At 37.3% G+C, this 144,179-nt stretch overlaps 1 protein-coding gene across 2 annotated transcripts; it reads right to left on the bottom strand.

Moving 5' to 3' along the window:
- Positions 1–28,244: 28,244 nt before the first annotated feature.
- On the bottom strand, positions 28,245–94,466 carry LOC149845302 (GATA transcription factor 26-like). 2 transcript variants are annotated; one of them, XM_089995680.1, is made up of 8 exons: positions 94,031–94,466; positions 91,485–91,853; positions 55,930–56,365; positions 55,535–55,607; positions 55,233–55,336; positions 54,948–55,152; positions 54,735–54,855; positions 28,245–28,901 (listed from the first exon to the last, which is right to left on the bottom strand). In XM_089995680.1, the coding sequence occupies exons 1-8, from the start codon at positions 94,068–94,070 to the stop codon at positions 28,528–28,530; spliced, it is 1,722 nt and encodes a 573-aa protein (XP_089851806.1). In that variant the 5' UTR covers positions 94,071–94,466; the 3' UTR covers positions 28,245–28,527. The 2 variants fall into 2 exon arrangements, with proteins under 2 accessions (XP_089851806.1, XP_089851807.1); XM_089995681.1 differs by having other exon boundaries at positions 54,966–55,152.
- Between the last annotated feature and the right edge of the window lie 49,713 nt (positions 94,467–144,179).

The following is a 144,179-nucleotide window of genomic DNA, read 5'->3' as shown; positions in this document are numbered from 1 at the left end:
TGTTAATAAAATGAAAAGAATAATTTACATGAGATTATTACTTTTTCTTAAAAATATAGAATTTGAAAAATGTGAACCATGCATACATATTTTTATTTTATTCATCTTTATTTATGCATAATCCATGATAAAATCGCATTAAAAACCCGTCTTTATTGTTGTTTTCTAGAATTTGCTTCAAAACTCAATTTTCGAGAAAATCATATTTTTTTATTTGGCCCTGTGTTTTTCGGTATTTTTATTAGATAGAACCTTTTTAATTCATAATTTAGATTAGAACTTAATTAATTGTTTCTAATTAGTTTTAAGAAAAACCCTTTTTGAAAAACTCATTTTTCAAGAAGAGACCTTTTTGGAATTATTAAAAAATTATTGTATCTCATTTAAAAATCTGGTTTTTAACCTAATTAAGCTTATAAATAAGATTAAGAGGGCTGGAAACATGTTTTTCCAGCAACCTCAGGCTCCCCTTGCTTCTTGCCTCCCTCTTCTCTCTCTCTCTTGCTCTCTCTCACTCTTTTGCCGATTTCTCTCTCCTTGTTCTCCCCTTCTTTTTTTTCTCCTTTTTTCTTCAAACTTCGAACCCTTTCGTCATCGGAAACTTCTTCCTCTTCATTGGGGCAGCGTGGATGCAGCTGGATCAACCATCTTCTCTTCTCAACCCTTCTATCGGATGTGATCCGTCACAGGTCATTTCTTTCTCCCTATTTTTCATCGTAGATTTAGATTTTACATTGCATTAAGCATTGCATGGAATATAGTTTTAGTTGTTCGTAACATCTGCATATGTCATCTAGTATTTTATGTTTTGCATCTGAAAAATAAAACAAAAAAATATGTGTTGTTTTGATAGTATTAGTCGTTTCTTGATTTAAGCATCAAATAATTGTATTTTATAGATAGATCAATAGATTTAGAATAGGGTTTCATAGATGTTTTTGTTACTTGATTAATTCTTGATTAGGTTTAGGTTAGATCTAACCTAGAATAATGTGTTTCATGCTTTGTTTATTTCAATGTTCTTTAAATCAAATGAATAATGTTTTTCTTTACTAGCCGATATATTTTTTTTATTGCATTATCGTTCTTTGTTAGAATAGTTTAGATTGAAGTTAGGTAATTTCTTTTGTCAGTAAATAGTTAGTTTTGTTTTATTGTATTTCCAAAAAATTGCAGATTCATTGATTACATTAGAAATAGTCATTATCATTTTTTTTCATTATCATTTTTTTTTATTATCGTTTTCATCAATTCAGTCGATATTGAATCTGTGTTTTATCTTATTTATCAGTCTCAACATTTTTAGTTTAGTCTACATTGAATCTGTGTGCCACTACTTTACTCAGTCAACGTCTTGTTTTAGTTCGTTCCAATATTTCCTTTTTTTTCTTTTTACATTGTGGTTGATGCTGGATTAAATTCATTGTGTGACTTCATTAGAAATTAGGTACTTGTAGTTCCGTTAGTTATCAATTCATTCAAATGTTCCAGCATGCATTAAGTAGAATTGATTTATGTGTTTGTGTTTAGGTTATTCAGAATAGATCAGAATTTGCTTGTATGTTTCATGTCATAGGTTAGTCACGTGGTTTATTTTATTTGATGTTTAGTTGATTCTTTTACTTGTTTTAAAGTGGTTTGCGAGTAGGATGTTTGACGTCCTTTTATTTATTGATAGTATATGCAGTTGTGACTCTTTGTTTACATTGATACTAGTTTCATTAGATTAAGATAGCATATCTTAAGTAGTTTTGAATTCCTATGTTTCCATGATCTAGAGTTAAGTAGCTTTTGTAAAGTAGTCAAAGTGCATTGTTTTAATTAGTTAGTTTTTTTTTCCTTTCTTAGTTCACGTGGTTCTTGAATTAGATTTGTTAATTTGTTTTAGTCCATCTTATTTAGATTTAACTCAATAATTTAAATCTAGTTAATTTAGATTCATGTGTTTCTTAATTTGAATAGTTAATTTGTCGTGAGTTGTTTCAAAGCAGTTAGTAGCTTGTTACACATTAGTTTAGTTAGTTCACATTTGTTACAAGTAGTTGGTTTGTTGCAATGTAGTTTTTGATTTGTTAGTTAGGTAGTTTTGCTATTTTGTCTTTTAATATAGGTTGTTACAAGTTGATTTCTTGAAATAGTTTAGTTCATGTTTTGTTTTGTTTAGTTAATTCAAATCTTGTTTTAGCTGAATTCTTTTTATCATTAGTTCTTAAATTCTTGTTAGTTTTCCTCAGCTTTGTTTTTTGTTTCTGTGTTTTGCAGGGAAGCGTTGGAACATGCGGTAGAGCCCTTTTTATGCCCTCAAAGTACTCTTTGAGGTCCCCTCAAGCCCTCAGAAGTGCCCTTAGAGAGCCCGTTAGCAAACCACACAAAAGTGTTCAACCTAAGTACCTAAAGAGTACACAGAGGGAAGGTTAGAGGGAAGCAAATCAATCAAGAAGGGACAAGAAGACTAAGAGCACTGAAGACCTTTTCGTTTATTTTTAGAATAGACTTTATTTTATAAGCCCTCTGCGTAGGGCAATACTCTCTTAGTTATTTTAATTAATTAATTATTTTATTTTAGCAATAAAGAGTAGTGTAGATTATGTGTTGAATACGAAGTGTTTCCCGTTCTCTGAGATCGACCCAGACTCTATCACTCGTGCGAGCCAGTTTTTATATTTTTGGTGTCTGGCTTTCACTTGATTTTCATTAAAAATATTGTTTTAAAAAGCGTTTTCATAAAACTAACACCACATATTAGAGAAAATGATAAGAAAACCTTTTCCTAAGGGAAGTAGGTCATGTGACTTGTTACTTCTGGTATACATAGATATTTGTGGACCTTTAACCGTAGAAACACATCAAAGAAAATCATATTTCATCACATTTATAGATGATTACTCTAGGTATGGATACATATACCTAATTTCTAAGAAATCTGAAGCTCTAGAAAAGTTTAAGGCATATAAACATGAAGTTGAAGGAATACTAAGAAGAAAAATCCAGGTTATCAGATCTGATAGAGGAGGTGAATACAACTCTGATGAGTTTATGACCTTCTGGAATGATAATAATATGACTCCTCATATAACTATGCCTTATACACCACAACAGAATTGTGTAGCAGAACGAATGAATAGAACCTTAATGGATATTACAAGATCCATGTTGGCACAAGCAAATCTTCCCAAGAAGTTCTAGGAAGAAGTAATTTGTACTGTCATGTATATCCTGAATAAGGTTTCTTCTAAGGCTATAGAGCATACTCCTCATGAATTGTGGACTGGTAGGAAGCCAAACTTGAGTCATTTGCGAAAGTGGGGGTTACTTGCTCATGTGTTGATTCTTAGTCAAATGAGAGATAAGTTAGATAAGAAAACTATCAAATGCATCTTCATAGAATACTCAAAGAGATCAAAGGGATATCGACTATATAATCTTGAAAAAAGATTTATAGATAGTAGAGAGGTAGAATTCTTGGAAACTCAAGAAAGCATTTTTTATCCTAAAGATAATGATGTCTTTCTCGATATCATAAATGATCCTGGGGTACCAAGTTAAGAGTTAAAGCATAACGATTCAGTTGTGAATAATGAGCAAAATTCACAACCAGTAACTAAACAAAAAAGAACAAGAACTCCTTCAGCATATTTGAATGATTATTACACATTCTTGAGTGAGAAATTATGCTATTCCATGGATTTGGATGAAACTCTTGACAACTTGAGTTTTGAAGATGCAATTGCTTCTAATGAGTCTGAACTCTAGAAGGAAGCAATGAAAGATGAGTTGGACTTCATAAAAAAGAATAGAGTTTGGGAACTAGCTACCTTGACTAATGGATATAGGACAATTGGTAGCAAGTGGGTTCTCAAGAAAAAACTCAAGGCAGCTGCATCTATTGATTGATTTAAGGCAAGATTTGTAGCAAAAGGCTATACTCAACTATAAGAGATTGATTATGAAAAAACTTACTCTCTTATAGCCAAACTGGTATCTTATTTTGATTCTGACCTATATTAAATGGATGTAAAAATGACCTTCTTAAATTGTGAACTAAATGAAATATTTTTCATACAGCAACCTGAAGGTTTTGAAATTAAAGGTCAAGAGGATAAAGTATACAAGTTAAATAAATCTTTGTATGGACTTAAGCAGTCACAAAGACAGTGATATTTGACTTTTCATAATGCTATAACCAAATTGGGTTATAAAGTAAATAGTCTGGACCACTGCGTATATCTCAAGAATAGTAAGAGTAAGTTTACTATATTATCCCTTTACATTGATGATATATTAATTGCAGAAAATGACATAGACATGATAAATATGACCAAATCATGGTTAAGTTATTGATTTGAAATGAAGGATATGGGTGAAGCTTCATATATCCTTGTAATTAAGCTCTAGAGAGATAAAAAATCGAGATTACAATGTCTGAGTTAAGAAAAATATCTTGACCACATTCTAAAGAAATTTAGAATGAAAAGTACCAAGGCAAAGGGTACTCCTGTAGTAAAAGGCCAAAAGCTAAGTAAGAATGATTGTCTAAAAGATGAACAAGAAAAGTTGAATGTTCCCTATGCTCACACAATTGGAAGCTTGATGTATGCAGTGCTTTGCACTAGACCTGATTTGAGTTTTATTGTAAGTCTAGTGAGTAGATATCAAAGTAATCCTAGACTCTCCCACTGAGAAGTAGTAAAGAGAATTTTTCGATATCTAAAAGAAACTAAGAAACTTAAGTTATGCTATCAGTCAGATAGTTTAAAGCTTGTAGGCTACTCAGATGTTGACTTTGCTGGTGATAGAGATGAAGCAAAGTCCACCTCTGGCTATGTATTTATGTTAGAAGGTGGGGCAATTGCATAGTCATGCAAGAAGCAAGGATGTATGGCACAACATACGCAGGAAGATGAGTATATTGCCTTTAACATGAAAGCCACATTTGGTGTGTGGATAAATCGTTTCTTAAATGAGTTAAAATTGGACATTCCAAAAGATCCAGTTCAACTTTATTGTGACAATAAAGCTACTATAAGACTAATACAAACAGGAGCTGATAGCTTTAAAAGTAAGCATATTAAAGTTAAATATCAATATATTCATAATATGCTTATATAAAATGAAATAGCAGTGGACTATATTCCTTCAAGTGACATGGCACCAGATTCGCTAACCAAGGCAGTCACTGAGGATATTTTCACTAGACATGTGAGTCAAATGAGACTCAGATATGTCTAAGTGGTGAGTAAGTAAAGATTACTCAAAAAGTGTGTATGCAAGGTTGCAGTTGAGAATAAGCATATAAACACATGGTGAGTAAAGATTACTCGAAAAGTGTGTATGCAAGGTTTCAGTTGAGAACAAGCATATAAAAAAAAATCCCTTATGACCAAGTGAGAGATGTAAGGTTGTGTGGCCATAAGGTGACTGTTGGGGGCTTTCCAACAATCACAATATTCAAATTCAAGAGATGTGTCTCTTCAGGGATGAAGGAATTTCTCTCAGGGGTTATGTCCCAAAACTAGAACTCTTCACTAAGTATAAAATGCAGTGAAAGGATATGATTAACAATGTATGAATGACATACAAGAAGTCATACAAGCATTCACGGTTTAGTGAGAAAGTATTTTGGTTTGTAAATGAGTTGAGAGTTCGGACTCCCTGATGATTTCAAGCATAACTGTGAAGCCTTCGTCCCGCTGCAAAATCAGTCCCGTGCAAAAGCCTTCGTCCCGCTGCAAAACATAGTGTAACAATCAGGTGTGGTTTAAGTCCTAGCTTCAACTTATTGGACAGAGATCAGGTCATTCATTGAATGACCTTCGATCTCGAGTAAGCGACGCTCACCATGTGGCGATGCCCACTGGTTAACATCATCATTTTATGCCATTAACCTTGTATGTTTTTAAAAAAAAATCTAAAAACGTTTCTCTCTCTATCTCCTCCCTTCATTGTCTCTCGATCTTCGTCCCTCTTTGCAAAAAAACCCATAATGCCTCCCTCTCTCTCTTGATCTCTTCCTCCTCCCTCTCTTGATCTCCTCTCTCTCTATAACTAAAAATCAAAATGCCTCCCTCTCTCTCACTTGATCTCTTCCTCCTCCCTCTCTCGATCTCCTCTCTCTCTCTCTACAACTAAAAACCAAAACTCCTCCCTCTCTCAATCTCCTCTCTCTTTGCGAAAAAAAACCAGAACATTATTGAAACTTAGTGGTTCTGAAATCTGTTATGGATAGAGTCATTGAATCGAATGAGGTGTGTGCTAGAAGGAGAATTCAAACCTCCATCTATATGAAAACATATGCTCTCTCAATTAAGTTATTCTAACACATTTCTAACTGTGGGGCTCTCCACAATCTTTTAATTGAGCACAAAGAATTCTCTGCCATATGAACTACCATGGCCATGGTATTCATTTATAGGCATCACTAATAATTGAATTTAATCCACTACTAAATAGAGATAGTGCCCATAAAATCCAATAACCCCCTCCATAACCATTCTTTATTACATACAACCCACAAAGCCGTATAATTATATTTCATAATTTAGCTTTAATGAGCCCACTAATCTTGTGGCTCTTGGAGTTCCAATTGTGAGATCCTATGGCCACATTGGATCCAAATCTAGGATCCAACAAACACCTCCCTCTCCCTTGATCTCTTCCTCCTTCCTCTTTTGGTCTCCTCTCTCTTTGCAGCTAAAAAAAGAAACTGAATGCAAGCCCTCTGCCACCTTCTCAAGTATAGCATTTGAGTTTAGGGTTCTTGTTTTTTTAGGGTTTTCTCAATGCCATGCCATAACGCAGGTGCATCCGTGCAGGAATGCATGGTATTTTTTGTTCGAAGCTCGCTGATTCTCTCCTTAGGGGCTTTGTCATGGAAGGGGATGATCAGGATCCGGGGTCAATGTTGTCTTGCCGGAGGGAAGGGTGGGCTGCAAGTGGTGGAGGCATTGCCGACGGAGAGAGAGAGAGGTTTCATTTTTAACCAGGTAAATGACGTCCCTCGCCATGAAATGCTCACCACGTGGCCCACAGATGGGACGGTCATTAATGACCTGATATGTGTCCCAATTTATTAGAGATAAAAAAATAGGTGTAGAATAAGGCCTCTAAGCATACATATTGTTATGCTGATCCCTTCCAGGCAGAGGTCATATAGCACCCTTTCTAGAACAAAGATACAACTGTTATATTTAATGGACTCAGCAACACTAATAGAAGAAAAGCAAACCAATATGGGGAACATTCTTGGCCAAAGAATCCACCATATTTTTTGTGAGGCTTGCTTTCAAACATGCACTTAAAAAGGCCCCCTAGTTCACTCTTTTGACAAGTGCATGCAAAACATTAGTGGCTATGGCGTGTCTGTTGTTGCACAAAGCATCAAGCTGTGTAAAATTCGGGTCAAGGATCCACACTTCTCATATTACCCATGCTTTGAACTGTAGTCCAGTGTCCAAGGGAGAGCCAGGCTTGTGACAAACTGGAGAATCCATGAAATAAGCACCACAAGTGCCCCTTTCCCCTAGAATTGCTATCAGTAGGGATAGTGGGTCTAGATCTCGGCCTGTTTTGCCTTGGGCCTGAAAGGGTCCATTGGGCATATGGGAAGAGCCATTGTTGAGCCCAAATGAATCTAGCCCTCTATGCTACTTAAGAGGGCCTAGTCCTAGTTCGACCATCAACAACTTTTGCACCAAACTTCTATTACAACAGCTGTTGTCGAACGAGATAGCTGGACGGTTAGCTTGCACTATCATAACCGAGGAGACTCAGGATCGGATCCCAGGGAGGTTATCACCCAACTTTTTTTTAAAGGCAAGCTAGGGTTAGGCAGACACCTACCAGTTATACAAAAATACCATTGGGATTTGAACTTGCAACGTCCCAACACAAGGTGACGTGCACTAGCTGCTCATTTGGATCCAAAGCCTGGTCTTGGCTCGATCATCTAGCGGGTCAGGACTAGGTATGAGTCAGTTTGGGCTTAGCATTAGAAGTAAAATCCTTTACCCTAGGTCAGGTTTGTGAAGCCCATTTTGTTAACCCAGCCTGCTTGTCTACAAGCAGCTATCAATGAACTGATGCACATCAAATGTACACATGATGCAAATTTCATGCACTTGCTTGGCAAGTGAGAGTTGTTGGATGGTTACTATGACGTGGAATTCAGGAATTTAATTATTTTATTTTATTTTATTTTATTTTTTTGACCGTCCAAAAGAAAAACCCCTATCACCGACTGGTAAGGAATGCTACCAACTGGTTTCAAACTTGTGACGTCCCATTCCGTCAACTTGGCAACATTCACAAGTCGCCCTTGCCAGAGAAGAGCCCTTGTGGGCTAATTAATTTTATTTCTATAAAACGTCAGATGTCACGTTTGATAAGCTACACTGAGAAAAATGTGAAAGGCTCCCATGAGACACTGTGGTTCAGTCTTGTGTGCCTCTTTAAGTGAAAGCAGTGTCAACAACAACTTAAGTTAGTGGATTTATTAGTTTAGTGTTTTTTGCTCCCGCTTAAAAACCGTGTTTAACTTATTTTTTAATAGAAAATGATCATATTGTACAATAAAAATGACGTGTTTTCGAAAATGCTTTACAATTTATCAAATCCATCGAATGCACAATATTGCAGGTTATCAATTTTTTCTTGCTAGTTTTACCACTTGTAGGTGTGAATTTTTTATTTTTGTAAGTCATGATGCTAAAATAATATACTCACGAAACTCGTCAACAAAATCACATCGGAGGTTGCGAAATTACAAACAATTTACAAAACTTGTGACAAGTTTCGCATGATCACCAGTGAAAATCATAAAATTTATGAAAGTCTGATAATTGTGAAATTACTAACGAATATCACATGAAGTATTGCAAAATTACAAAAAATTCCAAAAGTTTGATATTACATAATTTCTCATTTGAGTTGCACACGTATTGCAAATTTACTTTTGCTTGCGAAATTTCATTTCATATAAATGACATGTTTAGGTTTTTTTCTTTTTCTTGTTTGTATCTAGAAAGAGCGGTAACCCTAATCCTCCTGCCTTTAGAACTTCAACCCTTCCGACCATTCTCGTGAAATTTCACCTCGTGAAACGTTGTAATATCTTTCTCCTCCACTTCTCCGGTTAGCCATTAAGGTGAATTTCATACTATGCATGTTTTGTTGTTTTTTCTTTTTCTTTAAACATAGTTTTCTTTTCTTTTTGTTTGGTTATTGTTGTGGACTTATTATGTATGTTTTGTTGTTGTGGATGTTATCCTATATAAACATGTAATATTTGTCACTAGATTTATTGTTTAGGGTTTACAATCTTTCTGGATCTTCACATGTAATATATTTTTTTCTTTATTTTCTTTGATTGTTGTTGTGGACTTATTATGTTTATGTATGTTTTGTTGTTTAAGATTTACGATCTTTAGGGATTTTCGCATATAGTTACCTACAAAAGTCAGCACCAATATACATCATGAAGTTTGCAAATTTTTTTATTCAAATGCACTTATTTAAATCATACGTAGCTCACGATGTCTAAATGCGGTGTAAGCAAATGAGCCAATGACCAGTCACCTGACACAATTGTGGCGGTTGAGAGGACCAGCCAAAATATAGTTAAGTGCTACTAGTTTCTAAAGAAACTTTTTTTGTTAGTGAAGTAAGTATTTTACAAGATTTTTTAAGTGTGTTTGTTTGTTCTGATTGTATGTGGATTCTTTTAAAATAACATAAGTATATTCACCTATTTGATGCAACATCTAGAAAGATTTATACTTAGACTTAATAGTTTTCACAACGAAAAATGGCAAAAAGATACGCTTTGCTGAAGACTATTTACATGACCCCATACTTCTATATAAGTCTATAAAGCAATGCTTCTATTCTTTTCTTGTAACGCCATGAAAAAAAAACACATTTTTTTCAGAATACGTAATTTGACACAAGGTCTCATCTATGACCCTTAACCAAATTAGCTCTGAGGAGTCAGCCTACACAAGCACCAGCATTTAATAGATCCTTAGAACCGACTTCAAGAAAATACGTTCATTTTATAAAACCTCTTATCAAATAATTTTAAAATCATAGTGGAAATCATTTGTTAAAATCAGTTAAACAATCTAGGCAAGTTATAGATTGTACAATCATCACAACTAAACCAAAATATGAATAACATTCATCATTTAAATTTAATTCAGTCTCAATAACTTAACAATTAAATCAAAGTATCTCAAGTCCAAAATAACAATAATTGTTTTACCAAAACTATCCTTGAAAAAAGAAAATGATTAGCCCTTAAGACCGCTGCAACATCTCATCATCATAAGGCTCCTTAATTAGTATCTATATGTTTATAATTGGGGCCAGACTCATTGAGTCTCAAAAGAAAATATTAAAGCACAATACGTGTGAACAAAACCGAATATACATGAGACATGTAATCATTCACATACATATAACATTTAAGCATTTTTCAAAATATGATCTCAATTATGAAATACTTAAGTAGTTATCTCATTCAGGACATGATATCAAATACAAGTGCTTGTCACAACATGATTCTGATGCAAATATCACAAGTATGCATGAACAGATAAATAATGCATGTACTTACCAATGCAAACCAGATATCACCTTCATGTATGGGTGACTTTAACATCTTTTATTTATGTTTTCTTTCTTAAGTAATGCATTAAATGCCTAAACTAATGCACAATCAATTATTGTTATCCAATATTTATGGGTACTAACACAGATCAATGTCCTGAGTCAAGACAATGGCTCAGGAGGGGTATATTTAAACAATTTATAGCTTAACCCTTGTTGTGGACCATTCACCAGTGCTGGGTGAGGGACGACCATCGTCGAGAGAAAGCTCCCAATACTTCTAACCTGATATATCAGACTTTACTCATGAGTTACATACCTACCACCCCACGGCTTTAGTGGAGGTCAATTCTCTTATCTCTATGGTGGGGTTGAATCAACCTTCTATGCTTTAAATAAACCGCCACGGAGCTAGAAGTACCAATTACCCTCTCATTGTAAGTATTAATAGAATTAATGTGCATTTTAATTCTTATTTCATTAATTCTATTCACAGTTATACATTTACAGAGTCAACCAATTTCGAGGTTATATGCCTCCAATTTGGGCACATTCATGCATGATTTCATTGCCTTGACAATATGCATGTCAATCATACTTGAATACTATGCACAAGCATAATTCATTCATATTCACATTTATTTTTTATTTCAAGCATAGGGATCATTCACATCATGCAATGACATTCATACATTCCATTCAGTTACATGCATATACATCATTTATTTATAATTGATATAGTATTATTTCATCATGACATTTAGGTAGCATTTTCGAATACACACACCTCAAGCACCTAAACCGACTAGTTTCCTCATTGAGCAGAAAGTATGTTGTTGTTACAATAGTCACCCACCAATGTATCAATTGAGTTCGGGTCTCAAATTTTTATCAGAGGTACTTATACATGTTAGCTTTTAAAGCACATAAACCCCATGTCAAAATTCATTGTAGTTTGAGAATTACGAACCAAATACCAAAATCTGTTTTTTCTCGAACTGCATAGGACAAAATCAGTTTTTGGCACAGAACTGTCAGAAAGATTCAGTCATTGTGAAATTCTCAGACATCAATAAAATCTCATTTTTTATAATAGATTTCCATATATTTTAGCATTCAGACACTGAAAACCTTGTGTTAAAATTCGTTATCAATAATTCACAAAAATTCTGGAATCAAACACTACTCAGAAAATTTGATAGAATTTGTTTTCTAAAAAATGCATATTTTTTTCAAACTTGTGTAATTTTTGGGGATTGCAAGGAGAAAATTTCCAAGATTTTTACCCCATGGTATGACACATATACAAATCTTTCCCCCAGATTATGCATATTTTGGGAATAACAAATTAGACACTACAATGCGTCAAAACAACCTCACAAATCGAGCAAAATTTTCTATCTCATTTTGCGGCAAGCTTCTCTGTCAAACCATGAAAACCTCGGGTCCCAATTTTTTTCTAGGATACCTTCTACGTACATGTGTATAAGTTCATCAAAAATTTTAACGACCACTGGGTTCGCGGTTTAGGAGTTTCAAGTTCATCTTTGAAACTGGTTAAGTCCGAGATGTGAAACCGATTATGAAATTTTAAGTCAAATGAATTAAAACATATGCCAAACATTAAATAGTTATATACAATCATGAATATAGATTTAAGAATGGTGCATAAATGTTTTGAAATACTTACACATCATTATAATCATGATGAAACTATAAAAACAATCAAATTCCTAACTTAACCCACATCCTATTTACACATTTTAGTGTAACATGATTTTCAAAACCTATTAAGACATCAAACCACATCCAATAAATTTTCAGACATATAAACACCCTAATAACAGTATTCCAACAACTCATTCAACCCTAAGCATGCTGCTAAAATTGCAAGTGTAGCTATTTTCATGTATACAAAATCATCACAACCCTTTTTCATATAATATCTCAAAAATTGAAATTCTAACTTTTCTTATTCTACATAGATGGTATATGAATTATTTAAAATCCATTAAACATACTGAGATTAATAAAAATTGATATCCACAAGCAAAAACCACAAATCAAAAAGATTGTTTTTGGGTTGTACATCAAACTACGTATTTTTCATAAAATGAGTTTTAAATCAATTTAGCTTGTGAAAATATGTCAATTATTGTTCAATAAATTTCAGACATGATCTTACTATGAACATGCACTAATCACAATATTGCTCATGCTGAAATAACAAAAATAAAAGTCTTGACTCAACTATGCACTCAGTACACCAAAACTTAACGTTTTACACAAAAAACCCTTGGTGTGTATGTTTTTTTTTAGCATATATCAGTCTTTCATATAAAATCTTAGATTTGTTATAAATATGGATTTTATATGTAAAAATAGGTTCTACATAACCCACACATACATTCGAAAACTCACACTAATTTTCTCATAAAGGAAAATTAGGTATGGGGTTTTCTCAAAAATCGATTCCTGAAACCGGTTTTGGAGTACCCTACCTCTATGATTCATGTGATCATTACATAGGTTTCAATAGACTAATATACCTTATATAATTCTTATATACTCATACACTTAATCACTATGACCCCCGAAAACATTTTCCAAAAAAAACAGAACATGATCTTCTCAAAAACCAATTTTTACCTAAAACGTTTTTGGAGAAATCTAACCCCTCCAAAAACCCATATTGAATTAGCCCTAAGAGTGTTATGGGTTGATATCAATATGTATATTAGAGTTTGAAATATCTACAACATGCACATGCATACTGGTCTTATGCACATGTGTATGGGCTAAAGCACCCCTACCTCAAATATACGAAACCAAAGTCGGTAGCCGATCTATACGGGTATGTAGGTTGGGTTGGATGGATCAGCTGGCTGGTCCTCCTCCTAACAACAACTCCACCACCTCCAATGGAGGTCTCCACCACTTGAGAAAGGAGAGGCAAGAGGAAGAAGATGGGAAAAGAGAGAGAATAAAGAGAAAAGTAAATTTGAGGGACGTGTGAGCCTATTTTATATTAGTTAGGAGATTACTAAATCCCATATAGCAACCCTTAATTCCTTTCCTATACCCAAATTCCAGTACTAAATTTTTCTGTTGATAAATCTCAAAAATTCTAGGTTTATTTGGTCTTTCAATCGATTTAGAAAATTTTCAATGTATCTAATCTCAAGGTCCTATTTAATTTTTTTGGTCAGTTTTAAATCCTCTTTGGCTTGCCTCAAAGTAGAGGCTTCAGCCAACAAGGATGGGTCCACTAAGGAGGGAAGTCCCACCCTAGGGCCTCCTCTTTACTATTTTAACAAAGCATAAAAAATCTAATTCTAAGTCAATTACTAATTGTCATAGATTTTTAATTTAGGAAACTTGTAATTTTTGTTGACTTTTGTTTCAATGTAGAAATTTCTTAAAAAAAATAGAATTTACTTGCCAAGTAGGATGGGTTCACATAGGGAGGCGTCCCACCCTATTGGACTCCTACTTTTCATAAATTTAATTTAATTCTAATTTTTCATTCCACTAAAATTCTTATTTAAATTTTCTATGGATTTCTATTTTGGATTTTATATTCAATTGAGATCCAAACCAAATTAGGTAAACCCACATCCAATCCATATCCATATTTAATTTTCAAAATCAAAATCCAAATCCTATATCCAAATTCACATTAAATTAAATTCTAAATGCAAATTCACACTTAATTAAATTCAAATTCAAATAAGATTCAAATTAATGTATAATTTAAATTTGAATTATCACTCAATCAAATTCTAATTTAGACAAAAATTTGAATCAAATCCAAATCCAAATTGATATTCATTTATTATGATATCTGAGATTCGTTTATTAGATCAAAATTAAATCCAAATCCAATACGAATTTAAATTCTCAAATTGAAATCCAAATTCAATAAAACTCTAAATATGATTCACAATAAACTCCAAAATTAGATCAAAATTATGTCTAACTTAAATCCAGATTAAATCCAATTTAAAAATCAAAACTCAATTCATAATAAATTCTCATCTTTAAATTCATCCCAAATCCAAATTGGAGTTCAAATTGCAATTAAATCCCAATATTAAGTTCAAACAATATTTTAACATTAAATTCATCTTTATTCCTCATAAAATTATCAAAAAATCGTAGACTTTATATTTTGTCCTTCTAATAGAAACTAATCGGTATGCATTGAAATTCACAACAAACGCTCAAAACTCCCTTACATCTAGACGTGGCACATTTATGCTTGGAGCCCGACCACGTACCATATTTGTTCTATGAATTTGATAAGGTATATGCTTACATAACATAAAATTTGAATTGCACAACTACTTTAAAATTGATTTATGTTGCAGATCTTGATTTCTATCAGCTGAGATAATTATTACAAGATTCTTTGAGAGATGAATATAGAAGCAAAGGAGTTAACATTATACGATTCGATGGGGACTACAAAATTTAACGATAGTAATGTCGTAGAGATGATACATAATGTTGTTACCTATCTAATATTGTGCTTCTTTTGTTCAAGTACTTATTTGGTTTAATGTTGTTTTGCAAGTTTATTTTTTTATGGATGAATTGGTTACGATATTTACACAAAATGGTTGGCCACTGTTATACAAGACATTCCTAAGCAATCAAATAGGTAATTACTTTTATACATGTTTGTTAACTCATTTTGTACATGTATGATCACTTGGTATATGAATGTTTCAGGTATGATTGTAGAATATATGTCCTTTTGTATATGCAATGGTTAGGATTAGGCAAACAAGTGAATTTCACACAGGTACACCATTCTATGTGTTCATATCTTGTTTCTTTTTCTATGATATTTATTGCATGTTTACTTAGTGGCCTTTTTTTAGACCAATGTAATTGCAGTTAGACATCAAATGATAAAACACTATAAATGTGAAAGAAAGATCATCTATGATGAGTGGAAGAAAAAAAAAGGGCTGGGCATGTGGCAATAAAAGCAGATGAAGAATCTAAGTTGGAGGATGCCCTTGAGAATATAAAGATGATATCAGATAAAGAGGTGCCAGATGGCGTTGAGAGTTTACAGGAGCTCTGGATAGTCATGGGTGACATAACAAAGCAATGAGCTAATGACCCTCTTTTTTTGTGTTTTAGTAGTTGGTCAGGGCATTCTCAATTTGATTTTGAGGTTGTTAGTCTATTGGTATTTTATATGTAAAATTACCATACATACTAAAATGCAACATGAATTAGTTGCATCACATAATGATACTATATATTTTGTAGTTAAGTTTTTCTAATTTGAGTATCTTTTGCTTTTGACAAACAACTAAATCATCTACAAAATTAATATAAATAAACTTTATCATCCTATTTAAATAAGAAAGAAAATTTTAAGGTAAGTGCAATTTTTCATTCATTCATTCCTTTTGATTTAAACAACTTTGAATAAAAATCCGTACATACCTTGCAAATTTCCTTTCTAATTAAAAAAAATGCAAGAAAGATTGCACGTACCTTGCAAAATTCATTCCTAGTGCAAAAATTCACAAGTTACAAATACATGTTCATTATGTGTTTTTTACACATTATACACAAATGATTATCATAAACAAATCAATTACGTATTACAAAAACAACACATATCTAACAACTTATAAGATTCAAAAACTTCATTCCTTGCTATATACACAATTGATTCTCCTCAAACAAGAAGAATCAAACAACTTTATTCCCTGTTATATACACAATTTATTTATAAACAACTTTAATTACCTCAATTAATTAATATACGTAACAAAATTCAAACAACTTTAATAATATACAAAGTTTAATTAATCAATTAATGTATATAATTTTTTTTAATAATATACAAAGTTTAATTAATGTATAGTAGCTCATTGATGTAATTTTGCCAATTAGCGATAAGAGTACATTGAGAGTTAAGCATCTTCCTTAAACGAGCACTTTTTGCATCCACCCCGGTAGCACTTGTAACCCCAACTCTATCCTGGATGTGGACCTTATCTCCCTCATCATCCTTGTGTATATAAGCCATGGATTTCATGTTGATGTCTTCTCCACCATCGTACCCGCCTTCCAATTCATATTCAAAGACAGTAGGGTGATACTTTTTCTTATCCTTCATTGTACCATGGATTGTTTTACTAACTATTTCAGGGCAACGAGGTGTTTACTGAACAAAGTCAAACTGTCAGACCACTCGTCCGACTAGTTGTCGCTCAACTTTATTCATATTGTGCAACCAAATGTCACTCATTGCAAGGTCTCACATGTGCACAACCACATCTTCACGGTCCTTATCTACCACATTTACGTAGGGGCACCACGTTACTTAAAATGTAACAAACATCATGAATGACTCCAACAACAAAATAAACATGTCCAACAAATTATTTAAAAAAAATTACATGTGCTTCGGTGATGTTATCTAATTGTGCTATGCAAGATGCCCTATTGATATTAGGACCCAACCCTCTTCGATCATTTCTATCCTCATTGTCACGTATCTGTCTCGACATTGCAACACTTGAAAATTCAGGGAAAGGGTTACATCTCAATGGCCTTCCAATAGATATGTGCTCCCATATCCAAACCTGTAAGAGCGGATATAAGAATTAGTACCACATCAACAATTTATAAATAATGAATGCAAAGAGTTATCAAATAAGATATATGAAAGAATGAATACCTCTAACAAAACCAAAATGCCTATAATATCTTTTTTGTCAATCTTGCTCGGACAAACTTGCATACATGTGTGCAAGAACAACAACCCCCCATGCATATTCATTGATTAAAGTCAATGGTTGCAACAATTCTAAGTATGATCCATGGATCATCTTTTCACCCGAGTCGATGAATAAACATGCACCAAAAAAAGTAGAGCAAGAATGTTCTGATATCGTTATACATATTCTTTTTGTCCTTCCCTCTAAAAGTTGGCACCGGCTTCCCACCATAACTCTTTGTTATTGTGGGGTTATAGTAGTTCCTCAACCATGATAACTTGACTCTAGTATCATCCCATGCTTCATCACTATTTGAATGACCCTCAATGACGTCCAGTCATTGGCATCTCATGGCACTTCAATCCAATAATTTGTGCCACATCCGCCAACGTAATTGTCATCTTAATGACTTCAAAGATGAATATGTTTGAAGACGAACTCCAAAATTGCACAATAGCATCGATGAGACTGTAGCCAATGTTCTATGTGGTGATCTTCAAGAATTTTTAAAAATACATTTGATCCAGCAAATCCTTATGGTTCTCTGTCAGTGCTAGAAACCATGAGTGCGCTTTGTGCTAGAAGAATCGGTGCAATATATATATAAACACAAATACTTTTTTATTTTTGTTTTTGTTTTTGTTTTTGAAAGATGTCTCGAAGATGTTTTAAACCTTATGTTTATGAATTGAGTTTATACAAAAAAAATCAAGTGGTTCCTCAATTCTTACAAACATCAAGTGATAACTATGTACAAAATAAATGTAGAAAAGTACTTATCCCTTGGTACCAGACATTGTTTGCAGCTGTGACCTACTTGAAATATGCATTCTCACTGAAGGAGAGGGAAGAGGAACCTCCTGTGCAGCTGTGACCTCCTACTCGAAGCATGCACTCTCCTCTTCCTCTGAGCCCTCACTTTGCCCTACCACTGGACCCATAATTATATCTTCGGCCTGAGGACCCTCCATAATTGCCCCAACCCCAACCTCACTCTCGTACACTTGTAAGTGACTATTGCTCTTCAATTCGAAGACATCCTGAAGAACTGCCTCCATCTTCATCTCGCCACTACCACCAAAAGTGGCCATGTCTCCATCTTGTTTAAATCGAGCATCGAGGTTGGCAACAACCTCACTATGAGCCAATGACTTAAATTGCTTCATCAATAAGTCTCCCTCCTCCTCTTTCGATGCTTTTGAGATGAGACACATATTTGGCCGCAATATCATCAACTTTTTTTTTGCAGATTCAGTAGCACTCATAGGCCAGTTTGAAAAATTTAGCAACAAAGCAATTGGAAGTGAATATGACCGCTTGGAGATCTAACAACCAATTTTTTTTATGTTGGAGCAGGATCTCTCTCTATCGGAGTGGCAAGCCTATTGTACATGTCAAGATATGTCTTATGAAGCACCGTGTAACCATCAAATGTCACAGGTCCTTGATGCTCATTTTGCCTGTTAAGACGATTTTCCTCGGTGTTATTTTTCTTCTTTATACTAACAGGTGTAACTTGTGTATTTTTTCTCTTCTTTGGTACCATCTAGTAATAAAAAACTTAATTCTTATGATAACAATAGTAAACTTGATAATATACATGCAAAAACCAATAACATCTATGCATGCAAAAACCAAAAAAAAACTTGGTTAGCCTTATTGATAATAACAGGATAATATACATGCAACAAACTTTGGTGTCATCATGTAATAAAAAATGATAACAATAGTAAACAAAATATGTTTTTTACCAGAAAAATAATAGTGAAAAACTATTTTACTGAAAAACCTACTCATCAACAACCTTTTAAAAAAAAACACGGTTGAGGGACATCGTTGAAGTCACTGCCGATGGTTTTACCATAATATTCAAAGGAGATTCACCAAAAAACTCAATAGAGGAGGGCTAAAATTTGAGTTTTTCCACCGCTGGTGAACTGCTATCGATGAGGGATTTTCGCAAAGTTGCCGCCCGCTGGAATATTCACCTAAATGTTGTTAGAATGTCGCTCAAATATTGGGGACCACAAGAATGCTAGGTGTTGCAAAAATAGGGCATTTAGATAAAAAAAAGTTGTTGAGAAACAAAGAGTCATTTATATGAGACAAAATTTTGCAAGCAAAAAGTAATTTTGCAATACGTGTGCAATTCAAATAAGAAATTGTGTAATATCAGACTTTCACAATTTTGCCGTCATCGTTGGGAAGATCTCGATCAATGTTCGTCTATCGATCGAATCCATTAGACCAGCCCCCCTACCTACCGGAGGCAATGCCAGCGTGGATGGCATGGTGACGGTGAAGGGAACCTCTACTGACGGACCTCAGCATGAGGGCTCTATTAAGAGACCGACCGGTTCATCTCAGTGACAGTACCAGGACCTGATTCAGACTAATTGTACGTCGATTCAGGACAAATTTGAGATAGTTTGGATTAATTGGACTGGTTCGATGGTCGTGCACATAGGTTCATGCCTTCAGACCTTGGTTTATTCATTAGAGGAACCAGTTTTCCTAATTGCTTGGATCCTGAACCATGTTCTGAACTTGGTTCACTCTTGTTTGAATTGAGTTTCACCTCATTTTTGGATCAAATATCTTAGTCTGTCAGTTTTGGGATTCAAAAATCCTCCCCAAGCCCTGAGTTTATTTGGATTGCATCGACAACAATATTTAGAGCAAATGGTCAAGATCATTTGTTCATGGACTTCTTCATATTGGATCAAGCCAACCTTAAAGACATTCAATCCAGATCAGTATCGAAACCCATACAACTACACATATGGTTCAAGAAGAATATTTTGGGCTTCTAGGTGCATACCAGAATAATCTAGACTATTCAGTTTGTGAACCATCAACGATATCCATTTTCATATTATAGGCCCATAACCCAAAAGGTGGAGCAGAATCGAAAGAAATGTAAGAGAGATCAAAATTTGAGGGCAAGTCTTCTCCAACCTGAAGAGAATGATGTAGGAACGAAGCAGAAGACCCGAGACCTTAAGGATCAATTCATATCCAATTTATATTTTGATTTTTTTTATCATCTGAATCTTTTATATTTTGATCATTTCAGTATTTGGTTCATTCGTAATGAATATTGGATTAGATCCAATATTCAGATTTTATTAGATTATGATCAGCTTTATCTTTTAGAGGGTTATCAGATTAGGAACTCTACTTGATTTAGAATTAGGAAATCACATATATTTATAGATGATGAAGCTCTGTACATGGGGAGATCAAAGTTTGTTGATTGATTTATTGTTATTTTTTAAAAAAAAATTGTATTATTTGTTTTGTATTTTCATTGCTTCTGCTTCTGTAGCGTAAATATGTAGCAGTTGATAACGTAGAGTTTTTCCACAAATCTAAGATTTGATTTGCATAAAAAATTATATAGAAGATAGCAGTTTAAAAATCTATTTGTACAGGTGGGTGGGTAGCCTATTTAAATAAAGTTCTTACATGTGTCGGTTTTTTATTTAGGATTATAAGTAAATATTCCATTTAGGAAGTTGGTCTTAAAAGTCGCTTATTTTATTTGTATAGAACTCCTAAGTTTGTTGGTTTTTTATTTAATAAGTTACTTTTTTTTATGTATAATTAAATAAATAAATAGACAGAGAGGTTATGAAATCTGTTTGAAAAGACTCCTTTGTATGCTAAGTTGCAATTATTAAAGAACCGATAGGTGTGTCTTTTAGTCATCTTTTTTGGTATACTCAAACTCATCCAAATAATTGGCTGTGGGATGTGAGTTTGGGTTCTTGTCCTGTCAGATGAAGAAAATGACTGACATTATGTGAGGATGCAAATCCCAAGAGATTCTCTAGCGCAAAGGATAACAATGTTCTAAAAAAGTGAGGCATCAACTATTATGGACACGGGGGATAATGCACATTGTGGGACATTTAGGAAAATGTATCATAATACGATCATTTTTTGCCTGAAAATGGTGGGTGGATGGATGGATGAGAGGAAGATGAAGATGTGAGAGAGAGCTGAAAATGGTGATGGGTGGGAGGAAGATGAAGATGGAAAGAAACTCTTGTTGTCGCAGTCCTTGAAATGAGATGTGTTGTGGCTGAATGGTTGCCCTAATGCAAAAAAAAAAAAAAATGCTAGGAAAAATTCCTCCGCCCCCATACCCTCAGGTGAAGGAATTTTTCCTATCAAAAGTCATACTTTTAAGAAAAAGTTTTCTTTCAAAAAAAATCTCTCGTTTGGAACAGATGAAAAAAATGTATTTTTTCCCTATTTTAACTTTTCCTGCATATGGGCAGGTGTGGACCAAATTTTGGTGTCAGGTGCATCCATTCTAACCGTTTTAGTCAAACGGGTCAAATCTTTCTCTCTCTGCCTTCTTCGTTCCTTCTCTTCTTGTTACTGTGACCAGCAGCCAGCAGTTGACTAGAGAGTAGTGATGCAAATGGGTCGGAGTCCCAAACCTGATCTAACCCAGATTGTTGGTTCCACAGTGTATATCCTAATCCTAGTTGGATTCTGAGTACATGTGGCTGGAAAATCAAATAAAAAAAAGTTGGACCCGTGATAAAACCAAGTCTAACCCAATCAGCTTTAATTTTCCACTTGCAACTAAAAAGATTTTACTTAGTTATAAAAACTAAAAACTGGATTCATTCTTTCAAAATTTGATCTAGTGTTGGGTCAGACATCCGTCATCCATGTCAGACCCCTTTCATCCCTACAATTGCACCTCAACCAGGCTGTTCCAATGATATCTGTCTGAGTCACCGGGATCCTTATCTTAGTCAATTAGTTTGTGCATTTCGAACCCGGACCTGGATCTAACCAAAAAACCATTCTTGAATGACCCCTAGTTGGATTGTTGATCTGTTCGGAGTTGGGCCAGAATCCAGGTTATTGTTCAAAGTCATGTGGGGATGAACTGAGCCCCATGCCCAACATCTATCTATCTTTGCCGTTTTTATGCACAAATCAACTCCAACTGGTATCAGAGTTCAGGTAGGATCTGTATCCATGCTAGAAATGCCTGTTAAAATACATTATATATATATATATATAACGGATATATGTATATTTATAAATATACGTATATCAGGAATATTTTGGTCTTTATGTATGTACAGTCTAATAGAGGCTTTTTTTTTTTAGTTTTTTTATTGTCTTTATTCTGTTTTTTGCTTTTTTTAATTTTCCTTTTGTTGACTGTTGGGAAGCAGTCCAACTAGTTGTTGGACTGCGTCTAGGGGTCATCCTCTTTTCCCCCTTTATGTTATATGAATAGCTCTATAAATAGAGCTCTTTTGTAAAGTGTTAAGAATGCTTTTTTGAGCATGAGTTGTGAATACAAAGACTCTTATTTCTATTGTGTTATTGTGAGATTTATTCTCTTTGTGAGATTGTATTCCGTTCATTAGAGACTATATTGTGATTGTGCACTTGTGTAGCCCTTTGTTGACATTGTGATTGTGCATTTCTTGTTTCATTTCATGCTATCAGAGCCTTGGGCTCTTGTAGTATTGAAAGTTGTCTTAAGTGTGCTCACTTTGTAGTGGTGGCCTTATTCAAATTTTGTTCTTATACCATTAGTTTTATTTTTCAACATGGGTGAAAGAGAATCCGCCTCTGTCGTCTCCTACAAGCTCAACGAAAACAACTATTTGATGTGGGCTACTGCGATTGAAAATTATATCAATGAAAAAAAAACTTTTGGGTTTCGTTAGTGGAACCACTAATGAACCTCAACTAAAGCTAACGAGAAGAGAATGCGATCAAGTCAAAGTCCTCTCCGAAAAAGAAAAAGAGAAGGCCTTGCAAGAATATCAAGAAAAAACAAAGGATTGGGAGGCTAAAAATAATCAAATACTTTCATGATTTATGAATACCATAGAGTTCAAGATTGCAAGTAACATCATTAAGTTCAAAAAGGATTGTGATGTATGGACCTTCCTAAGGAGCACTTTCATTCAAAGAGACATGATGAGACTATATTATCTCCAAGATAAGGTACGTAATACCAAACAAAGAGATAAGAGCATAAGAGATTATTATGGTATCTTATCACCTATTTGGGATGAGTTGGCTATGTTGGAACCAAAATGAGAACATCCGGCTATTGAAATGAGAAAACAACAAGTTTAAAGAGAAAATCTTTTCCCTTTCTTATATGGTCTTCGACCGAAATTTGAGCAAGTTTGGTCCTCTTTACTTTATAGGACCTTCACTCCCTCTATAAGTGATGCTCTTGGCCAAATATATCAAGAAGAAACTATACTTGGAATGCACAAGTCTAGTGATAAGGTAATTATCGTATCAAGACCCAGAAGTTTTGTAAAAACCTATAAACCTCTCCACTTTAAGAAAAAGTATAACGAAGAATGACATAATAGGGGAGGATATAAAGAAGGATATAGGAGAGAAGATTATTTGTTACTATTGTAAAGAACCTAGACACATATGACCAAATTGTCCCAAACTCAAAAAATAGTCACGGTAAGTGAAGAGGCTTAAGAGTCAAAGAAAGAGAGCAACTTCAATGATTTATCAATTGCTTGAATTGCGAAGGCCGTTTCTTAAATACTAAAAGTCACTTCATCTACATCCGGTGCCACCATCTCTTCCCCTTCTCCTCCAGGTAAGTCCATATGGATTTTGAATTCGGAAACATCTTTTCATATGACTCATAATGAGTCTCTACTATCCGATTGCACTAAATCATATTTTTTATGTGTGTCAACCGCCGATGACACTTCTTTAAAGGTTAAAAGTATAAAAAATCTTAGCAATGATTCAAAAAAAAATTTGTCCCAAATATTAGGGTTATTCCCAAACTTGATTTAAACATTTTTTCGGTTTATCAATTTTTTGATTATGGGTGTAAAGTTGTCTTCTCATCTAAGATTTGTTGGGTGCAGGATCTCCAGTCAGGAAAGCTGATTAGGCAAGGCCATAGAATAGAAGACCTTTATTACATGAACTTTTTATGTCTACTTAAAGAATTCTTTTGTAACCATAATCAAGAAATTAACTTAGATCTTTGGCATAAAAGACTAGGACATCCAAGTGTATCCAAACTATCTCTTTTTCTGTTTTTGAAAAAAATTTGTAAGAAAAAAGAATTCGTATGTAAAGATTGTATACTTGAAAAAATGCAAATGATACCTTTTGGATCTGAAACTTCCTTAACTAATGAAAATTTTGAATTAGTGCATTCAGATGTATGGGGTCCTGCTCCCGTTATGTCAAAATGTGGTTATTCATACTATGTTACATTCATAGATGACTTTAATAGGCATACTTGGATCTACTCCTTAGACTCAAATCTAAAGTTTTCTCATGCTTTAAAAATTTTCATAATATTGTTGAAAATCAATTCAACACAAATATTAAAATCTTCCGCTCCAACTCAGGGGAGAGTTCCTTTCAAATGATTTCCAATCATATTTAAAAACAAGGTACATACAATAAAAAAAAAGATAAGAGCGTAAGAGATTATTATGATCTCTTATCTCCTATTTGAGATGAGTTGGCTATGTTGAAACCAAAATGGGAACGTCCGGCTATTGAAATGAGAAAATAAGTTGAAAGAGAAAATCTTTTCACTTTCTTACATGGCCTTCGACCGAAATTTGAGCAAGTTTGGTCATCTTTACTTTATAGGACCTCTGCTCCCTCTATAAGTGATGTTATTGCCCAAATATGTCAAGAAGAAACTAGATTTGGAATGCACAAGTCTAGTGATGAGGTGTTTGTCATATCAAAACCCATTTTTTTTAAGAACCTATAAACCTCTCGCCTTTGAGAAAAAATATAATGAAGAATGACATAATTGGGGAGGATATAGGGGATGAAAGATGATTTGTCACTATTATAAAGAACCAGGATACATAAGACCGGATTGTCCCAAACTAAAAAAAATGGCCACAGTAATTGAAGTCTCAAGCGTCAAAGAAAGGGAGCAACTTCAATGATTTATCAATTGCTCGAATTGCGAAGGCCATATTTTAAATACTAAAAGCCACTCTATCTACATCTGGTGTCACTATCTCTTCTTCTTCCCCTCCAGGTAAGTTCATATGGATTTTGGATTCGGGAGCATCTTTTCATATGACTCACTACTATTCGATTGCACTAAATCATATTTTTTATGTATGTCAACTGCCAATGGTACTTCTTTAAAAATTAAAAGTATAGAAAATCTTAGGAATGATTCAAAAAAAAATGTAGAAGAATCTAGTACTAAAAGATTTAAACAATACCTAGACCACCAAATAGGTTTGTTTCCTATGAATCTTTCTCAGTAAATTATAGGGCATGTCTTCTAGCAATCCACTCATATCATGAACCGTCCAACTATAGAGAAGCCAAAGATATAAGAGAATGGGTAGAAGCTATGAAAATAGAATTAAATGCTCTACATAAGGTCATACTTGGAAAGTTCAACACCTTCCTAAGAAAAAGAAGATGATAGGATGTAGATGGGTATTTAAGATTAAAACAAAGAGTGGTGGATCTCTATAAAGGTATAAAACAAGATTAGTTGTAAAAGAGTACTTCCAAGAATATGGTATAGACTATGAAGAAACTTTTGCCCTAGTTGCCCGCATGACCACCGTTAAGATTTTAGTTGTAGTAGCATCTATTAGAAAATAGCTCATATATCAGTTAGATGTCAAAAATATTTTCTTAAATAGAAATTTAAATGAAGAAGTTTACATGGATCCTCTCTCTAGTCTGACTATTAAAAATGGAATTGTTCTGACACTACACTGTTTTTAAGATCTATAGGTACTTCGCTTATCATTTTGCTCTTATATGTTGATGATATGATCATCACCGGAAATATTCAGAAGAAAATTGAAAAAATTAAAATTATGCTTAAGAAATCTTTTGATATTATTGACCTTAGTTTTTTAAGATTTTTTTTAGGTATTAAAGTAGCATAATCACCAAGAGGATACATTTTGTCTCAAATAAAGTTTGCAGCTAATATTGTTGCGCGATCGAGAATCACAAACACAAAATATGCCGACACTCCTGAAGTATTAAATGCTAAAATGAGAGCTAAAGACAAAGTTTTACTAGATGATCTGACTCCTTATCGACAACTTATTGAGTCACTAATGTACTTATCCATTACTAGACAAGATATTACGCATGCAGTTCATACTGCAAATCAGTTTCAACATGTGCCCACATCTGTTCACATGAGCGTTGTGTTAAGAATAGTTCGATACATCAAGAAGACTATATCTAAATGATTATTTTTGTCTTCATCATCTTTAAATCTTATTACTTATACTGATTCTTACTGGGGAGATCCAATAACTCACATTCAATCACACATTTTTGTGTGTTTTTAAGTGATTCTCTCATTTCTTTGAGATGTAAAAAATAACAAAAAGTGTCTTTATCATTCACAGAAGCTGAATATAGACCGATAGCTACAGCAACCGAGGTCGTGTGAATGAAATTTTTACTCTCAGACATGGGTGTTGATATTTTAGAATCTTCAAAGTTATGTTGCGATAACAAAAGTTTCATATATATCGTCAACAACCATATATTTTATGAAAGAACAAAACATATCAAGATTGATTGCCATTATATTCGAGAAGAATACTTGAAGGAAACAATTACTTTACCATATGTTCAGTCTGAGTTTTAGATTACAAACTTTTTTACCAAAGCTCTTTGTCTACCTCATTTTTTGTTTCTTCTTAACAAACTTTCGATGATTTCATCGTAAGTTTGAGGAGTGTTAAAATATATTGTATATATGTATATATATAATTAATATATGTATATTTATAAATATCCATAACTGCTTCCAATGGTCATATTTTTTACCATTAGAGGCAGTCCAACGACTGTTGGACTGCCTCCTCTTTTCCCCCTTTGTGTTATATGAATAGCTCTATAAATAGAGCTCTTTTGTAAAGTGTTAAGAATGCTTTTTTGAGCATATAAGTTGTGAATACAAAGACTCTTATTTCTATTGTGTTATTGTGAGATTTATTCTCTTTGTGAGATTATATTTGGTCCATTAAAGGCCATATTGTGATCGTGCACTTTTGTAGCCCTTTGTTGGCATTGTGATTGTGCATTTCTTGTTTCATTTCAATGCCCAAGGCAGGTTCAGCTCTGAGGGTAGTGGATCCACATCAAACAGGTAAGAAAAACACAGAAGCATAAAAGTGGAGTCGAAACACAGAGAAAAACTGTGCATGTTCATTACATTACTCAAGATCTCATCATCATATATAATGTTTGATCAAGTAATGCAGCAGAACAAGCAGGTAGGAAAATACACAACATGAAAGTGGAGCGAGCCCCACAATGAAAAACTAGAACCATGCTGCCCATGAGGCAAGGAGGATCAAGAGAGGCCCTGAAAAGAAGGGGGAAAACTCATTGTTGGTCAATTACATCAGTCATGCTGGTTAAATGTGTGAACAGTAGGAAATTCATCTAAAGTGGTTCGGCCAAGAAGGACAAGACCACTAATGAACAGTTATATTATCCAATGTCAGAAAAGATGGCTAATATGGCTTAGACTATCCAACCAACTTGAATCACTAAGAACTCAATGTTGACTAGGGCCTTAAAAATAAGCCCGTCTCTCCCAAATTCCAAGCAGTCATCCAAAATTCCAAGTCACTTCTGCTATTGCAGAATTTGGTACAGATTCTGAATAAGAAAATCAATGAAAGCTGAAAAGAACACAAACATCACCATGATAATGACAAAGTATGAAAGTTTTCCAAAATTTTTACATGAATCACGTCAATGGCATAACATAAGACCTGCTTATAGACAAAGTAACTCAGTTTATCTGTAAACATGTAGATGATGAGTTACAAAACTATATCCTCATGTGCAACCACATTTTTTTTCTCAACTCAACCTATCCTATACTTGTGTGAAAGACTTTACAAATTCACCCATATACATCTCTTTATATGCAGTTTCAAATCAAAAGCCAGCATGCTCAGTGAGAAAACAAGGAAAAATCGGGAAGAATTTGCTTAACATTGCACAGAGCATGTAGCCAAGACTTCAGATAAAGATGCTTTTGACTATTCTGATGCTTCGTATTGAAACCTATCATATCATTAAGATCTAACATCAGCACGAAAAGCTGACTCTGCTTGGCAGTCAACCAGAATTGGCCAGAAAGAGTTCAAGATTGATTTCCTTGCTTATCACGAGCTTCTATCGAGGAACCAGCTGGAGATGATTTCTGATTCCAAAAATTGCAATCAAGAAGCTCAGCCTGCTGCAATGATACATTTGAAGGAACATCTAGTAGTAAATCTTGTTCTGATGAGTCATCTGTGAATTGCAAAGAATCCAGCATGACCAAACTCCTGTCTGAAGGAGAAAAAAACAAGCTTCTTGGACTGAAGCATGACGCATCATAGTCAACAGCTTCATTCTCCTCAAAGTTGGCTTTTCCTTTGTTAGCATATGGATTTTCTTGAGATTTTGCAGATGGTGGATCCATGGCCTCACATTTCTGCAACCTGTTGGGACTCTTTATTTTGTGTTTTGGCTCTGAAAGACGCAATTGTTCAATAGGAAAGAATTGATAATTCCAACCTAAAAAATGTGAAGGGAAATAGTACAGCAAGTCTAGCCATGTAATCCATTTATTTTCAACCGAAAAGAGACGGTGTGATTTTAGCAAACTACTTCAAAACACAAATCAAAAAGTATTTTCCCGACAATGAAGTCTGCCAGACAGCTATCTGCAGCCATTAGTCAATGGATCAGATCTTGTTGGAGCTGGTAAAGACTCCAACTAGACAAACACAGAAACTGAACATATACCTATCAGGTGGGTCAATGAGATACAAGTCCTAGTCAGATCCACTGCTCATTTGAAAAATTCTATTAGAATCTGAACTCCCATGAAGGACGGTTCTACGGATTCTGGTGAGCTGGACGTGAGGCACGGCTCCAAAGAGAAAAGCGCACCACCAGTAGGAGGGGCATGCAGCATTGGGGGAGAAAGAGTCATCTCTCCTAGTTGGCTACACAGGGAAGCATGAGGTTGATGGGGGGTCGACGGCAAGAGAGGGAGAAAAGGCATTCCCTCCGAGTCGATGATGGGCGTGGAAGAGAGACGAGAGAAAAATACGTTTTATCAGAGATCAAGAACAAAAACAAGAACCAAGAATGAAGCTTATAGAAATTTTTGAATAAACTTCATTGATAATAAACTAAGCAAGATACATCTATATATAGATTTATAAGAGGGCAAAAACATAAAAGTACAAGCACAATTCCACTCTAGATGGGAGTCTATGGGGGATGTCCCACTAGAGTCCTAGCCTGTGCAGGACTTCAAGCTGAGCGGGTTTCTTTGGGAGTCTTGGGAGAAAGAGAAACTCCCTCTATGCAGTTTCAACTGGGCGGGTCCTGGCTGGGGTGGATATGGCTGGTCGGACCTGGAGCAGAAATGCTCCTCTCAAACTCGCCTTTCCCTCAAGGCAAGATCTCTGGATACTGAACCGCTAGCTGGTTTTCCTCTTCCTTCCAAGTATCTCCGTAATCAACCTCCCCGCTTAGATCAAACACCAAGGTAGGATATTCCTCTTTCGCCATGAGCCAACCTTCTAAGTGGCAACTCAGATGGTGCTCAAATAATTGCATGTCAGTCATACCATATGTTGCCTTGAACACATCACATGAATCGGGTTGTAGCCTCACTAACAACGTGCTGCAGTGATGACCCGCCACTACAGTAGGGTGAGAATTCGTGACAAGGGACACATGAGCACAAGGCATAGCGGCAATGCAAGAATGTGCATGCCGTAGAGCATTACGTTAATATAGGAGTGAGTGAGTGCAAGACGCTACTGCAACACGGGGGCATGTTGGCCATGTTGTTGCTCTATAAAAACTTTAAGACGCGGCCGTCACAACCTGCTTATAAGTGGTGGTATGCAGGAACAATAACAAAGATGATTCATTGCATGACATGGGGAATCCAAATTCAGAGAACCACATAAGTTGATTGCCAAGTATATTGAAGGACTTGATTTTCGCATATCCGATAAAATGACAAGCATCACAACCATTTCTCTTGAGCAAGCTATTCAATATTTAGATATTAAAAAATAACTGAATAGGGAAAATGAAAAGCTTTTGGATACCCATCAACGTACCCAAACCCAAGTAGATGAAACTCAATTGAGACCCAATCCAGACATCCCTCCCTTAGAACCCATTCAAGACTTTTCACAAGACCTAAATCCAATTCAAGAAGATTTGGATCCAAACTTTTGTATTGAATCCAAATCTCCTATGTTGGGCCCTCTTAAACCCACTGTGGACCCTTATATCCTTATCCCGGAAACCCTTAAAATGGACCTAAACCAGAGCTTGTTAAATCCAATTCCAAAACTTTCCCATGTCCAATTTCTTAACCAAATACAAATTCATCCCAAACCCATATTATCTAATCCAAAGGTTCTCAATATCTTTGACTTATCTGGACCAGATCAAGCACCTTCAAAACATATCTATATTTTGTCTCAACCAATCGCTCTAGATATGTTTGACCTGTTCCACTTTAGAGGCCTCTCACATGACTTTGGTTGGATTAAAAAGAATGTTCCTGGCTTCAGTGCGCATGTTGGGGTAGATCTTGCTTGGTTTATTCAGTTCATAGAGCAGCCCCAAGATCCAGTTTTATATTGTAGACCCATAACCCATAAGGTGGAACGAGATTGGAAAAAGAAGATGACCGGATCTCCATCATCAAATCTTCATTCATTCTCTGTTTGTGTTGTGTTGTCTGCTTGCAAAGTAGATTACTTCCGGATTGAAGCTTGGGTGGTGTAGAGGGGTAGGTCAGGGTTTAATGGGGGCTCTGAGTTTGGTCATCTAGTCTGGGGTATTAGGTATATAAATTTTTTTTTGGAGATTTTTTCAGGCTATTTAAAAGGTCGAAACTAATTTATTTCTGGGATAGGCCAGGGCGTTATAGGTTTTGTTCAGTTTTTTGGGTTTTGACATGTTCCAAAGATCGGATCAGATCTCAATGATGAGACGATTTTTTTTTTTGGATCTGTAAATTGGGTTTTTAAGCTAACAAATTCCTAGTGTAAAAATTTCAAGATTTATATATCTAGGATTAGGCCTAGAGATTTTTTTGAAGTTTAAAAAACGTTAGGTCATCAGGATCTAGTCAATGGATCTAACAGTCTTCAGTAAAGTGACGATATCTACAGATCGGGATCTGATTTTTTATCTATAAATTGGGTTCGGTTTAGGGCATATAGGGCTAAATAGGGTGATGTTTTGGAGATTTTTAGGGTTGTCATAATACCAGGATGAATTTTTGAAAAACGGACTTAGATGCAAGCCTGAGAAAAAATTCAGCCACACGACTACCAAGCCGCTGTGACTGTCCTTTGGCTTTTGGTGATAGACAAAAATGTCCTGGAGAATGTAAATCTGGATTTGGGGTAGATCAACGTTGGGTCTGATCTAACTCCACTCACGACAAAAATTCGACGCAACTGAATAAAATATGTTTCATAAAATAAATACAGGCGTCAAATCGAACCTGAACGAAAACTGTGAAGGGCATGGGCTCTTGCTGCATTGTCTAAGGCAATCGGCTAGATGACAACTCTTAGGAATGATGCTCTGATACTACTGTTAGAACCCAAACTCCCATGGATGACGGTTCTACGGATTCTGGAGAGTTGGACGTGAGGCACAACTCCAGAGAGGCGTGCACCACAAGCAGGAGGGGCGTGCAACATTGAGGAAAAGAGAGTCGTCTCTCTTAGTTAGCTACACAGAGAAGCATGAGGTAGATAGAGGGTCGATAGCAAGGGAGAGAGAAAAGGCGTTCCTCTGAGTCAATGACGGCGTGGAAGAGAGGCAGGGGAGAAATATGTTCTCTTAGAGAACAAGAACCAAGAACGAAGCTTAGAAAAATCTCTTAATAAACTTCACTGATAATAAACTAAGCAGGATATATCTATCTATAGATTTACAAGAGGGGCAAGAACGTAAAAGTGCAAACACAATCCCAACCTAGATGGGAGTTTAAGGGGATGTCCCACTAGAGTCCTAGCCTGGGCAGGACTCCAGGCTGGGTGGGTTTCTTTGGGAGTCTTGGGAGAAAGGAAAACTCCCTCTGTGTAGTTCCAGCTAGGCGGGTCTTGGCTGGGGTGGATCTGGCTGGTCGAACCCGAAGCAGGAAAGGGTCTGTAACAAATTCTAGTCAGGATCATATTCCAACTTGGAATACAACGGTGGCCCGACTCATTCTATATATAAACTTGGAAAAAAGGAGATTGTTATCTGATCAGTGGATCTGGCCTCAATCAGGTCAGTTGGATTTTGAAATGAACTGGACTATGTAAACTTGGGAGAATGGGACTTTACCCCAGCAAAACCAAAATAAGACTTGAGTTCTGATAGTTGGATATGCAACAAACTTACCCATACCAGACTGGTAGGATCCAGGTCTGGATCCATCATAGGTCTTTCAAGTCAGAGTATATATTTATGTTGCCAGATTCCCATTTTACTACAACAACAACAACAACTACGCCTTCATCCCAAAATACGTAAGAAGGTAGGCGTTGCACCCATTGAAAATAAGATGAGAGAGAATCGTTTACGGTGGTTTGGACATATTCGGCGAAGGCCTAATGATGCTCCAGTTAGAAGGATGGAGAAATGGGAAAATATATTAGTTAAAAGAGGTCGGGGTAGGCCTAGGAAGACATGGATGGAGGTGATAGGAAAGGATATGAATGCTTTGAACCTCACCGAGGACATGGCATTGGATAGAAATGATTGGAGGAGAAGGATTCATGTGGAAGACCCAGAATGATTTTCTTTTTTGGTTACTGTTAAAGGTAAATCTGGTAAGATAACATTTGCTTATAGGTGCAGTTCTTAGTACATGCTGGAGAAAGCTAAGGTACTTTTATAGTGGGAATAGCCAAGTAATGTAGTTTTATTAGTGAGCACAAAAATTTCTTTATCAAGCTCAACCTTGAACTTGGAACCAAAAGTACCAATTGGCAGCATCGGGGTGTGAGAGAGAGAGTACACCGAATTCCTTAATCAACCAGAGGCAAATGGAAAAGTAAGAATACTCTAAGCATTATAATAATAATAATAAACACCAGCACAAGTGTCAGGACTGATGGAATTTGTGGCATTTCTCATGCACTGTGAAATATGGTATTGTAGTATACAGGCTACATAGAATGTTTATTCCTTAGTCATTACTTGCTCATTATTATGCCCTACACATAATATGCACATGTTGGCTTTTTCCCCGCAAATTCTCTTTGGCATGTTCGGAGTTAGGGTCATGGACTCTGTTATCTTTTTCCAGCAGCTTCTTCAAATATAGTCATTATCTGTCCATCTTACACATTGTTTTCCTCAGAACTATAGGTAACTAGGTGCCTAAAATTGTTGTCCTCTTAAGAGAATTGATGTTAATAGTCTTTTATCAAAGCTCAGAGAAACTTAGTCATCTATAATTAAATGAGAAAGAAAATGGATATATGGATATATTGAAGATCCCATAGAAACTTTAATGACTGAGGCATCATGGCATCATAGTTTCAAAGCCTGAAAGATGGCATCATAGTTTTTGTAGTTTGCACCAACTCTCAATATGTGAACCAGATGAAGAGATCACTGTTCAATGGGACTGGCTTTGACATTTCGTTTTGTCATTTGAGTATCTGCATATGGACTTTGGTTCATATATTTACCATTTTCAAATCTTCAAGAAATTCAGTTTCTCTGGACTCCTTTTTCTGTTTTTTCCACTTCTTAGTTCCTCCAAACCTGACCACCTCAGCTCCCGAAAATTAAGATGTTTTACCTATTTTTTCTCTACAAACCAAAGATGCCACCTCAGGACCTAAAGCCCATTCCCAGTATTTAGACGTTTTCCATCTCTCTTTTATTTTTGACACCATGTTTTACTTGTTGCAACTGATGTAGTTCAAGTACTTTCTGAAATTACCTTTATGTTCTAGTTTTACCTAATTTCTCCATTTGACCAAGGGATAAAGCAGATCACATGCTAATATGTAGCAACTGGCATAATGCTATTGTTATAAGCATTTAACTAGTATGAGAAGCTCCTTAATATTCCGCAAAGAACTGCATAAGCAGTTTAACCAACTAGAGTAACGCCTTGATAGGCGTGCACAACTCAACGAGTAGCATACCAAACTACCGAGCAAGCAAGCGAATTAGTAGTGTAAGCGAGTCAGTAGTGCAAGTGAATCCGTAGTGCAAGCGAATCAATAGTGTGAGCGAATCTCACGACTCAACGACCAGTGTGAACATACTTTATGTTTCGATAATTACGAACCTACGGGTACGCGCAGGCAAAACGTAGAACCAACTGAGACTAGTTCGGGCGTCTGTTATTCTATGTATTTTCAATAACCCGAATAGCTAGTTGAGTTCGCTCCAAAGAGACGACTTTAGCCGAGAGAGGATTCCCCAAAGGAGGCTGTGCCACGGATGCATCCAACTTTTGCAGAAGTGTTGAGCTAACTAATGTAGCCCCTTTCCCCTAACTCCAATGACTAGGGAGGCCGGATCGTTGCCCGTAGGGTGGTTGTTAACAACCTGTCCATTGGAGTTTGTACCGCTCTGTCCTCTCCCTTGACAGACACATAGAAGCGAATAGGTACGTTAGAGGTTGCTTAACTAACGACCCATCCTATGCTGTGATCTTTAACCACTCGAGCATCTTGCCTGTGAAGGCGAATGTGAGGCCATTTATGTGATTATAGCATTTTGCATTTAACGTTGTTCGATGTCGCACGACCGTCTCATCAAATCATCGAGTACTAGACGTATCGTGCACGACTACAAGTACTCTAGGATGAAGGGGGTATAACTCCTCAATAGAAGCCTCAACAGAAGTGTTTCATAAAGATGTAAAGTTTATCAACTTTACTTTATCTTTTGAAACAGCAGTACCTTGTGCCAACATTATGCATGTGATTATCTCGAATCACATCCGCTATCGGGGTATCTACATGTCTCGCATGACTCGATACCGGCCTCGATAGACGGGATACAGGTTTATCAACAGAACACCCGCTAAGAAGTTCGCTCGAACCCCCAATTCGGGATCACCCGAGATATGACAAAAAGGCGAGCAGAACCAACCAATCACATCCTTCCAAATGCTTCGATTTGGAGCAGTCTTAGATGCTTTTGCGCAGCTCCCTAAAATCTCAAGTCGACTCTGCAGGACTGCGCAGACAAAGAGCCAGGATCCTTGCGAGGTATCCCTCTCCTTAGACGAGGATGTGTCGCTCGCTCCCGACTGAACTCTTGTCGCAAGAGGGAGAGTGGTAAATGCCCCTTGCATCCTCCACGAGGATGCCCTTAAGGCATACGCAAAGAGCAAGAACCTGCACGTCATCTGCAATAGCAAGGGCATACCAACACATATGCAAAAGCAAAAGCCTAGGCGTAAAGTGCGACAGCAAAGTAAAGGCGGTAAGCAAAAGTGCAACGCAAACCCTCGACACAACGCTCAACGACAAGTAAAGACTGTAAACAGGAGTGCAACGCCAAACCTTTGCGCGATGTGCAACGGCAAAGTAAAGGACAAGGATCGCGAAACCGCATCCTTGAGTTAAATGCGTACTCGTATAAATATATATGATATATATATATATGCATATATATTTATTTAATTGTCCTTTTTAGTTAATTGAACTCAATTCAATTGTCCAAGTCTTCTGTGCAATCTTCCCCTACCTTTGAGAGTTGCAAGCTTGCTGTCGTCCGCAGATGTACGCGATTGGCGGCTCGGGTCGCGGAGCGCGAGCGGGATCCATCGTACGAGCTGCAAAAGTAACGATCTTAGCAAGCTAATACCAAAATAGGAAGTCAGGGGCACTGTCGTCGTCCTGACGTAAGGGAAGCATAGGTAGGGGCATCATGAACATGCACACCTGCTATAAGCGCAAAGAGCAGGGGCAAGGCCACGAGCCCCTGCTGACATGCTGTCAGCAAACAACGGAGAGGCAGGGTTGTGCCCCTGCCTTATGAAGGCAACGAGGGAGGCCGAGGCGTCGCCCTGCTTGCCAGAAGAGCAAAGAGACAGGGGGCCAAGCCCCCACCCGTTAGCACAAAGGAGGAGGCAGGAGGCTTCGCCTCTGCCTGCCGAAAACACCAAGAAGCAGGGGCTTGGCCCCTGCCGGTCGAGCACATAAACAAGCAGGGGACAAAGCCCTTGCCGGTCGAGCACGTAAACAAGCAGGGGACAAAGCCCCTGCCTGACGCCCGAGAAGGGGGAGCAGGGAGAGGCTTGACCCCCTCCCCTGCCGTAACAGGTAGCAGGGAGGGGGTCGCCCCCCTCCCCTACCGTACCAGTGAGCAGGGAGGGGCTCGGCCCCTCCTGCATACTGCGAAGGCAGGGAGGGCTCGAGCCCCTCCCTACGATAGACAGAGGCAGGGAGGGTCGGACCCTCCCCTATGCACCTAAATAGGGGAACCGAAAAAAAAAAGGGCAGGGGCCTTCAGCCCCTGCTAAAATAATAAAAAGGGCAGGGGCCTTCAGCCCCTGCTAGAATAAACAGGGCAAGGGCCGATGGCCCCTGCCGGAATATAAAAAACGGGCAGGGGCCTATGGCCCCTGCCAGGGAAATGAACAAAGGCAAGAGGCGCAGGGGCCAACAGCCCCCCTGCGACTCTTGGAAGCGGAGGCAGGAGCCAAAGGCCCCCCCGGTCGGCATGCTAAACAAGGAAACGAGACAGGGGCCAAGGCCCCTGTCGGTTTCTTAGAGGAACAGGAAGCAGGGAGGAGGGGCTCAACCCCTCCCCTGTCGTAGCAGAGAGCAGAGAGGGGTCGTGCCCCTCCCCTTCTAAAAGGGGCACAGGGAGGGGGTTTGACCCCTCCCGTGGCCACACAGAGAGGTGAGGGAGAGAAGAGACGGGAGAGGTAGAGAGAAGAGAGAGGCGAATGAAAGAGGGGGAGGTGCGTACCTGGTGGTCGCCGGCGGCGGCATCATCGGCGGCGGAGGGAGGTCGCAGGTGGCGGTAGCGTCGACGTCGGGTTGACAGGAGGGTGCAGAGGCGAAAGAGTCAGTCGGGGAAGAGAGACCGAGAGACGAGAGGGGAAAGGAGGTTTTGAGAACCTCCTCCCTCAGTCGCTGCGTGCTTTTAAAAGCACGCAGCCGACTGATTTACCCGGGTCGGATCCGGGTCCGGATCCGGCCCGGATCCAAACAATTTTTTTTTGAGTTCTTACACAAATTCTCAAACCTAAAGCTCATCTTTTCCCTGTCTCACCAAAGGTGTTTGGTTGTGTCTGCTTTGTTCATAAGCTTAGTCCCAATTGAGATAAATTGTCTTCCCAATCTATAAAATGTGTTTTTATTGGGTATCCTAAGCATCAAAAAGGATATCGTTGTTATGATCCCATATCCCAGAGAGAGTATGTCAGTGCGGATGTGTCATTTTTTGAGTCTGTCCCATATTTTTCCAGTACTTCTCCAAGAATACAGGCTAGTCAAGGTGATTCATTCCCTCTTCCTGTTCCCCCTTTTCCATTAGAGTCGGTTCGTCTTGAGCCTCTTGTTCCCAGTCTGACTCTGTCCCATTACAAACATCCTCCTGTGGTGTACACACATCGAGCTCCACCTAACTCTATGCCCGTGCCATCAGCTTCTCCCGAGGTGAGTGTTCCTGAACCTACTGACAATTCTCTTATTGATGATGATTTACCTATTGCCCTTCGGAAAGGAAAAAGGCAATGTACACTTCATCCTATTTCTCAGTTTGTTTACAAGGCAAGAATTGGTGCAAATATAAAGAATTTTGTATTAGCATTATCTGTTGCATCTGTTTCTCTCAATCATCATCAAGCTCATATGGACCCCGAATGGGCGAAGGCCATGCAGGATGAAATGGATGCACTGCTCTCTCGGCAAACCTGGGACTTAGTTGATCCTCCACCTGAGGCTGATATTGTTGGTTGTAAATGGGTCTATACTATTAAGTATAACTCAGATGGATCGATTGAAAGGTTTAAAGCTCGCCTGGTTGCGAAAGGCTATACTCAAACTTATGGGGTGGACTTTTTTGAAACATTCTCTCCTGTTGCTCGTCTTGCGACTATTCGCCTTGTTTTCTCAGTAACGGTGCACCATGGGTGGCCTCTATGTCAGCTTGATGTGAAAAATGCTTTTCTGTATGGAGACTTTGAGGAGACAATTTACATGCAACAACCTTTGGGGTTTGAAGTTCAGGGGGAGTGTCAGAAGGTATGCAAGTTGAACAAGGCAATCTATGGTCTCAAACAGAGTCCCCGTGCGTGGTTCTCCAAGCTGGCTGAGGTCATGTCAGCATTTGGGTTTGTTTGATCTGCTTCTGACCACTCTCTTTTCATTAAAAAGTCTTGCACAGGGATTGTGGTCATGATTGTATATGTTGATGACATTATAGTCACAGGAAGCAGTGAAAAAGACATTGCTGACACAAAGTCTCATCTTCAGAAACACTTTGTGACTAAGGACCACTTAGATATTTCTTAGGCATAGAGGTCGCAAGGGGTAAAGAAGGATTGGTTTTGTCACAGCGAAAATGTCTTGGATCTGCTGAAGGAGACAGGAATGTTAGGTGCCAAACCTGCAAGGATTCCTATGGATCCTAAGGCTCATCTATTTGATGAAAAATCAAAGTATGTGAACAATAGTCGTTATCGCTCATTGGTTGGCAAGCTATTATATGTGACTGTTACCAGACCCGACATATCTTTAGCCATGAGCAAGATAAGTCAGTTTATGGACAAACCTACAAAGGCTCACTGGGAGGCTGTGATGATGATTCTCAAATATTTAAAGTTATCTCCTGGTAAAGGACTATGGTTTAAACAAAATACTTCTCTTGATGTTACTGCCTATTCAGATGCAGATTATGCAGGGTCGGTTGTTGATAGAAAGTCGACAACTGGATTTTGTGTGTTTGTTGGAGGAAATCTGGTTACTTGGAGAAGTAAGAAACAAACTATTGTTGCCAAGTCGAGTGCTGAGTCAGAGTATCGGGCTATGGCTCAGACTGCTGCTGAGATGGTGTGGGTTAAATCTGTGTTGGCTGATCTCCAAGTGAAAGTCTCATTGCCCATGGAGATGATATGTGATAATAGAGTTGCTACTTATATTGCTAATAACCCAGTGTTTCATGAAAGGACAAAGCATATTGAGGTGGATTGTCACTATGTAGGTGACCTGGTACAAACTGGGTACATTTGTACCAAGCACATATCTTCAGAGAACCAAATTGCAGATGTCTTCACTAAACCCCTAGCTAGTTCAAATTTTTCAAAATGTTGTGACAAGCTGAACATTATTGATATATATGCTCCAGCTTGAGGGGGAGTGTTGAGAAGCAGTAACTATCTAGTGGGTCGGGTCCCTGGTATTTAATTATTATTCTTAAGGGTATTATTGTACATTCTTTGTTGCTGGCTAATCTCTCTATTTAAGTGAGATTAGCCCTCATGAAAAATAACGATTTCTATTCTCACTCTCTCTCTCACTCTCTCTTCTTCTTCTTCTTCTTCTCTCCCTCTTGTTTACTTGAAAACCCTAGCAGCCAACTTCAACAATTACCTTTGTAGATGAACAAAGAATGGTCCAAATGAGATCTGCAAAAACCATGTTGCTGGATTTCAAGTGAAAAACTGTCAAACCAAGATTGAGAAGTATGTTTTAACTCATATAGAGCTTTGTTCAATATATACACATAGTTGGCTAAATCTTTTTCATTATACCCTTGCGGCTACTCCATATACACCTCCTCCTTGAGGTCTCCGTGCAAGAATGCATTTTTAACATTCAATTGACTTAAGTGCTAACCATGATCCACTGCTAGAGAAAGAACAACTCTGATAGTTCCCATCTTCACTATTAGACTGAATATTTCATCATACTCCAACCTATGTTCTTGAGTAAAACCCTTTACAACTAGCCTTGCCTTGTATCTCTCTATGCTGCCATCTGGTTTATATTTTATTTTAAAGACCCATCTTGATCCAACTACATTCTTTCCTACATGTCTTTTTATAACATCCCATGTTTTATATTCATACCTACATTTCTTTATTCATAGCCTCAATCCATTTGTTGGATTTTGAGGCCTGATTGTATGATCGAGGTTCTTCATGGTGAGATACAATACCTAAAAATATTTGTTGGTCCATGCTGAAATTTTCATAACTTAGCCATTTATCAATGGGATGTCGCACTCTTCCAGATCTGATTATTTGTCCTTGTTCATTGGGATCATTTTCAGATTCAATATTTTCTTGTTTTGAACCATTGTCAGATGTATTTTCAGATTCAATATTTTGAATCCTGCGATTGTATGTAATTCCTTCGAATCTTCCTTCTATGTCATCAGAATGATCAACTTGTTGTCCCTCAACATTTTGTTGGTCTAGCCCCACATGTGCACCTTCTAATTTGTCATTGTTTGCATCATTTGTTGTTGCTACCTCGATAGAGAACATACCATCATCTAACCAAGGTTGATATAGCTGTTTTGACTGCAATTGAACACTTTTTACATTGTTGTCCTTTGAAACATAAGGAGATTCATCAAAACATTTCAGGATATACGAATGCATTTATTTTTAACGTCATAGCATCTATATCCCTTATAGTCATATACATATCCAACAAATTTGCATACATGAGCCCTTTTGTCAAATTTGTTTCGCAGAGAGGCATCAATATGAATATAACACATGCAAACATATTCCTTTAGATAATTATAATCAGGATGTTGGCCAAACAATTCATAATGTGGGGATTTATATTGCAGCAATTTCATAAGCAATATATTTATGGTATGCACGGCAAGGCCTTTGTCCAAAGGAATAAAGGAACAGATCTTGTATTCATCATGGCTATTGCACTTTCAACAATATACCTATATTTTCTCTCAGCAAGTCCATTTTGTTGAGGTGTCCGGAGACAAGATATCATTTTATTAACTTCATTCTCCTTAAGATATCAAATAAAGTCATTTGAAGAGTACTCATTATTAGAAAAAGGAGTCCTCACGTTCAGCTGTGTAGGAAAAGAAGGAACAAAATAATGGAAGAGGCTGCAGGAAGAAAAGACGTCAGAGAGTCAGTCTGCGTCTATTATTGTATTAATAATATATTTAGTACAAAATTTTAGGGTATGAAAATACCCTCTAGCAACATCTTAAATTACATTACATAGTAACTGGATCTTGACCCGGTTCAGTACATGGATCAGGTCGAGGCCTGTACATACACAAGTTGGGTCCAAGACCCAATAACGACTTCTTTTCAGCCTCCCTCAAGTTGTGCATGGTCCTGGACCATGAACAACTTGCCTTTCAGAAACCAAAATCTGTCCTTTGTCAGCCCTTTGGTGAAAACATCAGCAACTTGCTTTTCAGTTCGCACAAACATGGGCTCAATCTCTTTTTCTTCAACCTTTTTCCTAACAAAATGCTGATCTATCTCAATATGCTTTGCTCGAATATGATGAATGAGATTGAAAGACATATTGATGGCACTTTGATTGTCACACAGTAGCAGTGACTGAGCAATTGGTTCTCCCATTTCTGTTAGGAGGTGCCTTATCCATGTAGCTTCAGCAGTGGCAGCTGCCATCGATCTGTATTTAGCCTCAGTACTTGACGTAGCAACCGCCTTCTATTTTCTACTGCTCTAAGATACCATGTTCGATCCAATGAAGCTGCAATAACCAAATATTGATCGTCGTTCATCTGGATCACCCGCCCAATCAGCATCAACATAAATAATGATCTCATGGCTGCCACCTGGATCTAATTCACTTTTCTTGTATACCAGTCCATCACCAATTGTACCCTTCAAATAACGAAGTATTCGTTTGACTGCCTCCATATGCGACGTATGAGGTTCATGCATAAACTGAGTCACCGGATTAACCGAATACACTATATCAGGTCTAGTAAAAGTCAGGTATTGCAGCATGCCAACTATGCTACGATACTTAGTGGGATCTCCATATATATCCCCTTCTTTAGAACTCAGTTTCTGATGAATGACACTTGCAGTTGCTAATGGCTTACAATCTGTCATGCTTGCCCTGCTGAGAATGTCCAACATGTATTTGTGTTGAGTAAGTATGAGTGTATCACATCTTTTATCAACTTCCACCCCAAGGAAATACCGTAGCTCCCCCAAATCTTTCAATTTGAATCTCTGATTTAATAACTTCTTTACCTCCTCAATGTGACTTTTGCAGTTCCCTGTGATGATGATATCATCTACATATATCAATAGAAGAGTAGTGACATCTCATTCATTGTGAATGAATAACGAGTGATCCAAAAAAGACCGAGAAAAGCCATGCCTTTGTATCTCTAGTGAAAAACTCTTGAACCAGGAACGAGAAGCTTGTTTCAATCCATAGAGTGCCCTTTTTAGCTTGCATACATACTGCTTGGCGTCTCGTTCTGCATACCCAGTGGATTGTTCCATGTAGACTTCCTCTTTTAAATCCCCGTGTAAAAATGCATTTTTTATATCTAACTGACTCAATGTTCATCCATGTTCAATGGCTAGACTCAACACAATACGAATAGTTCCCATCTTAACCACAGGACTGAAAGTTTCATCGAAGTCTTGTCCTTGTTCTTGTGTGAATCCCTTGGCTACAAGTCTAGCTTTATACCTTTTGATGCTCCCATCTGGTTTATACTTTATCTTGTATACCCATTTTGACCCAACGACATTTCTATTTAGTGGTCTAGGCACAATCTCCCATGTCCCACATTCATGTAAGGCTTCCATTTCTTCATTCATTGCTTCGACCCATCTTCTAGAACTTGCAGCTTGATAGAACATGAGAGGCTCATCCTCTTTATTTATGGACGTCAAGAATAGTTAAAAATCCAATGAAAATTTTTTATAGCTTACCCACCTGTCAAGCGGATGTCGAATCCGTGAGAATCTTCTGATATCCATCATCTGTGGAGCAGGGTCAGAAGGACCCGTATCTATACAAGGAATGGATGAGGGCTCTTTCTCTCATCGGGTGTATACAACACCCTTATACCTTGTTGGCTCCAAGTTTTGTGTGACAATCTCTTCTGTTTGAGTTGCATTTGCTGATTCTTCATATATCTCCTTCTGACTGTCTGCTGGGCAATCTTCCTTAGCACTGGAGAAGAGTTCTGAATTTAACCATGGGTAGTATACCTCAATGTTGGGACTTGAGTTAACAACATGAAGACTTGAATTAGCCGGCTGATCATCAAAATTCATTTCATCAAAAACTACATTTCTCGATATTTTGATGCATTTACTCAATGGATCATAACACCTATACCCTTTGTAGTCTTCAGCATATCCCATAAACCTGCACTTTAAGGCTTTGTCTTGAAACTTATGTCTCAATGAGTTGTCAATGTGAACATAACAAATAGACCCAAACACACGTAATTCATGATAATCAGGTTGTATGCCAAATAGAGAAAAATATGGTGACTTATTTTCTAAAATGGTCATAAGCAGTCGATTTATCACATGAACTGTGGAATGAAAGGCTTCAGTCCATAGTGCTATAGGAAGATTGCTCCCGTGCATCATGCTCATTGCACTCTCAACAATATGTCGATGCTTCCTCTCAATAATCCCATTTTGTTGAGGTGTATGTGGGCAAGACACTCTTCTCTTTATCCCATTATGTTGAAGAAAACTAACAAAGTTACTAGAGGAGAATTCACCTCCTCCATCACATTGGAAATTGAGAATGTTGGTAGAGAAATGGTTTTGAACAAAGGAATGAAATTTCTGAAACAATCCAAAAACTTCTGATTTGTGCTTCATGAAAAATATCTAAGTATAGCGTGAGTAACTATCAACGAAAGTAAGGTAATATTTACTGCCAGAAAGAGAAGCAATTGGGGCAGGACCCCAGACATCAGAACATATGACCTCAAAGGGCCTTGAAGCTCTCTTATTAATGGAATTGAATGGCAAAACACGACTCTTACATAAATGACAACTAGAACACTTTATATCAATGACTTTTGAACTCAGACTGGACTTAGGAATGAGATTATTCAAGACAAGTTTTTCAATAAAATGATGACCACAATGGCCCAGACGACTATGCCAAAGTCTTGGCTTATTAGATTCATAAATGGCAAACACAAACTCAAAAGGAGCGAGAAATTGATGTTGGTGAGGCTTCAAGGATTAATAGTCAGAATGAACAAAGGAAGGATGTTCTTGAAATATGTACATGTTGCCCCATCTTTTTCCCTCAGCGAATGTCTTCCTCGTGCGAAGATCCTTAACATAAACAGAAGAGGGAGTAAATTCAACTGAAGCATTAACATCATCAACAAGTTTTGAGACAGAAACAATGTTCTTCTGAATATTAGGAGCATGAATAACATTTGGAAGATTAAGAGAGGACTTGGACATGGGTATAATGACATTTCTAATATGTGAGATGGAATGATGAGAACCATCTCTCGTGACTATGCTATTCTTACCAACATAAGGAGTAAGATTCAAGAGTTTACACGCATCACCTGTGACATGAGTCGTTGCTCTGGAGTCGACGTACCAAATGCCTTTATCATTTTGCTTCATATTAAAGCCGGCCAAGGCTGCCAACAACAACTCTTATACTTCTCCATCCCTCCTAGTCTCTGCTTGTGGAGCTTTTCCCTTGTTTTGAGGGTTGAACCAGCAATTTGCTTTAATATGCCCTTTCTTATTACATAAAAAGCGTGTGGGAATGGGCCTTTGTCCTTGTATATTGGGCGTTGAAAGTATACCACGACTTCCAAAGGTATTTCTCCCTTGGCCTCCCTTTCCTCGAAAGAAATTTCCTCTACCTCTACCATAAGTCATTCCCGTGGCCAGCACATCTTGGGTTCCTGAATGTCTTCAGAAGATCCTTTTAGAGTCATTTCATATTACAATAGTTTGGCACGAAGGTCTTCAAACTTTAGAAGTTCTGGTAAACATAATAAAGTCGTCGTCATAACATGATAGTCTGGCCCCAACCCACTCAAGGTTTGTTGTACCTTATCCTTTTCACTGGAGAGACACCCCACAATAGCCAACCGATCCGTGATGCCTTTCATTTTGTTCAGGTATTCCATAATAAACATGGAATCTTTCTTCAACATTTGAAATTCTCGCTTGAGAAACATGATTCTCGCCTCAGAGATCTGCGAATATGTCTAAACTAGCTTGTCCCATAGCTCTTTGGCCGAACAATCATCAGGAATGGCTACAAGAACCTCCTGTGAGAGAGTTGAAGTGATGTATGCCACTAACAATTGATCACTTTTCATCCAAGTAACATATTCTGGATTCTTGAGAAGAACAATAGATTGCGCCCCTTTATCGTCCATCTTTTCCTGCGAAGTGAACTCTGGAGGGGGTGGGACCGATCCATCCAGATGACCAGAGAGGTCCTGACTCCTTATAAACGGAACAACTTGTCTTTTCCAGGTTAAGAAGTGGGAACGATTCAGTTTTTCAGAGACTAGTTGACCGAGAAAGTTAGAGGAGAGGCCTGACTGCGGATGAGGGGAATCCATTTGAGAGGAAGGTAAATTATGACAGAAATCAACACAGAGATATGAAAGAAAGTTATGACAGAGAATAAAAGCTTGACAGGGAATGAGATAATATTCAGATAGAAAATGAAATAGATGATCGTATATACTATTTCAGAACTGTGTAAGACACACAGTAGATCTGAAATAATATTCAGATATCTGAGGCAAATAATAGAGAGCTCGTGCAGACAGAAGAAACGAGAAAGGATAGATGACCAAAAGGTATAAAGAATAAAAGGAATGGAAAGGGAAGCTCAACTTTTGCGTAATACAGGAGAAAGGGAATCAGATTCACGTGCCTAAGCAAATCACATGAAGAGTTAGAAAGGAAAACAAGGGGAGAAGGACCAAGTTCACGTGACTAGGCAGATCACATGAGAGGATAGAACTCAACTTTGACTTTTGCATAAAAAGGGAAGACAGTTAGAAACAGAATCCACTAAGTGACAACAGACTGAATATGTTTCAGATCTGCGATGGAAGGAGTAGAAGAGGAAGAATAACTTGACAGAAAAAGAAAAAGGAGAATAACCTGTCGACGAGGAGAGAAAGTCGACTTTTCACGTTGACAGAATGAAGCCGAGACAACTCTTCACACCCAGAAGTCACGCTGCTCTGATACCATATTAGAAAAAGGAGTCCTCACGTTCAGTTGTGTAGGAAAAGAAGGAACGAAATAATGGAAGAAGAGGCTGCAGGAAGAAAAGACGTCAGAGAGTTAGTCTGCGTCTATCATTGTATTAATAATATATTGAGTACATAATTTTAGGGTACGAAAATATCCTCTAACAACATCTTAAATTACATTACATAGTAACTGGATCTTGACTCGGTTCAGTACATGGATCGGGTCGGGTCCTGTACATACACAAGTTGGGTCCAAGACCCAATAACGACTTCTTTTCACTCATCTCCACCATCACATTGGAAATTAAAAATGGGTAAAGAAAACTGAGTTCGAACCATAGCATCAAAGTTCTTAAAAATTGTAAAAACTTCATGCTTATGTTTCATGAAGAATATCCATGTATATCAAACATGGTTATCAATGAAAGTGACATAATATCGGCTCCCGAAAGAAAAAATAATTGGAGCCAGTCCTCATACATCAGAATGCACGATTTCAAACAATTTGGAAGTTATTTCATTATTCGAAATGAATGGAAGTACATGACTCTTAAACACTTGACAACTAGGACAATTTTTATTTAACTCATGACTCAAACTAGACGCTGGAATCAAATCATTGGAAACAAGCCTCTCAATAAAGGCCTTATTACAATGGGCTAAACGACTATGCCGGACACTTGACTTATTGGACTCTAATTCATTAACCAAACAACATGACTTTTCAGCATCTTGAACTGGAACATGAGCCAATAGATTCTCCTCGAAGAGATACATATTCCTCTGTCTTTCTCCTTCAGCGAAAGTCATCTTCATGTGAAGATCCTTTATAAAAATAGGAGTAAAAACGACACAAGGATTGGTATAATCAACAAGTTTAGAAACAAAAACAAGGTTCTTTTTTATATTGGAAGCAAGAAAAACATTCGATAGGCAAAGATTTGAATTGGACATGGGAATAAAAGCATTTTGAGTGTGTGTGATGGGGTGACGAGTGACATCTCCGGTAATAACTCTATCACTACCAAAGTAATGAGACAAGTTTTTAAGATTACCTTCATCCCCAGTAATATGATTTTCTGCCCCGAAATCAACGTGCCAAACTCCTTGACCATTCTGTTTTAAATTCAACCTTGCTAAAATAGCCAATAGAAGTTGTTTATCCACCGGTTCCGTCCCTGGTCCCCCAGTCTTATTTGGTGCACTTTTACTCTGCGAGCTCTGCTCTGCAACAAACCTGGGATCATCTTTATACCAGCAGTTTGCTTTAACATGTACAAGTTTCTTGCAAATGCAGCACGTGGGTATTTTCTTGCCCAGATAAGAAATAAGAGGTGTATGAGAAAGTGAAAGCAGCCCACGTCCGTCCTGATTACCTCCTCGCCCTCTCCCTCATCCTCTTATGCCTCCTCTTCCTTTCTCAAACTATGTGCTTGAAATAAGTACTTAATGATTGTATGCTACCCCCGTAGGTTCATCTCAAATTGCAGCAACTTAGGACGTAAAGCTTCAAAAGTAGGCAGCTCATGAAAACAAGATAAGGTAGCATAGATAACATTGTATTCGGGTCCTAATCCATTAAGAACCTGTTGTACCTTATCTTTATTTGAGATGATGTGACCAATCATAGCAAGCTAATCTATGATTTCCTTCATCTTATTAAGGTACTCCATGATAGACATGGATCCCCTTTTAAGATTCAGGAACTCCCTTTTAAGAAACATAACTCTGGCCTCAGAAACTTGTGAAAACGTTTGCACAAGTTGGGTCCACAATTTCATAGTTGTGCAATTATCTGAAATGCTTACTAAAACCTCCTATGACAATGTAGAGGTGATATACGCAACCAACGCCTGAAGACGTTTCATCCAGGAAATGTATTCTGGATTCCGACATGTGAGGATTTAATAACAGCCCATTTTTCATCTTTTTTTTCTCTTAGCATGAATTCTGGTAGAGTCTGAATCGATCCATCCAAATGACCAAAAAGATCTTGGCTTCGAATAAAAGGAAAGATTTATCTTTTCCAAGTAAGAAAATTTGAAGTATTTAATTTTTCGAAAACTAACTAATTGAGGAAGCTTGCTGAAAGAACTGAAGAGGAAGTAGAAAAATCCATGGTAGATGAAAGGGACCAAAAGAGAAAACACTGCAATAACAAAGGCTGTCTGCTTTTTCTTTTTCTTTTTTGCAACAGAGACTTTGTCACGAAGAAATAAATATCTGATCAGCAATAGCAAAACGATATATTAATTCCTAAGCAGGAACAATATATATTTTCCTTTTTTTTAGAAAAGAATAAGAATGGGTTCACGAGTTCCAGATTTGAAGAGAAAACATGTTCAGATTTGGATACCTGAATCTGAATTCACTTTTGAAGGGAGAAACATGTTCAGATATGAAATAAAGCACGACAGATTCTCAAATTGGGATATTAGGGTTTGAAAATATATTCAGATCTGGACTCAGATTTAGATCTGAAAAAAAATAGGACAGAAGGTTTTGAAACTACCGTGAAAGACAGATTCACATCCTTAAGAAAGGGGATCTAATCTGAATCTTGGTCCAGATTCAAATCAGAAAAGGACTTGAGAAAAGGAAGAGTACCTAAACCAAAATTGTGGTCTAAGGTTTCAGATTTGAGAAAAGAAGAAAAGGAAACACCAAGATCTTTTGGGACTCACCGCGATGGAGCTCTGATACCATATAAGATCTGCAAATCTGCACCATAAAACACAATTTGTAGGGAAGAAGAGAGAGAGGAAGAAAAAAGGACCGCAACAACTGATTCTCCACATCCTTCCTCATGAGTCATGGGTTTCTTTATATTAACCATTAGGTTACATTCCAATTGTAATGACCCTAACTCATACCCTTTGAAAAATGCGATTTTTTTTTCTTCTTAGAGTTGCGGAAAACTTCTCAGAGACTCGGGGTCCTTACAGTTCCAATTTCAGTTGGATAACCACACATCACAAACAAACTTACATTTATCATCCATAACCAACCAACTAACTAAACTCTTTTATTAATGAATCAATAAGAGCCTCATACTCAACTCAAAAGTGAGATAACAACGGCAGAAAATAAAAAGAACTAAAAAAAACAAAAGTAGAGTCACTATGTCCATAAATGAAGCAGTCTAAAACAAATATGGCTCTCGTATCCTCTCAGAAGCGAGTCTACTTCACTGATCACCCAACCCTGCAAAAAACCGATAAAATAGGGTGTCAGAATCCAAAGAATCTTGCGTACAAGTCCCTCTAGTGAATCAAATAAGAATAAAGAACATAAATAAGATCCATGTAATATTTTAGAGGGATACAGTTATAACCAATTCATAAGACAATTAATCATTCATGCAAAAATAAAATAAACATTAAGCATGAGGGAACACGAAGTAAGTAACATGGATCATAATTTAATCAATAAGGGCATTTAAATGCAAGAGGGAACAACATCATGTATTGATCAAACATATAACAACCAAGAGAACAAGTAAACATGCATGATCTAATGCATAATAGGAATATGCATGATTTATATGCAATACATGAACCCTTTATTATCTTTCATTTAAGCTTCCCTTTTTCCATATGTATGTCTTATTAAATGCACACAACTTTAAGTTTCGCTTTTTAATTACCATTGCCCGCGGATACACCAAACGGGTACAGTCCCTGAGGTCGAGTAGGGTTCCCGGGATAACTTAGCAAACAATTTGTATTTTATTACAGAGTTCCAAACTTAGCCCTTAACCGATATCAGGAAACAGACTATCCATTGGAACATTGAAAAAGAACATCCAAAGTCGGGGACACCATGGAAAACATCCACTGACGCTACTTTCTTGGTATACCAAAACAACAACTGTGCCAAAACATACCACCTCCAGGCAAAGTTGCGGACTCTCCCTAAAATCGTGGCCAGAAGAAGAACCTCAATATCGAGTTCAGGAGCAACAACACGCACATAGAGTTTTTGTATCCTCACGGTTTTCCCAAACCGCAACATCCAAAATTTCCACACTAAAGCAGGGACCTCAAGGAGGCATGAGTTACATTGTTCTTTACTTTCTTTTATCTTGTTATTAATTCATCTCTTTTACATTTATAAATCAACATGCAAAAATTAATAACATAAGCTTGCAAAACAGCATGCCAAGCTCTTCACGGGACCATACTCTGTAGCAACAAAGAGCAGTGCAGTAAAAACCATAATATCACTTCTGATTTGTGCAATGCATCAAAATAACAAAAACAGAGAACAACTTGTTCTCGAGGCTCACCCAGCCCCTGATGATCCAATTGACCATCAATGCATTCACAAGCAAAAATCATTAATCATATGCCCATATGCCCATATGCATTCATTGCACATGTTTTTTCATGCACGATCATGTACGTCAATATAGAATTGTGCATTAAACAACAATATTCTCATGCATGCGTATGAGTTCACATATTCATGTTAAATGTAATTCTTTTGCACAGCCCGCACTTTAATCACACCTGTGAGCATTCTGGTAATAGTGCACATGCCAAAGGCATCATTTAATATAGACATAAACATATAGAGAGAAGGTTTACACCCAAAACTCTTCATTCGTAACATATGTTGGAATTAACACTTGTGTTTATGACCACAATCTGAAATCTATCATGCATAGCAAGGTAAAATTTCAGATTTGAACAACGTCACGTATGTATAATCATGTATGTTGTATAATCACAATAGATTGCATGTATATTCCAATGCAAGATCTCTTTACACGTACACATACCTGTCAATGGACTATGTTCTTTTTGGAATAACCCATGCATATTTATATATATATATATATATATATATATATATATATATATATTTGTTAGAACAAGGATCATACAAGCCGAAAATCTTTAACTGAAAAAGATGCTATACACAAAGCATCAAAATATGCTAGTTGGATCAACAGGTTAACCCAGAGGTTTAGAAATCCAAATCTAAGTTGTCTGGCAATATCTCCATAAACCAACGATTTCTGACTGATGGATTCCGCTACTAGCTATATGCAAAAGGTGAAGCATCAAAGAAGTAATAAAAAAAATGGAGAGGAAATCTTGACTACTTAACCTCTGATTTGGACAAATATTACTCTCAGGCTACACTAGCTGAGGACAACTTAGTCTACTTAGCAACACAGATGACACGACCAATCATTTCCAGTGAGTTAAGAATCAAGAATTATAAATTTTGTTTTGAGTTTGGCTTGGAACCAGATCCAGCAACAGATCATCATGAAGTACAGTAGTGAAGTACATATTTTCTACTGTGAATTAAAATTTCGAAGCCTTTTCACAATTTATATGCCTGTTGGAATATGAAAAACGGTCCTATGCAGCAGAAACAACAAAAGTTAGAGCTTGAGTTAGTTATCCATAAATTTTATTGTCTTGAAGGATTCATAGATCTTGGAATAATAAACACCGAAACCAACATTTCTAAAGTTTGAGAAATAAAATCATTAAGTGGGATCACCAGAAATTTCTACCCACACATACAACACGTGCACAGTACACAACCACGTGACTACCCATAGAAAACTGAAAATACTAAAATTGCCAACACTTGATGTATTTCAGATGAAACTCGAGTATTCTGAAACACCTATCCTCAATACACAAATACACCAGTACTATGTATGGCTGAAACAAACTTGACACCAAGACTTAAAATGATATACAGTTCGTGCACACGATGCCTAGTTAAAACATGAGAAAATCCTGTTCTTAACATGCATAGAAATACACACAGTTAATGAAATCTGGGAATTTAGGAAACACCACATATATCTATATAAATAAAAAAAAATCTTTTTTTTTTATTTTAAGAACAAGTGGCCCAACCAAAACTGGGTCTAGCACACAACCAGACCCACCTAGCCCACCTAGTCGGCTGGGTCAGGTACTCAGCCCAGCCGACTGACTACCTGAGCCCTAACATGAAAATGAAAATTTAATAACTTTTTTTTATTAGAATTCACAACAACCGAAATTCCCCAAATCTGTCGATTTGGGAGTTACGGGAACTCAAAGCAAGCTTGAAAATAATACATCTGTAAGAACACTGAAACCCTACCAAACTAATACATGGGATACAAACCTATGTTCCCATTCTTATTTGAAATCAAAAGAGAACCCGTACCTTTGAATCAGTGTTTGGGGTTGCTGCCGTGAGAGAAGGAGGTCGCCGGCAGCGGCCTGCTCTCGTGCACGCAAACAAGAGGGAGAGAGATGTCAAGGAGGTCGTTGATGGCCCTGTTTGCTGGTGACAGCAGCTAAGGGGTTGGCTTCGTCGGACGACGTCGGTGGTTGCCGCACGCAAGGGAAAGGACGAGAGAAGGGGGGAGCAAACGAGAGAGATGAGAGGCAGAGATGAGGAGGAGAGGTGTGGGAGAGCAAGACTCGAAGACCCCCCCCCCTCTTGTAGGAGAGTGCCCGAAAAAGGAGGAAACCTCCCCGGCGGTTGTGCATCGCCCCCCTCTCCCCCTTTGCGAATTTGGGGTTTTGTTGTGTTAGGGTTCATTCAGAACCCTAACTCTTCGTTTTATCGGGTGTAAGCCCCCTTTTTTTTCGTTACTTACCTGCTACGAGGGAGGCGCGGCCCGGGTCCGAGACCGAGACCCGGGATCCAGACACAGTCTAGACCCGCAACACCCCATTGCGGTGTGGATCCGTGTCTTACTTGCAATGTGGATCCACAAGTTGGATCCAAATGGATCCAACTTTGGATCCCTGCACTAAATTTATATATATGACATTAATTATAAATGTATATGCTCCTTTATGGGTCCTGGATCTGAAATACGGATCCTAGGCTCATTTTGCACATTTCGCATTATTTTATAAAGGAAAAACACGAAAAAATTCGGTTATTACACCAATAGTGCCCCTAGTTATAATACATAAAAACGATACATAATGAGGGCAACAAAAGAAACATTAAAATACAGTTACAAGCAAAAACGTGATACTCAAAACATGTCAATCAATCTAGATCTGGATCCAGACCCAGAAACTCACATCTCAATACCCATGATAAGCCACAGTTGCTTCAGAACATTGCTCTCAATAAATGCTAACATGTGATGCAATAGGGACTCTAAGCCCTTATTTATATGAAGAAACAAGACCTAGATTTTCTTCCAGGAGGTAGATTAACAGTGGGTTATGAAACACAAGATAGTGTGGTTTTGGCTTGTAACCCTAGATTGATTGCTGATCAATTCAGTCAACGCTCAACAGTATGGCCTGAGATTTTTTAGTCCATGCCTCAGTAACGATATGAGCACCACTTATATACTAATTACCTGTGTCTTCTATTCACTGTTAGCAGCCAACCAAACTTCATATAATGATTTCCAACAAGATCAATAGATGTTGTTTCACCAAGAATTCCAGATCCTATTAGATATTTATGCTACCTCTGATGTGCTGTAGCTTAAAGCATGCCTTCAAGACTTGGCCTGAAAATTTTACTATCGCAGTGATCCAGGCAGGGGTCAGCCAGTCCTTATGATCCTTCCCAGCTGACTTTAGCTATTTCCTTAGGCAAGGTGATTTCTTCTCCTATACATGGATATGATCATCAGTGGTGATTATCTTGCCAATTGGAACATCAAAATGTACTCTTCAGAAGTTAATTTCTTGCCAACACTCTATACAAGAAGATGCTTGATGTGGACTAATTGCAATTTATGAAGAAAGAACTGTCAACATACCAAAACTAACAAGCAAGTGCTTAGACCAATGGATGATGGATATTAAATTTATTGAACAGATTAAAATTTCCACATTATTTCATTTAAGTTGCCAAAGATCCAATGATATGCAATGAATATTTCCAAAACCTTAAAAAGAAGTTCTATGCACCAGATGTTATTGCTTATAAATCATCTCATCTTTCCAAGGGACGATCATAACTTTGCAAGTGTTCTAACATAGTGGACCTTAACAGAATTCCCGTATAGGAAAAAAAATGATGTGTTTAAGAAGATCCAGCAATTGTACAAATGAATGCCTGGGAGGCCAATCACTTCCTGTAATTTCAGATTACAGAAGAAGAGATCCATACCTGAAAAGTTTTGACACTGTTGCCCATCATGAGGTCGCTTCATGAATACTGATTTGTCACATTCAAGGGAACCATGTGGCAAGTTTGGATCCTTTCCAGTAGCTTGTCTATTTTTTGAGTCCTAAGGAATGGAACATGACACATTATGTTATCAAATTAGCAAAATGAAAAGGGAAAGGAAAACAACATCATGTTTGGGAAACATAGAGATACCGCATAATAGGTGCTGACCTTGAACCGTGTACATTGTTCAACCCATCTGGACTTTGTTTCTTCAAACAAAACAAGTCTTTTTAAAGTCTTACAAGCTTCAATACTTGCCCCTGAGAAAGAGAGATCAAAGACACCATCCGAAAGCAGCCTCTGGTAGGTATATAAGGACTCCTTGAAAGATGGGCTATCAAACATTTTTCTAAGGCTGCACACATGGCTACAAGAAGATCAGAACAGGAAAAAAATAAGGAGCCGCAAATTGTGTGAAAAATTTAGGTAACTAACCTTGAAGGATATTTGGAGGCATCAACTGAAGGAAGGTATTTCATCAATTGCCGTTGCTCTTCATGAGTCAAATGTTCCATGAACTCTTCATAATTAATAACATCCTAGTCCAACAAGAGCATAATCACATGAGCTACAGGATGATTTCCTTGATAAAAATAGCCTAGCTACTTGTTTGACCTTCACACAAGACCATTCATAGAACAAAGAACCTTAAAATTGTTGATACAGGAAACCATATATACCCAGCTCAAATTAATTATGCCCAATATTAGTGAAAGAAGAACATGCATTGACCATACCTTCAAATCTATGAATCTCAGAGGTGATGAACTACTTTGCAGAACGTGAAATTTGTCATAGGCAACCTTTTCCCTACAAAGTAAAAAAGAACAGATTTCAGAAGAAATGAAGTCTTAAAGTCATTTCCAGCCATTCTCAAGGGCAATCAGATGACACACTGTACCAGAATAACCTGAGAAAAGAATGACACATGGACCAACATGAATCTTTGGTTCATCATTTCAAATTAGACATTAGACAGTCATGTGACGAGCACTGGAAGCACCTGAGGTGCCAAACATATTGAAATTGAAAATTTCAAGGAAAAAGGAAGCATGATTGTGCTAAGAGAACCATGCAAGCCCATTTCGAACATCAATATTGCATGAAGAACTGTTAGGATTTAGGAAAGCACCTTTTTCCGTGGTCATATGGTCCACGGCCCATGGCATTCTTCACTTTTTCATTGCTGACTTCAACCGAATTTATTCCTTTGCTCTGAATATGTACCGGAAGAGATAAAGATGCTGAATAAGATTCACTAACAGTGCACCCTTTGTTTTCTATCACAAGTGAGCTTGCTTGTGATTCCTCTTCTTGGGCTGTTGAATGTGGATGCTTGATAAGAACACTACCATGTCCTATCTCAACAGAAACCATAGGTTTTCCACTTTCAAGAAGAAGATCTTCCTCTGAAGAGACGGAAAGATGGGATGAATCTTGCTCATGCAATATGCTGTATAGATCTTTTGTCAGTTTTTCAACAGGAGAAGGCTTTGGCCTTCGCCAATTGAGGCATGTTCGTTTTCTTGATGGAACAAGTGAATCCCAGACAATGGATTGTGATGAACCTAAATACAATAAAAAAGATCAAGATAATGTTTCAATGTTTTATCATATTTTTGTAATGAAACAATACGTGCACAAATACAATGCCACAAAGGGCTACAAAGGTGCACAAATACAAACACAAGGGTTACTTATGGACCAAATACAATAAGCCACTTATGGGCAAGAATACCTCACACACAAAGAACCCACAAGAACACTTAAAATAAATATAAACTTGTATTGAATATGCTTAGAGTAGAGCCTCACATGGTTTAAGGGAGGCAGTCCAACAGTCGTTGGACTGTCACCCCAACAGTCAAATGACTGTACAATAAAAAAAACAGAAAAAGAAATAAAAGAAAAAGACCATTCAGTCCCTAATGGACTGTACCAAAAATACACATTATGAAATGATCAAAATACCCTTGATATATACATATATTTTATCAGTTAGGAATAGATATATACACAATACTTTAACACTCTCCCTCAAACTTACGTTGAAATCATCGAAAGTTTGCTAAGAAGATACAAGAATCTTGGTAGAGGAAGAACTTCGGTGAAGAAGTCCATAATCTGAAACTCGGACTAAACATATGGTAGAGTAATCGTCTCCTTCTAGTATTCTTCTCGAACATAGTGACAATTCATCTCAATATGTTTTGTTTGTTCATGAAATGTATGATTGTTCGCTATATACATGACACTTTTGTTATCACAGCATAATTTTGAAGGTTCTGAAACATCAATAACCATATCTGAAAGTAATGATCTCTTCCACACGACCTCTGTGGTTGTAGTAGTCATCACCCTATATTCAGCTTCTGTGGAAGATAAAGATGTCTTTTGTTGCTTTGTGCATCGCCAAGAAATGAGGGAATCACTTACAAATACACCAAAACCTTTAGTTGAGTGACGGTTATTGAGATCTTCTCTCCAGTCAGAATCAGTATAAACAATAAGATTTAAGGAAGATGAAGAGAATAAGAATAGCCCTTTAGATATAGTTTTCTTGATGTATCAAAATATTCGTAATACGGTACTCATGTGAACCGATGTGGGCGCATGTTAAAACTGACTTGCAGTTGTAATGAGATATTGCGGAAATATAAAGAGTGCATACAAGCACATACAACAATGAATAAAAGAGAAAATATCACAAGTCCACGAAGGGACAATACAAGCACAAGCCTTTAAGAAGGCAACAATATACAAAGCCTCTTATTGAAAAGAGAGAGGAGCTCTCCAAGATGAAAATACACAAGGGGATCACCCTTATTTATACAAGAGAAGGAGGAGGAAAAAGGAGGGCCAAAGGGCCTCAAAAGGAGAGCCAAAAGGGGGCTCCCATAGAGTCGTTGGGAGCCCCCAACGGTCACATTTGTGACCGTTGGGGGCTCCAACGACTTCTATGTTGGAGCCCCTTTTGGTCCTCAAAAATAATAAAAAGAAAAATAAAAAAAATAAATAATAAAAATTACATTTGATCAAAAAGGAAAAAATAGTTGTTTTCTAAAACAACTGTGAAATTACAAAAATACCCCTATCGGGTATTGATGTAATAAACAGAATATATATATATATATATATATATATATATATATATATATATATATATATATATATATATATATATATATATAGGTACATTTTAACACCCCCCCTCAAACTTTACGGGGGAAGGACGGAAAGTTTGCCGAGAAGAAACATGAACCGAGGAGCTGGAAGAGCTTTGGTGAAGAAGTCTGCCAACTGATATTCTGAAGTGACATATGGCAGAGCAATAGTTCCTCGTAAAAATTCGTCACGAACATAGTGGCAATCCATTTCGATATGCTTCGTACGTTCATGAAAAGTATGATTGCTTGCGATATAGATGGCACTCTTATTGTTGCAACACAGCTTGGAGGCTTCAGTAATATCAACTCCCATATCTTTAAGCAAACTGCGAAGCCATACAAGTTCCATTGTTGTGGTTGCCATTGCCCGGTACTCAGCTTCAGTGGATGAGAGTGAAACTTTCTGCTGCTTCTTGCATCGCCAGGCAATCAATGAGTCCCCTAAAAAGACACAAAAACCAGTAGTTGAGACTCGATCATTGGGATTACCTCCCCAATCTGCATCAGTATAAGCAAGAAGATTCAAAGGGGAAGAGGAGGATAGAAATAGCCCTTTATTGATGGTATTCCGAATGTAGCGAATGATTCGGAGAACCGCACTCATATGCACGGTTGTAGGAGCATGCTGAAATTGACTGACTGAGTGAACCGCATGAGTGATATCTGGTCTGGTGATGGTTAAATATGTAAGAGACCCAATGAGTTGTCGGTACGGTGTAGGATCTTCCAGAAGAACCCCATCTTCTAACCGTAACTTGGCATTAATAACCTCGGGAGTCTCTACCTTCTTATCATCAGAAATCCCAGACTTAGAACATATATCTGCAGCAAGCTTCATCTGTGACAAAATATATCCTCTAGGAGAATATGCAACCTCAATTCCAAGAAAATATCTGAGAAAACCTAAATCAGACATATCAAAATTATCTTTTAACATATTTTTAACATTAATAATACTACTTTGATCATTTCCAGTGATAATCATATCATCAACATAAAGCAACAAAATTACGATACTAGAACCTGCATTTTTAACAAAAAGAGCAGTGTCAGTATAACAAGAATGAAATCCTAATTTTATCATGATATCACTAAAACGATCATACCAAGCCTTAGGAGCTTGTTTAAGACCATATAATGCCTTTAAAAGCCGAAGTGTTTGACCTTGCTTAATATTTATTCCGGGTGGTGGATCCATATAAACTTCTTCACTTAAACTTCCATTTAAAAAAGCATTTTTTACGTCAAGTTGATAAATAGGCCATTTTTTGGTTGATGCGACAGCTATTAAGGTTCTGACACTTGTCATACGAGCTACGGGGGCGAATGTTTCTTCGTAATCAATACCATATTCTTGGGAGTATCCCTTAGCAACCAATCTTGCTTTATATCGTTCCAACGAGCCATCGCTTTTAGTTTTAACTTTGAAGACCCAACGACAACCAATAGGTTTTTTGTGTGAGGGTAGATCAACTACTTCCCAAGTATTGGCCTTTTTTAAAGCATTTAGTTCAACTTGCATTGCTTCAACCCAATGAGGTATAGATTTAGCTTGATTATAGTGGGTTGGTTCAAAATAAGAGTGTAGAGTTATCAAACATGCCCGATAGTTGGGAGTTAAAGAGTCATAGGAGACAAACCTATTTGGGGGTATTGATATTCTAGAAGAATGCCTAACTTGTGGTTCCTCAATGGATTCGGAAATTTGAGAGTATTTTTCGAGGGCACTAATAGGTTTTTCTTGATTTCTTCTTGAGTAAACATTTATATTGGCATTGCTATCATGAACATTTGTATTTGAATTATTATCATTTGAGAGTGTTATGTCAAGAGGGGATACCTCGTGAGTGTCATCTATGTTTTCAAGAGAATCTTCTTGTATGTCATCAATAAGATCATATAAGAATACATAATCAATTTCATTTGTCTCTTCTATTTTATCAAAACCGTTTTCGTCTTCGAGAAATGTTACATCTTTTGAAACATATAGTTTATCATTCTTAAAATCATAACATCTATACCCTTTTTTATTTTCACCATATCCAAAAAATACACATTCAATTGCTTTGGGAGATAACTTATCCCTTTTATGTAGTAGGACAAAACATTTGCAACCAAAAATACGAAGTCGATTAAAATCGGGTGAAAACTTAAAGAGTTTCTCATAGGAAGAAGCATTTTTTAACTTAGAAGAGGGCATTCTATTGATTAGATAGGTTGAGGTAAGAACAGCTTCCGCCCAAATTTTTTTTGGAATATTTCTAGACACAAGCAATGTTCTAGCGGTTTCTATAATGTGCCTATGTTTTCTTTCCGCTAGGCCATTTTGTTGAGGAGTCCTAGGACATGACTTTTGATGACAAATGCCATTTTGGCTTAAATAGTTTTGGAATTCGTGAGATAAGTATTCACCACCGGAATCGGATCTTAAAATAGATATGTTACTTTGAAATTGATTTTGAACCTTTTTATGAAAATCTTTAAAGAAAGTAAATACTTCCGACTTATGACTAAGGAAATAAATCCAAACATACCGAGTAAAGTCATCAACAAACGTAACATAATATGAATAACCCCCTTTAGACATAACCGGAGAAGGACCCCAAACATCTGAATGCACCAATTCAAAAGGCCTTGATGAGAAAAAAGATCTAGTTGGAAAAGGAATAGACTTCATTTTTCCAAAAATGCAATCTTTGCAATTAATTTCTTTTTCCTTACAAAATTTGTTTCCAAAAGGAAAGAGATACATTTTGGAATAACTTGGATGACCAAGTCTTTTATGCCAAGTTTCCATATTTTTTTCTTGGACATAAGAACAAAAAAAGTTTGTAGGGAGATCAAGATGGTCCATATAATAGAGGTCTCCCTTTCTATGGCCTTGCCCAATCCGCTTCCCGGACCGGAGATCCTGCACAAAGCAACCATTAGATGAGAAAGATATTTCACATCCATGGTCGGCAATTTGAGAAACCGAAAAAAGGTTTAAATTTAATTTGGGAACAACTCTTACTTTTGGAACACAAAAATTTTGAGAATCTTTAAAAGAGCCAATACTTGAAATTTTCAAAAAAGTTCCATCGGCCGTTGTGACACAAGAGTCCTTTGAATTGATGCAAACATCACTAAGTGCATTCTCATGAGGGGTCATATGAAAAGAAGCTCCGGAATCAAGGATCCAAGAATACGTACCGGGTGATGATGTCGAAGCAATGGCCGCACCCGATGTGGAGGAAGAAACTTTAAGCATTTGTTGGAGAGCCATAGATATTTGTCCAAGAGTTTCTTTAATGTCATTGTTTTTGCCTTCATCTTCTTTGGAGGTGGTTTCTTCAAGAGAGGCTACTTTAGGCTTGAAGGCTCCCATAAGCTTTGGACAAACGGGTCTAATGTGACCCGGCTCATTGCAATAATGACAAACAATCATTTTTCTTCCTCCATTGTAGTTCCCTTGTTTCCCAAAATGAGGAGGCTTATAGGTTCTAACATTGTTACCCGGTTTGGATACGGCAAGGACTTCATCAACATGCTTACTCATGCCAAGCCTTGTCTCCTCTTGAGTGATTTCGGCAATAGCATCCTCAATAGGAGGAAAAATAGATCTATGGAGAAGTGAGGATCTCACTTGCTCAAATTCGGGGCGTAGCCCAAAAAGAAATTGAAACAATCGCTCTTGTTCCATTTGTTTTTGTCTTAAATCAACATCTTCCATAGAAACCCACTTTGGCTCTAAAAGAGCCAATTCATCCCATAGTGGGTTAAGGGCACTATAGTAGTCTTGAATGCTAGAATCACCTTGCTTGGTGGTTCTAACTTTTTCTTGCAAGAAGTATGCTCTTGCAAGATCCTTTTGGGTATACATACCCCTCATAAAGGACCAAGCCTCATTGGCTCGACGAAATTTAGCTATATTAGCACATACCTTAAGCTCCACATTGTTCATAAACCACGCAAGGATTTTTGCGTGATTGCTTTCCCAATCTTCTACTTCCTTTTGATGATTTTCAATGGCCTTGAGACGAGCATCTCCCTCAAGAGCTTTTTCTTGATCTTCTTCCATTTTTGTGAGCATAAGCTTCGGTTCCGGAACGGTCCCCATGACATAACCCCAAAGCTTCTTCCCTTTGAGATTATTCTCCATTGCCGATGCCCACATCATATAGTTCTTTCCATTGAGTTTGAAAGAAAGATCAATCTTTGTCTCCATGATGTTGCCAAGAAGTGAGAAGATGTCCACCAAAATAAGAGATACACGAACCACACCTTTCCTTCAAGAATCGAGTGGCTCTGATACCATGTAATGAGATATTGCGGAAATATAAAGAGTGCATACAAGCACATACAACAATGAATAAAAGAGAAAATATCACAAGTCCACGAAGGGACAATACAAGCACAAGCCTTTAAGAAGGCAACAATATACAAAGCCTCTTATTGAAAAGAGAGAGGAGCTCTCCAAGATGAAAATACACAAGGGGATCACCCCTATTTATACAAGAGAAGGAGGAGGAAAAAGGAGGGCCAAAGGGCCTCAAAATGAGAGCCAAAAGGGGGCTCCCATAGAGTCGTTGGGAGCCCCCAACGGTCACATTTGTGACCGTTGGGGGCTCCAACGACTTCTATGTTGGAGCCCCTTTTGGTCCTCAAAAATAATAAAAAGAAAAATAAAATAAATAAATAATAAAAATTACATTTGATCAAAAAGGAAAAAATAGTTATTTTCTAAAACAACTGTGAAATTACAAAAATACCCCTATCGGGTATTGATGTAATAAACAGAATATATATATATATATAATAGGTACATTTTAACAGCAGTATGTACTGCATGCGCAATGTCTGGCATGACAATAGACAGGATGTAAAACCCACGTTTAAAAAAAAATATTTGTATCGGACCCGGGCCGGGTCGGGTCGGGTCCGGACCCGACCTGGGCCCATGCTCGATAGGGTTTTAAACAAAAAACCCGACTCGAGAAGAGGATTTTGAGAAAATCCTCTTCCCGAGCGCCGCACCCCGCCTGCGATTTCGGATGGATTAGGGAAACCCACCGAGGTTTCCCCATTTATCGCCCCCTGCCGCCTCTTGGTTTCTGGGAAGGCAGGGGACAGCCCCCTGCTGCCCTTTGATTTTCGGCACGCAGGGGCTCGCCCCCTGCCGCCTCTTGGTTTTTGGGAAAGCAGGGGATAACCCCTTGGTTCTCGGCACGCAGGGGCTCGCCCCCTGCCGCCTATTGGTTCTCGACCGACAGGGGCTCGCCCTCTGCCGCCTCACTGTTGTCGGCAGGCAGGGGCTCGCCCCCTGTCGCTTTTCTGATCTCGGCAAACAGGGGCACACCCCTGCTGCCTCTCTCTTTTTTTTTATCGACAGGCCGAGGGCGATGCCCTGCCTGACTTTCTATTCTCCGCATGATAAATAATGTAGCACTGAATACTCACACTTTTGCAGACTTCGCATCGAACCCCGCTCTGGCTCCGCGGCCTGAGCCTCGTATCATCTACACTCGTAGATGCACGCAGCTGCACGACATCCCGAGGTAGGGGAAAGTCGCACGAAGAGTTTGTATGAATGAAATAAAATATAAGGATTACATGCTTACCAGTAGGATTACTTAACTTGTAATTGTCTGTTTTGCGTTTCATTATCCTTATTCTTTTGAAATTGCATGCTTAATGTAAACTCTATGGGTAGATTCATTTCTAAAAATAAACCCACGATAATTGCTTTTGTAACCGGACCTTAGGACAGGTACGGTATAAATTTTGCGAGAGGTAATGAGGTACCTTGAAGTGGGCAATCAACACCTTATAGATATCAATGAGATAATGTCGACTTCCACAGGTCAATTGCTTAAAGAGCAATACATGTCATGTATGAACCAAAAGAATCACAAGACATTAATTGTTGCTCTCTCATCGTAGTCGTATCTCTAGGAAAGGTACGATCGTACTTTTGGACAAGTACATCCCATGTGGGTTACGATGTTTGGATGGTGAGGTTGTAGCAACCTCGGAGCGTGTATTTAGCACAATGCTGAGATCACATAAATGGTGACAACTCGCCCTCACAGGTAAGATGCTTGAGTGGGTCTATTAGACCGGAGCATGTAGAATGGGGAGGCGGTTAAGAAACCTCTGTCGTACCCATTCGACCTTCACAGTTCATCAAGGGAGAGGATGGATGGTACAAAAACTCCGATGGACAGGTTGTTTACAACAACCCACGGGCAAAAGACTCGGCTTCCCAAGTCATCGGAGTTAGGGGAATTGGGATTACCATAAATTATCCTAGGTGGTAACTCACGCCACGAATGCCTTTGGGGATTTACTCTCTTGGTCACTGACCGTTCCTTTAGGAGCGGACTCAGTCAGCCATCCGGGTTAATGAAAACACCTGACATAATAAACCCCGGGATCGGTCTCGGCTGTTTCTACGTTTCGCGTCTGTGCGTACCCACAGGCCAGTTAATATCAGAACTTAAAGAATATCTTTTTGAATAGTTGTAGATGATTGAGACTTACACTGCTTGAAATGTTTTCAAACAATAGCTCTTTGCGCATGTTACACTGATTAGAATAGATTATAATTGTATTGGTTGTTTTAATATAATAATTGTTTATCTCATGAATGTTCTGCTTTATTTTATTCTACTTATCTCTTCGTGCACCTACTGGTTTGTTGTGAAACTGACCTATTTCATGGGCAGGTGATGAGTAGGACTTCACAAGCGGCCGATGGCGTGATGCAACATGGCTCAAGATTTCTCTTCTTTCTGCTGGCGTCTTGGCTCTGAGTTTTGGAGTTTTTCTTTAGATTATTGAACTTTGGGAAATTGCTCATTTTGTAATAAACTGCAGATTTTATTAATAATCTATTGCATTATTTCCTCAATTCCTTTTAAGTAGTTGTTCATGTGAATGATGGTTTTTCAGCTAACGTACCCAGGATTGTTGACTTGTGCTCCTTTCTAAATGTGTTCCGCTGTCTTTTTTTTTTTAAGTGAAAACTTTAAATCTTTGAAAGGTTTTTCGATAATGTTTTCGAAATCACAAGTCGAATTTTTTGGGTGTTACAACTTGGTATCAGAGTCAGGTTCAGAAAGAGGTGAATCTTAACTATTGAGCATCCCATCGCGTTGTAAGTCTTTGATATTTTATAGCATGTTTAGACTAAATTATATTTTTGTCTCTATTCGTAGTAGAGTCCGAAAGATGGATTTGTTTGCTGGTTCTGGTGGTAGTCACGGTAGGGGCACGCGTAGGGTGCATGGTCGTTCCGTAAGGGAGAAGGACGGACATGAGATGTTCGGGGCTGGTTACTGGGCTAACCGCCCTCCTCTACCCATTTTTACGGATGATCAGGGTTTCCCACTACCGATCGCCTACCAAATACCCTTGGCAACAACGTGGGCTGAGGTGCATGCTCGAGAAGGTGGTTTCACGCCTTCGCATGTTCTGGTGCACCAACAGGCACCACAAGAGTCATCGGGAGATTATGTTTCCCCTGAGTTAGCAGAGGAGTGCGTATTCTGCGGAGAATCAAGGCACACCATGGATGTCTGCCTCCGCAAGGCCGAGCATGATGGCAAGATCGCAATTTCGACTGCAAGCGAGCAACCACCACCTCCAGCAGACTTAGTGGGCAGTGTATCACCCACATACACGCCTACGACTGATTCTTCAAGTTATAGCCTTGGCTCACCGGAATATACTCCGGCGACACCCCTCTACGGCCAGGAGACCTCCTATGGTCGAGGCTATTCTAACATCAACTTACTTGATAAATAGAATGCCTTCATCATCCCTTCAAAATGTTTCTCCATATGAAAAACTATTTGAAATAACTCTCAATTATAAACGTTTGAGAATTTTTAGTTGCAAATGTTGTCATTTTGCATAAGAGAGATAAATTATCTTCAAAAGCCATTGAATGTGCCTGCATGGGTTGTACAGAAAATCAAAAAGGCTTTAGATGTTTTGACTTAAAGAATAACAAACTTTATGTTTCTAAGGATGTGACATTTTTAGAAAATGAAAATGGACTTTAGATAATTAAAGAAAGATGAAGCAAATTATAAATTCTTATGTGATGTCTTCGAAAGATAATTCCTCGAGTGATAATGATCGACATTCTAGTGTTGAAAATGCCGAAACAAGTAATGATAATATTATTAATAAACCAATAAATGTGAGCAAAGAAACCCTACAAGTGCTTTAGAAAAATTTACACATGATTCCTCTATAGAAGAAATTGCACTGAGAAAATCCAATTATGTATCTATTCCTCCTAGTAGGTTTGTATCATATGATACTTTGACACCAAATTATAGAGCTTGTTTGATAGCCTTGCATTCTTACTTTGAACCGTCACACTATAACGAAGCTAAAAAACTTCCACATTAGGTTGAATCAATGAATGCAAAATTAGATGCTCTTAAAAGGGCAAAAACTTGAAAAATAACTTCATTACCCTTAAAAAAGAAAGTTATAGGATGTAGATGAGTGTTTAAGGTTAGAACCAAAGGTCCAAGAGTGATGGGACCCTAGAAAGATATAAAACTAGGTTAGTCGCCAAAGAATACTCCCAGGAATATGGAATTGATTATAAGAAAATCTTTCCATCTGTAGCTAGGATGACCAGCGTTAGGATCCTCATAGCAGTTGCATCTATTAAAAAATGACTCATATACCAACATGATGTCAAAAATACTTTCCTCAATAGGGAATTAAATAAGGAGGTTTATATGGATCCTCGGTCGGGATTTAATATTGAAAATGGAAAAATTCTCAGACTTAAAGAAAGCCTTGTATGGTCTTAAACAGACTCCAAAAGCCTGATATGATAGATTTAGCAGTGTTATGGGTTTTCATTCCTACTATACTGATACTGCTCTTTTTGTTAAAAGTACAGGTTCTAAAATGGCCATACTTCTATTTTATGTAGATGATATGATAATCACTGGAAGTGACAAGCAGAGAGTTATTGATATTAAAAATGTTTTGAAATTTTTTTGACATGACTGACTTTGATTTTTGAGATATTTCTTAGGCATTGAAGCTGCTTACTCTCTCAGAGAATAAATTTTGTCTCGAATGAAGCTTGTTGTTGACATATGTGCTAAGACTGGCACATCAAATGACAAGAAAGTAGAAATCTCTGAGGTGATCAATGTTAAGTTAAGACTTGAAGATGAGACTCTTCTTGAAGATCCTATACCTTATCATTAATTGATCGGGTCACTTACCTACTTGTCAATTATCAGGCCTGATATAACACATGCAATTCATGTTGCCAGTCAGTTTCAGCATGCTCCAACAATTGTGCACATGAGTGTTGTGTTAAAATTTATCAGATATATTAAAAACACTATAACAAAGGGTGTTTTCTTATCTTTTATCTTCTTTCCTAGATTTGCTTGCTTATACTGGTACTGATTGAAGAGAAAATCTCAATGATAGAATCTCAACCACGGGTTTTTGTGTCTTTTTAAAAAAAAATCTAATTTCGTGGAGATGCAAGAAGCAGCAAAAAGTATCACTATCTTCTACTGAACTGGAATATCATGCAATGGCTACAACCACAATGGAGCTTGTGTGGCTCAAAAGTCTTCTCAAAGATATGGGTGTCATCATCTCAAAACCTCCGAAGATATGTTGTGATAATAAGAGTGCAATCTACATTGCAAGTAATCATATCTTCCATGAGTGAACAAAACACATAGAGATGGATTGCCATTATGTATGTCATGAGTACCTGAGAAGAACTATTATGTTGTCATGTCACTTCTGAGTATAAAATCGTCGATTTCTTTACCAAAGCTCTTCCTGCACCTCAATTTTTTTTTCTCCTTTGCAAACTTTCAATCACTTCACTGTAAGTTTGAAGGGGGTGCTAAAATATACTTATGAATATATATATATATATATTCAGTTTTGTAATAGCTAATGCTTATTAGGGGCATTTCTATCTTTTCACATATATAATAAATAACTATTTTAGCAAATAGTTATTTTTTTTTTTTGTAATTAACAATGCCATTGGGGGCTTTATGGTCATCAAACCATAGAAATGTTGCAGTCACAAATGTGACCATTGGGGGCTCCCACATAGAGACGTTGGGAGCCCCCCAATGGCCCTCACTCTCCTCTTTTTTGTTGTGTATAAATAAGGGTCTTGCTCCCTTATTCCTTTAAGCTTTCACTAAAGCCTTTGATTAATAAAGAGATTATATTTTATCCTTTTGTGTTTGCCCTTTGTTGGCTATTGTATTGTCCCTTAGTGGACTTGTGCGTGTGCACATTGTGATTGCGATCTTGTAAGCCCTTAGTGGCATTGGTTTTATATTTTCCGCTATTTCATTATAAGTGTAACCCCTCTTATATGTTAAGCTTGTTCACAAGCATGTTTTTAATAATATTCCTATATTTTTTTCTTGTGTTTTAGCCCCTAAGTGGCTTGTGTGGTTGTGCTATTATATTGACCCATAAGTGGTCCTGATTGTGTATGTTCTTGTGTTATTGTGTTCTTGTATGCCCATAAGAGGCACCCACTTGTACTCTTTGTATTTTCATTACATGGTATGAGAGCGAAATATAAAAATATTGCTTTTAAGCAAATTTCTAACAAGATTATGAAAAGTTTTGAAAGTTTCAAAAACTTCATATTTGTGCTTAAGAAAATAAATCCACGTGAATTGAGAATAATCATCCACAAAAATTATATAATAAGTGAATCTTCCTTTAAAGGCAATAGGACCAGGACCACAAACATTTGAATGTATTAATTCAAGTAGTTTGGAAGCAAAAAAAAGTTCTCTCTTGATAAGGAATTGCTTTCATTTTTCGAAGAATACAATCCGTACACTGGATTTTTTCATTACAAAATTTTCTCATATGAGATATAATGGATAATTGTAACGACCCCAACTCATACCCTTTGAAAAATACAGATTTTTTTTCTAAGAGTTGCGGAAAACATCCCAGAGACCCGGGGTCCTTACAGTTCCAATTTCAGTTGGATAACCACACACCACAAACAAACTTACATTTATCATTCATAACCAACCAACTAAACTCTTTTATGAACCAATAAAAGTCTCATACTTAACTCAAAAGTGAAGTAACAACAGCAGAAAATAAAAAGAACTAAAAGAAACAAAAGTAGAGTCACTCTGTCCATAAATGAAGCAGTCTGAAACAAACATGGCTCTCGTATCCTCTCAGAAGCGAGTCTACTTCACTGATCACCCGGCCCTGCGAAAAACCAATAAAGTAGGGTGTCAGAATCCAAAGAATCTTGCGTACAGGTCCCTCTAGTGAATCAAATAAGAACAAAAAACATAAATAAGATCCATGTAATATTTTAGAGGGATACAGTTATAACCAATTCATAAGACAATTAACCATTCATGCAAAAATAAAATAAACATTAAGCATGAGGGAACACGAAGTAAGTAACATGGATCATAATTTAATCAATAAGAGCATTTAAATGCAAGAGATAACAACATCATGCATTGATCAACATATAACAACTAAGGGAACAAGTAAACATGTATGATCTAATGCGTAGCAGGAATATGCATGATTTATGTGCAATGCATGAACCCTTTATTATCTTTCATTTAAGCTTTCCTCTTTCCATATGCATTTCCTATTAAATGTACACAACTTTAAGTTCCTCTTTTTAATTTACCATTGCCCGCGGATACACCAAACGGGTACAGCCCCCGAGGACAAGTAGAGTTCCCGAGGTAACTTAGCACACAATTTGTATTTTATTTTCGGGTTCCAAACTTAGCCCTCGACCGATATTAGGAAATAGTACCATCAATCGGAACATTGGAAAACAGCATCCAAAGTCGAGAACACCATAGAAAACAGCATCCACTGGCGTCACTTTCTTGGTATACCAAAACAACAACAGTTGTGTCAAAACACACCACCTCAGGCAAAGTGACGGACTCTCCCTAAAACCGTGGCCAGGAGAAGAACCTCAATATCGGGTTCAGGGGCATCAACAACGCACACGGAGTTTTTGTATCTTCACGGTTTCCCCGAACCGCAACCTCCAAGATTCTCACACTATAGAAGGGACATCAAGGAAACATAAATTATAATGTTATTCATTTTCTTTTATCTTGTTATTAATTCATCTCTTTTCATTTGCAAATCAGCATGCAGAATGAATAACATAAGCTTGCAAATAAGCATGCAAAAATAAGCTCGCAAATCAGCATGTGCAACTCTTCACGGGACCACAACCCGTGACAACAGAGAACAATATAGAAAAATCATAATATCACATTTGACTTTTGCAATGCATTAAAACAATTAAAACAGAGAACAACCTGTCCTCGAGTCTCACCCTGCCCCCGATGGTCCAATTGGCCACCAATGCTCTCAAAAAAAATCATAAAGGGTATGCCACTTAAGCATTCTTTTCACACGCTTTTCAATGCACATTCAAGTATGCAAGTTGTGCATGAAACAATAAATGCATGCTTCCATGCTATGCACATACTCATGCCAAATGCAAGAGTTCATTCATGAATCATTCCAATTAAAACATATGAACAACCATGCCATTTTGACCCCGCAAAAGCATCTAAATTGCACAAGTACCCTCGTTTACAACAATGGTTTCGAACAAGGATTACTTATAAGTTTTAAGTACATGAGAAAATATCCAACCTTTGTACGCATATGATTAAGTCTAATACACTTGGCCATATTTTATTCCCATAAGCAACAAAAATTTGGACAAATCCACTCCAAATTGCATATTATATATATTTCCCTTTTTGTAAAAGAATCACTGCTCCCATGGCCTATGAAAATAACTAGGCAATGATACCTCAATCAAGCATAACAAATTTAAGCTTAATCATGTTAACATTTCCATTCACCTATATGCGAGGAGCTAAGTCTAACACGATTGGCCACTATCTTATACTATACATGAACAAAGATTCAATCGACCTGACATTTGTCCACAAGCCTGGACAGTCAAGGAAATAACATTCTGCTTGTTCCCCTTGTAATGTATAGTCCAGATTCCAGCAACCAGTATCAGCCAGCTGGGCTTGGCAGAGCACCAATTCGTCAACTATGTGAGGGGGGACTCACAAAGTCAGTACAGTTGACAGGTCCATACATGCAAATTTCTGGTGTCGACTTGAGTTGCTTGTAAAACTAAGAATAGCCAGAACTGAAGCGTAATAGAAGCGTAATAGATCGTGATGCCAAGACCCATAGTTTAACTAAATTAAGTAGTGTTAAATATGAACCATAACCTTACGATGTGCAACTTGCTGTTGTATCTGAAGTTTGCAAAAAGACATAAAAGTGACCAAATATAAATGCAGACCATGTGCCTTTATATGGATATAAACTGACATATTCAAGATTTACAACCTAAGGCAATAATGCATAGATGATGTCTTAATTGTATAAAAGAAACTTGTACTCCCAGTGCAGGAATTTAGCAGGTATTGGGCAACAAGATCTGTGTTTTTCTAATGCAGAGAGAAAAAAAAAACATGATATACGTGTACAGTATCTGTACTTTCTACTACAAGAATACGTAATGAGTTATGCATACCAGACCCGTACTTTCTAGTGCAGAAAAAGAAAAGACAGCATAATATACATACACAGGATTTGTACATGAATTTGCATATACTCACACATGTCTGAATATGTAAGTTCAGGAACATATTTACATGAACATGCCGATAAGATCAATATGTCTATCTTTCAAACTCATGACTAATGAATGCATCAATCCCATATCACACACGCTTTTGCCATAAATCAAAAGATTAAATTTACTACACCCATAAACCACCATGAATCTACTCATTTCTCATAAGTCAAGCAAAAAAGAATTCAGATTCTTATGGATTCCTTAAAAACAATACCTAAATCAAATTTAGGTTCTTTTTCCTATTCGAGCCAAAAGAAAAACTCGTACCTCCGAACCGGTATTTGGGATTACAGCTATTGCGAGAAAGTGATTTTGCCGGCCACCAATCCTCTGTCGTGAAGGGGCGATCGGGAATGCACGAAAGTCACTGGCTATTAACAGGAGGGTTTGAAGGTGGTGTCGTCGGCAACTAGCCGAGAAAACACAGGGGAGAGGGAGAAAGACAGGGTTCCTACCTTTTTCGTTGGGAGGAGGAGGTGACTGCCGCGGGTGGAGGGTCGCCGACTCCAGTAATGGTGAAGGTGGCTGCTGTCGAGAAGGCTTCAAGAGGGATGGAGAAAAGATGGGAGAGAGACGGTGTCGCCACTGCCGAGCTCAGGCTGAGAGGGATAGGGAGAGAGGAGGAACAAGGAGGCCCCTTTTGTAGAAGGGGGGTCTCCCGAAAAGGAAGGAGCTCCCCTTCCATCATCCGGCGGCTGCGCTCCAGCGCCCCTCCCTTTTGCGATTTCGCCCAGCGGGGTTAGGGTTCACTCTGAACCCTACCCCTGCCGTTTTTATCGGGCAACCCTTATCGGGTTGCCTCATATGTTTGTTTGTTTTTTTCATTACTTACCTGCTATGGGGGGCGTGGTTCGGGTCCGAGACCGAGACCCGGGATCCAGACACAGTCTGGATCCGCGACACCCCATTGCGGTGTGGATCTGTGTCTTACCAACAATGTGAATCCACAAGTTGGATCCAAATGGATCCAACTGTGGATCCTTGCACTAAATTTTTATATTTATTATTTCTTTATATATATATGATATTAACTATATATGCCCCTTTATGGGTCCTGGATCCGAAATATGGATCCTAGGCCCATTTGCACATTTCATATTATTTTATAAAGGAAAATACATGAAAAATTTTCGGTTATTACAATAATTTAGATATGCTACGATGATCTAGTTTGTGATGCCATAAAAACATATGCAATTTTTGCACATTTAAACAAAAAATATCTTTGAGAATAATCAACCGGTCCATGTAGTAGAGGTCTCTTTCTCTATGACCTTCCCTAATCTGCTTGTCGAACTAAAGATCCTATATAAAACATTGGTGATAAGTGAAGGAGATACTAGAACCATGGTCAATGATTTGGGAAACTAAAAGAAGATTTAAATTAAGTTTTAACACAATTCTGACTTTTGGAATAGAAAATTTTGAAGAATTTATAAAATTTTCAATTCTTTAAATTTTAAGAGAGGATTCATTCACAGTAAAAACATTTGATCTACCTGAATTAATACTATAGTCAAAGAGTATAGCTTCATTAGGGGTCATATGAAATGAAGCACCAAAATCTATGAGCCAAGAGATCTTACTGGGAGGTGAGGAAGAGGAGACCACGACACCAATTAAGGAGGATGAGCCTTTGAGGAGTGGTTGTAGAGCTTCTGCAAGTTGAGACAAAGACATGTTTTTGTAACCGGAGTTGTTGGTATCTTTGTTTTCTTGAAGAGCTTCTAAGGTAACTACTCTTTTCTCATCTTTTTTGAATTCCGGGCAAAAAGGTTTGATGTGACCCAGTTCTCCACAGTTATGATAAAAGATTTTTCCTTTTCTATTATCATTTTTCTAATCATATCTCCCATTATTGTTCCTTGGCTTCCAATTATTTCTGTTGAAATGAGGAGGCCTATAAGGATGAGTATTGACACCAGATCTAGAAACCACCAATACATTATCCTTGAACTCCCTAGATTCAGTCATGAACTTTAGCCTTGTTTCTTCCATGGAAATTTGGGCTAAAATCTCATGTAAAGGTGGAAGCTCTTTTTGATTTTTGTTTCGGTGGATGATAGTTACTCGAACATGTTCAAACTCAGGCCTAAGCCCTCTCATAAATTGAAAAAATTGTTCACCAAGGATTTTATTTTTTCTACAACAAGCATCATTTGTATCCCAAATTGGCTCCATTTTGGCCATTTGGTCCCAAAGTCTTTTAAGAGTACCATAGTACTCTCTAACACTTTTTTCACCTTGTTTGCAATTGTGAATCTTATCTTGCAAGTTTCATTTATGAGTACCATCATGTTGGGTGTAGGTTTGTTTCATATAAACCCATGCTTCATCGGCCCTCTCAAATTTCAATATATTTTCACAAGGTTCTTCACACACTCCCCATAAATAGGGATAGAACCTTGGCATGAACAAGGTCCCATGCTTTAATAGCTTTTTTGTAGTCTAAGAGAGCTTTTTCTCTTTCTTTGTCTTTAAGAGTTTCCTCTTTGATTTCATCATCTTCCTCACAAATAGATTTTGTGAGAATACCTTGAGGTTCCGATATGGAGTCATCAACACAGTCCCATAAGTTTTTGCCAACTAAGATTCTTTTTATGGTAGTGACCTACGTATTATAGTTTTTTCCATCAAATTTGATAGAAACAATCGTAACTACTACTTTTTCGACCATTGTGTGAAAATCTCTACAAAAAGAGATTGTGTGTAACACCACAATACAAGAAATACAAAGAGTGCACAAAGGCACAAAGGAGAACACTCACAAGTGCACGAAGGCACGGATACACATGCACAACAACATGAAACAAAATGAACTTCAATTCATAAGTTCCCAAGAGGGGCTTTACAATATTGCATATGCACTCACAAAAAAGAATATGTTTACAAGGGCCACTAAGGCCTATTTATAATGCAAAAAGAAGCCACAGGTGCAGCTCAATATGACTGTTGGAGCTGCACCCAACAGTCACATTTGTGACTGTTGGGGCAGCTCCAACAGCTATATGGAGTTGTCCCTTTCACAACAGTCAAAAAGAAAAAAAAGTGTAAAAAGCAAAAGTAAATAAAAAAAGAAAAAGTAAAAATGTTAGCTCATTGGGGTGGCTGACACCTATTGAGTAAAAGGACTGAAATACCCTTGATGGGTATTTCAGTTTACAGTTAAAAGAGACATAATATTTTAACACTCCCCCTCAAACTTAGGGTGTCACGACCGAAAGTTTGCCAAGAAGGAAGTTAAATCTTGGAGAACGCAGCGCCTTAGTGAAGAAGTCTGTCAGTTGATATTCTGATGTAACATAAGGAAGGTCAATGGTTTTTCTTAAATATTCTTCACGAACATAGTGGCAGTCCATCTCGATATGCTTCGTGCGCTCATGAAATGTGTGATTTTTGGCAATGTAGATTGCACTTTTATTATCACAACATAATTTTGTGGGCCCTTGAACTTGAATATTCATATCTTCCAACAAGTTGCGAATCCAAACAATCTCCATGGTAGTAGATGCCATGGCTCTATACTCAGCTTCGGTGGATGAAAGCGATACTTTTTGCTGCTTCTTGCATCTCCAAGAGATTAATGATTCACCTAAAAAAATACAGAAACCAGTGGTGGAGTGACGGTTATTTGTGTCACCTCCCCAATCAGAGTCAGTATAAGCAATTAAACTTAATTCAGACATAGAAGATAGAAATACTCCCTTGTTTACTGTACCCTTTATGTATTTGATGATGCGAAGGATGGCGCTCATATGGACTGTAGTAGGTGCATGTTGAAATGTAGTAGGTGCATGTTGAAATTGACTAGCAACATGTATTGCATGAGAAATATCAGGTCTGGTAATGCTGAGATACGTTAGGGATCCAACCAGTTGCCGGTAAGGTGTGGGATCTTTTAAGAGAATCTCATCATCAATCTTCATCTTCGAACCTACTATTTCAGGAGTTTCGAAGACCTTGTCATCTGTGATTCCTGATCTATCAAGAATCTCACAAGCAAGTTTAGTTTGAGACAAAAAATAGCCTCTCTGAGAATAGGCAACCTCAATTCCCAAAAAATATGTCAGAAATCCTAAGTCTGACATTTCAAATTTTGAAGTCAAAATAGATTTAATGCTCTTGATTCCTTTGATATCATCACATGTTATTAACATATCATCAACATATAACAATAATATAACAATCCCTGCATCAGATTTCTTAACAAACAATGCAGTATCAGTATAGCATAAAGTGAAACCATTTTCAGTCATTACATTGTTAAACCTATCGTGCCAAGCCTTGGGTGCTTGTTTCAGTCCATAAAGAGCTTTACGAAGACGAAGAACTTTATTTTTAGGGATTTCCATACCAGGTGGAGCATCCATGTAAACTTCTTCATTAAGATCTCCATTTAAAAATGCATTTTTGACATCCATTTGGTAAATATTTCATTTTCGAATTGAAGCAATGGTGATAAGACATCTGACAGTAACCATACGAGCTACTGGAGCAAATGTCTCTTCATAGTCAATCCCATATTCTTGACTGTACCCTTTAGCTACAAGACGAGCCTTATACCTTTCAAGAGAACCATCACTCTTAGTCTTGACCTTGAACACCCATCGACATCCTATAGTTTTCTTGCCATTGGGAAGAGATTTAAATTCCCAAGTGTTAGCTTTCTTAAGAGCTTTGAGTTCACTCTCCATGGCTTCTCTCCATTCAGTACATTGTTTGGCTTCTCCAAAAAAATTTGGTTCAAAATAAGAGTGAATGGCACTCAAACAAGCTCGATATTTAGGAGAGAAAGAATCAAAAGATACGAATCTAGAGGGAGTCCTTCTAGTTCTTTCAGTTCTCCTAGGATGAGAATCATGAGTGGAAATAGTCTCACTAGGTTCACTATATAGTTCAATAGCACTCCTAAAGGTGCTTCTATCTCTATGCGAATAAGTGATGGGTTCTCTAGATACATTTTCTTCTTGAGGGGTAGAAGGGTTAGAGTTATTGTTGATCACAACCATTTCATTTTCACTATTATATGTTGATTCATCATCACTAGAGATATCATCATCCTTAGATAAAAGGTCAAAAAGAAAGGAGTAATCGGCATTTTCTAAATGAGATTCATTTTTTTTAAAACCACTATCATTTTCCAAAAAAGTTACATTCCTTGAAACATATAATTTATCATTCTTAGAGTCATAACATTGAAATCCTTTTTGAGTTTCCGAATAGCCAAGGAAAGCACAAGGAATGGCTTTTTGTGAGAGTTTATCATTTTTATCGATAAGAACAAAGCACTTACAACCAAAAACTCTCAACCTATTATAATCAGGTTCTTTTTCATATAGAATCTCAAAGGGAGAAATTTTATCTAAATTTTTGGATGGAAGTCGGTTGATAAGATAGACGGAAGCAAGAGCCGCTTTGGCCCAAAAAATTTTAGGAATATTTTGGGAAATGAGAAGGGTTCTAGTGGTTTCAATGATATGCCTATGCTTTCTTTCGGCCAAACCATTTTGTTGTGGGGTCTTAGGACACGATCTTTGATGGACAATGCCACAATCCTCAAGATATTTCTTAAACTCATTAGAGAGATATTCACCTCCGGAATCGGTCCTAAATATCTTTAAATTACTATTAAATTGATTTTTAATCATCATATGATATGTTTTAAAACATGAAAAAACTTCATGCTTATGTTTGAGAAAATGTATCCAACAATATCGTAAGAAATCATCTACAAAAATCACATAGTAAGCAAAACCACCTTTGGATATGACAGGTACCGGTCCCCAAACATCCGAGTGAATAATTTCAAAAGGTTTAGTACTAAACATAGTTCTTGGTTCAAAAGGTATACTTCTCATTTTTCCAAGAATACAATCATTATAAGATAAAGTATTTTTACAAAGATCTTTAACAAAATGTAGATAGGATAACTTGGTAATGTTGGGATGACCAAGTCTCTTGTGCCAAACATTTATGTCTTTATGTTGGGCCACATTACAAAAGGTGTTTTTAGGAATTTGAAGAAAGTCCACATAGTACAAGTCTCCTTTCCTAGAGCCACGCTACAACAAATGTCTCTCAACAAGTTCTCACAAATACATCATAAGAACCACAAAGGTTCACAAAGAGAACTTAAGAATACACACAACCCGAAACGGGTATAAAAATGAAAAATAAACAATTTTATTGATTTGAGATAAAAACCCAAAACAAGAGTAAGTCTTTACAAGGGGAATAGCCCCATATTTATAGAGAGGTAGAGACAAGCCTTAAGAGAGTTGTTGGACTCTCCAACGGCTCTAATAGAGTTGTTGGGGAGTCCAACAGCTCTTTTTGGATTTACCTTTTTGACTTGGTCAAAAAGGTACCTTTTTTACTAGTCAAAAAGGTAAAGACCAAATCTGGTTTGGCTAATTCTAGTTGTATTTTAACTAGAATTAATTAAACAAAAAATCCTAACTAGAAAGGAGATAAAACATTACATGTCTATGAGATTACATATGAGATATTATATGAGATTACACATTTTAACACTCCCCCTCAAACTTACGGTTGGATAACCGAAAGTTTGCCTAAGAGAAAGTGAAACCTAGGAGCAGCGAGAGGCTTGGTGAAGAAATCGGCCAGCTGATATTCTGAAGCAACATAGTGAAGATTGATGGTGCCACGCAAAAAATTCCTCTCGAACATAATGGCAATCCATTTCTATATGCTTGGTGCGTTCATGAAATGTCTGATTGCTTGCAATATAGATAGAGCTCTTGTTGTCACAACACAGATTTGATGCTTTTGGACTTTCAACTCCCATATCGAAAAGTAGACGTCGAAGCCAGACTAATTCCATAGTAGTTGTAGCCATTGCTCTATATTCAGCTTCAGTTGATGAGAGAGAGACCTTTTGTTGCTTCTTACATCGCCAAGACACCAAGGATTCTCCTAAAAAGACACAAAAACCTGTAGTTGAGTGTGGGTCATTTGGATCACCACCCCAATCTGCATCAGTATAAGCAAGCAATTCTAAGTTAGAGGAAGCGGATAAAAATAATCCTCGAAAAATAGAATTTTTGATATATCTAATAATACGCAAAATTGCTCCCATATGAACAGAAGTTAGAACATGTTGAAATTGACTGGCTGTATGGACCGCATGTGTAATGTCAGGTCTTGTGATAGATAGATACGATAGAGCCCCAACAAGTTGCCTATACGGAGTCGGATTCTCGAGTGGCTCTCCATCATCAATCTTCATTTTGACATTCACAATCTCAGGAGTATCAACATGTCTTTCATCTGAAATACCTGACCTGGCAACAATATCTAATGCAAACTTAGAATGAGTTAACAAGTAATCTCTAGGTGAGTAGGCAACTTCTATACCAAGAAAATATTTCAAAAAACCCAAATCACTCATTTCAAAATGTGTTTTGAGAAATTTTTTAATATCATAAACTCCCTGTTTATCACTTCCAGTGATGATCATGTCGTCAACATAAAGTAGAAGGATGATAATACCTGCATCAGAATTCTTAACAAACAAAGTTGTGTCAGTAAGACAAAATCGAAAACCAAAATCAAGCATAACCTTACTAAAGTTATCATACCAAGCTTTTGGAGTTTGCTTGAGACCATATAAAGCCTTGTTTAGGCGAAGTGTTTTCCCTTTAAGTATATTCATTCCTGGTGGTGGGTCCATGTATACTTCTTCAGCTAAAGATCCATTTATAAAAGCATTTTTAACATCCATTTGAAAGATATGTCATCCCTTTATTGATGCAAGAGCTATTAGGATTCTAACAGTGGTCATTCTAGCTACTGGGGCAAAGGTCTCTTCATAGTCTATTCCATATTCTTGAGAATAGCCTTTTGCCACCAACCGGGCCATGAATCTTTCAAGAGTGCCATCACTCTTGGTTTTCACCTTGTACACCCAGCGACAACCAATAGGTTTCTTGTTGTTTGGAGGATGGTCTTGAATGGTCCAAGTATTTGCTTTTTCTAAGGCTTCTAATTCGACTTTCATAGCCTTGACCCATTCTGGTTGATCCTTGGCTATATCATAACTGGGAGGTTCTTCATAGGAATGAATTAGAGCAATAAAGGCATGATGTTTTGGTGAAAATGACTGATATGACACAAACTTTGCAGGAACCCTCGAGATCCTAGTGGATTTTCTAGATGAAGAGGCAAATTCATGTTCCCTTGTGTATTTATCCAGGGCACACTGTCTTTCTAAATTTCCTCGTCTAGAGTATTGAATACAATCTTGACTATTTTTATGAGGATCAGAATCAATCACATCCATCTGATCATCTAGATCAATTTCTCTTTCACTATCCTTTGGAACTAGATCCAACAAGAAGGAATACTCATCTATTTCAGTAGAATTTTTGTTTTCAAAAAAACTTTCATTTTCTAGAAAGGATACATTCCTTGAAACGTATAACTTGTTGTTTTTAGGGTCAAAACATTTGTATCCTTTTTTATTATTTGCATATCCTAAAAAAGTACAGGGTATAGCACGGGGAGAGAATTTATCATTCTTATCTGTAAAAACAAAGCACTTGCACCCAAACACCCTCAGTCTAGAATAATCAGGTTTTTGTTTATAAAGCTTTTCAGTAGGAGAAATATTCTCTATTGAGGATGAGGGCATCCTATTAATAAGATACACAGCAGTTAAAATAGCTTCGGCCCAAAAAACTTTAGGAACTTGATGTGTGATAAGTAGTGTTCTAGTTGTTTCTATAATGTGTCTGTGTTTTCTCTCAGCTAACCCATTTTGTTGAGGGGTATAGGGACAAGATTTTTGGTGTGAAATTCCATGTGAGTTCAAATATTCTTTAAATTCAGTTGATAAAAATTTTCCCCCTGAATCAGTGCGAAATATTGAAATATCATTCTTAAATTGATTTTTGACCATATTATGAAATATTTGAAAAAAAGAGAACACTTCAAATTTGTGTTTGAGAAAGTAAATACAGGTATATCGTGTAAAGTCATCCACGAAAATTACATAGTATAAAAACTCACTTTTTGACGTAACTAGTGCAGGACCCCAAACATCAGAGTGAATTAATTCAAGTGGTCGAGTGGAGACAAAAGTTCTTTCTTGAAATGCTAGTCGTTTCATTTTTCCAAGAATACATTTTTCATAAGTGAAAGTTTAAAAATTACAAATTTTTTCCATGTTTGGAAAGTACTGAAGCTTGGATATACAAGGGTGACCAAATCTTTGGTGTAAAAGATCCAAGCCTACTTTTTGAACATTGCAGCATAATGTTTTCTTGGGTAATTCCAAAAAATCCATGTAATATAAGCCTCCTTCTCTATGGCCTTCCCCAATCAACTTTCCTGACTGGTGATCCTGTACTTGACAATCATGAAAAGAGAAGGAAACAGTACACCCATGATCAGTTAATTGAGAAACATATAAGAGATTTAGATTAAGTTTGGGGATATATCTAATCTTTGGAACACAAAATCCTTTTGAGTTTTGAGAGTTATTTTCGAAATTTCCTATTCCTTTTATCTCAAGTGATGTTCCATCCGCAGTAAAAACACTCGATCCACTTAAGTCATAACAATGCGACAGTAATTTTAAATTTGGTGTCATGTGAAAAGAAGCACCAGAGTTAAGAAGCCATAAAGGTTTACCTGGATCGGAGGTGCCAACAGAAGAGATCGCAACTCCAGCTGAGGGAGAAGTTCCTTTAAGAAGAGGTTGTAGAGCCTCCACCAGCTGAGACAGGGACATGTTTCCAATGGATGTCTCATTTGATTCTTTTGATTCAACAACAACTACCTTCTTCTCATAAGATTTTTTCAACTTTGGACAGTAAGTTTTAACATGTCCGGGTTCATGACAGTAATAACAAATAACTTTTCTCCTTTCAAAATCGCCTCCTTGCCTTTCATTGTTTATTCTCCCAATATGTGGATGTTTGTATGTGCGAATGTGATTACCTGGTCTAGATACAGCTAAAACTGTATCATCATCGCTTTTGTCGACTCGTTTCTTGAGTCTATTTTCTTCCATACTTAGCTCTTCAATGGTATCTTCAATAGAGGGAACATTTCCCCGATGTAGAAGAGCGGACTTGGTTGATTCAAATTCGGGTCTCAACCTATTTATAAATTGAAAAAAATGCTCCGCATTTACTTGATTTTGGCGAAGCTCAATGTCTTGTGGACAATGCCACTTTGGTTCAAGAAGAGCCAACTCTTCCCATAGTTCGGATAAGCTATTGTAGTATTCTCTAATACTTCTCTCTCCTTGAACCATATTCCGAACCTTTTCTTGTAAGTTACATATATGAGCAATATCTTTAAGAGAATACATTCTCTTAAGATATTCCCACGCATCATTAGCATGTTCAAATTTTGCGAGACTTGAACACTTCTTTATGTCTACACTAGAAATTAGCCAAGACATGATTTTGGCGTGACCCATTCTCCATTCTTTCCATTCCTTTTCATATGTGGAGATGGCCTTAGTTTTTTCCACCTCCAAAAGAGGTACTTCTCTTCCACCTTCTTCTTTAGTGAGCGTTAGTTTAGGTTCCTTATCGGTTCCATCAACTAAGCCCCATAGACCCTTTCCCCAAATAAGATGCTTCATGATTGAAGCCCATGTTACATAGTTTGAATCGTTGAGTTTTATGGACTTAATGGTGACATTATCATTGTCATCCATTTTACAAGCTTGGGAATGAGAGGGGAAGAAGAAAAGCAAGTGGGAAGAGGAATATTTTAACCACAAAGATCGAAAATAAGTAGCCTTCCACGCCCTTCAAGGCTACACACGAGCACTCCTTCAAAAAGACTTCACTTTCTTGAAGAGTAGTTGCATGGCACGCTTCCCAATAGACGTCCACCGACCTTGCTCTGATACCATGTAAGAAAGTGAAAAATACGCTACAACAAATGTCTCTCAACAAGTTCTCACAAATACATCATAAGAACCACAAAGGTTCACAAAGAGAACTTAAGAATACACACAACCCGAAACGGGTATAAAAATGAAAAATAAACAATTTTATTGATTTGAGATAAAAACCCAAAACAAGAGTAAGTCTTTACAAGGGGAATAGCCCCATATTTATAGAGAGGTAGAGAGAAGCCTTAAGAGAGCTGTTGGACTCTCCAACGGCTCTAATAGAGCTCTTTTTGGATTTACCTTTTTGACTTGGTCAAAAATGTACCTTTTTGACTAGTCAAAAAGGTAAAGGCCAAATCAGTCCAATGATGGACTGGTTTGGCTAATTCTAGTTGTATTTTAACTAGAATTAATTGAACAAAAAATCCTAACTAGAAAGGAGATAAAACATTACATGTCTGTGAGATTATATATGAGATATTATATGAGATTACATATTTTAACAGAGCCTTCCCCAATCAATCTCCCGGACCGGTGATCCTGTATTAAACATTTATTAGATGAGAATTGGATGTTACACCCAAGGTCCGTGAGTTGAGAAACGGAAAGCAAGTTTAAATTTAATTTTGTTATAAGTCTAATTTTTGGAATAAAGAAGTTTTGGGTTTTAAAATTTCCAATTCCCTTAATTTCTAGAGAAGTACCATCCGCGGTCGAAACAAAAGAAGGTGACACATTTTTAGAATACTCGGAAAGAGATGAAATGTTTGGGGTCATATGAAAGGATGCACCCGAATCTAAGAGCCAAGAAGTTTTACCTGGAGGAGAAGAGGTGGATACGGCGGCACCGGAAATAGCTCCCTTTAGAAGAGGTTGAAGAGCCTCCACAATTTGATTGAGAGATAGAGATTCTTTTGAAGATTCCTCTTTGGATGGTTGAGATGTAGTTGCCATTGCTAGAAGTTTCTTCCATTTTGGGCAAACCGGTTTGATATGACCCGGTTCTTTGCAAAAGTGACACGAGATTTTGCTATAATCTCTTCTTCCTCCTTGATTTTGATTCTTAAAATGAGGAGGTCTATATGTTCTTAAATTGTTACCGGGTCTAGAAACGGTATTAACACCATCACATTCTTCTTGATTTGTGGACATTGCAAGCACACTAGGATTTTGCTTGCTAATGCCCATACGGGTTTCCTCTCCACTTAATTTAGTTAAGACATCTTCAAGAGAAGGAGAGGTAAAAGAGGATAGGAGAGAAGATCTTATTTGCTCAAACTCGGGCCTTAGCCCATTCAAAAAATTGAAGAATCAGTCTTCTTCTAATTGCTTATGACGAAGCTCTATGGCTTCTCCACTCCACTTGGGTTCAAGCATGGCAAGCTCATCTCAAATTGAAGAGAGTTCCGCAAAATACTCTCTTATAGACATATCACCTTGAACAAGAGTTAACGCTCTCTTTTGAAGATAATACTTATGGGACAAGTCCCTAGAAGTATACATCTTCTCAAGATACTCCCACGCTTGAGAAGCCTTTTTAAACTTTATAATGTTGGCATTAATCATTGTCTCAACGGAAGAGAAAATCCAAGACAAGATCTTAAAATTCTTCATTTCCCATTGCTCATGTTTCCTACTATATTCCTCAAGAGCATTAGTTCTTTCATCTCCCTCAAGGATTTTGATTTCTCCTTCTTTAACCAAAGTAATTTTAGGCTCGGGTTCCGGAATCGAGCCTTGAATGTAACCCCAAAGCCCTTTCCCTTTGATGTGAGCTTCCATATTTCCGGCTCACAGATGATAATTTGAGCCATTTAGCTTGAAACCAAGAGAAAAATGGGAGTCTTTCTCACCCATTAGAGAGGAAAGAAGAAAGAAAAGAATACGTACCACAATAAGATTTTAAATCTTTCTTGTTGTAGTAATCTTCTAAAATATTGAATGAAGAAGAGCCTCCACTCCAATCACCAAAAAGTTGAAGGTGTTAAAATGTAAACTGCAATATATATATATATATATATATATATATATATATTATTTAATATTATTATATTTTCTTTTATTATTTTCTTTTTCTATTTTTTTATTTTCTTTTTTAGCATCTAGTTCAATAGAAACTAGATATTTTGATCCAGTCAAGTTCCTGTTGGAACTTGACTGTGCAAGTAGCTGTTGGACTGTAGTCCAACAGCTATAATAAATGTTGTTGGACTATAGTCCAACAGCTATATTAAGAGACGTTGGAATCCAACGTCTCTTTTTGGAGAGCTCAAAATGAGCTCTCCTCTCTCTCCCATTTTTTTGTATATATAGGGGTGAACCCCTTCAATGTAAATAACCATGCTTCTTAAGCATTTTGTTCATGAATAAAGAATTATTTATTTTTCAAGTGTTCTTCCCTTTATACCCTTTCAAGGGTCATGCTTGTAGTGTCTCCAATAGACACTTGTTTGTGAGTTATTTGTGCATTTGTTGAAGACCACCATTTCATTACATGGTATCAAAGCTACGAAATCCTTAGATCTTGAAGTGCTTCTGTCTCGATTTCTGTGCCACATTTACAAAAGGTGTTTCATCACCTTGTTCTTGGCTCAAGAAGATTTGTTTGAAGAAAGGCGAACTTGTGCTACAAAAAAAATTGGTTTTGTATCCTCTCTTATTCCTTTGTCTACTCTTTTTCTTTTCTTTTTATTTTTCTCTCTCTCTCCTCCTATTTATTCCTCTCTTACCCTTGTAAAAGATGGATGACAATGATAAGATCACCATCATTCCTATGAAGCTAAATGATACTAACTATGTAATGTGGGCTTCGATTATGAAGCACCACATTTGGGGAAAAGGTTTATGGGGTATAGTGGATGGTTCCGATTTGGAACCTAAACTATCTCTTACCAAGAAAGAGGGTGATAAAGAGGTTCCTCTAACGGAAGAAGAGAAGAGTAAGGCGTTAGCCACTTATGAAAAGAAATGGAAAGAATGGAGGATAGGGCATGCAAAAATTATGTCATGGCTCATCAATAGCATAGACATTAAAAAATGCTCTAGTCTAGCTAAGTTTGAGCATGCCGATAAGGCTTGGGAATACCTCAAAAACATGTATTCCCTTAAAGATATTGCACATGTAAGCAATTTACAAGATAAAGTTCGGACAATGACTCAAAAAGATAAAACTATTCGAGAATATTATAATGAGTTGTCCGAACTTTGGGAAGAGTTGGCTCTTCTTGAGCCCAAATGGCATTGTGCCGAAGACATCGAGCTTCGCCAAAAGCAACTCGATATGGAACATTTCTATCAATTTGTGAATGGTCTAAGGCCGGAGTTTGAATCCACCAAATCGGCCCTTTTACATCGTGGAAAAATTCCTTCTATTGTTGATACTATAGAAGAGCTCACTATGAAGGAAAATAGACTTAGAAAAAGTACTCCAAAAGTTGATGATGACTCCGTTTTAGCTGTATCTAGACCGGGGAATCATACTCGTACTTACAAGCCGCCTCATTTTGAAAGGCAAAACGGCGACTTTGATAAAAGAAAAGTTATTTGTCATCATTGTCATGAACCGGGGCACTATAAGCCTCAATGTCCAAAGTTAAAAAGAAGAGAAGAAAAAAGAGTTGCATCTGTTGAATCTGAGTCAAAAGATCAAGATGCACCTGTGTCTATGGCTCAACTGATGGAAATCCTTCAACCTCTTCTCAAAGGGGTATCCTCCTCAACCGAAGCCTCAACTGGAGCGGCAATTGCATCTTTCTCCGGTCCAAGTAACTTTCCTTGGCTTTTAGATTCTGGTGCTTCTTTTCATGTGACCCCAAATGTTAATAGTCTATCCGAATGTCTTAAAAATAACTCAAGTGTGTCAAAGGTTTTTACAGTCGATGGCACATCTCTCGAAGTAAAAGGAATAGGATGTTTTGAAAATCTTCAAAAATCCAAAAGATTTTTTATCCCAGAAGTTAGATATATCCCTAAACTTAATTTGAATCTCTTATCTGTCTCGCAAATATCTGATTATGGATGTAATATCTCTTTCTCTTCTCATGGTTGTTGGGTACAGGATCGCCAGTCAGGGAAGCTGATTGGGGAAGGCCATAGAGAAGGAGGACTTTATTACATGGACTTTTTGGAATTACCCAAGAATGCATTTTGTTATAATATTCAGAAATTAGAATTGGATTTATGGCACAAAAGGCTTGGCCATCCTCATATGTCTAAAATTCAATATTTTCCAAGTTTGAAAAAAATTTGTAATTCTGAAAATTTTTCTTGTAAAGACTGCATTCTTGGCAAAATGAAAAGGTTACCATTTCTTAGTAGAACTTTTGTTTCCTCACGACCACTTGAGTTAATACATTCGGATGTTTGGGGCCCCGCACGAGTTATTTCCAAAGGTGGTTATACATATTATGTCATTTTTGTTGATGACTTTTCTAGACATACTTGGATTTATTTTCTTAAACATAAATCTGATGTCTTTGCTAACTTCCAAATATTTCATAAAATGGTTAAAAATAAGTTTCAAAATGATATTTCTGTTTTTCGCACTGATTTAGGGGGAGAATTTATGTCCAACGAATTCAAAGACTATCTCAATTTACATGGTATTACACATCAAAGATCATGTCCACACACTCCACAACAGAATGGCCTAGCCGAACGCAAACATCAGCACATTATGGAAACTACTAGGACATTGCTAATTGCAAATCAAGTTCCAAAAAGTTTTTGGGCTGAAGCGGTCCTAACTGCCACCTACCTCATTAATAGGATGCCATCTTCCTCATTAAAGAATACAACTCCAATAGAAAAGCTTGTTAATTTAACTCCAGATTATTCTAGATTAAGAGTCTTTGGATGCAAATGTTTTGTTTTCACCAACAGAAATGATAAACTCTCTCCTCGTGCAATCCCATGTGCCTTTTTAGGATATGCTGCTAATCAAAAAGGCTACAGGTGTTTCGATTTTCAAAATGACAAATTATATGTGTCAAGAAATGTATCTTTTTTGGAAAAAGAAAGCTTCTTTGAATTTGAAAAAATCCAAGGATGTCACTGAATACTCGTTTTTAATTGATCCAACTTCAAAATCCAATGAATGTGATGTTGGATGTGACCTTGACAATGATCAAAGTCCTATTGTTGTTGAAAATGATGATAATGAAGAGCAAATCCATAGAGATGTTAGTCTACAATATTCAAGACGTAGAGAGCAAAATCTTCCATGTGCATTACAAAAATACTCTGAAGTCTCACCTAGAAGAACGTCTAGAATCTCTAAACCTCCAGAAAACTTTGTGTCTTATGAATCTTTTTCACCCACGTATAGGGCCGCCATTACATTAATACAATCATATGTTGAACCATCATCCTATTCTCAAGCAAAAAATCATATAGAATGGATAGAAGCCATGAAAATAGAATTGGATGCACTAGAAAAGGCCAATACTTGGACGATACAAGATATTCCTCTGGGTAAGAAACCTATAGGTTGTAGGTGGGTATACAAAGTCAAAACCAAAAATGATGGGACCCTGGAAAGATATAAGGCCCGTTTAGTAGCAAAAGGATATGCCCAAGAGTATGACATCGATTATGAAGAAACATTTGCTCCTGTGGCCCGTATGACCACTGTTAGAACTTTAATAGCCTTGACCTCCATTAGAACATGGCCTATCTTTCAATTAGATGTCAAAAATGCTTTCCTGAATGGGAATCTCGTTGAAGAAGTATACATGGAAGCCCCACCTGGTATTAGTATCCCTAAGGGTAAAGCTCTTCATCTAGAAAAAGCTCTTTATGGTCTTAAACAGGCTCCAAAAGCCTGGTATGACCGATTTAATCATGTTATGCTTGATATTGGTTTTCAACCTTGTTTAACTGACACTGCTTTGTTTGTTAAGAAATCTGATGCAGGCATCATTATTCTTCTTCTCTATGTGGACGATATGATCATCACCGGAGGCGACAAACAGGGAGTTGCAAATATCAAATCTCTTCTTAAAACTCACTTTGAAATGACTGACTTAGGTTTATTAAGATATTTTTTAGGCATTGAAGTTGCTTATTCCCCTCGGGGGTATTTGATATCTCAATCTAAATTTGCTCTTGATATCGTTTCCAGGTCTGGAATTACAGATGATAAGAAAGTAGACACTCCAGAAGTTGTCAATGTTAAAATGAAAATTGATGATGGAGAACTTCTTGATGATCCTACTCCTTATAGTTAACTTGTTGGAGCTCTTTTTTATCTTTCCATTACTAGGCCAGATATAACTCATGCGGTTCATATAGTCAGTCAGTTTCAGCATGCTCCCACCTCCGTACACATGGGAGCGATTTTGCGTATTATTAGATACTTAAAATCCTCTCTTTCACGAGGACTCTTCTTGTCTGCTTCATCTTTATTAAATTTAATTGCATATACTGATGCTGACTAGGGAGGTGATCCCAATAATAGACACTCAACTACTGGTTTTTGTGTGTTCCTAGGTGAAACCTTAATTTCGTGGAGGTGCAAGAAGCAGCAGAAAGTCTCTCTTTCCTCCACCGAAGTTGAATACAGAGCCATGGCAATCACCACTATGGAGGTTGTTTGGCTCAGACGATTGCTAGCGGATATGGGAGCTAAAGCAACGCAAGCTTCAAAGATGTGCTGTGACAACAAAAGTGCGATCTACATTGCAAGCAACCGGACATTCTATGAGCGCACTAAACACATTGAGATGGATTGTCACTATGTCAGAGAGGAATACTTACATGGAACCATTGATCTGCCATATGTTACATCAGAATATCAATTAGCAGACTTCTTCACCAAGCCTCTCGCTGCTCCCAGATTTCACTTCCTCTTAGACAAACTTTCGCTCATTGTACCGTAAGTTTGAAGGGGAGTGTTAAAATGTAAACTGCAATATATATATATATATATATATATATATATAATTTAATATTATTATATTTTCTTTTATTATTTTCTTTTTCTATTTTTTTATTTTCTTTTTTAGCATCTAGTTCAATAGAAACTAGATATTTTGATCCAGTCAAGTTCCTGTTGGAACTTGACTGTGCAAGTAGCTGTTGGACTGTAGTCCAACAGCTATAATAAATGTTGTTGGACTATAGTCCAACAGCTATAATAATAAATGTTGTTGGACTGTAGTCCAACAGCTATATTAAGAGACGTTGGAATCCAACGTCTCTTTTTGGAGTCTCTCCCATTTTTTTGTATATATAGGGGTGAACCCCTTCAATGTAAATAACCATGCTTCTTAAGCATTTTGTTCATGAATAAAGTATTATTTATTTTTCAAGTGTTCTTCCCTTTATACCCTTTCAAGGGTCATGCTTGTAGTGTCTCCAATAGACACTTGTTTGTGAGTTATTTGTGCATTTGTTGAAGACCACAATTTCATTACAGAAGGCATGTTTTTCGAGGCACTTGATATTGAGAAGAATCACACCAATTTCTTTCTCCAAACAACCTTGCTCTGATACCATGTGAAAATCTCTACAAAAAGAGATTGTGTGTAGCATCACAATACAAGAAATACAAAGAGTGCACAAAGGCACAAAGGAGAACACTCACAAGTGCATGAAGGCACGGATACACATGCACAACAGCATGAAACAAAATGAACTTCAATTCATAAGTTCCCAAGAAGGGCTTTACAATATTGCATATGCACTCACAAAAAAGAATATGTTTACAAGGGCCACTAAGGCCTATTTATAATGCAAAAAGAAGCCACATGTGCAGCTCAATATGACTGTTGGAGCTGCACCCAACGGTCACATTTGTGACTGTTGGGGCAGCTCCAACAGCTATATGGAGCTGTCCCTTTCACAACAGTCAAAAAGAAAAAAAAGTGTAAAAAGCAAAAGTAAATAAAAAAAGAAAAAGTAAAAATGTTAGCTCATTAAGGTGGCTGACACCTATTGAGTAAAAGGACTGAAATACCCTTGATGGGTATTTCAGTTTACAGTTAAAAGAGACATAATATTTTAACACATTGTACCAAGAAAAAAACGAGTAAACAAAGATAAAAGATAAAGAGAAGAAAAGAAGAGGAAGGCAAGATATGTGGTGAAGAAGTTTGATGGCATGCTTCCTGAGGCATTGGTTCACCACTCTTCATGATCTTCCTCTTGATCTTCACGTATGAGATACAACCCAAGAGCACCAATGATCTAATACCATATAATGAAAATACAAAAAGAGTACAAGTGGGTGCCTCTTATCGGCATACAAGAATACAAGAACATACACAATCAAGACTACTTATGGGTCAATACAAGAGCACAACCACACAAGCTACTTAGGGGCTAAAACACAAGTAAAAAATATAGGAATATTATTAAGAGAATGCTTGTGAACATGTTTAACATACAAGAGGGGTAACACGCCTTATTTATACACAAAAGAAAGCAAAGAAGAGCCATTGGGAAGTGCTCCGAACAACTAGAAATATAGCTGATGGGACTACTTCCCAACAGTTAGAAATATAGCTTTTGGGAGCACTCCCAGTAACTCTATTCCAAGGGCATTATAAGGACTATAATGCCCTTGAAGAAAGAATAAAATATATTAAGGAAAACCCTAAAGGGTCCTCTAAGAACACCACTAATTATATAATGTGTAATAACAAAAATACCCCTAATGGGTTTCACTTATTACATAAAGAAATATATATATATACTTTAACACCTAGATTCTCCAGGTTTTTCTTTTTTCAATTTATGAGCCTTTCAATTTCTTAAATTATTATATTGGAATTATTATACCACAGAAGTGAGTATGGTTTTGTGGATACAGATATAGTCCATAGGAATCCTGAATATAGTGGGCTTTAAGATTTAAAATTGAACACACGAGTTTAAACCTGTGAAGCCAAGGAACCCTGACTGTAGAATAGGAGAAAAGAAAGCAAAGAAAAAACCTGTGTAGTCAAATGCATCTGTGCTGCCAAACTGAGCACAGCTCTCAGAGTATGATATAGCAGACCCAGAACTAGACCGATTGCTTGACTCTTCTTCCAAAACCTTTTCATTTTGAGGCTCATATTCACTAGTTCCATCTTCACTTTCTTGGTCTACTTCATCCAACCTTCGTTTGTGCAATTTCTGCTCTTTAGTCTTACCAGGAACATGTTTCACCTTAGAAGTTTTGCGCTGCACTGACTCAGCAGCCTCTCCACGGGAATGCAGTGGTATGTAGTTCGTAAGTGAACCCTTTGTTCTCCATCTTGAACCACATGCATTGCATAAAACTGGCTTGTCAGGCGGTCCATTTCTCCAAAGAGGGGTACCTGAACCATTAACTAAGCTTCAGAAATAGAAGCACAGGTCACCCATATATACTGATATACACATACAACAGTTAAGAGTCATAGTGGAAGTGAAAATGGCATTTCTGTAAGATTATTTCTGTAGCTAACACAATTTTGAATTAGAGCAAGCCCTAACTAGCAAAGTGAAGATGTGGCACACATCCATCGGTACCACGTCACAGAGCACCCCTTTGCTTCCAACTACCGATGTTAATCAGCACTAGGCACTGCCTTCTCACCCACTGCTCGGTAGAACTATAATGCAACCCATAAAAGCATCATCATGAATGGAAGGACACCTTGATATTTTTAATATATGAATTACAAAAGCTAAGACATACCGACAATTTACAACTTCTGTTTTCTAAGTCATCATCCTAAAGTACACCCACTAAATTCAGTAGTGAAGAAACAACTTAAATGTAATATAGTGTGTTTTTACACTTAGATAAATTCTGGATTTCTGAAAATTTGGCTAAGTGTTGTAGAGATATCGGTAAAATACCCGATGTTAGGTGATGATATTTGAGTCTGGGCTTGGCTCAGGTCTCATCGACGAGACCTAAACGAGCCAACTTAAATGTGATAAAAACTTTTAATTTCGAACTTTAAAAGTTATCAGAGCATTACAAGTTAATCTTGATTACATCATAGGATAGATTGAGAAGATAACATTGGAAATACCAATTGAAAATCTGGCTCTCATATGATGTGTGTACACCTTTTTTGGGTAAAACCAGACAACTAAATTGGTACTGTCTGACCTGCAGGAGACATTTCACACTGCCAGACAGTACAAGAAACACAGCCTGCAAGCCAGTGCCATCCAGGGTTTAAGATATGCAGCCTTACTTTTGGTTAAAATTGGTGAACTAGATACTAGACTATTCACATTGTGCTAAAACTCCACATCCTCTGCAAACATGCAGCTACACTTCTTCAATTAAGTAGCTATTGAAAGTAACAACCAGCTTATTGAGGTCACACTTTAGAGAGCTCTGTACCTTCAAAATTACATATGTGAAGTGACATTTCTGAAAATTGGCTAGTGAAGCGATTACCAATTTTCGAGATCACAGTAAATTCTCTTCCAGAAGAGCTCTATACCTTTCAATATTCAAATCTACTGTTGTACTATTAATAATGACTCTGAATAATCTCGCTCAAGTTTCTGGTTCAAGCAACTTTACTGGTACCTTACACGGTTGAACTCAGACATGATGAAATTGAAAAAGACAATCCAGAGAAATCTCTAAGGTACTAGCCATGAACAAATGACAAAGACTCTGACAATCAATATGCCTTCATAGCAGTTCAGTGAACTTTCAGTTCTTGCTGCTTTAAAGGTATAATGCATGGTTGAATATACAGAGTGATTTGAAAGCACAATGTCAAAACGAACTTCGGGCAGAAAGAGTGAACCAGAAGAAGAACAAAGTTACTAGCCATGAACAAAAAGACAAAAGTCCAAGCATTCCAGTAAATTGTCTACAAGTTAAATTCACAAATGGGTAACTCACGTGGGGAGTTGCGACAGTACTCAAGGAGAAGAAGGTTCCCCACAAATACACTTGGAGCTGAACTACAAAAAATACTTAGAGAAGGATGAATCTTGCAGCGCTAATGCTGAGGACTTAATACAAACCCACTAAAACACAATGGTTACTGCATCACCAATATGCAAAGAGAACCCAAAAATTTACTTCTGAACATACAAAAGAAGAACCATCTTGCAGTCAAATGATCTTAGATAAACATATCAAGAAATAGTGAAACTCCCTTGCACAATTCAATTAACAAAATGGATATAATTCCAGAAAACATGAACTGAATGAAAAGAACAAGATATTATAAACCCAAAAAGCAGAAACAACAAAACTAAAACCAGAAACCAGATTAGAAGTCCATGTTATCAAATTTTTCAATACTATTGAACCAAAACAAATTTTCTTTGCACTCCAATAACACCGAACCCATTCCTTTACCCTAACAATTTCTTCATTTTATAAACATTGAAAAACAATAATACTTCCTTCTTTACGCAAAAGAGAACCAAAATAAGAACAACCCAATACTTTTTTCATCAAAAACACGATAAAAAAACAGAAAGAAATACCATCTGAGAAAAAAAGACAAATAAAAAGAGAAAGACTCACTTGTAACACCACAATGGTAGCATGGCCCCTGCTTACCCATATGCTTCTTCTTCCTCAATCTCCAAAAAAGATATAAAATTTCTATCAAGAAGAAGAGTTACCCACTAAATTTTTTTAACCAATATTGCTGAAAAAAATGCTTTAAATGTTCAACAATCCCAAGAAACTCAATAACCCACTATTTCTTCGTTCTTTCTTCTTCTTCGGTAGTTATAGGAAAACACAAACAACTATACAATAAAAGCCAAAACAAAACCACGAACCCATAGAAAGACCAAAAAGAAGGCAAAATTCATTTCTGGGTATTGGAAAAAAATTCAAAAGAAAAGAAACAGAGTGAATGAAAAACTGTAGATTGAAATGGGTTTCGTTAGAGCTCTTTGTACAATCCATAGAGGCTAAAAACCCATCAAAATTTGCTCTGAATTCTTCGGGAAAATGGAGGAAAGGAAGAGGGGCGCATGACCCTCCTCCATATTTGGTGTAGTAAATGTTTAACTTTACATTGTTTTTTTTTTCCTGACAAAATTTATAAAATAGAAAAATATTAAATGTTGTTATTTATTTCTCCTGTAATAGATAGCTAAATTGTGAAGGAATATTTGATACATATCTTGTTGACCCCTACCGCTTGCACCATCTTTTCTTTTTTCTTTTTCTTTTTCTTTTTTAAATGAGAAATTTGATTTTAAATAATTAAATAAAAGATGAAGTGAAAGAGTGAGTTTAATTTTATCAATTCGTAGATAAAAACAATTAAGAAAAAGCCTATATGGCTATATTGCCCTTGCCACTAGTTGGAATAGCTTGCAGGCCACTTTGTTCAAAATGTCATAGCTTATCTCATGAAATGACGCTCACGTCCCTTTCTCTTGAAACTCTTAATAAAATTGAATCATAACATAAAAGAGTTGGGTGAGCATTAGCATTTTGCCACATGCTAACAAATTACTTTTATATCCATTGTGAGGACATGATTTTCACTGAGGATGGTGATGTTGGTTGTCACAATTGGTTCAATTTTGTGTTTGGATTAGTAGGCAAGGTTAAGATGATAATTTCTTGGATCGCGCTGATCCTAAGACAAAATGACTTCGTCATGGTTGCCAATATAGGAGAAAAATTAGATTACCTAATTATCTTAAGGCTACTTGCCATGTGTAGAGTTGAACGAGATAGCTAGATCGGTAAAGTTGCACCATCTTAACTGAGGGATCTCAAGTTCAAATTTCGCTAAAGTTGTTCGCCATTGTGCATGAAAACGAACTTAGCATGTCTAGTGAAGTATGTTAACGTTATAATCGGCTCTTCCGATCCGGATTGGCTCTTTTAATGCGATCATGATACATTAAGAGTTTCCTGTCTCAAAATTTGCTGAGTTTCCTGTCTCAAAATTTGCTGATCGGATGCGGGCGTGCTAATGTAGTTCAAACTCGACACTCAAACCCAAGGCATTCAAACAATGTATCTCAGATCCTCACTTTTTAAGTAACTATACATATGCATTCAAAGCTGACCTAAAACTTACCTCTATAATTCGCCTAAAAAAAATACTGATGAGGTTACTCAAAATAGAACCTAAAGATAAATTGCAACATGGCCTTGGTAAAGAAAGAAGGACCGTTTAGGAATTAATAGGAAGGTGAAGGAGCTTTTTGAAACAAACCATACTACCTTTGCACTTGTCCCCAATATATTCTAAGGCTTATTTCCAAACCAAAACAATCTAATCACAAAGATGGAACTATTTTTCCTTGTAAACACAACCATAAAGAGGGTATTTTAGTGAATTCACCATCTAAAGGTTGCTCAAAACCTCCCTGCGATGGAAAGCAGGCATTTTCTATCACCAGGGCTTCTCCCTAAAGGGCATTTTCGTACCACAAGTTTTTTTTTTTGGTGGTAGAGGTAATTTTCAATATCACCTGATCCAATCTCTGGAAAGTATTATAAAAGCGAAAAACCACGAAGTGAGTGACTCATGGGCACATGTAGGTGGGGCCCAGCATTCCTAATCCTAATCTTCCATCGTATTTACCTGCCTAAGTTTCATGCTCCATTATACTGATATATTTTCATCCTATAATGCCGTCCACCTTTGCCATCAACGGTTCTGAATGGATCATCCATACTTTAATTAGGGGTGTCAACGGGTCGGGTTTACCGGGATCCTATAGGGTTTAGTAAGGGTCGGGTCTGGGTATGGTGATAAATAAGAATATGCGATTAAGACTCGGGTTGGGACCCGAAAGTCCAATTAATACATGAATCTGGGTATAGTTTGTGAAATTTTATACCAGACCTGGGACCGACCCTAGTTTCGATTAAGACCTGCAATTTTTCAATGTAAAAATGATAAAAAAAATATATTTATTTTATCCAGTATGACCCGGGTTTGATTCATGTAGTTTTTATCGGGTTTGGGTATGGTTTCTCTTATGGTGGGTTCAATCAAATCTGAGTCCGGACTTGATGCCATACCTGAAAATCGAGGCCAAGTCTGCTGGAGACGGTGGTCATTTTGCCTGATACGTGGTGGGGCCATCACAGGTCTATTTTGCGGGGCCCAGTGGGCAAAGCCAAAAGCCCAAAGGTCTCCAGTGAATATACTTAGATGCCAGCAATTTAACGGCGTTAAAAATGAAGGGGTTCTAAACTTTTTGGTCGTTTATTAGTGATTGAAAGGGAGGTGAGTGTCCATTTTTAAATATTTTTAAATAGGATTAAAATCTGACATTTGGCTAGAGAGAAAAGGAGGGGGTCTCCTTCTCCTTCCTTACCCAATCCAGAGCAAGGTGGTGGGTCCCACATCAAATTCCACAAACGACTGCTTCTATCCGGCCCAGCTTGAGTCAGGTGCAACCCCATGGCCATTTTTTCACAATTCTTCAGTTACAAAAATCTCCCTGTTTCTCGAGTCAAGGACGAAACTGAACCTCAAGGGCTGTATTTGCATAAATACCCATATTTATTATATAAAATGCCATCCAAACCATCTTAGCGGTGAGCGTGTATGAGGGGTATTCTCGTCATACAAGATAGAGAAGAACCCACCGTGAACTTCACATAAATCTCATGGATGGTCAAACCTCTCTCTCTCTCTCTCCTTGAAAAAATGTCCTTGGATTTAACGTCACGAGGGTAACCTTGTTGAAGAAAAAGACCCAACTTTTGTTTTCAATTTTTTGCATAATTGACTTTTAAAATTCTATAAGTACCTTTAAAAAAAAGATGGCCATAAAACTTAGGTGTTAATGTTTTCGAATAAGTTTTGACCAAAAGCTATTGTTTCACATATATGTTACCTTTTGGCAAGATTTGTCAGGTTTACCCAATTATAAAGGTCCAGGAGAACACAGTTTTGCCCTTGCTTTCTAAGAATAGAGGAGAAAAAGAAAGGGAAAAAAGTTAAAAAAAAAAACAGTGAAAGCTAGTATTGTACTAATGAAGGTAGAATCTAATGATATGTAGAAAATTTAAAAAAAAAATGCAGCAAAAAAGGAAAGTCAAACACAAGTTTAGCTATAACATCGGTCAGATGTGACAATTGGATAAACAAAATGGCTCTGTCCTTTGAGTTAGGCCACAAGGACAACCCCAAACGTGTGGTATCCCCTTTTGTGTACACAAAAGGAGAGAGAAGTGAAATATGAACTCTTGAACTGGTATTAAACATGTCTTTTTTGTGATAGGCAAGCTGGGGTTAGGCAGACCTCTACTAGATATCTCTTGAGCCCCATGTTGTAGAGGGAATCGAACCTGGGCCTTGAGCTTGGCACAGAACCCCGCTTACCACATGGGATACCACCTCGGTGGTGTATTAAACATGTCTTTATAAGACGTAGCTCCATCCTTTTTTTAATAGGCTAATTATAGCCCTGACCTATTAATAAGGAATTAGAGCTAATAAATAACAATACAATTGTGCCCAAAAAATGCAAATAAGATCCATTGTATTAAACGGAGAACAGGCGTATTTTAGAAATTTTTTAAAGCTTTTTTTTATATTTACACAGAGAACCCCCCCTCAGGATCAGAGACCTAACCACACTGGCTCTGTCTCTCATACTTAAGATCGCTGTCCTGGCAGCATAAACCTCAGTGGGCTTACCCCTTGTCCCTAAAGAGTCACCACACTTCGCCTTCCCTTCCGCAGGAGGTGACGCCCATGGAAATTGAACCTAAGCCACCTGCCCAGCGGCCTAGGTCTCTCATCTCACTATGCCAAACCCCTTTGGGACAAACTTTTCAGCACTTGATATGCTAACATGGTTTAGAACATAATTATTAGGAAAAGATGAGAGTGGGAGGAGCCATGCACAAAGCATGAAGCGCCAAGCTGAGTTTGTAAAAAAATGTGTTCATTTATGAAGTGTGAAGCATTTAGGAAGCATAAAGAGAAGCAAGTAAAAAGTATACAGTGGGAGCAAGAAAAAATATCTCAAAGCTTTGCATAAATTCATCTTTTAACACTTGCTTTCCCATATGATGTGTAGGTTTTGTAATAAAAACCTTATTTTTGAGAAGAAAGCACAGTGAATCTATTATCAAAAGTGTATTTTCAACATTAAAGAAGTTTAAAAACTTTTCAAATTAATAAAAAGCAAGTTTTTTGTTCTTTAGAACCAATCTTCTCATTAACATTTTCATAAACGCGAAAGGAGTGCTTTTGAAGCGAGCATCCTAAGAATCGAGCTTAAAAAAAAGATCCTCCATCGCTATTTTTAAAGTTTCCATTAACCATGTTTTTTTTGGATAATCAAGATGGACGGGTATCACAGAATTTTTTGGCTCTTGAGACGATTTGGTCAGGTTAGGATTCCAATAACCATGGTTAGTACTATGATAAGTTGAAACTTATATCAAAAGATTCGTGGACACGAGAACATATGACGTGAGTTTGACTCATAATTTCGAGATTTTTTTGGAAAATAGCACATGAAAACACCGTAACTTTAATTTTAATCAATAAAAACTATTTTTATATTTTAATAGTAAAAATACATTTTATTGAAAAATATAAAAAATATTATAATATTATTATAAATACTAAAATAATAGCAATACATATTGGTGTTCGTGACAGCATGTCCAAACGTGTCCACTCCTACCACTAGGGATACACCCAAAATGCTGAGGGCACGTGACATAAGTTATGTAGTAGAAATTAACAGAGGACGCATTGCCTGTCAACAATATTCATTATTCAATCCTAGGGACAATTCCATCGTGAGAGAGAGAGAGAGAAAGCATTAGTAAAATTGTATATTGTGTTCATGTTCATGGCTTGGTCAAGGTGAAGAAGTTTGGAGAACCAAAAGTAACACTATTCCCCTACTTTTTTTCTTAGCCTAAACTGCTCTTATTTATAAACTCATTTCCTTGTCTACATGACAACAAAATAAACCCATTTAGGTCTACCTGAATCCAACCAGGAAACATACATTCGAGTTTGGATCCAGGCTCCGTGGGGTCAAGAAAAGGAGAACTCAAATGCTACATGTACAATCTAAAAAGTACTCACATATATTTGCTACAATCAATTGTACCTAAAATCTAGTTGAAATATGACAATGCAAGTTGTGTTTTGACTCAATCTAACCTCATAGATGTGTTCAACATGGTTTATTTAGTAGAAACCGGCCCTTGGCCTATTTTTTAAATGAAAAAATATGTTTTTTAGTTAGAAAAATCAATGTGTTCCCAACCATTGGTTTATAGATCACTGAAAAAACCTACATACCAGTATTCCGCTGATCAAAAATCTGTTCTCACTAAATAAAACAAGTAGATCACATCTACAATGTTAGATGTGACCAAAAAACAGGGTTGGATACAGTGGCGTAGCTAGGATTCATGTGAGGGGGGGGGGGGGGGGGGGCAAACAGGGGTGTAGCAAAAAAATTATGTTTGGTGTGATAGTCGGGGGTTCGGGGGGCAGCGCCCCCGAAAAAAATGTTTTTTGAGATAAAATAAAAAATGGCTGCAATTATTAATAAAAATCGATTTCATATGGACAAATCAAACTATTTGCTGCAGTCAGGGCTGGGCTGGGCTACAAAAATGGATAAAAATCTATTTCATATGGAATCAGGGCTGGGCTAGGACTGGGCTTTTAAAAAAAAAAAAAAATTAACTGTTTCGGGAGGCAGGACTGGGCTACAGCCCAGTCCTGCCCCCCCCCCCCCCACCCCCAGCTACGCCTCTGGTTGGATAAGTTGATTGTATTTACAATTGTCTGTAGCAAACTAGAATATGAGAACTAGAGTATAAACTAGGTATTTCAGATTCTTTTCTACAAATCTGACCTTGCAGATATGGTCCATTTGCTAGGAATCAACTGTTGGATCTTGCTTTCTTGACAAAATTTTTTGGATGCTTAAATATTCACAAAAATCCTGAGTCATCGTTATATATACACACACAGTAAGGGGTAGCTGCCTACTACGATCCATGGCTATTGCTAGCCTACCTGGCTATTGAAGGGTTTTTTCATGTTTTTGTTTTTCAAATTTGACCATATAGATGTGTTATGTATGCTTGATTTTATAGGAATGAGCTCTTGGATTGTCCCCGACACGCAGGTAGATTTTTATAAGGTTTGAAAATCAACAGTATGCAATTTTCATAAATATTTGAAGCTGAAAATTTCACATTTTCTCATCAAAAAAATATAATCCAAGTATCATTTTCTAGCAAATCATTCATGCTGAACATATCTGCAGGGTCAGATTTACGAAAAGCACTCTAAAAACCCGGTTCACATGCAGTAAACGCCTACTCTCTACTATATATATATATATATATATATATATATATATATATATATATATATATATATATATATATATAAGGACCGTCCATCCAAAGAAAGATATAAAAAGTCCAAACCACTTAAAAAAACAATTTTTAAACTAACTCTTACTGCAAATTTTTTAGTGCATAGATTGGATTTTCATTACCAAGAAAACTTCAAAATTTTCAAACAATTGATTTTTAATAAATTATAAAATCCAATATGCACATTGAAAAAATGTGTTACAAGAACTAGTTCTTAGGTTTTCTACCATTAAGATCACATATGTATGTTCAGATTTACCGAAAAACATATTTAAAATTGAATTTTAAAAGTAGTTGGACCATTGTACCTTTCTTTGGTTGGACACTCCGCCATAGATAAGAAGGGGGATGGTCCTACCCTTTTTTTTGTTGGTCGGTTGAGACCATCTAAAAATTTCACTCTCAAGTATTTTTTGCTCGATGTGAACTGTTAGATGTTTTTATTATTACTTATTTACTAAGAAATAACCATTATTTCAAATTTATTTAATGTAAAATTTAAATATTTTAACATCAAATTTTAGTTAATATCAACCATTGATTTTTTTACCTCTTTAAAATACACACCGGAGCATAAAAACTCTTAATCAAATACATTTTTTGTAAAACCCATAAATTTTTTATATCGTAAATAAATAAAAAATTTGCTTTATTATTGAGTTAGAATTGTGTTTTTATCTTTTAAATATCAATTATGGGTATTTTACATGCTAAATTATTCTTTTCTAACCAATAAGGGTAAAATAGTCATTTTAAAAATTCTTTGAGACAGAATATTGTTAAAATATTTAAATTATCATAAAATCTATTTGTTTTACTGAGTCAAAAACTCATCTAGGTGTTTTCAAAGTATTTTGAAAACTAACTAGATATATTTTGTCGGTTTTCGGAAGAAAATATAAGGAAGGGCATTTTGGTCAAAGAATAATTAAACGACCATGTATTTTGATATAATGTTTGATTAAATATTGCCAGAACAAATAGTTAATGGGGATTGTTAGAGTTCTAAGTGCATTTTAAAGAAATTTATATATAGATGGATTTTTATTATGGACTCAGTGTTTAAGTGAGTTCAGACCTAATAGGTCGGCCAAGTTTAACAATAAGTGCTTTACTTAGATTTAATGTATTTATTAAAATATTCATTTTAACCTTGTAATTATTTCTAAAACCTAAAGTTTCAGTTCTTTTATGTCATCATTTTTTTATATATTGTTTTATTTCTTGTGGTGCAATTTGGTGGGAACAGACTCACTTGGGTCAGACTCGAGCCAGATTCAACACCCTAGGCACACAAGACCTAGGGTGAGGTCAAGTTGGGTGGGGCCCACTAGGACACCCAATCCCCTTCTCTTACTTTTATTCTTCAATCCCAGCCAAAAACCCCAAACAGAGGGAGAAGAAAAAGGAAATAAATGCAACAATGTCGTCGTTGGCGTTCTCTCACCTTCTTGTGCGAACCACTCCCCGGTTCCTCCCTCACTCATTGTCTGCCACCTTGGCACTTAGGAGTTCTACATCCGCCTGATTAGCCTCTATCGTGTTGGGATGCTCAAGCACTTCCTCAAGGTGTTCAACGAATTGCTCAACCTTGGTTGTGTCCGCACCGTAAAGTCGGTGAACACCGTCCTCACTGCCTGCGTCGATTCAAAGGATTTCGACAAGTTGGGGATGTTGTTATGTGATTTTCTGAAGAAATTGAGGGTAAAGCCGGATGATTACTCATATAGCACACTCGCCCATGCCCTCTGCAAGGTCGGTAACGTTGAGTTGGTGTTTTCCTTACTTGAGAGAGGAGGAAGAACTCCTAGAGCCAATGGATAAAGCATATGTGAGATTCTTTGATACTAGCCAACCCCTTTTCTTAGGATTTGTACTATATTTTTGGGGGATTTGTGTCACCTCCAACCGCCATTGACACCTAGGTGAGCAGCTCTCCATCATCTTCTTCTTCTTTATTGTTTCCCCCCTCTTTTTGAGCAATTTTAAACTAGCTAAATTCCCTTATTGGATTCTCTAGGGATTTGTGCCGAATTCCCAACCTTGGGAATTGTACCCTGCAGTTTAACATCATCTTCGTCAGCAACATCTGCATGGATTTAGTCTTCTCCATTTTCATCTTCTATTTCCCTTTGTTTAGATTGATTTCCTCAAGAAAATCGAGTTTTCTTAGAAATTGGGTGCATTGGGAAGTGTGCTATAGCGTTGAAGTCATCTAGATTTGTGTGCAGAGGAGACACCCAACATAGTCAATTCAGCCCAGTTGTTGCCATTTGAAGTACCACCACCGCCAACCATTTTTGGTGGTTTAATCTATGTTTTTCTTTCAAATTTTTGAGGTTTACCTAATTCCTAAGGTATGATTACCTCTATTCTACTTGTAGATTACATATTTGTGTGCTTATTATGTAATACAAGTTGTATCAAGATTAATTAAGGATTTTCATGATAGATTAGTTAGAATTTTATTCTAAAATAACTAATTAGTGTGTTAAATAATTAGCATAGCTTGTATTATGTTAAATCTTGTATTTAAGATGTGTTTTAGATTGAAATGGTATGAATTAAAATTCAATTTTAGCTATGTATTATGTTAGAGGCCTAATCCTACATAATGAGCATACTACACACTAAGTGTTTGATGAAATGCTTACATGAGAATTAATTTTCATATTTTATGGTGTTTTTTTAAGCATGTTCTAGTTAGATTTTTTTTCTTATAAAATAGGTTTTGTATAAGATTCATGTAGTATGATATGTAAGGCTTTGATGTAGATTAAATGCATGTGCAAAATTGTTTTTTTTTTTACTTATTAAAAGAGGTATTAAACTATGTTAATTGTGTAGGGGATTTAGTTCTTTCCTATGCATGTGCATGTATTAAAAATGTACCTTGTAGAGATCATATTGGGGTTCATTATGTGCAAGCATGTTGTAATCTCTCTTAATTAGGTTTATCATATTTAGCTTAATTGATTATTTTGCCTAATTGAATAGGTAATACATTAAATTGATAGATTAGGTTATGTTATACCTAATTTAGTGAATTGATGGTTTAAATTGAGTTTTGAAAATGATTATGTGTACATCTAAATTCAAGTTTTGAATATGCAAGTGTGCATTACAGAAATTTAGTTTTTGAAAGTGATTATGTGTGCATCTAAACTTTAGTTTTTAATACGTGAATGTGCATATTTGAAATTTGGTTTTGTATGTGCTTGTGTGCCCATGGTTTTGAAGCTTTTGGCATTTTTGACCGAGCACCAAGTGCTCGGTGCATCATTGCTTGAGTGGTCTTTGCCAATTCTGAAACTTCTCGGTCTTTTAGGTTTCGATTTTTTGTTCTTCACATTATTAGTGGTAAGATCCCTTAACTGAACTTGTAGAGAGCATGTGCAGACATTAATTGTGTAGGCAAGATGTTATTGCATTAAATACTTAATTGAATTGAAAATACAAGTTATGCACACACACCACACTTAGTTGTGGGTATCTAGGGTTGTTATGTATGCATAAGTTGCCTTATATATTTAACTGATTTAAGTGTAGATAAATGAATCATGCACGAAAGCATGCATGATAGAATTATGTTCATGATAGGATTATGCAAATACCGTTATGCATGGACTGATACGTCCCGTGCTCTTATGGATGAACCATGATTTGTGTACATGCTATATATGTATATTATGTGTGAGACACATTATGCATGAAATGCTTGCTTTGCATATCGATTCATGTGGTGAAACATGCATATATGACTTTTATTCTGTGTGTAAAACTTAAAATATATAGAAGTTACATATGTTGAGGTTTAGTTGCTTTATATTATGAAATATGCATGTTCACAAACGCATGCATGAAATTCATATTTTGTTTATGCATGCTTTGAGGTTTCTTCTATGAATGCATGATGATTTCATATGACTATGTTATGATAAGTGTTTATATGTTATTAAATGTCACATTATGTGAAATTATGAATGCATGCAATAAATATTTAAGCTCAATCATGAGTTATAGTTCTTGAAACTTTGTTAGCGATATCATGCATATGATGTAACATATGATATAATATATGATGTGATGCATGGAATGAGATATGTGATAGATCTTATTGAGATCAATTGAATGTTCAAGCCCGGATAATGGCCCCTGACCTTGTGTTGGTGTCTCAAAGTGTAACATAAAATCTTATGATTTTGCCAATTAATTTTATACATGCTTATGTCTGTGTTAGTGGCTATAGACATTGAGAGTGGTCAATTGTATTGATGCATGTATGGCAATAATATTCACTAGATAAGGTAATCATTGATAAACTATTCCTAAAGGATTCTCTTTGAGGGTGGGTGTGCATGATCAAATCAGATAATCTGGCTAGACCGATAAGTCTTTGTGAGAAAGTGCATTGTCCAAGAGCAGTTAGCCTATGAAGACTGTATATCCTTGCAATAAAGTGCATTATCCAAGACCAGACATGCCATCCATCTAGGGCGGTAACAACTTGTGAGGTTATATATTTTTCAGACCAGGTGATCCGACATGGATCCTATAAATCTTTCTTATGATTAAATAAAATGTTATGATAAATTGTGATGATCTTCTGATTTGGTTGAGATGATAGCCAGTTATAAATCTATACATTTGAGTTTTCTGTTGTAGCATGATTATATGCTGAACTCAGATATGAAAATCAGACCTTTATCAATTTTAAATCTTGATATGAGGTTATGATTGAGATGTTTATGTTAGCGTATAGGTGAATGACACATCACACCTATAAATGACTAGGTTAACTTATTAGGTGAGTGACATATCACACCTATAGAGTTTCATTGCAAATAATTGCATTATGATTGTCTGAGTTAAATATATCACACCTATGTATCATGATTGAGGTGTATCATGAATATTTAATTGATTTACTTAGAAAGTATGTATGTGTGTTTCACGTTGGAATGGCCAAATATGATTTGACCTATTATTTATAAGAAATATGAATGCATAAAAAAATGATGCAATGACCTGAATGTCTTAGATGTATATATATTTATGTGATGACTTGTATGTTTTGAATGCATTTAGATTATGCTTTATGATGTAAGTTAAGGTTGAATGAAATATTAAGTGATGAAATGCTTTTAAATGCCTTATGTTTGAATGAATGACTTATGAGACATTATTCCTTTGTCTATCACTTGATGATTGATGAATAATACATCATATCCTTACCTTTGAATGCTTGATATGTTTTCTTCAAGTTTGAGTTTTTGTTGACTTACTAGACTTTAACAAGTCTGACCCTATTTTATGGGGAATAGGTAATGCATGTAAAGTATGATGAGCAACTAAAGTAAAGAACCGATCGAGCTGCATCCTTGAGGATCCACTCTTATCTTACGATCTTGATAGATATGATCTTTTTTTTTTAAGTATTTGATCATGTAGAGACTGAATTGTTGTTTTTTATACTCTGATTTGAAATGAAATTAAAACTCTTTATATTTCACTCTTATAATGTACGTGGTTTGAAATGTGTATATTGCATACATTTTAATTTAATTGTTATATTTAGCATGACCCCACCCAAAGTCTTAACCATTTTTTAAAATTGTTTCTGCATTATAAGATCTAATTTACTTACACTTGTAAAAAAAAATTGGTCTCAAAATTTCAATATTAAAAAAAAAATTAAGGTTAAAAGTTTGGGGGCGTTACATTTTCTCTATTGAGTAAACAAAGATAAACACATCTAACCGTTCAGATCAACTAAAAAGTACTTGAAAGTATGATGTTTAGAGGGTGCTCATAGGACCTAATGAAAAAAAGGGTGGGGCCATCCCACTTCTCATTAGTTCTGTCATCATTTCTTCTAAATATTTTGATCTAGTTTTATTTTAGGATCCATTGCTATTGGTTTGAACATAGAAGTACTAGGTTTTTTGACATAGGAGTCTTTGCATGAATGGTCATAGCAGACACGACTGCTACAAACTTCTCCTTTTCTTGAGCCAAACTGGATAGAGTATTTTCTATCCTATTAGTTTGTTTTCGCATGAAGTGTAACAAGATATTGGTATAGTTTTGTTGTTCCATTAGATGTTCAACATGTTCTGTGTTGATCTGAGAAGAATATGATTTAGAGATAGATTTAAAAGGACATACCCTAACTTTTCATTCATCTATTGTTTCTAATGGGGAATGAAAAGACTACTTAAGTCCCTTTGGTTGTTTTTCAAACCTTCTTTGCTTGTATTGTTAGTAGATATTTAATTATGGATTCTTTAGTATTTTTTATTCAAGAGGTTGGTCATACCAATAAAAAAACACTATGTCTCTTCTCTTCTTGTATTTTAGCATACCATAACTTTCTAATTTGATGCCTTCGCTTTTCATTATAGGTATTATAAAACTAATTTGTTTTATCTTTATTTTCAATCTTAGCTATATCTTTTGCTAAGAGCTTTTTATCAATTTTAAACTCTTTTTCCATAATCACATTTACTTCTTTGAAATTGGACATAGATATCAAATGTTCATAGCTTTGCTCATATATAGCATAAGCTATGCTGGGATTATGAATAAGCTTTTCTCTTTGTACTTCTAAGGTTGGGATGGATGAGGTAGAAGCCCTAGCAGGGGTTGCAAATTTTCTTTTAAATGCAAATCTAATATGAACATCTCTATTAGGAGTTTCTCTAATCCTTTCAATCTTTGTATGTTGCAAAGGTTGTGGTGGCACTGCTTCAGTGACTGTCCATATTTCTAGAAGCTTAATGTCTTCCCATCTTATTTGTTTGGGAACAATAAAAGTGTTCTTAGTGTTTGTCTTAAAGTATGTAGTCAAACCCTTTGGGGTGTATTGTTTTGCTCTTGTAATTATTATGGTCATAACTTTGTAATATATCCTAATTTTATAAAACAAACCTAATTGAAACAAAAAGTGCAAAATTTTGGCATGCAAATGAAAATGCTTATTCCAAAATGAACATTGAAAAAATATTGCTTCTACATGATTGAGATATTTCATTAGACCTAAACATGGTTAGAAAAATCATTTCTAAAATCCAAGGCATGAGATATTATAATTATCAGGAATATATGGATGTCTATACTAATGTCTTATATATTCAAAATCTCAACAATAGACATTATTGGTTTATTAGGTTCATTAACCAAGTCAAAAAAATTCCAATGTGGTTTTTTCTAGTCAAAATTTGGGGCCACCAATGATATATTGTTGAAAGACCTTAAAGAAAGGTTAGAAAAATTAACTCGAATAATGAATTTTGGTCTTCTAAAGATGAGGAGAACATGCTAATGAGATTTTGTGCAACCACTGGATTGCCATGGATCATGAAATGATAATTCAAAGTTATTGCAAAAAATACTTGGCTGCCCTTGTTTATTAAGCAAATTGATATAAAGTGGTAGGATAAATTTGACATTCAACTAATTCTCGAAGGAAAAGAGATAAAGCATCTCAAGGTCCAAAATTAGGACAATTCAAAAAGAAGATACATGAAAAAATCTTTAATAAAAACCCTAAATTATCAGGGAAATATCTAGAAATTAAAGCCTATAAGAGAGTATTAGAATCAATGAAACACTCTTCAAGTCCATTAAACATACTAATGGAAAAATCCCTTGATAATCCAATAGACAAAGACTCACTCCTCCCAGTGTACTTAAGTTATTATTCTCCTCTAAAGGAAGAACAAAAAATTCTACTTCATCCAATGCCAACAACAACAATAATCGTCTGCCATATCAACTTATCAAAAAGATGAAAAAGCAAGACCAGTGACACTCGATAAAAGTCAAGAAGCATCAAGATAAGAGAATAAAGACAAATTCCTTAAAAAGACTCCTCCATAATTTCACTAAGTAAAGTAGATTCTCCACCATCAAAAGAAAGACTCCACTATAAAAAATAACACTACCATCAAAAGCAAGTCTCCACTTGAGTAAAGTGGATTCTCCATCATCAAAAGCAAAGCACTAGAAGACTCGACAAAAGCAAAGTGGGTTCTCCATTATCAAAGGGAGGAACTCTACATCTATAAATAAGAATTAGTGGTAGTATGATGAATCATGCCTTTGCCCCTCATCTCTCTCTTTAGATTTTTAGCATTGTCTACCTCTGCTTAAGGTATTATCTGCCTCCTCTATAAGTGTTTAAGTGTTTTTCTTCTAGTAAGTATCTTGTAATATGGTATTTTAGTTATTTCAATGTATTGTTAAGTGTATGTTTCATATTTGTTGTATGTTTCATTGATGGCTTTGTTTATCTTCACAAAGTGGTATCAAAGCCAAGTTTAGAGACTTTGTGAGAGCTTTATTAACCATTGACATGCAACTATGATAAAATATATAGGAGATTAATACAAGCTTTTATCAATAGTTCAAAAGAAAGTCATGATCAATCATCCTACATAAGGACTATGTTTAGTAAAAAATTCGAGCTCAATATGTTTTAAAAATTTAGAAAAAAGTATCACCAATTGGAAAATCCCAAAGGTTCCCATAAAAGAAATTTATAAGCAAGGAACTTCTGAGTTGCAATCAGATTTTTATATCAAAACAATAGAAAAAACCCTTCCCACAATGAAAAAACAAGTATCCTTACAATTGTTTAGTGATAAAGATATAAAAGCAATGAAAGCTAAACAAATGTACAAATATGTTCATCTAGGACTTGTACAAGTCACGGTTAAATCTTTAACCATAAAAGTATTAAACACAACAATATTAGTCAGTCTAAGAGACAATTGAAATCTAAAATATACAGATGCTCTTTTGGGCCTTGTAGAAGCCAGCCTTAGCCAAGGACCCATATTCTTTAATACTTTTCTGGATTGCTCAGTCGCCTTGATAGATTCTCTTCTTCCGAAGGTTTTAAATATAGACATACAAACTTCTAGGTTTAATATGAAACCCAATGCAATTAATATATTAGTAGCTTACAAGATATATTATAAAGTTATGACCACAATAACTGTAAGAGCAAAACAATACACCTCAAAGGGTTTGACTACATACTTTTGAGACAAACCCTAAGAACAATTTTGTTGTTCCCAAACAAATAAGATGGTAAGACATTAAGCTTCCAGAAACATGGACAATCACTGAAGTTGTGCCACCACAAACTTTGCAACATACAAAGATTAAAAGGATTGTGGAAACTTCTGATGGAGATCCATATTCGATTTTCATCTAAAAAAGAAATTACAGTCACCCCTGCTAGTCCCTCTACCTCATCCATCCCAACCTCAAAAGTAGAAAGAGAAAAGCCTATTTATAATCCCAACATAGCTTATGCTACATATAAGCAAAGTTATGAACCTTCGATATCTATGTCCGATTTCGAAGAAGTAAATGTGATTATGAAAGAAGAGTTTAAAATTGATAAAAAGCTCTTAGCAAAAGATATGGCTAAGATTGAAAATAAAGATAAAACAATTTGGTTTTATGATAGCTATAATGAAAATAAAATGCATCAAATTAGAAAGCTATGGTAGCTAAAATACAAGAGGAGAAGAGACATATTATGCTTTTTTATTGGTATGACCAATATTATATTCCCCTCTTGAATAAAAAACTAAAGAATCCATAATTAAAGACCTAACAATACAAGGAAAGAAGGTTTAAAAAACAACCAAAGGGACTGAAATAGAGTCTTTTCATCCTCCATTAGAAACAATAGATGAAGGAGAAGTTAGGGCATGTCCTTTTAAAGCGATCCCTAAATCAGATTCTTCTCAAATCAATCCAGAACATGTTCAACATCTAATGAAACAACAAAACTATACCAATAGGAAGGCAAACTAATAGGATAGAAAATACTCTATCTAGTTTGGATCAAGAAAAGAAGAAGTTTGTAGCAACAGTGTCTGCTACGACCATTCAAGTAAAGACTCCTGTGTCAAAAAACCCTAGTACTTCTATGTTCAAACCAATAACAATGGATCCAAAAATAAAACTAGGATCAAAATATTCAGAAGAAATGATGAAAACTATTATCACTACAAGAAAAATGCTAATTAGCGACGAAAATTTGCGACAGATTTTTTCTGTTGCAAATTTGCGACGAATCAGTGAGCGAAAACTATTTGTCGCTAACATTTAAAATATTTGCAAAATTAGCGACGGAAATATTTCCATCTCTAAATCCATCGCTAATTAGTGATAGATTAGCAACAAAAATTTTTAGTCACCAAAACACTACAAAAAATGCTAATTAGCGAGGGAAATTTTTTGTCCCTAATCCATCGCTAATTAGCGACGGATTAGGGACAGAAAAATTCCCTCGGTAATTCCATCGCTAATTTTTTATTTAAACCGTCCTGCCTGAGGCGCGAAATTTTCCCTCCCCCCCGTTTGAAAATTTTCCTCCCTCTATTTTTCCCTCCCCCTGTTCGATTTAAACCATCCCCACCTTCCTCTGACGACGCGTAGCGACCTCTCGCACCACAGAGGTCGACCTTCTCAGGCACCTTTCGCACCACACGCAGCTTCTGCAGTCGCTCTGCAGCGATCTCTCCGTCCCCGTCTCGTCGTCCAGCCCGACGGCACCTCCATCCTCTATTCTCAGGCACCTCTCGGTGGAGACTGCTCGGGCACCAACGACACCCCATCCTCTGCGTCGTCGTCCAGCCCGACGCCTCCAGCAAGTTCTCCCCCATCAACCCTGGCTACGCCGCCTGCCTTGACCGCTCCCAACGGTGCCCCTCGGCAGTCTCCACCGCCTGTCCCGTCTCTTCCTCGCCGAATCTCGTCTCCACTACGACCCCTTCTCCCGTCGTGACTGGCTTGCTACGGAAGAGCGTCCCGACGCCGGAACACGTTGGTTCTGTGAAAAAAAAATTGCTCCCTGCCGGAGAACGCGCCGGCAGAGAGCAATTTTTTTTAAATTTTTTTTTAAAAATTTAACGATGGATTAGCGACGGATATTATCTATCGCTAATTTAAAATAGAGAAGGACTCGCGATGGATCATATCCGTCACTAATCCGTCGCAAATTAGTGATGGAATTGGCGACAAATAAGTTTTGGCACTACTTAGCGTCGAAAAATTCATGATGAAAGCTATCCGTCGCTAATCCGACGCTAATCCATCGCTAAACTGTTTAGCGACGGATTTAGGTCGTCGCTAATCCACAGGTTTCTTGTAGTGTATCTCACCAATGATAAAAAAAACTTGTCATATTAACAAAGGTAAAAAAAGACTTTAATGGAAATCCTTTACCTAATAATCAAACATATGTCACCTTTACCCTTATTCATAATATATTATTTCATTTTGTGGGAGATATAGGGGATATATGCGAGAAAGTAAGAACGACACCGATGTTGAGAGTGCCATATTGTATGGCACTTGCTGAACTTATGGAGCTAAAGAAGAAGTTATAGAAGCTTCTTGATAAGAGGTTTATCAGACCGAGTGTGTCACCTTAGGTTACACCAATCTTGTTCGTCAAGAAGAGAGATGGCTTAATGGGGCTATGTATCGACTACTGAATGTTGAACCAAGTAACGGTGAAGAACAAATACCTTTTGCCTAAGATAGATGACCTCCTCGATCGGTTGCGCACAACAAAAGTGTTCTCAAAGATTAACCTTTGATCGGGATATCACCAGTTGCAGATCAAGGCAGAGGATATCCTGAAGACTGCTTTTCAGTCCAGATACATGCATTATCAGTTCTTGGTGATGTCTTTTGAACTCACAAATGCCCCAACAACTTTCACGGACTTGATGAATCAAGTCTTTCGGTTATGGTTGAATCGATTTGTGATAGTTTTTATCGATGATATCATGATATATTTAGAAGGTGAAGAGGAGCACATAGAGCATTTAAGGATCATATTGAAAATACTGAGAGAATATAAGCTCTATGCTAAGTTCTCAAAGTGTGAATTCTGGTTAGACCGGGTTATGTTCCTTGGCCATGTTATCTCGGTCAATGGTGTCAAAATAGTTCTGGCAAAGATAGAAACAATGTTGTCTTGGAAGCAATCAATGATTGTCATAGAGATCAGGAGTTTCTTGGGATTGGCTGAATACTATCATAGATTTATCCAAGATTTTTCTTGTGTAGCCGCCCCAATGACCAAATTATTGCAAAAGGGAGTGAAGTTTGTATGAATGCCTCACTGCGAGGAGAGCTTTCAAAAACTGAAGAAAAGGTTAACCTCAGCTCCAGTACTGACTTTTCCATCAAGATCAGGAGGTTTTATGGTTTACAACGATGCCTCAAGAACCGGACTGGGTTGTGTCTTGATGCAGCATGAAAAGGTGATTGTTTATGCTTCTAGGCAACTAAAGGTGCACAAGAAGAATTACCCGATGCATAACATGGAGTTGACAACTATTGTCTTTACGCTGAAGATTTGGCTTCACTATTTGTATGGAGAGTAGTTTGAGGTTCTCTATAATCACAAGAGCCTCAAATATATATTCATGCAGAAGGATCTGAACTTGAGGCAACGTAGGTGGTTAAAATTCCTCAAAGGTTATGAGTTCTCTATCACTTACTATATGGGAAAAATGAATATGGTAGCAGATGCACTTAGTATAAAGACTTTCAGTTTCAACAACCAGTTTGATTGGGCAAAGTTGAGATTTACTTAAAGAATTCGTCAAGTGGCAGCCATTTACAAATGAAATTGAGCGTATGTATTATGCATAGATGAGAGCACAACCCAAGATCATAGATCATATTGAGTCATTGCAGCCGGATGATCCAGATTTTGAGAAGATGTGTGAGAGCGCTCAAAAGCCAAATGTGCAGTTCCACCATGAGGAAGATAAGACTATCATGTTCGAGAAAAGATGGTCGGTTTTAAAGGTTCTTAGAGAAGAGCTGATGGGAGAAGCCTACAGATCAAAGTATTTCGTTTATCTCGGTATCACCAAGATGTTTAAGGACTTGTAGAGGACTTTTTTGGTAGAATGAGATGAAACAAGATGTGGCAGAATACATGTCCATATGTCTTACTTGAAAGTAAGTTAAGATTGAGCACTAAAGACCTGGTGGGTTGCTGAAGCCTTTGGATATCCCAAAGTGGAAGTTGAACAACATCTCAATGGACTTTATCATGTGGCTACTGACTGATGCCATTTGGGTAGTAGTGAACTGACTAACGAAGAGCGCTCACTTTCTACCAATCAAGGTTAGTCAAACCCTGGAGAGCTTGGCAAAATTCACCTAGGAACCAAAGAACAAAATGTGTGAGCACTATCCATATTTATTCGATATGTTTTAATTTTGTAGACAGAAATCTTTTAAGGGGTAAGAATGTAATATCATCAACTAAATTTTCTTGTCAATCTATGTGCGTAAGATTAAATCTAAGATCGCCACAATGATTTATGTTTCAAGGGCTATTAAATCGACTATTTAAATATCGAATTCTGATAAGTCTTTGGGTCTGTAAGCCTCACGGAAGGTTACCATGTCACTAAAACCCAAGCCAGGGTAAGAAGTTTTCACTTTTCTTCTCTAGCTTAATGAATTTTGAAATTTAATGAATTAGGACCCATAATTTTTTTTATTTTATTAATAAAAATTTTAATAAATATTAACTTTTTATATTGGAGATGAGTCATGTTTAAGCCCATCTATAAATAAATGCCCTCATGAGAAAGATTAACAAGGTTAGTTGTTCCTCTCTCTTCCATTCTCATTAGAATTCTTCTTCTTTCTTCTTTTTCTTCCTTAGAGCTTTTTCAGCAGCCATTGAAGCCGCCTTAAGGTGCTAAGATGTGAGATGAAGGTGTTGGTACATCCAAAAACATGTTTCAGGTAGGATTCATCCTACGCGTAGCATAGATCAAATGCAAACACATAAACCATGCATCTTACCTATTCTACGGGTTGATCCATGATGAATCGAATCTGAAATAGGTTTGAAAAAAGGTTTTAAAAGTGTTTTTGATTTAATATCATGCTTTAAAACAGATTTACAAAATTATTTTTGGTAAATCTATGCCCGAACGACTAAACCGAAAAATCGGGTAAAGTGAAATGCATAGTTTCGCGTTCCTGCATAATTTTAGAAGGTTGTGTCTTTGTTTCTAGCATGATTGGATGTATATTTATTTATTTTATGTGTTTACAGTATGAATCATGTCCTTGCAAATTTATTTCATGCATTTTATGGTGTTTTCACATGCTAGCATCTTAAACTATTTATTCGGTGTAAAAATCATGATTTATTTTGATAGTTTTTATTCTTAAGCATGTGTAATGATCATATGATGTCTCTTTATGATTGTAGATGATATTTAGATACTATCCATGTGTTGATGCATGATTAAAAATAGATATTCCTTGTTTATGCTTGAGTTTTCTTGTTTTTATCATGATTTATATTGTATTCTCCATGTTATCTTGATTTTATTGACCGACACATTGCAGTAAAATAAATATAACTCTCAAATCGGATCACTAATGGCTAAACTATTTTTTGGAGACCTTCCAGACATCTGGGAGGTATTTTAGAAAAAAAGTGAGCCTTATTGGTAATACAAAAGTGAGGGTTATGGCTGTTGTAACCCAAGACATAAATTTTGTCCTGTGTGTAGAGTGATTCTTGATAGTCATTTTTCCAGAAAATCTAATAAATTAATAGTTTCAAGTTTATGGTTATTTTTTGGATATTTTATTCACATCATATTAATAAATCTGAAAAAAGTAAAATTAAAATATGTTTCATTTTCTATAAATCTTGAAGACTCACATAAATCATGTAAAATTCAAGATTTTGTAGAAAATCTAGATTTGAAACTGTCACAGACACAGTCCGGTCCAGGAAATCTAAAAAATTCATATGATTGAGTTTTTTGAAAAACTCAAATGATTCTAAAAGCTAATGAGCATACCTTTCACTAAAATTTTTGGGAGGATTAAATCTCTCTCGGATTGGGTCTATTGACTGCTTATTTGGGAAGTAAGATTCTGGTAGGTTTTGTTAGGAAGAGAAAAATAGTCTTGGGTCCGTGAATTTTCACAGGCAAACAAAATTGTTTTTCTAAGATCTATTACTTGGAATCGAAAGTTTATATCCTCTGATATGACTGTAAATTTTTATAGAGTTATATCCATTCGTTTTGATAGTTTGTTAGACTCGTGAACAACATGTAAACTCTGATATTACACAGTTCTTGATTTTATATAATATCTTGACTTGTGAATTTGTTTTTCTAAAATCATATGCTTGATTATGATGTGAGATGTTAATCATGTATATATTGATGTAGGATTTGCCATGAATATGCGATATATATGCATGTGAATTATTTGTGCATGATGGCATATGAGACTGCATGCTAAATATGAGAATTAAGCATGATAATTAGGCCAAGTGATGTGCATAATCATGCATGTGATATTCAATAAAATTTATGGTTCATGCTAAATTGAAATGAGTCTCATGCATCATAGAGTGTGATATGTGACATGTGTTATATTGTAAGTCATGTGAAACATGCATACATGGGGCTCGAATGCGAGTTATGTTCGGTGGAAACAATGGGGTGCTTCTGAGTACTTGATTTGGCTTTGTTAAACATGCTTATACACACACACTTTAACTGGACTCTTGGTGACTTCTTATTAGAGAGCATGTGCCTTGAGTTGGATTCAAATAAGCTATGTGAGGCCGAGGCCATGGTTTGAGTTGCCCATAGTGGAGCTTGTGGCGGTTGATCCTGGTGAAGAGTGCACCTAATGTATAGTTGAACCTATTGTAAATAACACCTAATAACTAATTTGTTCTAGTGACCTACTTTGAAGAGGGTAGAAGGTATACTCGTCAACTGACACGTTTTGAGGATATTGACATCTCTTGGGCTCCTAGTTGTCAGTGTAGGGAACTGGGAATGTCAATTTATCTTAGGTAGACAGTCAGGCTCTATAGAGTAAGAATCAATTCCCTAGACCACTCTTAAGTTTTTCTCTCAGTTAAAGACCGATTCAGTGGATGTTTGACATTGCTTTTTGAATCAATGGGTTAATTAAAGTATATAGCATAATAAACCCTCATATGATTGCTGAGTCAGGATTAAGTCCTGAGTGTGTACCCTTCAGGAAAGAAAAGAAAAACAATGTATTAGATTAGGTTCACCAGTGGTTAAATGATTTTTTTAATATTGACATAAAGTTCTATGCATGTTATGTATAATTTCTAGTTCCTGCATATGTTGGCATAAATGAATCTTTTTTATTATTATTTTGATTACTAATGATTATGCAAATACATCACTTGAGGGTAAGAATAAAATATTGTGTAATTCTGCATAGTTAAATTATTATTGTTGTGATTTTAATCTTATTGGGTTTATATGTTATGACATGCTATGATTTGAGTGTATTGAGAAAGATATATTTTCTATGAATTTATGTTCTTTCTATGCCTGCGTGTAGGGTGTTTTTCTACTGGAGCTTTGACTAATGCCCCTATATTTTAATATTTTATATAACAAATAAGCTAGAAGGCGATGACATGAGGCTCGGGGTGGCATCAAGAGGGTCATAGTCCTTTAGGTTGTTGGATAAACTAAATTATTTTATTTACTTTATTATTCTTTCTTTAGTCCTGTAAATTTTGATATTTGAAAGACTAATATTTGATTTATTGCAATTTAATTGATGATTTGATTATACTATTCTAGTCTTTCAAGTGTGTGTTGGTAACTGTAACCCGCCCAAGGTTTAAACCAAATCTAAAAAGAGTTTTTACTGTGCTCTTAAAAATCATGTAAATGGATTTTTTAAAAGAAAAATTCCTAAAATTTTTGGTTTAAAAAATTGGGCGTTACACTTTCCATTCGTGGGAAAGGGAGGAGAGTAACACTCCTTCTCCTCCCATAACTGCCCCAGGTGGGGGACGTAACCCACCTGGGCAACGTTACAGAAAGGCTAACAATAAAAGAATGCAGATTAAGAGCACCAACAATAGCTAAGTATTTACCTCTTTAAGACAAAAATGCTAACAACAAAAGAAAGCAAATTAAGAGCATCAACAATAGCTAAGTATTTACCTCTTGAAGACAAATTGAAAGAAGCAATTACAATGAAAAATATCCAAGAAAATTTTCCATTACAAAAATGAAAAATAAATGAAACAAGAGAAAGTTTTGGACGTTTAAGCAATCATGATTAGGCTTTTGGAGGAGGGTGAGAGACAAAGAGAGGCTGCAACCTTGAAGAGGGTCCCACTTTTAGGACTTAAGAGTACCTTTAAAAGCCCGCTCCAATGATCCATGGGAAGGGTACATGACCTTTTCATGAGCCCCCTTGTTTTATAAGATATGAAGAAGAGCGGTAGAGAGAGAGAGGGGGAGACGAGAGGGTTGCAAAGAGAGGGAAAGAGAGGGTGGGCGAGAAAGAGAGAGAGGCACACCTGCGAGGGTTGAGGACTCCGGCGGTGCTTAGCTTCTCCGAGAGAGAGTGCTATGGGAAAAAGAAAAACACAGGAAGAGGGAAAAAAGTTTTTTCTGTGTGAAAATTTAGGGAAGAAATTCATTTTCAAATTTTCACTGACGCAAGGAGAAATTGTGCCACTGTCAAGTATTCATTGATGCACTTTTGCAGTGCACCTGTAAAAAGAAAATTACTGGCCCACTACTTGAATTCATGAAAAAAATTGAGTCTTCTCTGATGCACTTTTATAGTGCACTAGAAAAACTAATTTTACTGGCACATACATAATTCACCAGTAAATTTTGTGTTTCCATTGGTGCTAAACAAAATAGCGCCAATGAAAAGATACTTTTAATGGCGTGCCAAGGGGGATGAACCAGTAAATTTGTTATTTCTTGTAGTGAATGCTTACTACATTAAGAAAAAAAGGCAGACAAATGAGACATAAAATAGAATTAAAAAAATAGAATAGGCTATTCAATATGAGAAAATAACTTGAGCGTCATACCATTGTTTTTCAAAATAACTTATTCAACCGTTAGAAGAAGCGAAACTTGTATTTACCGAAAAATCTCACCAATGATGTGTCACTGTATGACATAATTCAGACAAGAACAATGTTTCTTTGCCACAAAAACTCGTTGGAAAAAAGGTTGGGGACCACAAAACCCTTATAAAAAAACCCTAATGTTATGTGAGATTGATCCTCAAATATGAAATACAATTTTTATACATATGCAAAGTCACATTTAATGCACTTACGGAGCTTTGTAAACGTAACACATCAGGAGATTCATGCAAAGGTAATGAGAATATTTGAGAACCTGACAAGTTTGCATGCTAAATATGCCAATGTTAAGTAAGTTTGCAATTGAGGTCAAAAGGTCTGCATATACGAAGGGGGTTCACAAGTCGTCTGCGTGAAAGTCAGGAGGATGTGCACAAATGTATAGAGCGAACATGTTGAACTAGAACAAAAAAACATGTGAAAGTAAAGACATTTACAAAATAACTTAAGACATTCACATGTTAAATAGATTTGTGTTACGTTAACAGGAGTTTCACATATAATGGTTATGAATGCAGACTTTTGCAAATTTTGAACTTTTGCTTATAATATTAACAAAAGGTTCGCTCCATACATTTGCAGACGTACGTCCTGACCATAGTGACAAAAGTTAAAATTGGCAAAATATCGACAACAAAAAACTTATGATTTTTTTTTAAATCCCTTGTTTTTTCAGCAAAATCTTGGTAGTATACATTAAAAATATTTAAAAATAAAAACCACACAGTTTTTTTATGATAACTAGCCAATAAAAACATAAATATCACATTTAAAACATGATATTTATGTTTTTGATGAAAAACTCATGACATTGAAAATATCATGAGAAATTATCATTTTTAACTTTCGGGTAATTTCTCGCGATGTTTTTGTGAGATTTTTATAAATCTCTCGAGATTTGTCACTATGGTCTTGACTTTACGTGCATTAATTAAAGAAGGTTTGCATGATGTCTGCATGAAAGTCAGGACATTCACAAATGTATGGAATGAACATGTTGAGCTCGAACTTTTAAATTTTAGAAAGCTCGCATCAAGTTTGCAAATCTCATAAGATCTGGGCATTTTAGATGCGAATCTACTTAACCATATTTGCAAATTTTTTATATGAATTTTATCAGGTTCACAAAATTTTCATGTGAATCTCTTTGTGTGAATTTTATTAGGTTCGCAATAGGTTAGCAGATTCATTGAATCATTCCAAATTCACTCACTCTTTTATAAGAAGTCAATAGCTATTAAACAAGGAGATATGCATTTATTAGTCTTGTATGTGATGGTATTTAATGAGAAGTTAGCGAATTCATTAAATTGTTACTTGAACGGGTGTTGAGGATGAGAGACTTCAATGAGATCGCAGCTGGGTATGAAGTCATTAAATAGAGAGCACGATCTGTTGGATGGAGGAGTACCAGTTTGTTGTGGCAAAAATGCATAACATTGAAGTCCCCGAGGAAGTGCAGAGTTAGAGATGAGCGAGTCTTGTCTAAGAGTAGAGGGTCTGGTGGCATGTATACCCCAACAGAATGAAAATTTTTCTATAACAAGGTATGATACATGTCACGGGCTGGGAAGCGAAGGCCCCCGTGACGTAGCTTCAGGCAATCACACACACAGAAGGCATGCCTTTTAAGCGCACAAGCAACACACAACACACACGCACGAGCGGAAGCAAGAGTACGTGTATGCACAAGCACAAAGAGAGAGAGATGCAAAAAGCTTCTTTATAGATACTTGAAAGCAAAGTACATCAAGAGGGGAAGAGAGGGTCCGAATACACGGGGTTCTTAGGCCGTAAGGCCTTGTGGGGCACTCTAGAGTGCCAAAGAAGTATATACATCAGAGCAAAAAGGTGAAAAACATGGCGGTCTGGAACACGCTCCCCCGCCTAAGTTGGCACCATCCTCGACGCCAATTGTTCATGGTAGCCTTCTACAAGCTGTCGATGCTGAAACATGTTGCTGGCTTTCTCCCAGGTGGCTTCACATTCTGGCAATCATTTCCACTGCACTAAGTACTTTTTGACTTCCCCTAGATAGTTGTTGGAATGGTTGAGGATGATATCTGGATCTCTGCCTGGTACACTAACTGTTGAAGGAGCTCGCTGCGGGATCGAAGCACGTTGAGGCATGCTCCATTGAGGATCTCCTTCATCTTCGTGGAATGGCTTCAGGTTACATATATGGAATACCGGGTGCACTTGAAAGTTTGCTGGCAAGTCCAGCCGGTACGCCAAGTTTCCCACACGTTTGATAATGGTGAAGGGCCATCATACTTGCGAATAAGGCCTCGGTGGTGGCCCCAAAAGATAGTTGTGCGGTCAGGAAAGAGCTTGGCCAACACTTTGTCTCCAACTTGAAATTCTGCTGGGCGACGCTTCTCATCTGCTCATTTCTTCATGCGCTTGGTTGCCTTGTTTAGATATGCCTTCGCCAACTCTGTCTGATCTTGCCAGTTCCTGACAAACTGGTATGCATAAGGTGCTTTTCCACGTCCTCGCACAGCAAGGGAGTGCAGAGTCTGCGGCTGTTGTCCAGTTGCGACTTCAAATGGACTATGGCCGGATGACTCGCTCTTTTGAAGGTTGTAGCAAAATTGAGCCGCATCAAGTAAATCAACCCAATCCCTTTGGTTGGCACTGACAAAGTGCCGCAAGTATTCCTCAAGCATGCTGTTTATTCTCTTTGTATGTCCGTCGGTTTGGGGGTGGAAACTTGTGCTAAAATGCAAGCTCGTCCCCATTAAGCGAAACACTTCTCGCCAAAACTTGCCAGTGAAGCGTGCATCACAATCACTGACGATGCTCTCTGGAATTCCCCAATGTTTAATTACGTTTCGCACGAATAACTTTGCAGTATCAGTGGCTGAGCAGGTGGCAGGGGCAGGCATGAAGATAGCATACTTCGAGAACCTATCCACAACCACATAAATTGAACTGCAACCTTGTGCTTTCGGCAAGCTTACAATGAAGTCCATGGTTATGCACTCCCACGGGCGACTAGGCACAGGTAGGGGCTCCAGTAGTCCACCGGGTCTATGATTGATGGGCTTGTCTTGTTGGCAAATCAAGCAAGTCCGCACATAGGCATCTACATCATCGCGCATCTGCGGCCAGTAGAATGCACGTTCCAACAATGCCAAGGTCCTCTGTTGTCCTGGGTGACCCGCCCAAGTAGTATCATGGCACTCGTGCATCAAGCGCCTCCTCAAGGTATCTTGTCGCGGAATATATAGACGATCGCTCGCAGCGTGGAGCAAACCATCCTCTAGCCAGAATCTTCTCGTCTTTCCTTCATTCACCAATGCAATCAATTGTTGAGCCATTGGGTCACTTTTCGAAGCTTCTCGCACTTGTTCAAGAAGATCGCTCGTCGGTTGGCTCACACTGCCCTCCCAAGCGAGCAAAGCTGCAAGTTCCGCCTTTCGACTCAAGGCGTCGGCCACAACATTGGTCCTGCCTGGCTTATACTCGAGGACCATATCGAATTCTGCCAAGAAATCCTGCCAACGTGCTTGCCTTGGACTCAACTTCTTCTGAGTTTGGAAGTAGCTTGTCGCAACATTGTCAATGCGCACAACGAATTGTGATCCCAATAGATAGTGTCTCCATGTGCGGAGACAATGCACGACCGCCAACATCTCGCGCTCGTGCACCGTGTATCGACGCTCAGCGTCGTTCAACTTTCTGCTTTCAAATGCGATGAGATGTCCTTCTTGGAGCAACACCCCACCAATAGCAAAGTCAGACGCATCAGTCTGCACTTCAAAGGGTTGCCGACAATCAAGCAACTTCAGCACTGGCTCCTCTGTCAAGGCATGTTTTAACCCATCAAAAGCCTTCTGGCAGGCATCAGACCATAGCCATGGTCTGTCTTTCTTCAACAGATCTGTGAGCACAACCGCAATCTGCGAGTATCCCTTGATGAAGCGTCGGTAATAATTTGCAAGCATCAAGAAAGAGCGCAACTCAGGAACCTTAGAGGACGACTCCCATGCTTGAATAACTTCAATGTTCTTGTGGTCTATTTTGAGGGTGCCTCCTCCAACAATATGCCCCAGAAAATGGACTTCCTTCTGGCTGAATAGGCACTTCTCTCGCTTGACATACAATTCGTGGTCCTTCAAAGTCTGAAACACAATCTGAAGGTGCTAAACATGCTGCTCCATCGAGTCGCTATACACCACTATGTCATCCAAATACACGACGACAAACTTGTCGAGGTGCGGGTAGAAGATCTTATTCATTAGGGTCGAAAAGGTAGCGGGTGCGTTCGTCAAGCCAAAGGGCATGACAAGGAATTTGAACGCCCCATATCGCGTTACACAAGTAGTCTTTGCCTCATCCCCTTCTGCAACTCTCACTTGCCAGTAGCCCGATCTCAAATCCAACTTAGAGAAGACCTTTGCCTTTCCAAGTTGATCAAACAAGTCTGCGATCAAAGGAAGCAGGTACTTGTTCTTCACCGTCATTTTGTTCAGTGCCCTATAGTCGACGCACAACCGTTTCGACCCATCATGCTTTGCTTGAAAGAGCACAGGCACTCCAAAGGGAGCTTTGGATGGCTGGATGATTCCTGCTTCGAGCATACCATCTAATTGTCTGCGTAATTCCTGCAACTCAGGAATTGCCATGCGATAAGGAGCCATTGCGGGTGGTCGTGCACCCGGTATTAATTCAATCTGATGATCTACCTCACGCCTCGGAGGTAGCTTCTTCGGCATCTCGGCGGGCATAACATCACCGAACTCCTTCAATACTGGCGCTAAGGCCTCTGGGACATCCGCGACTTTTTCTACCTTATCTGTAGTACAGATTGTGACAAGAAAAGTCTTGTCACCACTTTTCATGCCTCTCTTCAACTGGAGCGCAGACACCAAACGCTCACAAGGCTTCTCTGTCATCGCAGTAACCACGCAGAGCTGACTCTCACTCTCAAAGTTGACAACGTTGAGGTGGGTCATTAGCACTGCCTTGTTGCTTCTCAAGAATTCCATCCCGAGGATGACTTTAAAATCATCCATGGGTGCGACTGATAACGCGATCCTTCCTGACCAGTTGTGGATCCGCACTGGTACATCCCAAGCGACATCGTAGATGGCTTTAGCCTCTGAATTAACCGCTTTCATGCGGCTCTCTTTTTTCTCCCACTGTAATCCCAATCGTTCTGCTTCTTCATGCGAGATGAAGTTGTGCGTGACATCTGTGTCTACCAATGCCTTGGTGAGTCTTCCGTTGAGCAAAAGTTCCAAATACATCAATTCTTTGCATACTGTCGGTTTCACACTGGTTGTGACCTTTACTGCATTCATCATCTGCATTGCGCCAACTGTTGGCGCTACTGCAGGTTGATCCTCTTCCTCACCCTGAACAGCATTCGCAACTCAGGGTGCACGGTTATCTCCATTCCCTTGACCGCAGTTTCTATTGGGACATGTATCTTGCCAATGATCCCCATGACAGATGCGACAGTCACGACGGCGATAATTACCACATTGAAAGTTATTCCAATTCTGATTATTATTTTGGCCATCTTGTCGGCCATGATTCTACTGGTTTCCCCAGCCAACATTTTGTCCTTGGTCGTTCCTTCGATTGTCCCTTCGATTGTTGTGATCATTTCCCTGTTGTCTGCCTTGAAATGCAGGGTCATTCCTATTCAGCTCGACAAGTTTCTCTGCAACCGCAAGCGCCTCAGCCAGTGTTGCGGGGTCATGCCGAATGAGTTCTTGGTTTGCCCATCCTTGCAACCCGTTGCCAAAGTAAAACAACCGATCCTCATCATCCATTCTCTTCACTTCCATCATTATCGAAGAGAATGCCTTGACATAGTCATGTATTGACCCTGTCTGTTTCAATGCCAATAACCTTTTGCGGGCCATTTTCTCTTGATTTTTAGGTAGAAAGTAGTCTCACATTTCCTTCTGGAGGTCTTCCCATGAGACTATAACAACCAATCCCAGTCGAACATCACCTAAGCGACGTCTCCACCAAAGGGTCACTTCATCCGCAAAGTACATTGTTGCGGTGCGCAGCCTATCTGCGTCCTCCTCTATCCTCGCAGCTTCTAGAAATTGGTCCATCTCGTAGATAAAATTCTCGAGATCCTTTGAGTCCCGCGTGCCTTTATACTTTGCGGGCTCAGGTAGCCTGTAACGTGGTCTATCCACATATGTCGCAACACCGCCAGCCGGGGCAGTTCTCAATTGCCGCTCTAACTATTCATTCTTTCGTCGAACAACATCTAATTCAGCAGCCATGATGTTGAACCGACCCAACAAATCATCAAATCTAGTGGAAAAGTCCTCCACCGAGTAGTTAAGTTTAATGGCAAGACTTTCCACCGAGTCTTCCACTCCCTCTACTGCTGTCTTGATCTCTGCATTGAGATCTCTAAAAGCGACACAAGTTCCATTAACCAACTTCTCCATGTTGGTCACTGACCCAATCATCTCCGCCACATCGCGCGAGATGGCTGACACCCAATCATCGGCCATGAAGTCCTCTTCAGCAGAAACCACACTGCTTGAAAGAGTCATGGCAATCTTCTTCGGTGCCATTGTCACTCCCAATGTCGACAAGGCTCTGGTACCAACTTGTCACGAGCTGGGAAGCAAAGGCCCCCATGACATAGCTTCAGGCAATCACACACACCAAAGGTAGGCCTTTTAAGCGCACAAGCAACACACAACACACACGCACGAGCGGAAGCAAGAGTACGCGTATGAACAAGCATAAAGAGAGAGAGATGCAAAAAGCTTCTTTATAGATACTTGAAAGCAAAGTACATCAAGAGGGGAAGAGAGGGTCCGAATACACGGGGTTCTTAGGCCGTAAGGCCTTGTGGGAAACTCTAGAGTGCCAAAGAGGTATATACATCAAAGCAAAAAGGTGAAAAACATGGCGGTCCAGAACAATACAATTGTACTTTGATAAATGATGTCTCCCTTAGACATTCATGTACCTGAGTCAGATTTGGATTTCCACATACAGGAAAGTCGAACCCAACCCCTTTGTCATCAGGCTCATTAAAAAAGAAAAAGGTAGTCTGGATACCTTTTAAGGATATAATGCAATTTGTCGACGGCCAACAGAGGGTCCTGAATAAATACAATCTGGCTCATGCGTCTCGAGAAAATACTGCAGTTCTCGTTGGCTAGGGCTATTGCCTATCCCTCTGATGTTTCATGGAACACAGGAATGACCAGAAATTAGCTGACCCATTACCCACTTCAACATCTTCTTTTAAGGTATGCAAGGAAGAGGGCTGATTGTCGTTCTCAGCATCCGAGTGCTCCTGGTTAAAGTTGGTCTCAGGTTGAACTGATTTCTTTTTGAGTTGTCGTCGAGGGATAGAAAAATCCCCAGGAAAATTAACCATTCCGGACGAGATATAGGTTCTGGTGGTGGAACGTGTATGCCTAATAGGACGAGATATAGGTTCTGTTGAAACCTCAACCAGGTCATGCTGGCTCAGCCTGACATATCTACCATTCCGGCAGCGAAAAAGGTGGGGATTCTATGAGTAAAATGAACCAACACTCACACAGAAGAAATAAAACACAAGAACTAAATTGCACAGTGACACAACGATATAACGTGGTTCGGTGGTAAACTTCCGTCCACGATGATGTCCTCTATTCTAACTCACGAATAGAGGTTCTCTCTTAATCTATTTATATGTGTTACATTGAGAGTCCAATATAGCTAACATGATATGAGGATAAGACGTCCTGGATTTAGCATCCTTATTATTAGGTTCTGATAAAACCATCTATGCAATGGATGATTTGTGCACTCTTCTCTCAACCGAATTATCTTGTTCTTCATGAGGACTCTTAGAAGCCATTTTCTTCAACTGGACTTTGGTGAAACTCTCTAGAATCGTAACTCTAACAGCCCCCCACAAACCCAATGGGTCTTCAGGCATATTGAGTTTGAACTGCAAAAATGAGAATCGTTGAGACAAGGGCTTAGTGAACAAATCAGCCAGTTGATCATGAGTATGTAAATATCAAACTTGCAACTCCTTGGCAACTTTGTCACGAACAAAATGAACACCTATTTCGATATGTTTTGTGCGAGAATGAAACACCCGATGAGAAGTAAGGTATGTGACGTCGATGTTGTCACACCAGATGATTGGCGGAGGACCAGTGAAACCGAGTTCACGCAGAATATATCCAACCCAAGTAACTTCAGTAGTAGAGTTAGAGAGAGCACAATACTAAGCCTCAGTGCTTGAGCAAGAGACAATATGTTGTTTCTTAGAGCTCCAGGAAACCAAATTAGGGCCAATGAACACAGTATACCCACTGGTAGATTTGCGGTTGTCAGGACAACCGACCCAATTCGCATCCGTGAAAACAGAGAGATCCAAATTAGTGGACTGGGTCATATGCAATCCATAGAAAATCATGGACTTGAGGTAGTGAAGAATACGCTTGATAGCCTGCCAATAATCAAGAGTAGGGCGATGCATGAACTAACACACTTTGTTCACAGCAAATGACACATCCGACCGAGTAAATGCGATGTATTGCAAGGCTCCCACATTGCTGCAATATAAAGTGGGATCTTTAAAGGCAGTTCCACTGAAGGCGGACAATGAAAGACTGGTCGCCATTGGTGACGCAATGGGCTTGACGCCAAGCATGTTGGACCGATTGAGAAGATCCAGAATATACTTGCGCTCGCATAACAACAATCCAGTGGAGAGAGAAAGAACCTCAATGACAAGAAAAAAATGCAGTGGACCCAAATCCTTTAGAGCAAACTCACACCCCATATCGGATATAAGAGACCGAATGTGAGAAGTAGAGTTGCCGATCACAATAATATCATCCACATAAATGAGGACAAACATAATAACTGACGAAGTCCAAAAAATAAAGAGAGAAGTGTCAATCTGAGAACCAATAAAACCCATGTTCAATAGAAAGAAACTAAGACGATGATACCATGCACGCAAAGCTTGTTTCAGGCCATATAAGGCATGGTGCAACTTGCACACATAGTGGAGAAACTGAGTGTCTTGAAAGCCAGGGGGTTGAGAGCCATGCATATATCTTAATTAAGAACGCCATGGAGAAAAGCATTTTGCACATCAAGTTGATGAATCGACCAGTGGCAAGAGCAAGGATAATGTGAATAGTAGTGGGTTTAACCACCATGCTGAATGTCTTAAAATAGTTAACACCTTCTTGTTGACTGAATCCTTTGGCGACAAGCCGAGCTTTAAAGCGTTCAAGACTACCATCCGACGGCTGTTTGATTTTGTAAATCCATTTGCATCCAATAATGTGATGAGCAGTCAGAGGAACAAAGACCCATGTGCCATTATGGATTAGGGCATTAAATTCTAAGTACATAGTTTGCCTCTAGCGGGGATCTTGGTTGGCACTGGTAAAGGAAGTCGATTCCATATCCTGGTGAAGCTCAAAGAGAAGAGCAGTTGAAAGAGGATGTTTGGTGGAGAGAAACAATTTTGGTTTGTGAGTGTCATCCATGGTGTGAGTAACCATGGGGTGAGTTCCGATCGACGTCGTAGAGGGAGCCACGAATCCCGAGGAGACAAGACCGGTTGATGGGAAAGGAGGAGTAGAGGGGTCCACATAAATCGATAGGGGAGAGGAGAGAGTAGGAGTGGAAGGGATAGGCATAGGTGCTGCCAGAGTAGAGTAGGGTGAATGGGGGTATGACAAGAGGAATCGACGCAGAAGGGGAGAGAGAGAGAGAGAGAGAGAGAGAGAGAGAGAGAGAGAGAGAGAGAGAGAGAGAGAGAGAGAGAGAGAGAATCAGGATTCATCAAAAACAACATGCCAGGAAATAAGAAGTTTGAAGGTGGTCATGTTGAGACACACATATCCCTTGTGATGAAGGCTATACCCTAAGAATGTGCACAACGTAGAACAAGGATCAAGTTTATGACGATGATAAGGATGAAGACAAAGAAAACATGTACAACCAAAAATACATAAAAAGGTATAATCGACAGGGACTTTAAAAAGAATTTCTAGAGAAGTTTTATGGGCAATGATGGGTGACGGGAGTCAATTGATAAGATAAATTGCAGTTGCAAACACATAAAGCCAAAATTTCAAGGAGACGGCGGAGTGGGCCATAAGTGTGAGACCAATACTGACAATGTGTCGATGTTTACGTTCAACATTCCCGTTTTGCTCATGTGTATTGGGACAAGTGATCAGGTGACCAATGTCGCAAGCATGCAAATAAGAAGAAACATTACGATACTTACCACCCCAATTCATGTGGAGAAATTTAATCTTATCATTACAAATATTCTCAACATATACTTTGAATTGCCTGAAAACATCAGACACTTGAGATTTTTGATGAAGAATATAAATCCAATAGTAATGAGAGTATGCATCGATAAAACTGACATAATATCATTCATTATTAAGAGAGGCAATAGGGGCTGGTCTCCAAACATCCAAAAAAATCAAATCTAAAGGTTTAGTCACTTGATGAGAAGAAGAAGCAAAAGACAAGTTATGACTCTTGCCAATTTGGCATGCCTCACAAACTTTATTTTCAAACCATTTATGAAAATGTAAATGAAACCGACGAAGCACATGTTGAACAATCTTAGATGATAGATGACCAAGGCGTTGATGTCATTGGTCAAACCGAGCATGTTCGCCTACCATTGCTGCTATATGCCATCCTATTGGAAAAGAAAACCGATAGAGGTCACCATCATGCTTTTCTCTGGCGAAAATTTTCCCTGAAGCCTTGTCCTTAATATAACAATAATCAGGATGAAACTCAACAAATAAGTCATTATCTTTGGCCAACTAATTAACTGATATCAAATTCTTCGTAATATAAAAAACATGTAAAACATCTTTGAGAAGGAAGGGAGCTTTAGAAAAACAAATCATACTCATATTATGAATTTGCAAACCTGAGCCATTGCCAACTTTAAGAGTGTCATTGCCATGATATTTAGAGTGCAATGACATATTGTTAATATCATTGATGACATGATGAGTCACACTAGAATCAGAGTACCAAGAATCATCACCGTACATCATAGGAGAAGTATGATAGGCTTGTAGAGAATTTAATTGATAGAGTAAGGCATATTAAAAATACTTCTTTGTTGTGTGACTTGGTTTGTCGCACGCTTGATAAATAACTCTATTTGATAAATTCGCAGGGCCACCATAGTTTTGTTCACTTCGAGGTTGATTGGAATAGCCTTTATTTTGCTCTCAATAACTACCACGATTGCCATTATTCTTTCCGCGATAGTTGCCCCGCCAATTCAAGTTTTGATTTTGATTTTGGCGGGTAGTGAGATTGACTGTGGGCAGGGTCACATCAAGGACCAACTCATTTTCACTTAATTGAGTTTCATGAATCAACAAAAGTCCATGAAGTTCATTAAGTGTTATCGGTTCGATGCGAGTAGTAATGGCCGTACGGAACGAATTGAATTCAGACGGTAGACCACGAAGAATATAAGCCATTAAATTATCTTTAGAAACCAGTTTGGTGGCAACTGCCAGTTGATGCAAGATTCTTTTTGAATCCTGAATATATTCTTCAATGCTTTGCATTCCTTTATTTAACTCAAATAATCTATTTTTCAATTGCATAATTCAGGCTCGAGACTGGGCAGCATAAGCCGGTTTCAAAGAACTTCATACTTTGTGGGATATGGAGAGACCCACAACATGAGTGTCGACAGATTCAGATAGCGAAGCTAAAATCCAACTAAGTAAAAGTTGATCTTGACGATGCCATAGAATCTAGATTGATTTTTTTTTAATTTATTTTGAATTTCATAGGGCACAACTTAGACCCATCAACAAGACCAATAAGGTCATACGATTTCAAAATAGGTAGAAATTGTGATTCCCATAACAGATAATTATCGACCATTAATTTGATAGATAAAAAATGATGAAGGCTGGATTCAAAATTTGGTTGAGGTAAAATCATACTAAGATTACCTAAAGCCATTGACTGATCTCTGGGCAGTTGAGTATTGTTAGAGAACGAGGTTGAGCTTTCCATTGATGCAAACTATGGCTCTGATACCATAAAACGAACCAACACTCACACAAAAGAAATAAAACACAAGAACGAAATTACAGTCACACAATGATATAACGTGGTTCAGTGTAAACCTACGTCCACGATGATGTCCTCTATTCTAACTCACAAATAGAGGTTCTCTCATAATCTATTTATATGTGTTACATTGAGAGTCCAATATAGCTAACATGATATGAGGATAAGACGTCCTGGTTTTAGCATCCTTATTATTAGGTTTTGATAAAACCATCTTTGCACTTTTCTCTCAACCGAATTATCAATATCTTTAGGGAGAACATTTGCGTTATCTTCTTCTTCATCAGGACTCTTAGAAGTCATTTTCTTCAACTGGGCTATGGTCAAACTCACTGGAATCGTAACTCTAACAATGAGTGGGCTAGGTGTCATTAGTTTGTGGGTTAGTAGTTAAGGTTAATTGGCTTTATGATCAATGTGATTCGGGTCAGGGCTTTAGTTAGGAGGGTTGAGAGTAAAGTTAGATTGGGTCAGGTAAGTGGGGTGAATATGTAGTTGTCAGTCATGTTGGATTGGCACACCACTTGGCAGTTTCTGAGAAGGCATTGAGTCAGCCACAATTTGCATGGAATCAGTTGCAGATTGTAACTGATGCCTTCTCGCCGGACTTCCGAGCCGGAGGCAACCGAGGCTGGTTGAGTCTCCCATCATTTTTCGCATTTTGGCAATCAAGTAAATGAATGAATATAAAAACTGCAAACCATGCAATATAACGTAATATTGAGATATTGACCATATATGTTTGTGATGTGATGTAATATTGAGATATCGATGACACGTCAATCACGGTGACTCAGGAAATTTTGAAGCATGGTGTATGAGAGCGTGTTGCGTGCCCGGAACACGCACTGTAGCTACAGTGCATGTTTCGAGGTCCCCACTGAGCGCCATACAGTGCGTGTTTCAGGGTTCCCACTGAGCGCCGCGTGGTGCTTAGTGGGGTGTACGGGGGAGTCGTACACCACCGTACATCAGACTGCAGGGTGTACGGCTCCCCCGTACACTCCACTAAGCGCCACATGGTGCTCAGTGGGGACCCAGGAACACGCACTGTAGCTACAGTGCGTGTTTTTGGGGGAAACATATAACCTGCCCCAGTGATAGATACTAGAACGTGTACAACATGTACAATATGTTTATGGAATGTGATTTCAGGACAATTCTTGAACTAGAGAAAAGGGATACAGGGACATATTAGAAAAAGTGTATTGGACCTTTTCTTTTTTGCCATCTTGGCAGCCAAGTCATGATACTTGTTTTTTATTTTCCACAAAGTGGCCATTCTTAAGCGGACGTTGGGATGGAACGTTGGAAAAAAAACTTTGTTTTTTTAAAATCATGGTCTTCATTCCTTAAAAAAAACATGTTTTTTCAAGAGTTTCCTGATAAAAATCAGATTTCTTAAAATTTGGAAAGATTTTTTCCCGCCTCCAGCATCTATCTACAGGAGATAGATGCGGTCACTTGCATCATCCGATTCCGACATGCAGATAGAATTTAATAAGGTTTAAAATTTGATAGTTCAAAATTTTCATAAATATTCAAGGCTTAAAAAAACATTTTCTTATAAAAAAAAACATGATCCAAATGTCGTTTCCCACAAATGGACTATGTCAAACACATCTGCAGGGTTGGATTTATAAAATACAACCTGAAAACACCCGTTCATTCGTGGTAGGCCAAAAAAGTGGTAGGCAGCAACTATCACTTTTCTTACATTTCTTTATAGCCAGTTACAATGATCAATAAGATTCATATATCATAAGGATTCACGTTAATTTTTAGGGATTAAATCTATGTAAATCAAGAGTCTATGACCATAACTTATGATAGTTCAATATCACAATAGAAACACCTATACATATATATCTTTGGCACAGATGTACATATGGTTCATAAGTGCAAGTTGTTTTGATTTAATCTGACCCTGACCTTGTATATGTTTTCATCACAGTCAATTTATTAGAATCAACCCTTTGGATAATGTTTTTTGGATAAAAAAAATACTGTCTATCAACTCATGAAAATTTGTTTACATTAATAGCTGTTGATTTTTTAATCACAAAAAAACCTGTACATACATCAAATTCTGGTGACCATATATATATATAAGAGAGAGAGTAGGAGTAGCTGCCTACTCATGTCTGTGCCTACCACCAGCCAACTGAGTTTCTAAAGGGTTTTTTCATGTGTTTCTTAAAATTGACCATATAAATGTGCTCTACGTGTTTGATTGTATAGGTATGGGGTCTTAAATCATCCAATTCTCACTCATTGGTAGGCTTTTGTAAGGTTTGAAAATTGATGCTCTAATTTTAATAAATATTTAAGCTTAAAATTCATGTTTTCATAAAAAAAACGACCCGTGTCGTTTTCTAGCAAATTAACCATGTTGAAGACTCCCTTTCACTTGTAGTAAGCTCCTAACTTTGGTAGTTGCCTACAACTTTTCTGGACTACTATGAGCAAACAGTTGTTTTCAAGTTATTTTTCATAAATCCGACCCTGCAGATGGGTTCGGCATGGTCGATACACTAGAAAATGATACTCGAATAATGTTTTTTCGATAAAAAACATGATTTTTAAATCTTGAATATTTTTTAAAATTTTAGATTATCAATTTTTAAACCTCATAAATCCAAAAGTCAATTATTTTAAAATCAAGCAGGTAGATCACATATATATGTATAGTCAGATTTAAGGAAACCATGTAAAAATCCTCGGTAGGTGCCTAGACAGCTATCACTTTTCCATATATATATATATATATATATATATATATATATATATATATAAGAGAAAGAATAGAATTTTTGTCAGCAACTCGTTGTCAACGACAATCATGCTTCTAATAGCCTTTTTTTTATGAGAAACGTTAGGGGATGACGCCCCCTTTGATATCATTACTAAATTAATGAATCAAATACAAGAGATCTTCTTAATCAGGAAGCCAATCCGGAGGTTTATGTTTCCAATACAATGTGATGTTCTCTCTAGAAATCTTAAACAAAACAAGAATCAAGGCTAAATGATGAGGATCAGATTTCTTCACTTCAACATGAGATACACTCGAAGCACGTTCATGATGGGCTTTAAGAATCTGAGCCTCCCCACTCTCGCCGAATTTAAAGCTGCAACCCACTGCCACTTCCCATTAACATGATGACCAGCATGCTGAATTGATCTGCACATAACTGGCAGGATACATCTCAGGCGGGGAAGATTAAGTAGTGAGAAGAACTTTGTTGCAAAAGAAATAAAGGCTTATGAGGGTCAAAGGTTCACGCCTTCGATTATATATATATATATATATATATATATATATATATATATATATATATATATATATATATATATATATATTCTTGCAAAACTTTGGATTCACGTGCTCTCCTGATCGTTTCATGAAGTTGAGAGTGCAATCTCCCCTATGAAGATCTCATCATCTGATTTACTACTGAAAAGGCCGTGAGACCCCGAAAGCAACTCCAGACAGAATCACATGAAGAGCATTCTGAAATTGATCATCATCATTCTTGTATACGTTATACAGTTACCTCTACTGCATGTCATAATGCTGTTAAAATTGGTTCACCAAGTGAATCGGTTTTCAACAAAAAAATAAAATCTGCCATAATCGAATCAAATCCTATCATTTTTAAATCTGCCCACATCAAAGAGTATTTTTTCTTTACAAATTATATCTTTTAAAAACATATAAGTGAATGTATTCATGGTAGAATGGAGCCGATTCTGCCAAAAAAATGACTCAATTTTGATTTTTATGCTTCTGTCGAAAGTTTGGTTCCTAGGTCTTCCGAAAACTGTTGTGAAGAGAGAGAGAGAGAGAGAGAGAGAGAGAGAGAGAGAGAGAGAGAGAGAGAGAGAGAGAGAGAGAACACGACTATGTGGGGTCTAATCAATTATTCGTTTGTTAGCCCTGAATGTTATCATCAGATCATGTTGAATGTGGTTAGTAGAAAACGCGTTCTCAATTGATTTAGTATAAGCATGGAGATGTGTGGTTGAAGCAAAGGAATGACAAAAGGACAGCATATTAGGGTTCACTACAATGTGTGGCTATCAGTGAAGCATATCATAGATAACATAGCACGTTTCTAAGAAGACTGCCTTTTTCTTATTTATCTTCTTTTGATAAGCAAGTTTATGGATTGCGCCCCAAAGGAATTCAGACTTGAAACTCCTACATAGCTCTGTAACAAATAGCGCAAGATTTATAAAAATCTAGTGATAATATCTCGGGAAATTGCCTGAAAGTTTAAAACGGCAATTTCTTGCGAGATTTTCAAACTATGACAAATATAATGGTATTTACTATTTTAGCAGATATTTATCATGAAAACCCCGAGATTTTTATTTTTAAATTGTTTTATTTATATTTTCTTATAAAAATCTTTTTTTTTAAATGTAAAAATTATTTTTTATTGTCAAGATTTTGCCAAAAAAAGCAAGATTTATGAAAAAATTCAAAATCTCCCAAGTTTTTGACTCCCGAGATTTTGCCGTTTTTAACTTTTGTCACTATACTACATAGGTTAATATGCAACTCCATCAAGCCCGTACGTGCAACAGCGCCGCATTTTGAGTCGGGCCCGAATTCTGTTGCTGTGGGCCGCATGCAATGCTGTCATGTGATTGGCTGAGGGCAGATAAGGGATCAATTAAGAGTTCCCTAAGATCACCTTGAATTAGATGGGAGGTGTTCTTGAGACACTCATGGACATGAAGCAAGCCAGTAGAAATTGGAAAATCAAATTGCCACCCACAAAGGTTAAACGCCGGGATACAATTGAACGACTACAATTTTACCTAACCACATGAGCGACACCCTGGCGGGCAGGTCTAATGCTCACTAATAGTTCACAATTGACAAACGAGGGAGGATCAGGTGCAATGTAATTTTAGTGTGCTGCTGCACCTGACCACCATTCATCATTGCTTCGGCCTCACAGCTGACAGGCTGTATCCCAAAGCTAAAAGGTATTCAGGTGCAGCAGCACACTACATTGTGTGCAATGACATTGCACCTGATCCTCTCTCTTCGCAAATCGCCCGACCAGCACATCACAACCTTGTGCAATCACATTGCACACAGTGTGTGCCGCTGCACCTGAGCACCACACATCTGCTCATCGGCACCACAGCTCACGGCTGTATCCCAAAGATGTATGGCACTCAGGCATAGCGGCACACTTAGTGTGTGCAATGTTATTGCACCTGGTCCCGCCTCTCACGGCCTAAGCACCAAAACAGGGCCACCGCCACCTTGAAAGCTGGCTATCAAGTATATATATATATATATATATATATATATATATATATATATATATATATATATATATATATATATATATAGTATGCCGTCCCACGGCAGCTGCTCTGATGATTTTTTTTAGAGAGAAAATAAAAGATTGTATTCAAGATAGGGAAAGATTACCACAGAGAAGCATAGTGATGAGATGATATACATCACCATACAATGAAGAAAAAGTTAGAAAAAACAAGTACCGTGATGAATGTCTACAATGATACAACATGAAGTCTTCTTTACAGACGTCACGCAGAAAATAGTAAAGTGTGTTTGGAACCGAACCGGGAATCATTTTTTAATATCAAACCAACCATAGTAGGGTATCTTTTGGCAACCATGCCATTATGAGAGAGAGAGAGAGAGAGAGAGAGAGAGACGGCCATTGCGTGCCTGCAAGCTACTGTTTGCACGCGTAAACTGTAAACCAAAGCCTGTAGATGGAAAAAGCTGAAAGAAGAAAGGACAAGGAGATGAAGGTGAAAGAAACGTGCAAAAAACAACTAAAAGAGGTGAAGAACCCCGACGATTTGTGTTTGAAAGAATAATAATAATGAGATTAAAACATAAACACCCACGATTTGTCACTCTGATCCGGTTGGCCGGCAGTATCCCTTTGGTTTGCACGCATAAAAATCTCTTCACCAAAAAACCCAAGCTCAGCAACCTATGGTCATATATATATATATATATATATATATATATATATATATATATATATATATATATATATATATATATATATATGAAATTGCACCCAAACTCACGGGTCATTGTAAAAGTAGCAAGTCACTCAATGGATTTTTCATTTGGTTCAGATGAAAACTGTTGGATTAATCACCACGATTGACGTGGTGGTTATCCACGATGTGGATTCATCCCCACATCTTAGATGATCTCTTCCGATAAACCGACATAGGATAAGGGGGAACGGTTACACAAATCGTTCCCATCCTATGCCCTATATAAGGATGTCATAAGCAACCCTTTAAGGTATCAGTAATCAAGAAAAAATGTGTGTGTGCAATCTAAAAGAGGGAAGAGGTCTAACATCGGCTGCCTTAGGGAGTCTGCGCTTGTGGTGGCTGCAGCCCGACTGAGCAAAAAATCCCCCCTTTGTCTAATCGATCACCACCCTCTACTCAACATTTTTCCTCTGCTCCAGCGATCTCCAATTTCCGGCAAGCGCAGTACCCATGGCTGCCTCAGGTGCGCAGCACTCCCCCTGTGTTTTACATAACAATTTCTCTTGTTTTGCCCTGTCCCAGTGGAGGCGATCCCGGACGATCCCAACAATGGGTTATGGGCCCACACCCCGCATCTCCTGCGCAGGGTGTGTCCTGGTCGTCCGACCATGCAGGTCACCGTAGGGCGATGCTACAGCTGGTCGCCGACACCGGCGGCTGTCGCCGTAGAGCGATAAAACAAAAAAAAAGAGAAAAAAAGAGAGACTTACCCCAATTTTTTGGGGTTTTCAATCAGGCAGGATGCGTCGACTGCCCGTCGCCTCCTTATTCTTCATCTGGTGTTGCAAAGCCAATGTTGTTGCCGCCAATGACTATCGAGTCGTCGGAGCATGGCAGCATGCCTGACAGTGGTTGGTTTTGCCCCACCATCGAAAGAAACTGACTATTGGGTCACTAACGGTGGTGGAACTCCACCTTTTGCCTTCAGATCACCGGAAATCGTCGGATTGCTGGACCGTCGGGGCAGATGGCGGCGTTCTTCCTCTGCAACCGGAGAAGAAAAACGAAATAGGGCTTGAAAACCCTATTTCGTGTTTCAGTCCTCTTTTAAAGTCTTCGGGTCGGGTTCAATCTCTGAACCAGACTCGCCCCACCCGAATCCGATCCATAAAGTTATATGGATCAGATCCAGAATTCGGGTGGGGGACCCGCTCTGTTTCAACCCGGATCCAGTTTAAACTGGTTCTGACCCAGATCCAGAAGGATCTAGGCACTATTTGTCCTGAATTGGATCAGGGACTGATTCGGCTCCTTTCGGGATCGGTTCGAAGCCATTTTTGACCGGTTTCTTTCAGTTTCTCACCAGTTCTGAGATGCTAAGACCATGTTTTCCTGTTTTCATAAATATAAAAAAATACAGGGATTTTGGCATATGGTTATAGGGTTTTTATGAACCTTTGTTCATACTTGACACCGGTTCATAAGGTTCAAACCCTTGGATAACCAGTTCGGGGCTGTTTCAGACTAGTTCAGAGTGCTTTCAGACCGGTTCCAGCTTAAGGACCCAAAGTTTTACCCATTTAAGCTTGGATTTTATTATTGTTTATGCATTTATTTGAAATTATGCATGCGTAAATGATTATTTAATATTGGCATTGAGGATAGTTAGATGACTTAGTGTATTCACGTCACCAAAGTGACTGAATACTTGTATGTCGTAAAAGAATTTCAACACTATCATACAATTTAAGCTGATATTAACATTGTACTTAGATTCATGAAACGATAAACGACCAAAAGTTAAATTTATCGTGTTTGGAATTTAAGTAGGGTAGAATAAGGTAAATGTGTCAAGATACATCACACATGTGTATCCAAAGGTACCTTGTGTCGATGGTCTAACTTCACAAGAACCTTAGTTTTACCAAATATGGTCGGTAGGCAAAGTGGTTTCGCGTGTCGAAGCTCTTACCAAAGTAAGACTCTGATGACCTCCTTCACTCACCTGAAAATAAGCATATTAAGGGTCTTTATTCTTTTGCTTTTTCTATTAAAGTTTTAGTCTCGTACGAATGCTTCTTGATACATGTCTTTTGGCGTGCAGTTTCTAGTTCTATGATTTTAGATGGTTCAGTAGGATTAAGTGCACTTTAAAACCTTAGTTTTAAGGAAGTACAAGATCCAGTTTCGTCACCTGTTAAGGAAAATACTGAAAGATACTATATTATTATTTCTAATGATGATGTGGTTGATCATTCAGTTCTTGATGCACAAATCCAAAGTGAACCTATTGTGGACAATGCGAAACATCACAAAAAGGATGATCAGGTTCAATCTGAGCCTGAAAAATGACCTGTTTGGAGATCCACAAGAATTAGGAGATCTGCCATACATCCTGATTATGTTGTGTACTTTCAAGAGCCTGGTAATTTCATAGATATGGATGATGACCCATTGACTTTTATGGAAGCTATGGAAAGCAAATAATCTACACAATGGATAGAAACCATGAAAGAAGAGTTAGATTCTATGGCTAAATATCAAATATGGGATCTTGTCGAGTTACCTAAGGGAGTAAAACCCGTAGGGTGTAAATGGGTCTTTAAGACCAAGAAGAACTCCAAAGGTAATATAGAGAGACATAAAACAAGATTAGTTGCTAACGGATTCACCCAGATGGAGGGCATTGACTACAATGAGATATTTTCTCCTGTCTAAACTAAAGAGTCAATGAAGATAATTTTGGCTCTTGTAGCTCATTATGGCTTGGAGTTACACCAGATGGATGTGAAAACAGTGTTTCTTAACGGGGATCTAAATAAAGAGGTATATATGGATCAACCTCTTGGTTTCTTTGAAAATGATTGTCTGGTTTGTAAGTTCAACAAATCAATATATGAACTTAAACAGGCCTCCCAACAATGGTATATTAAATTTTTCCAAGTCATTGTGACTTTTGGGTTTACAAAAAATATTATTGATCAATGTATATACCTTAAGGAAAATGAGAGTAAGTTCATTATATTGATGTTATATGTGGATGACATTTTACTTGCAACCAACGATATAAAGTTGCTTTCAGAGACAAAACAGTTTCTTGCATCACATTTTGATATAAAAGTTATGGGTGAGACTGCTTATGTTCTTGGCATTGAGATCTGCCGAGACAGAGCAAAAGGTTTTCTAGGCCTCTCCTAGAGATCCTATGTAGATAAGGTGTTAAAGCGATATGGGATGAAGAATTATTCTCCTAGTTCAACACCCATATCAAAAGGTGACAAGCTGAGCCTAAAGGCTATTCCACAAGACGATATTGACAAAGCACATATGAGTGCTTATCCATATGCATCAGTTGTTGGCAGCTTGCAGTACGCGCAAACATGTTCTCAACCAAATATTTCTTTTGTAGTAGGGGTGCTTGGCAAATTTCAGTCTAACCCAGGTTTACCCCATTGGAAGGCTGCCAAGAAAGTCTTGCGGTACTTGCAAGGAACAAAAGACTATATGTTGACGTATCATAAAATTGATCACCTCGAGGTCATTGGCTACTCAGATGCGGACTTAGGATGATGCCTTGATAGTAGAAAGTCTACTACTGGGTACGTCTTCTTACTTGCTAGGGGAGCGATCTCTTGGAGAAGTGGGAAGCAGACGACCACTACTGCCCACACCATGGAAGCAGAATTCATAGCAATGTATGAGACTACCTCGCATGCTATATGGTTAAAGAACTTCATATCACAGTTAAAGGTGATTGATTCCATTGGGAAGCCACTGAAGGTCTACTGTGATAATAAAGTTGCGGTGTCCTTTTCGAACAACAACAAAAGTACTATGTCATGTAAGCATATGGAATTGAAGTATTTTATTGTTAAAGAAAGGACGAAGAATCATTTAATATATATTGTTAATATTGGTACCAAAGAGATGATCATTGATCCTCTTACTAAAGGGCTAGCACCGATATTATATTCCGAACATGTAATGAGGATGGGCTTGTATGAATATAAATAAAGTGATCACTTTCAGTTCTTGATTCTCATTTTTGTTGTTGTTAATCTCATAAGGATTTGAGATTTAACTAAGGACCTATAGAATAAAATAAAAAGGCCACTCTATTCATCAAGTTATTCCCATAAGGTTTTCTGGTTAAAGAGTTTATCATCAAATCAAGTGGGAGAATGTTGGATTAACCACCACGATTGACATGGTGGTTATCCATGATGTGGATTCATCCTCACATCTAGGATGATCTCTTCCGATAAACTGGCATAGGATAAAGGGAGAACGGTTACACAAATCATTCTCACCCTATGCCCTATATAAGAGTGTCATGAGCAACCCTTTAAGGTATCAGTAATCAAGAAAAAGTGCGTGTGTGCAATATAAAAGAGGGAAGAGGTCTAACACCGACTGCCTAAGGGAGTCTGCGCTCATGGTGGCTGCAACTCGACTGAGCAGAAAATCCCCCCTTTGCCTAATCGATCACCACCCTCTGCTTAGTGTTTTTCCTCTGCTCTAGCGACCTCTGATTTCTGGCAAGCGCAGTACCCATGGCTGCCTCAGGTATGCAACACTCCCCCTGTGTTTTATATAACAGTTTCTCTGGTTTTGCTCTGTCACAGGGGAGGCGATCCGAACGACCCCAATAGAAAACTACATCCCATTCTCTTCAGGTTTAGAAATCCAGACCATTAATGATGATCTTGATGACTCGTTCTAGAATATCTTCACCGTTTCCTCGCAGATGCAGAGTCAGTCCCTTGGGCCTTTTCTTCCTCCAACTTCTGAGAACAATAATGATCATATGGTGACTATGGTATGATATAGATTTCCTTCAACTTTTGAGAACAATAATGATCATATGGTGACTATGGTATGTTATAGATGTTGGAATAACAAGGAAGAATGGACTTCCTTTTACCACTACGTTGGAGACAAGAACGAGAACTGAAAGCAAAAATCAGAACAACTTTGTTACTTAGGTGGAGATGTACAAAATTTCTTATCTGTCTTACAAATCACACAGTGATCACATGTGGCCAACAACTACCGCTTACAAGACCTATTACTACCATTAAGTTAAACCATTACACCACTCACCCATTAACACTACAACATGACTCTACTACCTAAAGAATAGGTACCACTAACACTATAATATTTCCCACAACTAACAACAACATACACGTTACACAGACTTATTAAAAATAAAAGATATTCACGTACTTGTATGCATGATAATTTGCATCAATTCTTATCACTCCCCCTCGATGCAAAACTAGATACACCAAGTGATGATCTGAATTTAGCAAACTTTGAATAACTCAAAGCTTTGGTAAATCTGTCAACAACTTGATCATTTGTGGAACAATACTTCATCACGATCATACCTTCTACAACAACATCTCGAATAAAGTGATGGCACAACTCAATGTGTTTAGTTCTTCTGTGACACACAGGGTTCTTTGTCATGGCTATTGTTGATTGGTTGTCACAGTAGATTTCTGTTGCATGGGCTTGAATTTGGTGTAAATTTTCAAGTATTCTTCGCATCCAAATTGCTTGACATGTTGCGATAGAAGTGGCAATGTACTCAGCTTCAGAAAATGAGAGAGCAACATATGCTTTCTTCTTTGATATCCAAGAAACGGGTCTTGAGCCAAGACTAAAGACAAAACTACTAGTGCTCTTCCTGTCATCTATAAAACTTGCCCAATCACTATCACTAAAACCAAATAGCTTGAAATTAGGAACATATTTGTACTATATCCCATAGTTGGTTGTTGCCCGGACATAACAAAGAATCCATTTTACCACTCCAAGATGATGCATTGAAGGACAATGCATAAATCTGAAAATCAAGCCAACAGGGAAGACAATATCTGGATGTGTCTGTATCAAATACATCAATCTCCCAATTATGCTTCTGCATAATTTCTTATCAACTTTAGTAGTGCCATCATTCACTGTCAGCTTTTCATTAACATTCATAGGTGTAGAGGAGGTCTTACAATTCAATATATTATATTTCTCAAGCATATCTAATGCATATTTTTCTTGATAAATGAAAATACCACCATCTGCCTGTTGAACTTAAAGGCCAAGAAAATAGTGTAATAATCCCAAATCAGTCATATCAAATTCATGCATGATATTTTCTTTAAATTCTTTGATAAGAGCACCAGAAGACCCTGTGTAGATGATGTCATCCATATAAATATATGCTATGAGAATATCATTACCTTTCTCCTTTTCATATAAGGTTGGCTCATTTTTACTCCTACGAAAGCCACTTGCTATCAAATATGAATCAAGTCTTCCATACCAAGCTCGAAGAGCTTGTTTAAGGCCATAAAGAGCCTTTTTAAGCTTGTATACTTTCTCCTCCTTTTCAACAACAAGAAATCCCTATGGTTGGTGAATATAGACATCTTCTTCTAAAAAACCACTTAGGAATGCAAATTTTACATCAAATTGAAAAACTTGCCATTTCATTTGAGCTACTAGTGCCAAAATAATTCTGATAGTTTCAAATCTAGCAACAAGAGAGAAAGTTTCAAGAAAATGTATACCATGTTCACTACAAGAAATCTGAGGATTAGCGACAACCTAAATTCGTCGCTAAGCTGACGCCAATCCGTTGCTAAACAGTTTAGCGATGGATTAGCGTCAGCGTAGCAACAGATAGCTTCCATCACAAAATTATAGTCGCTAATTAGTGATAAAAACTATTTGTCACAAATTTCGTTGCTAATTTGTGATGAATTAGCAAATGCCATGATTTATAGCAAGGTCGTCGTCAATATACAGAGATTTTGGTTTTACGATGGATTAAACTCCGTTGCTAATTCCGTCGCTATTGTAGCGATGGACGTAGCGACAAATTTTAATCCGTTGCAAACATGTTGACCGATTTACGTTTGCATCAGATTAATATTCGTCCCTAATCCATCGTTGAATTGGACGCCGATAGTAAATAGCAACGAAAAATATCTGTCGATAATCTATCGCAAACAAGAAAAAAATTTAAAAAAATTATTTAAAACATAAATATCGAGAACAAATTCTCGTGATACAATTTATATTTTCTGTATAATTTATATTTCCTATGTATAAAAAAACAAAATACACAAAAAAATACATATAAAAAAAATAAAACTAAAACTATTTATCGATCCACTATAATTTTTG

Source organism: Nuphar pumila, chromosome 2 (genome assembly GCF_984573655.1).
Source record: "Nuphar pumila chromosome 2, dmNupPumi1.hap1.1, whole genome shotgun sequence".
Lineage (NCBI taxonomy): Eukaryota > Viridiplantae > Streptophyta > Magnoliopsida > Nymphaeales > Nymphaeaceae > Nuphar > Nuphar pumila.
Note: the sequence above shows the minus strand (reverse complement) of the source record. Positions and strands in the feature narration are given on the sequence as shown.

Excerpts from the sequence above, each read along its gene's own strand:
- LOC149845302 (XM_089995680.1), bottom strand. The coding sequence starts at position 94,070 with ATGGGTAAGCAGGGGCCATGCTACCATTGTGGTGTTACAA. Across the intron at positions 91,854-94,030 it reads CTACCATTGTGGTGTTACAA|GTACCCCTCTTTGGAGAAAT; the intron begins GTGAGTCTTTCT and ends TTAATGGTTCAG. Across the intron at positions 55,337-55,534 it reads TGAGATTCATAGATTTGAAG|GATGTTATTAATTATGAAGA; the intron begins GTATGGTCAATG and ends TTGTTGGACTAG.